The sequence below is a fragment of the Trifolium pratense genome, linkage group LG1 (genome assembly GCF_020283565.1).
Source record: "Trifolium pratense cultivar HEN17-A07 linkage group LG1, ARS_RC_1.1, whole genome shotgun sequence".
In the NCBI taxonomy this organism is placed as follows: Eukaryota; Viridiplantae; Streptophyta; class Magnoliopsida; order Fabales; family Fabaceae; genus Trifolium; species Trifolium pratense.
This window is the reverse complement of record NC_060059.1, coordinates 48201585-48345386: the sequence shown is the minus strand read 5'-3', so window position 1 is coordinate 48345386 and position 143802 is coordinate 48201585. Positions and strand designations below refer to the sequence as shown.

The following is a 143802-nucleotide window of genomic DNA, read 5'->3' as shown; positions in this document are numbered from 1 at the left end:
AGTTAGACTGGACTCCTATATCTTCATGGACCCATCTACATAAATGGTCATTAGATTGGAAGACTTATCCGCTTGTCATTGGGTTGTATATTATGAAATTTTTTCATCTCATTCACTTTTTCTCCTACCCCTAGCAATTCGGAAAACGTTTTCCGAATTTTTTATAGTGTAAATTTTATACTAGAAAAACAGTTCGAAACGTATTTTCCGATTTTTTTTGCGCGCTAGGGGAGTAGGCAAAAAAATGAGTGGGTGAGATGAGAAAATTTCGTATATTATATTATGTTTGGACCAACTACTATGGGATATGTCACAAATGGGCTATCCCTACCCAGTTCCATTTTTTCTTTTTTTGAGATTTATTATTCATCAATTTCATTTTTTGTGTCACTTTGATATATAAGTTTCTCACAATTATCTATTTGGTGAGAAATTTTTCTTTTAGTTTCCCATAGGTTCCCACACTGCTAGAGGTAATTCTATTTGAGGTGTGTCCTATAATAAATATGGATTTCAAACATTGGTTTGTTATGTTATGGAAGTCTAACTCCTTTACACTAACATTGAATCTCAATTCAACTTAAGTTTTATTCCTCGATTTAACCAAATGAATAATCTTTTCTGGATTCCTCAAGATCAGACAATCTACCACTTGAGTTGAGTTTTCTCTAAGTCTCTCAGGCTACTAAAAGTTCTCCTCTTGAGTTAAATATTATCATCCCTCTATAGAGAGAATATTATAAAAAAAAATGATTTGAGGAGGAATTTTGAGGGTTTTAGAGAGCTTAGATAAATTATATTTTGTAAATAAACGTGGATTTTTTAATTAGTATATATTGTTAGTGTAAAATAATTACGCATGCATTCAATTAAATTTTATCATATAATTAAAGAGTTGATAAGATATTTTAGAAACAAATATATTAAATTGCTGTTATTGTACGATTTGATTGGAGGCATATGAACACATAAATTGATCACAATTTTTTTTTTTGTATGTAATAGTTACATAGTTTATTACATAAATAACATTATTTCATTTTAAGAAACTAAATTATCCTTTTGATAAAAAATAAACCAAATGATCATAGAGTTTGATTACCATGGACGGATCCAGAAATCAATCACATGGGGGGGTGTGTTGGAGCCCCTGCTTGCCCTCCTTAGGTCCGTCCCTCAATGATTACATTAATGAACCTTGACAATGTTACTCAATTGTTTGTAATCATTTTTCAGGTCATTCCATTTACTTGTCTTTTGGGTTCTTTTTGAAAATACTATGTCTCTACATCGAACAAAGGCAACAATTATAGGTTTACTAGAGACTAGTAGAGTGAATGAATGGATTGTCACTGAAAAACTTGGAGATGCTCTTAAGGATAAAATTGGTGATAGTAAACTACTCAAAAAGTATCGATTTAACATTGGAAACAGGTATAAAATGATAAACTATTATTCAAGTACTTAATATAGCATTTAATATATATATTTTTTCTTAGTTATATTTAAGTACTTACCTTGTTGTGTTTGTGTTAAATAACTAGGATTCACATGACGGAACTTGTTGTTGGATTCTATCTCATATTTTGTGGCTGCTATGATTTTATGTATGGGAAAAATTACTTCTTCATATTCCTATTCATGCAAGCGGTTGCTTTCTTCATCCTGGCATTGGGATATGTTGGCACTTTTGTTCCCAAATCCTAGAAGATCTTTGTGATATAATATTCATTATGCACAGCATGATTTGTTACATTAGAAAAACTAATGTCTAGTTGTTCAAAAGAAAATAATAAAAGGAAATTAAATAATAAAAGGTTATTTTTTATGGTCCTGTTGTATATGGATTCAAACTTAACAGTCTACATGACTATGTGATTAGAAGATTGTTTTTAGGACTTTGTACTTTTTTTTCTTTCTTAAGACTGTTCATTCTTTTTCATATTTTTTGTTTTGGGATAAAAAAGGCTGAAGCCCGGAAAAAGGACTTGAAATAACCATATAGTTAGTTAAATGTAAAGAATTCAGTACCCTGAATCTAGGGGGCAAATTATTAATTAATAATTTTTTTTTCAAGTATTTTAGTCGGTAAAATCCATTGAATTCTAATGTGATGTCCTATCATTTAAATTAAGTTCATGGATACGGTTCATTAATAATTTTCATAACACATATATGAGTAAGGAAATTAGCATTAAATTAAAGATCATACTAACGAGTATCATCGAGACACTATTTAAGTGAACCGAAAAAAAAATTGAAGAACAATACTCTAACTGAAGAAGCACATAGTAGTAAAACAAAACCACAAAACCCAACCATAACCTACGTGAGTTGCTATGTGTGGTGGCGATTTATGCAGTGACAGAAGACACACAAGAAACGCAACATGTCGTCGCTCTGAAAGTTACAATGAGTCGGAACTGCAAAAGTAGAAAAAATAAATACGCTTGACATACAATCAGAAGTTGCAGGCGGAGAACCGGTGAGGATAGAAAATCAGAAATTGCAACCCCAATTAATTAGGGATTGCTACAGTGTAAAATCGCTAGAGCCTCACCAAGGTGTCAAACTTTTTATATGACACCTTTGATAATTCTTTATTACATAATCGTATTACAAAATTGACCGTTGGATTGAAAGATACTATAGCATAGATCATATATATAAAATATAACATTAATCGAAAATAATTTGATACGTCATATGGGATACATCAAAATTAATGTCTTACGAACATTCAAATAATGAGTTAATTTTTTATGCATCTCATTGAAATATCAAATCATATCCGATTAATGTCATATTTTATAGAAATGATCAATGTTATAATATAGTTCAATCAAACGGTTAATTTTATAAGACAATTATCCGATAAAAAATTATGAGGTATCATATTTTTATGTTTGACACCTTAATATCATTTGATCATGACCCTTATTATATAAAATAAAACTTTCTATTCCTATTTTCTTACTATTTTTATGGGTATTCTTATTTTGTTTATGTTCCTGTATATTTACATTGCTTAAATTACGTGTTCTTTCTATTCCTATTTTTTCTTTTTCCTATAAAGCTTAAATTACGTATTCTTTCTATTCCTTTGTTTATATTCTTATGCATATATTCTTATTAGAGTTAAATTAAAGAGAAGATTTAAAATATTATTAAAATTTATAAAGACAAATTAATAAATTTGGTAGTAATTTATTTTATTATATTATTATACAAAGTTTTCTATTCCTATTTTGTTTCTATTTTTACAGGTATAATTCTTGTTTTGTTTTTATTCCTATCTACATTGCTTAAATTGTGTATTCTTTCTATTACTAGTTCTAAAATTACATAGAATGGTAGAAGGCTTGAAATAGCACATTTATAAAAGGACAAATTAATAAATTTGATAGTAAATCATATTATCATATTAGTAGATTAATTTTTTTTGTTTTCTCCACCAGTTTAATCTGGTTCGGGGATCAATTCTGATATTGTGGTTTCAGCTCACTCCCGATTGTAATTACGGGGGTCGAACCGTGGTCCTCCCTACTAAATTTAACGTTAATTACCACTGAACTGACTAATCGGTGATTTAAATTTTCTTTTGCCGGACAACGTCCCACATGCAATCTATGTTACCATAACTTGACCTTCTAATTTTCTGAGAAAAAAAAAATTAATGTGCAACCATGCATTTAAGTAACAAACATATGCTTCTAATAGTGTTTCCTTGAAAAATTAATTCTTTTACCTCTGTCACCATCCTCTTTCCCATTCACGGAAGTAACAATATTATCACGCAGTTACACGCTGTAGTAAATATTAATCGTTGAATTAAAATTGGACGGTACATATAACAAACATAAATATTTATAATGTAAAATAATTGTAATCGCTGATTAGAGATTGACCGACCCACATCAATTACAACACCCTATGGTAACAGTGGGAAATCCAAATCCCAACTTCAGTGTGATTAGCCGGAAAACCCACATGCAGTGTAAGTAATTATAAGATCATGTTTGACCACTGCACATGCGCCAATGTACAATTTTGATCACTAATATTTTTAATTGTTTATTAGTAAAAATTATAAAAATTTAATATTTTGAAAATAATCATCAAAACAAATTGAACAAGATCTTATATGTTAATATTTACATTTATATATTACTAAAAAAATACAGTCAAAACAAGGTAAATGAATAGTACAATTTTGTCAAACAGAATCTTATAATCAGGAACCGAGGTAGTAATATTTAATGTGCAACAATGCATATATAAGGAAGGATAGATTTACGTCTTCTACTAGTGTTTCTTACAACACTCTTCCCATTTGTGGTGATAAAAAATGGAGGCATTTCAAGAAGCTTTGGTCGTACCAATACTGAAAATTGCAGTGTTTCTGTGCATAGGCATGTTATGTATGGATTTTATTGAAAAAGTTTACATGGCAATTGTGATTTGTTTTGTGAAGTTGTGTGGTAGAAAACCAGAGAAACGTTATAAATGGGAGACTATTAAGGATGATGATGTTGAATTGGGTAACTCTAATTATCCAATGGTTCTTGTCCAAATTCCAATGTACAATGAAAGAGAGGTGAATGTTGAATTTTTTTTTTTTTTTTTATACTGATATATTAAAGCTTTTAAGCACAACTTTCTCTCTTTGAATTTGACATTTATATATGGTTCTAATTCTTAATTTAGGTTTATCGGCTATCAATTGGTGCTGCATGTGGACTCTCTTGGCCTTCTGATAGAATCATCATACAAATTCTTGATGATTCAACTGAGTCAGCAATCATGGTAAATAAGCAGAATGTTCACGATTTGTAATTAAATTTTTATACCCCATTAAGCACCTTAAAGTACTCACATAGTAGTCTCATTTGTGATAAATAGGATTAATGATATAATTAATTTGTGATCACGTCTTTTAGTGGTCAAGTCTATTGTTATAAGTGAGACAAGTGTTTCAAGATACACAAGTTTGTTTTGACTATTTGATTAATAAGTCTCACTATTAGATCAAATAAGATGCGATGTGACATTGATCCTCCCTAGATTTGAGATCTAGATAAAAGGTTTATTGTGAGTCTCGATTGATTATAGACTATTGGTGGTTGTACCTCGTGGTGAAGGAGGGCGTGGTATTTGCAGCCATAATCAACGACTCACTACAAACCTATCATCTAGATCTCAACTCCGGAGAGGATCAAACATATTGTTTCAATGATAAGACTTATTGATCAAGTGGTGAAAACAAATTTGCACATGATGAACGATTTATGTCACTTGTGCAGATAAACTCTTAATTTGTATTAAAGGTGATCGTGAATGATTTTGGCAAGTGAACAAAAAGGGGGATTTTTGGTTCCATAAATATCCCCAATATCAGTTTTTATCTCTCTAAAAGATTTCAGCAAATTTGATCCCTAATAAAATACACATGAGTGGACTTAAAAATAGAAAAAAAAGTTGTGACGAAAAATATTTAAGACCATTAATAGAGATTAAAAATTTTATTCAACACAAAAAAAAATTGTAGGAGTTGGTGGAGATGGAATGCCGTATATGGGAAAGCAAAGGTGTTAACATAAAGTATGAAGTTAGGGACAACAGAAATGGGTACAAAGCAGGAGCTCTAAAAGAGGGGATGAAGCATAGCTATGTCACACAATGTGATTATGTTGCCATCTTTGATGCTGATTTTCAACCTGAACCTGATTTTCTCTATCAAACCATCCCTTTCCTTGTCAATAATCCTGAAATTGGTCTTGTTCAAGCTCGTTGGACATTTGGTAACTTTTTTTTCTTCTTTTCCTTCTTCTAAAATTGCATTAAGCTATTTGTTGTGGTAAGTGTGAGTGGTTATGTTCCACATTATTTAGAAAAGTGGAGATTGAACACTTTACAAGTAAGAGGATCCATAAACCTAACATTTTAAGGTTTTGGGTAAGAGCGTGGTGTCCAACTCACATATAGAGTTGTTCTTAAACCCAATATGGATAATTCTCCTAACTGCCCCCTCGTGATGACCTAACAGCTTCGTCTTTTAAGTTCGCACACAAACAGATACGATACAGATTATAAGCGGACAAGTTCCGATGTCACATATAGTTGTGATATATATTAAGTGCATGCATGTTTGTATTAGCATTATGATTTATAATTTTTTTTTCATTGATGATTTATGATTTTATTAAAGCTTCAAAATGCAATTTTTTCTAAGAAGTGAAAACGATATAAAATGAAATATGTAGGCGGCTTTCGTGTGGTTAAAATTTTGAATTATTGATGTGTGTCTATGAGTTTTTTTGAAGAAAGGTCTATGAGTTTTTTTTAAGAAAGGTCTATGAGGTCTATGAGTTTTAATATGAGGTAACTAATAAACTTGAAGAAAGGTCTATGAGTTTTTTTGAAGAAAGGTCTATAAGTCTTTAAAATTTATTTACATTTCGATTCTACTTAGATAAAAATGAGTTAACTAATAAACTTGATTCTGACAGTCTTGTGTATATTTTTCTTTTTCCTTATTTTTAGTGAATGCGGATGAATGTATGATGACTAGGATGCAACAAATGTCACTTAATTACCATTTTAAAGTGGAACAAGAAGTGGGATCTTCCACTTACGCCTTCTTTGACTTCAACGGTAATCTCATCTCATACTTAAATCTCATCTCATACTTAAACTAATTTCATCCATTTTCCTTTTAAAAATAAAAGTGAAACTAGTACATAGTCTTTGCGTGTATTTTGATCTATGAACCAAATTCAAAATATAAATAAATATTTAATTATTGCGACCATAGGACACCAAACAAGTTAATAGGTGAAGTCATTAAATGTTGCGATAATTTCAAAAATATCTCTTCATATTTTATGGTTGAAAATTTGCAAAAAAAAAAAAAGTTTAAGATTGATTTGTCTGGAAATGAAATAAATTGAATTGAAATGACAATTGGATTAAAAGAGCAAGAAAATAAAAAGATTTATGTAAAAATGTAAAAGACTTGAAAAATAAATTGCTTAAATGAAATAAACTAAGTAGCTGTCACTAAAAAGAATGAATTTTGTTAACTATCATTATCTTTATAGATATAAGCATGAATGTCCCGATTAAACTAAAAAGAATGACTTTAGTTTAACCATCCATTATCTTTATGGATAGAAGTTAAAATATCAAATTTTAAATAAAAATTGAAGAGCATCACCAAAACAATTGGTTTGCTTGAAAACCTTTAACATATGCTTGATCTTGATCAATCAAAGGGCCAAATTAATCTTCACCTAATATTGTTCATGATACTTTGCTTCTCTCAATTGATATAGATCCATAGCCTTTGAATTTTGACATGATCATCGATATTGTTGGTATAAATATTAGAAAAACCTTCAGTGCAATATCATACATATATAATCTTAACACAGGAACTGCGGGTGTGTGGAGAATTTCGGCGTTGAATGAAGCTGGTGGGTGGAAAGATAGGACCACGGTTGAAGATATGGATTTATCCGTACGTGCTAGTCTCAAAGGATGGAAATTTGTATTCCTCTCTAAAACACAGGTTTCATTTTCTTAATCCAATCTCAAAATTAGTCATATTTTTTACATGTTATCAAAATTTAATGCGAGTGAGGAGCGTTACATTACATTGGTTTCAAACTATATAGGTTAAAAGTGAATTACCGAGTACTTTAAAGGCCTATAGATACCAACAACACAGATGGTCATGTGGGCCAGCCAATCTTTTCAGGAAAGTGGTGATGGAAATTTTCACAAACCAGGTAATTGGTTGATCCTCTCATGATGAACACACTGGCTTAATAAGATAATTTATGATCTAATGTATTTATGTTTATTGCAGAAAGTGTCTTTGTGGACGAAGTTACATATTGTTTACAGTTTTTTCTTTGTTCGAAAGATTGTGGTCCACATAAATACATTTGTGTTCTATTGTATTGTGTTACCTGCAACTGTTATGGTGCCTGAGGTTGTAGTCCCTAAATGGAGTTGTGTTTATATCCCATGCATCATGACACTTCTCAAAGCTGTTGGAACTCCAAGGTCAGTTTTAAAATCTTTTTCATTTTAAGTTTTTATCAAATAGTTTTTCTTGGTTGTAATAAAAACATTTGATTAAAAAGGTTTGTTACGAAAAGAGAACATTTGTAAATAAAGAAAGAAGAAAAGGGATAGAGAAAAATAAGAACTTTTATTTTTATACTAGTTTTCAACAATTGTTGCTACATCAAGTCCTCCCCTTATATAAAAGATAGTGAAAATGATATAATGATGCTCTTATATAGAGCAATTTACGGGTTAACTAACTAACCACCTAATAACAAACTCATATAAACTTTAACTAACTAATAGAAGCTACTAACTAATCACCATTATTCTTAACATCCTCCCTCAAACTCAACATTGGAAAATTTTTCAATTTGAGTTTGAATTACAATGAAAATACAAATGATTAACTATTCTATGTAACTAATGGAGAAATGGGGGTAAAGTAGCAACCAAAATTTTTCACATTCAGAACTTCAAACGCAACTTCCTTGTGTCATTTCAAGCTCTTTCACCATCTGAGCTTCTCCTTCACCCATCCACAAAACGCAACTCTGTGATGTCGTTTCAAGATCTTCCTTCAAACGCGATTCTTTTCTTCAAAATATGCAAACGTGCTTCTGAACCAAAAGAGCTTATTCAAAAACACTTTTGCAGAACCAGCTTTTCCAAAAGTAAGATCCCAAATCCAAGGAAAAACAAGCTTCCATAAATTGAGATAAGCTTCCAGAAATTGATTCATCGTGAAAACGATTGATTCTCGCCATGAGAGAAGTAGAGCTTAATTCGTCTACGTACGCGTGAAATTGCTGGATTTTAAGCATTTTTTTTATTCTGTTTCTATGTGATTATTGACAGAAGATTTCTGCCGATATCGAACGGTTTCTTCCCTCTATCCCAAGGCATCCACCATAATCGAACGTCACAACAAATTTTGAAATCGGTGAACGGCAAAATCGAATTAGCTCTTCCGCCGGGATCAAAAACAGTTTGGACGGCGAGAACGGTGTTGTTGATGTGGTGAATGAAGCAACACATTTGTATTGATACGAAGTCCAAATTTGTGATGAAATCATTCGATTTCTTGACTGATTCAGAAGCTACAAATTCAGATTCAAGATTAATAGTTACAGATGAGTTACTCACATTTGGAAAATTCGTCAATTCGTCTTTGAGCTATGAAGTTGGAAACGAAAACGATGATGCGTAATCATGATGTTCTTCCATTGTGAATTTGTTCAAGAAACAAGATATCTCCCCGATATTTATTATGCATCCTTCGATCCTTGGTTTAACTGATTTAATAGGTTTGATCGGAACAATTTCAGAATGAAAATTACCAAAAATGATATTGAAATTTCCGTCTACTATAGCTGATCCAAGAACAGAGGAAGCTGCAGTTGAAATGTAGTGATTGTTTGTTGTAACTGATTCAAGAACAGAGGTAGATGATGATGAAATCTCTCCCTCTGCCTCTGGAATTGAATCACTCAAAAGTTCTTGAACATGAATCGAAGATTCTTGCGGTGATTTTCGAAGTGGTGGAAGTGGCAAGAATTTCTTCTCCATCTTCGATTTCTTCCACAAGTGACAAAAAATGGAGTGAACCATTAGAAATGAAGGTGGATCAAAAAGTACAGTGTAAACTTCTTTGTGATAAGCAATGGAGGAATTTTTCGGTACCGGTACAATGGCGGAAGCGGGACGGATTCTCGGTGATTGATCGCGTGTTTATCAACTTAACTGCAAGTATACAGTTGTGTCGCGTAGTTTTAGAAGATTATCGAACTCAAAAGACCAATAATCGACCTACCGTTATCTAGTGTCGCTTTGTAAATTTAAGGCTAATGCTTTAAAGAGTTTTTGAATAATAGAATAATTAAAATAAGAGAAATAAATATTTTTTTAGATTTTTAATATATGAATAAAATACTGCTAGGACATGCTATTAATTGCTTCATAGGGTTCAATATTTAATTCGTGCTAAACGAACTGTTAAATTTCTGAAACTATATTGATTTAAAAATACTAATCTCAGCTGTCGCAAATCTTGATCAGCATTATATAATATAAAGGTGATGCTTAACTCGCGTTCTCACATCCGCTAATAAAATACTCTTTGAAAAGCAATATAATTTAATTAACTCTAATCCCAACTGTCGTTGCGAATTAGAACTAATTAATGTTCAGTTTTTACTATCTAGTAGAAATCTCACGCTGTCGCTTTATTGATTTTTACTTTAATTAATCCTCACTCTCGTGACGAATTATAATCAACGTTTAATTAAAAACTGCTTAAGAAAATAAAACAGTCGTCAGTTTTCAAGAATTATATTTTGATTTAAAAACACTAATCTCAGCTGTCGCAAATCTTGACTAGCGTTATACTTAGATAAAATAAATGTTCTGCTCTCACTCACTTACCTATATAAGTACCTTTGAAAACCAATATAAAACTCATTAATCCTAAATAGCTGTCGCGGACTTTAGAACTAACGGTCAGTTATAACTATCCGGCCTAAACCTCAACTGTCGTAATGTTGGTTTATTGCCTTTAAAACAATTCTCACTGTCGTGATAAATTATTTGAAAACGTATTATTTGAAACTGTTGGTTGAAAACTACTCACACGAATCAACTATCGAACCCTTATTAGCTACTAACTACACATCCTAGCAATGCTAAATTTAGCTAGACATAACTAAAAATAAAGGCATAAAATAAATAAATAAAAATAAAGACATTAAATAAAAACAGAAAAATAAAATAAAAATAAAAATAAGAAAATAAAATAAAATAAAGAACCTGAATTAATAAAAGAAATCTTGAGTACGGACACCGACAGCGCAACAACAGCAAATAAAAATATTAAACTAAGAGAAGAAACCAAGAATAAATCTAAGTCTCAATTCATTTCCTCAACTGTTACAAGTTGGTGTGTGTTTTAAAGTGTAAGAAAGGACACATATTTATACTAGTAGCTAGGAGACAAACAAATTTGAAACAGGCGATGTGGGACTTAAAATAGTGTGGCGAACGCCACACGATTTGTCTTGAAGTGGACGGCCAGGATTAATGAAGTGGCGACCGCCACTGGGTTGCAGCTGGCGAGCGGCATTAAGCCCAAGCTGGCGTGCGTCATTGTTGTTGGGTTGGCGTGCTTGATGGGCTGCACATGTGTGGCCCTTTTTGTCTATTTTTGCTCCTTTTCAGTTCATTTTCGCTCATTTTTTCAACTCGTACACTTTTTATCTGTTTATTTAAAATATGAGAAATAAGTAACTATTTATATAGTAAAACTTCGAAATAAAAACATATAAAATATATTAATAATTTAACTAAATAAATAGCACATTTTTAGGTGTATCAGTGATTGAAACCGAGACTCTGATACCATGTTAAGATTTCCATGGTTTGGAGAAAATGGAGAGAAAACTTTAGAAAATCTTCAAGATAGTGAAAATGATACAATTGTGGCTCTTATATAGAGCAATTTATCGGTTAACTAACTAACCACCTGATAACAAACTATAACAAACTCATATAAACTCTAACTAACTAATAGAAGCTACTAACTAATCACCATTATTCTTAACACAAACCATTAGAAATACTGTCTCTAATGTTCTTAACTTTCCTTGCCAACTTCATTCTTTAAAATGAAGTTTGTTTTAGAGTTGGAGAGGTATCAATTGAGATTATGTCCATTGGGGCATCATACGGATACGGATACTTGAGGACAGGTGATTGTAAGCGTTAGGACTTAAAGACACGAGTAGAGCTCAACCCAAAAGACTAGTCCAATAGATGGGAGAGTCTCATGACTTAAATAATACATTTTAATCTTCTAGAGGAATGATTGTCTAGAGTCAGTGAGTGTTTTCTTGTCATCAGAGGTTCTAAACTTATCTTCATACTTCATCACACTATAACTATTTCTTTTATGTTAGAGTGTTGACTAACAGACTTTTGTTCTGTTCACTGGAGGCACAAATTGAATGAACCTTCGGGATAGAATTTGCTCGGCTCACATTGTTAGGAGCAAATATATTTTTCAACTAAATCTCATCATTTAGATTTTTGATGAGATATTTTAGAAACAAATATTTATTAAATTGCCGTTATAGTACAATTTGATTGGATACATGGGAAAAAACCTTTTAGTGGATATAAATTAATCACAAAATTAATCACAAATTCTTTTGCATGTAATAGTTACATAGTTTAATGTACCTTGACAAAGTTACTCAACTTTTGGTAATCAATTTTCAGGTCATTACCTTTACTTGTATTTTGGGTTCTCTTTGAAAATACCATGTCTCTACATCGAACAAAGGCAACAATTATAGGTCTATTAGAGACAAGTAGGGTGAATGAATGGATTGTCACTGAAAAACTTGGAGATGCACTTCTTAAGGATAAAATTGGTGGTACTAAAGTATTCAAAAAGTATCGATTTAGCATTGGAGACAGGTAAATATTATTCAAGTAATTCATATAGCAATTAATATTTTGTTTTTCTTTGTGATGTTTAAGTACTTACCTTGTTGTGTTTGTGTTCAATAATTAGGATTGACATGACAGAACTTATAGTTGGATTCTACCTCCTATTTTGTGGATGCTATGATTTTATGTATGGGAAAAGCTACTTCTTCATATTCCTATACTTGCAAGCGATTACTTTCTTCATCCTGGCATTTGGATATGTTGGCACTTTTGTTCCCAAATCCTAGAAGACCTTGGTTGATATATTCATTAAGAAAGTGGTTGATTTCATAGAAGATTGATGTTAGGATTTTGTACTTTTTTTTTTTTAATACTATTCATTATTTTTCCTTTTTCCTTTTTTTTTTTTTTTTTTTTTATAAAAAAGGGCCGAAGCCCGGAAAAGAGACAAATAGTGGCTTAACAAGATAGGGAGCCGAAATACCCATATAGTTAGCAAAATATAAAGAGTTCATCTGAGCAGGGCAATGTTTATATATATAAAATCAAAGCAAAACCTCCATCGCAAGCCGTATTTGTCAAACCATCCGCACAATGATTTGTTTCGTTGTAGGACTGTCGTATTCAAACTTTGCAATCCCACTGCAATTGGTTCCTAATGTTTAGAAGATTCCAACCTGCCACAATCCCTCCATTGCTGTCAAGAATTGAAGTAACCACTACTTGCGAGTCCACATGAAGCTCAATCTTATGGAAGTCGTGCAATCAAGCCAAATTCAAACCTTCAAACACACTCGAAAGTTCCGCCACATATGCACTACATAACCCCAAATCCATACACCATTCTTCCCGCACAACACTCCTCCACATCCCATGACTCTCCCTCCCATAGACGCGTTGTCCGCATTCAATCAAACCTAACTACTTTCAGGGGCTGCCACTTGATGTCTTCAAAGACTGTTATAGTACATTTCTGCACAGCAACATCTTTAAAACTAGACACATAACAATTACACAGCTACTAATCTCCAACCAAGGATTGCTTGGTAAAATTTGATGCACCAATTTGTTCCTCCAATACGACAAAGTAGTAGTCAAAAACCAGTCCAATCTTTAGCCTCCCCTTCACTCAACTCCATATTCATATTCGATTCCATCCATTGTTGCAAATCCGCGATGACAATATGCACACCCGAGATGCATGAAACGCAGTCTGTTAGTCGTTAGAAATCGATCTTGTCTGAGCAACTAAATGAAGCAATGTATTCTCTCTGGAGCATTTATATTCTACACTTGGGCGGCCGCGCCCACAAGCTGTCAACCGGTTTAGACAAGTCATAGCATAACACTTCATAAGGGGTGAGAAACTGAAATTTCACCAACTCTTGCACCAGGGCACACACAAATATCATTGCCATAATTACTATCAAAATCCATCACTTTTATACCCTCACCACTTTTATAAGCAAAAAGATATTGAATTTGATATAGTGTGCTAAATCCTTAAAGTGGGATTTTTTTCGAGACGACTTTTTCCCTCTACCATGGGTGGCGATCGGTGATTTTAATGATGGCCATTTGATTGACAGCATTATGGAAGGTTTCTTTAAGATTGACAAACTTGGTACGGGATACAAGTTAGTGTTTTGTTCTACAGAATTTGCTGATTTTTCTTTTGATGTTGGAAGGTATCATGATGAGAAATTTAAAGGAAATCGTCTCGTCATGGCTGAAAATAATGATCCATTTAATCTTGTATTCATTGCTGATAACTCTGGATCTGGAAGTTCTGTTGTTTGAGTAAAATCTTTGAGATAACGTTGAATAATTGCTTTGGCTAAAATGAAAGAGTATATATATATATATATATATGGAACTTTCAAATGAGAGGAGTTTTAAAAGTGATTAGGCACTAGGTGGCAGACGAGATACACAAATCTTAGATTTTTACCGGGGTGTATTCGATTGAGATTTTAAAAGAGTATTTTTATAAAAAAATCTTGAAGATTTTAAAAGATTTTGTGAGATTATATTGATTTTGTGATATTAACAAATTTTTTCCAAAAGACTTTTTAAAATTAGAATTCATGAGCTTGAATTTGAAATGGATTATAACACAGATTTTTAAGATTTAAAAATACTTTATCGATTTTTAAAATTTTAAATAAATGAAAAAATGATGAACAAATTCTAACATTTGAAAAATAGAAGAGATACAAATTTCTCTTAAGAAAACAATGAATCAATATAAGCAAATAAAATTAATGAATTTATTTCAAAAATAGAATATAATAATGAGATTCAAAGTAGCATATATAGATTTTCTTTTGGCGTAGACATATTTGAAATTGTTGGATTATGCCTTCAAATTAAGCAGAAAAAACAGAGTTTTGTATCTGGTGTTGGAGCTGGGCGCAACAAGCCTGAGCTAGGCTTAGCAGAAGAAGAAAAACGGAGCCTTGCTCCCTACCATCTGAGTCGGGCGCCAACCCCCTTGAGCTGGGCGCTGGCGCGATTATATAGTGATGCTGCTTGCGTTTTTCTGTTTTTTTAGAGAACTAGGGTTTATTAGAGAACTTCTCTTGGGCATACTCTAGGGTTTGGGGATTGATTCATCACCTTGTAAACACTTATTGATTGAATCTCTTGGTCACAGGGAGAGATTCGGGAAAAGGATAGAATTTAGGAAAACTCTAAATTCTTGCAACTCTTGTATTGAATCTCGTTGTAATCAAGTTTTCTATCGATAGTGGAACGGAGAGTCTCTCTCCCCCCAGACTAGGTTGTTATAACCAAACTGGGTAAACAATTTGCTTCTTGTTCTTTGCAGTTTTATCGCTTATCTTTTGTTCGTGATTATTATTGTTATTTCCACGTTTTGATTGCTTAATCGATTTGCTCCACACATCAAGATTATTGGTGTGATTTTATTAAAGAATTCACAACAATTGGCGCCCACCGTGGGGCAAAGGATCAAACGAATTAAGTATCATGGGTTCTAAGTGGGAGATTGAGATGTTCACCGGGAAAAATGACTTCGGTTTGTGGAAGGTGAAGGTACGAGCAATACTGTCACAACAAAAGTGTGTTGAAGCATTGTTGGGCATATCGAATATGCCAAATACTCTCTCGAACGCAAAAAAGAGCGAGATGAATGATAAGGCTTTGAGTGTCATTATCTTGTGCCTCGCGGATAATGTGTTGAGGGAAGTAGCTAAGGAAAAAACTGCTGCGGCTATGTGGACTAAGCTGGATGCGTTGTATATGACGAAGTCTTTGGCACATAATTAAGCAGTGTTTGAAAGAACGGTTGTTTTTCTTTCGAATGGTGGAGAACAAGCCTGTGGTGGAGCAACTTTCGGAGTTCTACAAGATCATTGACGACTTGGCGAACATTGACGTGAATTTGGAAGACGAGGACAAGACCTTTCATTTGTTGTGTGTTTTACCCAAGTCACTTGAAAATCTCAAGGATGCGTTGCTTTATGGAAAAGAAGGTACTATCACATTGGATGAAGTTCAATCGGCTTTGAGGACCAAGGAGTTGACAAAGTTGAGAGACATGAGGGTTGATGATAGTGCGGAAGGGTTAAATGTGATGAGGGATAGAAGTGAGAACGAAGGTAGAGTAAAGGGGAAGAAAAATGGGGCCAAGTCTAGGCCAAAAGGTGATAATGGTGGCAGGTTCAGAGGCTTCCATTGTCAGGATCCAGGTCACTTCAAGAAGGACTATCCTCAGAGAAGGGGCGGTGGTAGTTCCTCAGCTCATGTTGTCGTTGATGAGGAAGAAGGCTATGAGAGTGCGGAAACACTCATAGTCACAAGTTGGGAACCATAGAGGCTTTATCGGCCTGGAGGCGGTGGAAGAATACTCAACATCAGCCTAGAGAGGCGGTGGTAAGAATACTCAACATTAGCCTAGAGAGGCGGTGGTTAGAATACTCAACTTCGGCCTGGAGATGCGGCGAAATAATACTAGGTTACAAGGTGGAAGACATAGTGGATATACCAGTTTGAGGCTTTGATGGAGGAATCTCGGTTTGAGGTGGAGGTACACTAAAGTGGTATGGCTATGGAGATCTTGTGTGAAAGCAACGATGATCAAACTTGGTAACTTGTAGGACTATTGGAGGTAGTTGGATGCAAGAACAGTTTGATGTTGCAGCTTGTGGAACCACCTAAAATTCCAAGGCTGGTTGGAGGCAAGTAAATCTTCAAGAGTACGGAAAAATACAATATGGGGTTTGAAGAGGGTATGGTGTAGCTTGTGCGTTGTCCTAAAAATCCGCTCCAAGGGCAATTAGAGGCAAGCATTTTTCGGGACTACGGAGAGGTAGACTCCGGGGGCCGAATAGGGTGGTGTAAACTTGGAGAGAGCGGCATGATGGTTGGTGGGAAGTTGGCATCACCATCAATTTAAAGGCAAGATGGAGATTGTTGGATTATGCCTTCAAATTAAGCAGAAAAAACAGAGTTTTGCATCTGGTATTGGAGCTGGGCGCAGCAAGCTTGAGCTAGGCTCAGCAGAAGAAGAAAAACGGAGCCTTGCTCCCTGCCATCTAAGCCGGGCGCCAACCCCCCTTTAGCTGGGTGCGATTATATAGTATTGTTGCTTGCGTTTTTCTATTTTTTTTAAGGTGATTTTAGGGTTTCTAAAGCCAACAAAAACTAGGGTTTATTAGAGAACTTCTCTTGGGCATACTCTAGGGTTGGGGATTGATTCATCACCTTGTAAACACTTATTGATTGAATCTCTTGGTCACGGGGAGAGATTCGGGAAAATGGTAGAATTTAGGAAAACTCTAAATTCTTGCAACTCTTGTATTGAATCTCGTTGTAATCAAGTTTTCTATCGATAGTGGAACGGAGAGTCTCTCTCCCCCAGACTAGGTTGTTATAACCGAACTGGGTAAACAATTTGCTTCGTGTTCTTTACAGTTTTATCGCTTATTTTTTTTGTTCGTGATTATTATTGCTATTTCCACGTTTTGATTGCTTATTCGATTTGCTCCACACATCAAGATTATTGGTGTGATTTTATTAAAGAATTCACAACATAAATGAACAATTTCAACTATATTTGGTAAAACAAAACATGATTTTGAATCCCGCCGGCAAACAAAATAAATCTTTAGAAGAATATGAAAAGTCTTTAACGTAGTCTTTAGAAGAATGGATTCGTTGGATGAATATCATGGATTTAGATTTTCTCTAATTTTTTTTGATGTATTTTTTTTTAATCCAATTGTTGATTTACCAATATTATCCAATTTTTTTAATCCTGATGTTTTTTTTCGTTGTAATTTACCAACCCTTAAATTAAGAAAAATGAGAGAAAACATGAGAAAAAATTGGAAAGAATCCAAATCCGAATACCATCACCTAGAGGATAAGCTCCTCAGGAAAAAATATTACACAAAGGATATACTCCTTGAATAATGCTCAGAAGGAGAAATACTTGCATGACCATTAATATTTGGTCACACTCACATATTGAGAAAAAAAGTACAAAAATATAATTAAATACTAATATGTATATTTTGTTATATGTGTGTGACCTTGGTGACCAAAACCATACAGATATTTCTTGCTTAGAAGATACACTTTTCATGCATGTTATTTTAAGCAAGTTGATAAACTGTTTTTTTTTTTTTTTACAAACGATAAATTATTTAAATATGTTTTTACTCCTTTATAAATATTAAAAAAAAATCGTTTTAATTCCTATAAAAAAATTTCTTCAACTTTTAATTAAGTCAACTAAGATATATCATTACTTTCAAAAAAAAAACTAAGATATATCATAAAAACTTGAATATACCTTAAAAACATATACTTGAAATGCAATTTCAAACATGCACAACTTTAGCAAAACGCATCTATATATTAGTACGTGGTAACTTACTAAAGCAAATACGAACCTTACATTATAAGTGAACCCAACATACATAATTTGCAGGACCAAAAGTAAGTAGAAAAACACCAAACAAATCGTACGCAGATAGTGCGCGGCCGTCGGCCGATTCAAACCTAACTAGCATAACTCAGGATACTTAGCCACTAGACCATGTAGATCTTTTGGCTTACCTACCAAGTTATACCATGCTCGGAATGAATCTTTATATTTTAACGTAAAATTCTAGTGAGTCTAAACCCTTGCTTTAGTCGCCTAAAGGTTGGGCCGACTCTAGCTTATTATTCAAGGCTCCTTCTATTATCAGATGAAAATAATACTCAGTCTTCCAACATGCTCACAAGATTATCAGTAAAATAACACAGAAATAATTCAAGAAATATCAAAGAAAGATGGATCATTTACCACAAGAATTGTTATCCAACATCCTCATAAGATTATCGGTAAAAGAATTATCAAGATGCAAATTTGTTTGCAAGTCATGGTTAGATCTCATTACTACTCATCATTTCATTACCAATCACTTGTTTACAACGATCAACATCATCATCATCTCTTGGTCCTTAGAATGCCTATTTATGATCATGTTAATCTCAAACCTTATATTTCTCTATTTTCTTGGAACACAAGTAAACCAAAAGGACTTGTTTCCTATCAGATTTTAGATAATTATGAATACAATAATGGATATTGGTTTGAAATAATGGGTCCTTGCAATGGCATTTTCTGTCTTATAGCATTTCTAGATGTATTATTCATGAATCCTTCTTTGAGACAGATTTTCCCTTTGCCTACATCTCATTTTAACAAGAATCCTCCTCAACTTTATGGTTTTGGGTTTGATTCCAATACTAATGACTATAAATTTCTTGCCCTCAAACATGGTTTGGAATCGGATGACGGATATTGGACATCTGACTTATATATAGCCTTAATTCCAACACTTGGAGAAATATTGATGTTCCATCTTACTACCCTCTTCCAGATACTTGGTAGATACAAATGAAACCAAAAACCATCAGCAACACATGCATGGTAGATACATGCACAGAAACAGTTTCGCGCTCAAATCAGAATTGCAAAACCAGAGAAACGGAAAAATTGGTAAAAATAGAACTCTGCATATACCAAAAAACAGAAGTGCAGAATTATGCGTAAAACGTGCAATCGTATAGATAGTTCAGCAGTTAGCTCCCTTCAGTCCAAACCAAGAAGATACTAATGCAATAAATCTGGTGCAAACGTGCAATCTTGTGCCGCTTTTTATTTGTACATCCACAACTTTAGGACTTTAGTATGTTAGATACATTTGTCAATTCAAAACTTGTGTCAGATATGAAATGTTATGGCTTGTGTTTTCATGCTATTGCTTATCATATAAGTATTACAATACAAATAAAAAGGTTCAGCACAAGTACAATAGCAATATGCAACTATTTTGGAACATTTTGTTTATGCGAAGAAAAAGAAAATTGATTCATCTCTTAACCAAACATCGATCCCCCGACAAAATCAGAAGGTTGCATACAATCCACTACCTAACATAGATGTTAAAAGAATTTTATAGCATAATGCATCCTGCTCTAAAGTAAAAAAAGAATCAACATTCAATTTTTGTATGCTTAGAAACAAAATTTCTAACAGAATCAGTTCTTAAGAAGCTAATCAGTTCTATTATTATTTTTTTTTTTGGTTTATAATCAGTTCTATTATATTAATCAAGAAGAAAACTAACACAATTAATGTATTACATCTTGATGCAATAACTCAATTACAATATTATCATAATCACATAAACTAACTTACAACTAAGGAGCTACACCTTGATTTCGTCAAACTCACCACCTTTCATTTCTCCTTCGAAGTGAAACAAAGTCTTTCCATGCATTAGAGTATCAGGAACGAAACTACAAGAAAAACATCAGAGACTACTTTAATTTCCCCTTTTAAGCGAAACAAGACTTTCCATGTATCTAGCAATTCTTACTGAATCATTCTTTGTATTAACCGGAAGTTATCTTGCATTATCGTTCACAGCTTCGTACAACACCACCAACCTCTCGTTGTCATCTCTCCAAAGAAACTGATCGCTCCCATAAAATCCAACGAGATAGTAAGCCACCGGCACAGGTCCAACACTATATTGCAAAATCCATGACCCTTCATTGAAATAATCTTTCATAACCCAAACATCAAAGTGAAACCAATTATCTAATCCCCTAGATTCATTAAACGGTACCAAAGTTTTAGAACAATCATGTAAAGAATACACTACTTTAGGCACTTTAATCTTTCTAAACAACTCATTAACCATGTCAAATGCTAGAACATAATCTCCTTTGTTACCAGACTCATCAACAAGAAAACCCCACCAATGACAAGTTTACAACAGTTTTTCACAAAAGTGTAAATGGAAGAACAACGCCAAGTATTAAATGGAAAAGGGTTGTAAAGTGGAGCATCAATATCTCTCCAAGAGTTTGAATTAAGGCTATATAACTCAGCTGATAAAAACTCATTATTTTCTACTTCATCTGAATCATCTAACAAAAAATCTCTAAGCACAATAAGTTTATAATCATTAGTGTTAGGGTCAAAACCAAAACCATAATGTTCATTGAAATCATTCATATCACCAGGAGACTCTCTATGATGGGATTTAGGCAAAGGTAGAAACTGTCTTAAAGAAGGGATCAATGCATTTGGATATCCTATAAGACAGAATATTCCATTACAAGGATCCATTATTCTAGTCCAATGTTGAATATTGCCATTATTGTATTCATAAGGAGGGTTGAAAATCTGAGAGGTAAAAGTCCTTTGGGTTGACTTGTATTCCAAGAAAACAGAGAAATATAAGGTTTGAGAATAACGTGATCATGAATAGGTGCTCTAAGAACCAAGAGATGATGATGATGTTGTTGATTGTTGTAGACATGATAGTGATTGGTAATGAAATGAGGAGTAATAATGAGATCTAATCATGACTTGCAAACATTTGCATTTTGATAATTCTTTTTACCGATAATCTTGTGAGGATGTTGCATAAGAATTGTTGTGGCAAATGCTCCATCTTTCTTTGATATTTCTTGTATTCTTTGGAAATTGAGTTGTGTACTCTTTCTGTGTGTGTTACTTTGCTAGTATGGGAGCTTGAGCAAACAATAGGTGATAACCAAACTCAATTTCATTTTCACTTGGATTTATTAAGTGAATGATTGAGCATCATTTTCATCGGGGACACACATGGGGAGAGATCAAATTACATCGATGTACTTAATAACACTTTAACAGATACAAATTTTATAAAATCCACCAATGGTTTGAATCTATGTTAAATTTCACAAAAATCTAAATTCTTTTGATAGGTTATTGAGATTGGATATGAATTGGTTGATACACTTATAATTTATACACATGGTAAGATAATAACCAAAATAACCAATAAAATTGATCGGGCTAAGTGGGTTAATTAATTCTTTTTAGGATGAATCTTTTAGGAAAATTATTATTGGTCAGATTTTATTTATTTATTTTATTGAATTTCGGATTATCTGGACTTGGAACGGCCCACACAGAATTCAAACATTTATATAGTTAGCGGCACATGAACGTCTTTTGACTAACTACCGGCTGCGCAGATGAGAGGTGGGGATTTCACCAGTTTGTCACAATTATGGAAACGATGATGAAACAAGCATCCATACCATGAGGGGTATGTACACGAGAATAAAGTTGGCGCAAAGACAATGAGTCATTCATCTCATCGTAGAAAGTGATTTCAATGTGCTAATCGATATGGTTACAAAGAATGGCAACCGCAATTAGGCGACATCCACTTTTATTCGACATATATAGGACCTCATTAGCCATAATTGGCAGATTCAATTCAAGCATACATGACAATTGGTTAGCTAATCATAATCTTATCCATAACTTTTTTATGTAATGATGTTCGAGACTCCTCCTATAAAGCTCTAGAGTATCCTCTTTAATGACATTTCTAAAATTTGTATGTTTAGGATTGTTATAGCGCCACGATTTTTTATTTATTTTTATTGCGCTTTTTTACTCTCGTCATATAAAAAAAAAAAAAAAAAACAAAACAAAACAAAACTTCAAAAATTGAAAATAAGAGAGCAAAACTAAGTATTAAATTATTTTTTTCGATTTTTATTTATTTTTAATTGGAATAAAATGTTTATGAACGTGTGTGAAGTAGTAGTTTGTTAATTTCAACTTGGTGAAGTGAATCGCAATGTCAATTTTGAGCAACATAGCATTCTCAAACTGATATCAAATCAAAGTCACACTATCATTTTCCTCACTTGAAGAGAGTGACAGAGTCAAACATGGATCTGAGTTTTCTCATTCACGCTCTCATTCCTTCTTGGAACTCTGTTAGTACCTATAACTCACTACCCACTTCTTTAATTCACTCATTTATTTCAAAACAATCATCAATTTTGAATCTTTTTACATTTTCCGAATCTGGGTCAGGTTTCTTTACTCGCAGGATTCTTCACTTATTTGGCCATTGTTGGATCCATTCTCCCTGGAAAACTTGTTCCTGGTGTTCTTCTTTCTGATTCAACTCGTCTTCACTATCGCTGCAATGGTTCGTTACTTCTTATTTATAATCTGTGTTTGTTAATTTGGTTTTTTTTTTTTTTTTCCTTTTCATATGATTTGTTAATTTAACTTTGTTTGCATTTTTGTTTTTTTAGGTCTACTTTCGCTTTTTCTGTTGGTTGGACTTCTTTGGATCAGTGCCAAGATGGAATTTGTATCTCTTACTGTAAGTGTTTGCATAATGTATATGAATAATCCGCATTTGTGTAAGTTAATGCATGAAATGCAAAGAATTGAGCGGCATGTAGTGTGATTTTTTATGTTGCATCAATTTCTTTTATGATAATTTGGATGGTTCGCACAGACACTCATCGGATTAGGCGTGTCCCAGAATTGGACACGCGTCGGTGACGGGGACCGACACTTATGATTACATTGAATTATGTTATTTTTTCAAATTATTATCGGTGTCGATGTGTCACTAACCGTGTCGTGTCTGGTGTCTATGTCTGGATCCATGCTTCATAGGTTATAAATTGCAGTTGCATTTGTGCTGCAAAATTTGATACTGTGGGAAAATAGGCAATTGCGGTTGATGCAAAGACTTCTAGAGCCTCTGCATTGCAGCCGCAATTGCAGTTGTACTCCATAATTTGGAACTATGTGCAGAAGTTAACATGTTTTATCAACTGTTTTGGTAATTCTTGCAGGCTATAGCAGATAGAGGACTTGAGCTGCTGTCTACAACTTTTATCCTCAGTTTTCTTGTATGTAAGCTTATAATTAACCTTTGGAGTTTCAAAAGTACTACCATCTGCTTATTTATTTAATTACCGGCCATGTTTGTTTTTGTAAACACTTAAGAGATAAGAGTGATATGTATTGCCATAGTTTAACTATTTAATCTCTTCCCCAGATTATCACTTTCTTCATGACTTATTGCTGATTTCGAATGCTATGTTGATACTTTCCAAACCACTCTAAATTGAATTTAAATTTTCTTGTTTTTCATATCGAAGTTTTTCAACAGGTTACATGGATTACTCAATTAATTTTGAAAAATTGAGTCATGGATATTTAGTTAATCCAGTTAGAAGTTGATATTTTTTGGTGGTTTGTCTTAAGTTTTATATGGATTCCTTTACCCCTTTTAATTGATCATTCCATGACTGTGGTCCTTTTTAACTTAATCAAAAGAAAATTATATCACCGATTTTTGTACGTCATAACCATCTATCTGCTGTTTGTGTTTTAGTCGTGCAAGTATGAATAAGATGGTGTATTTAAATTATCTTGTGTTTTATTTGTATCATTCTGGATAGCATGAATTTTCTTCCCATTGGGTTGTCACTTTTGTTCATCTCTTGCATATAAATGGCAGGTGGCCCTGGTACTCTATTTTTCCGGTTGCAAGTCAAAGAGTAAAGGTTCATCGCTAAAACCTCATATCACTGGAAACCTGATACATGATTGGTATGTAGTGAATATTAAGATTACTTTAACTGATTGCTACTTTAGTGGAAAAAATTCAAGGAAACGTATGTTTGGAATAAAATGCATTGTAATGACTTATTCCATGAACCTCATCCCTCGTTTTCAATTTTAATATGCTTCATTTTGTTCCTACTTAACACTTCATTTAAACCATAATAAGCTTCTCGTTTTGTGCATTTTTCTGGCCCTAGGCTCCCTGCAAAATTTTGTTGTCTTCAAGAGGTTATACTAATAATATGTAGTGATATTTTGGTCACTTTTTGGCTTAAACATATTAAACTGATTTATATTTTGTTTCACTTTTAATCCATTTAGAAATATTTTCCTCGTATATACACTACTACATGAACCACATACTAGTACTAGATATGTTCTTTTTACTATGCGTTCATTTTAAATAATATATCGATAAAATACATGAAGATGTGGTGTCTAATGTCATGATAGACTACGATGTATTATGTGGGCCAAATAATTGTGTTTTTATGGTTAATCTTGTTAATTTTTGTTTTTTTATTTTATTTTAACAGGTGGTTTGGAATACAATTAAATCCTCAGTTCATGAGTATTGACCTCAAGTATGTGATCTATTCATTGTGGTTCCTTGCTTGTTCTCATTTAAAACAAGTGTTTATTAATTGCAAGTTGTGGGAAAATAATACTATCTTACCTCACTGGTGCCAATGAAAGATGCTTATTTTCTTCTCATTTGACATGACTGATATACCTTCCACATCCGCTGCCCAGGGAAGGTGTATCTCTTCTACAAATTACCTTCTTAAACATTCTGAATATCAAATTATTTTTTCCCGTCAAATTGTATCATCTGTAGATAGTTGTCTTCCTCTCCTCATCAAACTTGTCTGTGTTTTTCCCAAGTTTTATTGACAGCCAATTTGTTCTGTTGTTTCGCATCCTGATTGTGTGATTCGAATGCTATACAACTAGAATCTTCATAAAAATGAACAAAAAACATGTATTTGCGTCAATGTTGTCAAATATCGTCCATGGCGGATTGTGGTGGTGGGTTTTTTGACAACTGCCATGGCCAATTTGTGTAGGATGGAGGCACCAAGGCATTTTATGGCAACTTAACACTGATTTGTATTTGAAGGAATGAAATTGAGTTGTTATTTTAAAAACCAAATACTTGTACTCATGTTATACAGCAAGCATAGGCAAGAAACATTTATATTGTATTGTAAAATTTATATTGTATTGTAAGTTTAGTTTTTAAAAGCAGAAAATTATATGTAACTATAATAATACATCGAGCAGTTTTCAAATGGATCTAAACATGTGAATAATTATTTTTAAATAACCTATGCCTTCTAATGCCATCTCCTAATTCTAAAAAAACATCATTTAATGTTTGTGTTGTATTGTGTCATTTGACTAAATTTAAGGTTAGTATTTTTTTGTCGTTACTTTTCAAGGCAATAAATTTTTTGGTAATTTTTTTGCATAGCTCACTTACATCTTAACTGACTTTTGAAATAAGACAAGATATAACCATCATCCGCATAACTAAGGAGGTAAGAGTGATGGCTGAAATGAATTGGATATGCTCCTAACGGAATTATCAAATTGCAGATTTTTCTTTGTTAGAGCTGGAATGATGGGGTGGCTACTTATCAATCTATCAGTTCTTGCTAAGAGCATTCAAGATGGTACTTTGAGCAAGTCAATGATTCTCTTCCAGCTATTCTGTGCAGTAATCTCAAAAACTTGCATACTTTCTTTCGTTGATCGAAAAACTCGTATTATGCATGTCTGTATTTTTATTTTTTAAAAACATTTCGGCACATTTGTTTCAGCTATACATCCTGGACTACTTTGTACACGAAGAGTACATGACATCCACGTAAGTGAATTAGCCTTTGGGACTAGAAGAGTATTAGGTTGATGTGCTCTTTTGATTTTATCATCGGCAACATGTCCTAAGTATAAGTTTTATGACAATGACATTCATTCATATTGTTGTAAATCAGAATTCTTGCACCAATGGAAGAAAAATAAAATACCTGACGAGTTTTAGTAAAAAAATCTATTTTTGGATCTGAATTTTGTATTGTCCGTGTCATGCTTATAAAATTTCAGACTAAATCAAGATTGTTTTGAACTCCATTGAGATGTCTTAAATTAGACTTGTGTCATACATTTCAAATAAATCCACTTACAAGTAAGCTTGTAAGTGGTTGCTTATATTTTATTTGGCGAGGGTGGTTACATTGGATATGCAAGTGCCTATGCTTGTGGGTTTATTTGCTTATGGCCAAGTTTATTGATGCAGTCTATGCATTACCTTTCTGCACTAGGGGAAGAACCATCCATCATAAAATTCCAACGACAATAGACTGATACGAATTAATTTGTATGTCGCAGATGCATTGGGGGGATTAGTATATGATTGAATTCTCTTTTCTAACCTTTTCTTGTCTTTTGCAGATGGGACATAATTGCAGAGAGATTAGGCTTCATGTTGGTCTTTGGAGATTTAGTGTGGATTCCTTTTACTTTTAGCATACAGGTATCGATTATAATTACGAACTTGGTTGAAAAATAAAAATGTCCCAACCTGCAATTTACTTTGCCAAAGTCATGAAAGAGATGTTATACCTGTTTTGAGCAATGTTTATGTCATACTGTTGTGACTCACTTTTTAATCGCTCTTATTTTTATTCAGGCCTCTCTATACTTCCTACTTTCTCTCTCTGACTTGTAGTTCTTTTGGATCTAGATCTTGACCACTTTTTCATATCATCAAACTATTGATAAGACTCAAACTATTTTGTATCATCCTTATAGTTCTTTCTATTGCACACATTCTACTACTCTTTTCATTATCTATGGAATCAACCCCACTATCACTCTAATATGAATTACTGAAGATTGCTATTTATAGAGTTTGTTAATTCCTAGAGGGTTTTGAAGTTCTGGTGTTGGCATCATATATACCTTTTTAGGAAGTTTCGGGAAGTTCTATAGGCAAACCACCATTTTGGTCCCTGAAAGTATAACGCGCTGTCAATTAGTCCCTGACTCGGACATAAACCCAAATAAATCCTCCACTCTTCAGTCTTCAATCTGTTAGTCACTTTAGTCCCAAACTCGATGCCGTGAACATGGACCAAACTTGATGCACCAAAATGAAAGAAAATACCCTTTCAACTTAGATTTAAAGCATTTAGAATGCACTATTGTTCAGAAGAGTATAACAGTCTTCTGAACTTATTAAGAGTTTTAAACCTATTTTGATATTAGTCTTCTAAATGCTTTAAATTATACTTTTGTTTTCTTTTTCATCTACGATAGAAAGCATATCAACATCAACAAACATTACATGTCCAATTAACTTAGTAACTAAATACTCAGTGCATTACACATCAGTGACAAAATGAACTCAATAAGATAAGTTGAATAATATTGAAAAATAATGTTCAATTAGAATAACACTTCATTTTCAAATAGCATTATAGCAGCCGACTCATAAGTCATAACTACATTTCCTTGTGTGCACAATTTGCTATCATCAAGAAAATAGATCCGTTTTGTTTTACACATACACAAAAGCAATGGTCGAAAACTCAAACTTGATCTACAAATGTTATTTAGATGTATGATTTAAACGCATTATTCACCTGTGTGGGAAAGTGAAACTGCAACAAGTTTTTTAAGCTTCACTTATTTACATCTTAAAATCTTGCATGTATTGACACTCTGCGATTTCTATTAGGGCTGGTGGCTTTTGAAGAACAAAGTTGAGTTAACAACGGCTGCAGTTGTAGCTAATTGCTTTGTCTTCCTTATTGGGTAACTTAACCATAATCTGTAAAAGTTAATTTTATAATGCAGCACACACACACTGTAGGCGACATAAAGTTAACACATAAAAGAAAACTTTATGAAAACTTCTATTGATGTAATTATCACATAATCATTTCTGCCCGTAAACCTTATAAACTGTAATTTGAATATAACTGCAGATACATGGTATTTCGAGGAGCAAACAAGCAAAAACATGATTTCAAGAAGAATCCAAAGGCTCCTATTTGGGGTAAACCTCCAAAAGTCATTGGAGGCAAGCTACTTGCTTCTGGTTATTGGTAAGATTTCATTTGATATATGCATATCATTATAAATAGTTAGAACATGTTAATATTCTTGTTTCAGTTAATAGTTAAAAATTAAAATACTAACATAACTAATATACAAACATTTGTGCGAGGGGAAAATGGATTTTCAAGGATTAACTGAGAAATTCCGTACTTAAACACAGGGAACTCAATAGCTGAATGAGCTCCAGTGATGAAGAGTAAATAACTAATATAGAAATATTAGAGTTTTCATAGAGAGGAAGATATATTTTCTGATATGTGAGTTACCTTCATTTAAGATAATTGGCCTAGCTTTATAGCTAAGATAGTTACAAAGTGATACGTCGAAAATCCTTTCCACTCACAAATGCCACCTCACCAAAACAAATACTACCTCTGTCCCTAAATATAAGACCCGTTTTGCGTAAATCACGGGAATTAACAAAGTTGATTATGATATTAAATTTGATGACAATTAGTATTGTTTTTACAAGTTTACCCTTCATGAGAGATAGTTAGTTAATGTTTTTACAAAGCATTTATTACAGATAGATTGCAGAAAAAGATGTAACATAATTAGGGGTACCGTGGTAAAGAAATAATTAATGCACTTGAAAATTTGAAGAGTCTTATTTAAAGGGACAATATAAAAACTTGAGGGTCTTATATTTAGGGACGGAGATAGTAACAAACTAAAAGTAAAAACAACGATAGGGCACATTAAGAATGTGTGACTAACCATTCAATTAGGAGAGAAAAGCTACTCATGGTAAATTACTTTAACAATTTGCCTATCCAGAAAATACAAATATTTTTTCTGTTTCTCATTGAATCTATGAATCTTATTATTTATCGTTATTTTGTCAAAGGGGTGTTGCTAGACACTGTAATTACCTAGGGGACTTGCTGCTTGCTCTCTCTTTTAGCTTACCTTGTGGCATCAGGTGATCTCTTTAACTCTATTATGAAGTTACGGATAGAGATTTTTGTAAAAGAAAACAATGCCAACCGTTTATAATTAACTTACTAATTTTTGCAGTTCACCGGTTCCATACTTCTATCCAATTTATCTTCTCATTCTGTTAATCTGGAGAGAAAGAAGAGATGAAGCTCGTTGTGCAGAGAAGTATAGAGATATATGGTTAGAGTATCGTAAACTTGTTCCATGGAGAATTTTGCCGTATGTTTATTAGTTTCACCATTAATCTCATCTTCCACATGGTGTTAATCACTTTGATGTAGATGGATTCTTGTAGTCCCAATGCATACATGTTCTGTTCGTTGTATTTGTACTAGGTAGTTTTGCTCACCATATTCCATTTTTGGTTACATTACCAACTTGTTTATCTGATAGATAATCTTAGTTAGTTGTGGAATTAGGTAACAATTGTTTCTTTTGGCATATACTATGCGATACAGCGAAAAACAATTGAGATCTATATTTGTTAACCATGTTATTCGTGCGAAGTATTCACTAAGTCAATAACTAATATGTTAGAAATTTGTTGGCCATCTTTAATCGGGTCTCTCTTTCCAACCATGTTTTTTTACAATGCTCAAACTCAAGTCTAGTTCTACTCGTTAAAATGTCTGAGTCTAGTTCTACTCAAACTAACGAAATGTCGATAAGAGGTTAGTCTAGTGGTAGGTTGTGTTTTTGGCGTATATTATGATTGGTTATGGCGTCCGATTTAACAATTTCTCCATTGCCCCTTTTTATATGTACCATGCTGGTTGTATTAATATACACCATATGATTTGGACTAAGGTTGGTGACTCTTTTTGCAAATCCGTGACCATCTACAACTTACATTAATCAAGAAAAATCGTTTAAAGATTATTAAAAAATGATTAAATCGATAAAGTAAGGGTTTTTCTTAAAATGATTAATAATTTGGGGCAAAACTAACAAGCTAAAAGGACCAAAAATTTAGGACGGAGGGAATAAGTATTATTGTCTCCGTAACACTATATAAGCAAAAATCATTTTTCTAGTTTCATTTTACTAAAAAAAAAATATAAAACAAAATATAGAAAGATGATATGCTTAAAAATAACAACAAAACAGATTATAGATATAAACAAAACAGAACCATTTATACATAAAAATAAGGATGAAAAAAACAATAAAAAATTATCGAAAGTAGTCAATAAATAAATAAATATAGAATGAATATAGAAAAAATAAGAAAAAAAACCCATAAAAATAGGAATATAGAAATAAAAAAAAATACTCTACAAAAATATAAACAATATTTTTCATCAAAAAAAAAAGAAACAAACAATTTTTTTTTATAAATGAAACATAAACAATATTGCTACAAAGTTTACTACTAACCATTAATAATAATATAATAAAGTTAGTTAGTATCAAACTTACTAAATTACCCTAAAAATTCCTAATAAAATTTCTAATTTTTGATTAAAAATATAGGATCATTTTGTCTCTTCCAACTTTCATTCATCTATGCTTCACTTCACTATTTCTACCCAAATTATACGGCAATTTTTTTTATTAGAATTATATCATATGATCTATTTATTTTATTAAAGATATCAACGAATCAAAGGAAACATGGAAGCCTTCGTGTGTCAATTATTGATATATGGATTGTTGTCAACACCGTTATGGAGGATGAGCATATTGAGATGGTTGTTATGGATTCAAAGCTAACCAATTAATTTTTCATCTGCACCACTGTTTTTGTGTTTAAATGTTCATCTGCAATGTTTCTGCATTAATGTTTTCCTTCTTTAAAGGTTATTGATTGGCGCTCCAATATTTTACAATTGTTGTTTTTCATTAAATAATTACTATTTTTGGTTACTTTAACTTATGTAATATTGCACATGTTAGACAAATCCAAAAAGTAATTAATAGAAAAGTTGAAGATAATAATTGACGTTGTTTCATATGTTCGCGTTTTTCATAAACCGCATATTCGTGTTATTAAGCATTATTCTAAAATAAAAAGAAGGTAATCAATGTGTTACAACTTCCTTACTATCCGTAAAAAATAAAAAATAAAACTTTCCTTATAAAAAAAAAGTGTTTTTTTTTTACACAACCAAAAAAAAAATGTGTTACAACTTCAAATGCCTAAAATATTGGAGCCTGAACTTTTTTTCTCTATTTTTTCTCTTCTTTTTTACACGGTGATGACTATTTTTTTTTTCTCTATTTTTTCTTTTCTTTTCTATTCGTCAAAAAATTTCTATTCTCTAATAACTTTTCCAAATTTCATTCATCTATGTTTCACTTTACTATTTCTACACAAATTATACAGCAAGTTTTTTTTTTTTATTAGAATCATATCATATGATCTTTTGATTTTAAGATATCAATGAATCAAAGGAAACATGGAAGCCTTCATATGTGTCAATTATTGATATATGAATTGTTGTCAACACGGTTACGAGGATGAGCATATTGAGATAGTTGTTATGGATTTAAAGGTAATCACTTAATTTTTTATCTGCACCACTGTTTTTGTGTTTAAATGTTCATCTGCAATGTTTCTGCATTAATGTTTTCCTTCTTTAAAGGCTATTGATTCAAATGTAAACACCTGTATTTTCATCAGCACTACTGTTTTCATATGCACTATTGTTTTCTTATTGATTTCATCTGCACTAATGTTTTCTCTGCACTACTCTTTTCATATGCACTACTATTTTCCGTGCATTAATATTTTCATATGCACATTGTTTCATCTGCAGTACTAAGCACTACTGTTTTTATATGCAGTACTGTTTTCTTCTCCACTACTGCACAACTGTTTTATATGCACTATTGTTTTCTTCTCCACTACTATTTTATCTACACTACTGTTTTCTTCTGCACTACTGTTTTGATATGCACTATATGTTTTCAACTGCACAAATTTTTGTTTTTTAATGTTCATTAATTTTCTTCCTCATGTAATTGTTCATCTGCACTACTTTTAGTTTTTAATAAAATTTTGTAATACTTTCTTTCATCTGCACTACTTTTATTTTTTTTACTTAAATTTTTTAATACTTTCTTTCATCACTACTGTTTTTTTGTGTCTAAATGTTCATCTCCAATACTGTTTGTCATATGCAGCAATGTTTTCCATCTTTAAAGGTTGTTGATTTAAATGTAAACACCTAACTTTTCATCTACACTCCCAGGGGCGGATCCAGTGTGGTGGCAGGGGTGCACCTGCACACCCTGAAATTTGAAAAATTGAACTAATAATCTTATTTTTTTGCATTTTGACCACACTGAATTTTTTAGTTTGCACCTTGAGTCTAAAGATTTTTCACTTAGACCCCAGTATCTATCACCTCATTTATGACTATCTGACACAAACTTTACCTTTCTGTTTCAATAGTAGCACTAGCAAAGGCACATGCTTTTTTCTTTTTTCTTTTTTTCCTCCATATTACTATTGTTTATTGTTTATTTAATGATTAATATACTACTTATAAAAATCCCAAAATAATGAATGTTGGGGATCGAACAGGTGTTCCATATGTTAATAAAAAATGATATTGCCACCAAACTACAATGATAATAAAGTTTAAGTCTCACAAATTTAATATATATTATTCACTCCATTTTTTTAAGGCAAAAACTAACGTATATCCTTAGGACATTTGTTAGTGTACTATTAAAAGAACTTTTTATTTCTATTTAACCGTTATTTTGGTAGTTTAAAGTTATAATTTATTAATTATATTCTTATTTTCTCAATAGCTCATACTTCATATTTTTCATGAAATTAATTCTTCTTTTTTAATAACTATATACCTTTTTCAAAATGAGGGTAGAATAGAAACAAAAAACTCCAAAAATTCACTATCTTAGTTTGAGAGCTTTATACACATTATGTCCGGAGAATTGCGAGTATAAACGCTCTGAATTGTATTTATGAGACAAAATAATAGTCATTTAATATGATAAAAGATGAAAAAATCATAAATTTAGTAGTATGTGTATTTTATATTTATATATTATAATTATTAAGTACGATAAAAATTCATTTACAAAAATAAAAAAGTACGAAAAAATTCTGCACCCCCTAACTCAGGGTCCTGGATCCGCCACTGTACACTCCTATTTTGATATGCACTATATTTTTTCTCATTTAATTGTTGCACTACTTTTATTTTTTAATTAAGATTTTTTAATAATTTTCATCTGCAGCTCTGCTACTTTTCACCGTTTAAATGTTAATATTAAATATTGTTTGTCATATGCATTGATGTTTTCCTTCTTTAAAGGTTATTGATTCAAATGTAAACACCTGTCTTTTCATCTGCACTATTCATCTGCACTACTGTTTTCATATGCACTATTATTTTCTTATTGATTTCATCTGCACTAATGTTTTCTCTGCACTAACTTTTCATCTGAACTACTCTTTTCATATGCACTACTATTTTCTCTGCACTAATGTTTTCATATGCACAATGTTCATCTGCAGTACTAAGCACTACTGTTTTTATATGCAGTACTCTTTTCTTCTCCACTACTGTTTTATCTGCACCACTGTTTTATATGCACTATTATTTTCTTCTCCACTACTATTTTATCTACACTACTGTTTTCTTCTGCACTATATGTTTTCAACTGCACTAATTTTTTTTAATGTTCATTAATTTTCTTCCCCATGTAATTGTTTATCTGCACTACTTTTATTTTTTAATTAAATTTTGTAATACTTTCTTTCATCTGCACTACTTTTATTTTTTTTAATTTTTTAATACTTTCTTTCATCTGCAATACTGTTTTTTTTTTTGTCTAAATGTTCATCTGCAATACTGTTTGTCATATGCACTGATGTTTTCCATCTTTAAAGGTTGTTGATTCAAGTGTAAACACCTGACTTTTCATCTCCACTACTATTTTGATATGCACTATATTTTTTCTCATTTAATTGTAAACACCTGACTTTTTACTGTTTAAATGTTAATATTAAATATTGTTTGTCATATGCATTAATGTTGTCCTTCTTTAAAGGTGATTGATTCAAATATAAACACTTAACTATTCATCTGTACTACTGCTTTCATATGCACTATATTGTTTCACGAGTTTCATACTTCTATCCAATTTATCTTCTCATTCTTTTAATCTGGAGAGAATGGAGAGATTAACCTCGTTGTGCAGAGAAGTATTGAGATATATGATTAGAGTATCGTAAACTTGTTCCATGGAGAATTTGCCTTATGTTTATTAGTTTCATCATCAATTTCATCTTCCACATGGTGTTAATCACTTTGATGTAGATGGGTTCATGTAGTCCCAATGCATACATACATGTTCTGTTCTTTGTATTTGTACTAGGTAGGTTTGCTTACATATTCCATTTTTGGTTACATTCCCAACTTGTTTATTTGATAGATAATCTTAGTTAGGTATTGAATTAGGTTACAATTGGTTCCTTTTGGCATATACAATGTGATATAGAGAAAAACAATTGAGATTTATTTTTGTTAACTATTTGTGTGAGGTATTCACTAACTTACTCAATAACTACCAATCGTTAGTTGGTTCAGTGGTGATTGGCGCTGAACTTGGTAGCGAAGACCGCGGTTCGATCCTCCGCAACTGCGGTCGAGAGGGCGTTGGGACCACTTGATGCCAGAACTGACCCACGAACCAGATTAAACTGGTGGTGAAAACCAAAAAAACTTACTCAATAACTAATCTCTACTAGAAATTTGTTGGCCATCTTTAACCGAGTCTCTCTTTCCAACCATGTTTTTACACAATGCTCGAACTCGATACCATACTTAAAAATTTACGAGTCTAGTTCTACTCATTAAAATGTCTGAGTCTAGTTCTACTCAAACTTACGCAATGTCGATAAGAGGTTAGTCTAGTGGTAGGTTGCGTTTTTGACATATATATTATGGCTGGTTATGGCGTCCAACCTAACAATTTCAGCATTCGTGTCAATTGAATTGGGATTTGTGTATATGTTGCCCCTTGCTATATGTACCATGCCGATTGTATAATATACACCATATGATTTGGACTAAGGTTGGTGACTCTATTTTTGCAAATCCGTGATCATCTACAACTTACATTAATTAATCAAGAAAAATCGTTTAAAGATTATATACTACTTTCAGTTTTAAAATGAGTGTCATTTTTAATAAAAAAAATGTTTTAAAATGAATGTTATTATCGATTTCTAATGTACTACACGTCCCAAAACTTTAGTCATTTCAGAATTTTGTACGTAGATTAAGAAATGGTAAAGATTGATAAGTTAACTTACTTTTATCCTAAGTAAAAAAAAATCACTTTTATCCTTACTTTATAAAGAAAAAGAAAATTTATTTAATTAATGTTTTAGTTTTAGTAAGGGTACAAATGATAAAGTATCTCTCATTTTGCATTGATTTCTTAAAAGGATTAAAGATTTAGAACAAAACTAAAAAATTAAAAAACCAAAAATATGAGACGGAGGGAAGTAACTTTTTCTTTTCAATTATGCCTTTTATATGCATGCTACTGATAGACTTTTTGCAAGTATACAAAAGTTGACAAGTAGTATTTAAGATATCGTGTCCACGAGGATTGTATTAAATTCGTATCACGGTAATTTTATTAAGAACGATATTTTTGAACATTTAATTGGGGAATATTTCAGAAAGTTCTTTCAATTCTTTGTTTCAAAAAGGTTTTTCAAACGATTGAGAGTTTGTCGGATCAAAGTATTTCGCATGCAACACGTGAACTTATACACAATTGAATTGGTTAACTCACTCAATGATGAATCGATACCAATTGGATTCAATCTCTTGCAATCCAATTCTCTCAATCAATCACAAATCCTTAATCTCTTAAGTGATTTGTGATTCATTGAGGTTTTTCAACACAGGATTCAAATATCATAATCAATTAATGCCTAATCTCTTAAACACAATCAATTACTCAAACTTCCTAATTCCATAACCAAATCTTATTCTCATAGAAATTCAATTACTAACAACAATTATGTGATTAGCTACAAAACATAAAAGCCTTACAAGCAAAGAAGTTTGAATTGAGTTAATTACACCGATTATAAATGTTCGAAGATCACTTGAATGCTTGCTTCATACTCTTCACCTAGAACTCTCAACCTAGATGCTTAATGTGCCATGATCGTCTTGCACATCATCAGCATCCTGCTTGGTTCTTGCATAATCTTCTTGATCTTCAGCTAAGAAAATGGAGAGAGTTGCGAGATTGAGCTAAAATATGAGTTTCATATCCAAAATATCGAACCCCTGCACTAGAAGCTCTGTTTCCTTTTATAATTTTACGATCCTGCGCCATGTGCAGGCCCTTGCGCCCTGGCGTAAAGAGGCAGTTACAGCTGTGCAATGGCGCAGGCCTCTAGCGTCGTGGCGCAGCTTCCAGATCATGATCCAATTCCCAGGAGTTCATCTTGCGCCATGCGCAGCTCCTCTGCGCCCTGGCGCAGCATACAGGGTTAACAACTTCTTTAACAAGCTTTGATTGCGCCATGCGTAGCTTCTCTGCGCCATGGCGCAGACCCCAGGGAGAAACTCTACACAAATCATCCTTAACTGCGCCATGCACCGTCCTGTGGCGCCATGGTGCAGGTCACAGTGAAATCTTCTTCCAATTGGGCTTACAATTGCGCCATGCGCAGTCCTGTGGCGCCATGGCGCAGGCTACAGGTCTTTAAGCTTCCCAAATCTTGCTCAATTGCGCCATGCGCAGCACTCCTGCGCCATGGCGCAACTTGAATTCAAAATTTCCTTGTTTTACTTGTGCAGCACTCAACCTTCTATTCGGCTCCCTTTTCACTCGTTATGATCAACTTCCTTACATTATTACCTAAAAATTGCCTTAAATATGCTCAGATAACATGTAATGATGAGGATTCATCAGCTACTCTCAAAACATTGATTTAACTTTGCATTTATGATGGTGGAAAATATCAATAGTTAATAAGAATAATTTTATAAAATAGTCATTCTCTTATTCAAAAAAAATTAAATTGGCAAAGTATATTAAAACAAAAAATGCTAACATATATTTGTATGTTAATAAAACTCGATATATATAAAAAAATTAAAAAAAAAATTGACAAATGTATTCAAATTTTTTTTTTTGAAGAAGCTAAATTAGCTCATCCAAATTGGCGCTAGAGAGAATCGAACTTCAGACCTCAAGAGGAGCACACTCACATGTCCTAAGTCAATATCAATGCACCAACCCAAGTAGGGGTGATCGTATCCGAACCAATCCAAAAGTAAAACCGCAAATCGAACCAAATCAAACCGAAAACCGCAAAAACCGCATTTGGTTTGGATGTATTTGGATGGCTTTCTTACTGAACCGCAAACCGCAAAAACCGCGGATAACCGCAAAAACCGCATTAAGTTACTATTATATATTTATATTCCAATATCGTAAAAGAAAATATATTTATATTCCAATATACATGCCCAATTACCAAGTCAGTCGACCAAATTAATCGAACTTCAAGTTGTTTTTATTTTTTGTACTGAAATTTTATTTTGGTGTTGTAATGTTATTTTAAATAAACAAATTTTATCGGTACCGTGATGTTATTTTGAAAATTCAATTTTTTTATATATTTAAAATTGTAAGTTACTATAATGTTATTTTGGATAAATAATTTTTGTTGGTACTACAATGTTATTTTGGAACTTCAATTTTTTATTTTTTTTTTATGCTTAAAATTGTTCGGTACAATCGTTATGTTTTAAACCGCACCAACCGAACCGATCCAAACTGCATTGGTTTGGTTTGGTTTGGTTTGGATGACTTTTTAAAAATCAACCGAACCAAACCGGACCGCATGCATTTTTATCTCGCGGTTAGGATGACTTTTATGCTCAAAACCAAACCGCACCGCGATCACCCCTAAACCCAAGTGGGTTAATGTATTCAATTTTTTAAGTCAAAATGTTTTTTTTTTTAATAAAAAATTTCAATTTTTGAATTCTTCAACATGTGGTACCATTAAGACATATATGTTAACAAGACAAAACCCTTAAAAAAAACGTTTTAACCCACGTTTGGAGAAAAGTAGAAGTCTTGTAATCTTTTATGGGATTAATTTTGGAGGTGTAATGTTGATTTTGACATGTTTGGTTGCCCTTCAATAGAATTGATATTAACTTGATGCTAAGATTTATACAAAAATTCATTATTCAATTCACTTTTACATAAATATATCCAAACATAAATCATTTTACATTCAAATTCACTTTTAACTAAAATCAATTTTACAACATCAATTTTTCAAAATCAATTTTTTTTTACCTAGAACTAATGTTTTAAATATCGAATTGGAGGTTGAACCTGTGTGATCTCCTATTCATGATTCAACCGCTTAGACCAATTCAACTGCTATTTGAACCGGTTGAACTGGAACTAAATAAATAAATAAACTAAGGCAAAGAGACAATAATAATATATTTGTCAAAATAAAAGCAAACAATAATATCATGATATATATATATAGGTCAAAATAAAAATAATAGCATGATATATAATATTGTTTTTTCAAAAGAAATTGATATATAACATGATGTAATTGTTAAGAAATCTCACATCGGTTACGAGATAACCTGAATATGTGTTTATAAACTATACGTTGTTGTTTTTTATTGTCTTAAACTAGTTTAAAGACTCGTGCATTCGCACGGATCCATTGATTTTTATTTGATCAAAAAAAGAAAAGAAACAAACAATTTTTTTTATAAATGAAACATAAACAATATTACTACAAAGTTTACTACTAACCATTAATAATAATATAATAAAGTTAGTTAGTATCAAACTTACTAAATTACCCTAAATATTCCTAATAAAATTTCTAATTTTTGATTAAAAATATAGTATCACTCTGTCTCTTCCAACTTTCATTCATCTATGCTTCACTTCACTGTTTCTACCCAAATTATACGGCAAGTTTTTTTATGTTAGAATCATATCGTATCATCTATTGATTTTATTAAAGATATCAACGAATCAAAGGAAACATGGAAGTCTTCATATGTGTATTGATATATGAATTGTTGTCAACACCGTTACGGAGGATGGGCATATTGAGATAGTTGTTATGGATTCAAAGGTAACCACTTAATTTTTCATCTGCACCACTGTTTTTGTGTTTAAATGTTCATCTGCAATGTTTTTGCATTAATATTTTCCTTCTTTAAAGGTTATTGATTCAAATGTAAACACCTGTATTTTCATCTGCACTACTATTTTCATATGCACTGTTGTTTTCTTATTGTTTTCATCTGCACTAATATTTTCTCTGCACTAACTTTTCATCTGCACTACTCTTTTCATATGCACTACTATTTTCTCTGCACTAATGTTTTCATATGCACATTGTTTCATCTGCACTACTAAGTATATGCAGTAATGTTTTCTTCTTCACTACTGTTTTATCTGCACAACTGTTTTATATGCACTATTGTTTTCTTCTCCACTATTATTTTATCTACACTACTGTTTTCTTCTGCACTACTGTTTTGATATGCATTATATGTTTTCAACTGCACTAATTTTTTTCATGTTTATTAATTTTCTTCCTCATGTAATTGTTCATCTGCACTACTTTTATTTTTTTTTACTTAAATTTTTTAATACTTTCTTTCATCTGCACTACTGTTTTTTGTGTCTAAATGTTCGTCTGCAATACTGTTTGTCATATGCACTGATGTTTTCCATCTTTAAAGGTTGTTTATTCAAATGTAAACACATGACTTTTCATCTGCACTATTATTTTGATATGCACTATATTTTTTCTCATTTAATTGCTGCACTACTTTTATTTTTTAATTAAGTTTTTTTAATAATTTGCATCTGCATTGCTGTTTTTAGTGTTTAAATGTTAATATTAAATATTGTTTGTCATATGCACTAATGTTTTCCTTCTTTAAAGGTGATTGATTCAAATATAAACACTTAAACTATTCATCTGCACTACTGCTTTCATATGCACTATATTGTTTCACGAGTTTCATACTTCTATCCAATTTATCTTCTTATTCTGTTAATCTGGAGAGAACGGAGAGATTAAGCTCGTTGTGCAGAGAAGTATTGAGATATATGATTAGAGTATCGTAAACTTGTTCCATGGAGAATTTGCCTTATGTTTATTAGTTTCATTATTAATTTCATCTTCCACATGGTGTTAATCACTTTGATGTAGATGGGTTCATGTAGTCCCAATGCATACATACATGTTCTGTTCTTTGTATTTGTACTAGGTAGGTTTGCTTACACATTCCATTTTTTGTTACATTACCAACTTGTTTATTTGATAGATAATCTTAGTTAGTTATGGAATTAGGTAACAATTAGTTCCTTTTGGCATATACTATGTGATATAGAGAAAAACAATCGACATTTATTTTTGTTAACTATTTGTGTGAGGTATTCACTAACTTATTCAATAACTATTGATCGTTAGTTGGTTCAATGGTGATTGGCGTTGAACTTGGTAGGGAGGACCGCGGTTCGATCGCCCGCAACTGCGATTGAGAGGGGCTGAAACCACTTGATGCCAGAACTAACCCCCGAACCAGATTAAACTGGTGGTGAAAACCAAAAAAACTTACTCAATAAATAATCTCTAGTAGAAATTTGTTGGCCATCTTTAACCGAGTCTCTCTTTTCAACCATGTTTTTTTACAATGCTCGAACTCGAGACCATACTTAAAAATTTATGAGTCTAGTTCTACTCATTAAAATGTCTGGATCTAGTTCTACTCAAACTTACGCAATGTCCATAGGAGGTTAGTCTAGTGGTAGGTTGCGTTTTTGTTTATTTATTGTTATTTATTCTTACTAAAATGAATGCTCGTGGAAAGTAGAAACATATCAAGTGTCATTGCTATAGACATGTACAGTTAACATATAATATGTTGTTCAATTTGCTCGAAGAGTATTTTCAAAATATAAAATCTTCATAACTTTTTATAATAAATAATTAAAAATATTATTGATTAAAATATATATTGACATGCGAATAGTAATATAATGCGTATAGTGATCTATAAGACACTTAAAAAAGAACATTATTCTTTTAGTTACATTTACATAGCAAGACAAACATACCCTTCATAAAAGTTTATTTATTCAAGGGTCTTGTTAACATGTGCCCTTAGGGCACATGTTAAGATATACTAAAATAGAAATTCAACATTTAATGATACAAGAAATTTAATGCTTTAAAAGTCAAAATGCACAAATTAGCATTTAATAATTTCTATTTTTGCTTCCTTAACATTCTCGAAAGTAAATATACAATGTGTTTATTTATTGTTATTTATTTTTACTAAAATGAATGCTCGTGAAAAGTAGAAACATATCAGGTGTCATTATTGCTATAGACATGTACAGTTATAACAATGATAAAATGTTGAACACGTTTTTTGAAAATGAAAATTAGATATTACCGGTCAAGTTCTTAATTAGTGCAACTTTGCAAAGTGAAGATCTCCATGCAAACAGACATTGAAATCACTTGCAGGCAGTTAGTGGTCCCATTGTGTTTTCACAGTTAAGAAGGGTTGTGGTGGTGGTGGTAGGAACTATATAAGAAATACTGTATGGACATACTGTATGATATAACAAACGGTTGACAAGTGTTTAATGAAATTTTAAGTTTCCATTTAATAAAACTAGTGAAATGTTTTATTTTTGTCAGAAGCACTGTTTTACTTAATTAATTTTATAATTAGTGTCACTTTGACTTTCTCTAGAATGATGGTATTTGGTGGAATGGAGAGGTAAATAATAAAAGGGTCATGCTAAACAGTGCCCCTGGGGCACTAGTTAAGCATACTAAAAAAAGAAACAAATGATAAAGTTAATGATGAGAGAGAATAACTTTTCATATCATTAAAATATTGAATGCACAATTTACGAAATAAAACTTCTATATTTGTATCCTTAACTAGTGCCCCGGGGGCACTGTTTAGCATTTTCCATAATAAAATTTTATTATTTGGATTTGCAAAAAATTAATGTAATGGAACCAATTTCATTCTATACCACTTTTTTTATTTCACCAATTTAAAATGTATCAGATCGAATGAAACTTCATATTTTTAATATTACTCTTTTACCCGTTTACAATTAATCTGCAAACATACTTCCGATCAACCATTCTCCACCACAATACATAAAAGATGATATTGGATTTGGATTCATAGTTACAGGCATGAGGAAGCATTGAACAACCATCTCATCTTTTTTCATATCATATAACGATTTTCAATCGTCACTCTACGTGTTACAAGTCCACATTCCCAGTTAAATGCATATGATACATTAATATTATTATTACAAATATTAATAATATAATAAACATTAAAGTAATTATGTTTGATGTTTGATATTGGATCTATCTCTCTATTAATTGATTGTGGTGGTGTGTGCTTATCATGCTCATATATTATGTGTTTTTAGGATTTGAGTCTTTTTTGTTCATTAAGTTTGAGTGGATTGGAGTTGTTGCATATAGTTTAATGTTTTAAAATAAGGGTAAAATTTGAATAAAAATGTTATATTTGATTCTATTCACTTTTCAAACGATAAAGTGGTAATTTTGTTCTATTTTATTATTGAACAGCCAAACAATGGAACAGAATTTAATTCATTCCCGCTTCACTCCATTCCATTATGCTCTATTATGCTCTATTCCATTTTGTACCATCAATCCAAACAAAATCTTTAACAAACTAATTTTATTTTGAAATAATATTGTTTTCACTTTTGCTTAAAAAAATATTGTTCTCATTTTTTAATATAGAATTATTGAAAAAATCTCAAATTATACTCCCAAAATATTATTAGTACACTAGCTACTCCTAAAATATTACTAACAGATCATGTAAATAATTTTTCTTCCAAAATGACTGCCACTTTTTTTTCTTCTCAATTCAACGTTAATTTGATTTATTTCATGTTCTCTACCAAAAACAAATACTATAATTTATTTTATGTTTACCCCTATATTATACATTTATGACAATTGATAGTTGTTTTGAATTGGGTCAAGGGCTCAATCGCAAGTTGAATTGGGTCACCTGACCCATGAACAAGCAAAACAGACTATACGATGGACATATTTTGATTACATGCCATTACTGCTCAGCAGGGATACATTGACCGTCTGATAGAGTTGTCCTTCCATCAGACAACATTTGTCACAATCACAGGAGGAGGAAAAATATTCTAAGTCTTTAAAACCCTAATTTTGTTTTCTTAAATAAAGTTTGTCAAAAGACTACTTTAGTATATGCAATATATAACTCTAAATATATCTCACACTACAACGCTAACTAGATTGACTGTTGGAGTGTGTACATGTACATCCATTTAAAGAACAAAGAATATTCTATATGACGAAGAAGAAGAAAAAAGTCTAGGTAACCATAGAGGAGGTCTTACATCGACACAAAATATAGGCACAATGTTTATTAGGGCCGAGTACGGACCTACAACCCAACTTGAAACTATCATATATAACCGCCAACATATGGAAGTACTCGGGCGGATGCGGTCAGGTCTCGGGGCAACAATTATGAAAAATTGATCATTAACAGTTGTATATGTGCGCGTGCATGTTTCTAAAATTTCATCTTTTCATAACTGAAACCGGCGGAACAATTACTATAATGCAAATTAAATTAAATTTTTTATGTTTCCAGCACATCTCTCTCTTAATCTCTTATAGTACTCTTCGCTTTGTTGTTTTTATCTATCTTTGATAGAGGAAAGAAATGTTATATTTTACAAGTTTAATCTTGTAATATGTTGATAAATGAAATGTGAAAGATAGTATTCTAGATTTATCTTAATTTCTACTTCTCATCTACTATATATTATTGTCGTTGGATCTACAAATTTGAAACAAAATAATTGCATCTCACCTTTTTATTGTATCTTTTGTTGCATTGTGTACAAAATATTGAACTATTTGAAGAATATGAATTTTCTGATCAATGAAGTTTTGGATGTAACAAGTTTCAATGTAGCCCGTAACAAAGTTTCAAGCTAACCCGTTAAAACCGACTCGTTATACCTGTCACCTGTATGACCCGACACCCGAACAATTCGAAAATGTTGTAGGTCAAAATTAGATCCAAATTAAAAGGTTGCAGTTTTTATCAGTTTGACAATTTTCGGTCCGAATCTGTTAGAAATAATATAAAACCATTGATGTAGCTCTATCCTAACAGCTTCAATATCTGTGGGTCTAACTCATCCTTACAAAACCGGCTTGTAAGGTGGGGATTGTCTCTAGTATATAAACACGTAGTCAGGCCATCTTTCAACCGATGTGAGACTCTTAACAGAATATAACCGATGGTCAGTCCTAATGTTTATACACTCACACATAAAAAGAAAAAGTAGTGAAAATATATATATAAGGGATTCATACTAAGGCAAGCATTATAGTATATGATGTCAAACTAAAATGCTAAACAATGTCTCCAGGATACTAGTTAAGCTTATTAATAAAAAATTATGTCTTGGATTTTGTGCACTCAATACCTTAAAAGTGTAAAAAGTAATTTTTCTAATTTTAATTTTATCTTTTATTTTATTTTTTAGTATGTTTAACAAGTATCCCAGGACATTGATTAGAATGATCGTATCAACAAGATATATAAATGTACACACAATATCAAAACTTAGAAGCAGATATAGGAACAAGTCTTACTTGAGCACAACCCTAAATAAAAACGTTTGGATACACTCACATAATTGAATAAAAATAAAACTTAAATAATTAAGCAGCATCTAATAATAACTATTTTTTTATTTTTATTTTTACTTTTTGTATTTGTGCCTAAACATAATATATTTAGTGTTGTATTTAGTCCTCTTTTATTAAAAAAATTAAAAATCTTAGGTAAAAAGTATAATTATAAACTTCAACTTTTGAAAGTCTGACAATAGTAAGTTAACGTTGAAGTGACTGAAAATTGAAATTTGCATGTAATACTTTATATTTGAGCAACAATAAAATGTATAAATAAGATATTCTTAGATGGTCAAATGATTAAAAAAATTCAGTCACTCTTACAAAAAGATAAATAAGTATTTAAAATACTAATTTAATAATATTTAATTTTTAAATTATTAAATGATATAATAGATTTTGTGAGAGTGACCAAAATGAAATGTTTTTGTCACATGACTATCTAAGAATATCTATGTGAGTACTTATTTTTTAGGAAAATGTTAACTTGTGCCCTTAAGGCACATGTTAAGAAAGCAAAAATAGAAATTATTAAATGTTAATTTGTGCATTTTGACTTTTGAAACATTAAATTTCTTGTATCATTAAATGTTGAATTACTATTTTGGTATATCTTATCATGTACCCTAAGGGCACATGTTAACAAGACCCTATTTTTTAAGTAGTAATAGGTATCACCATTGTAGCAAAACACAAATGAGTACCTATAAGTACAAGTTCTACGATAAGAAGTGATACTTATATAATTTTTGTGGGACCCATTTATAATGATGTAGAGTTATTGGAGATATATTTAGTATGATTCATTTAGAACTTTTTAAGTGGTGCTAGATTGGAGGGATTAAGTACTTATTATGTACTATTATTAAAAAAAAATTAGTAAATGAATGATGTGTACACGTGAGACTCAGTTAAATACTTAAAAATGAGTAGCTCCGTTGTAGATGCTAAGGAACTAAAAAAATGTATCATTAAGCATTTTGACTACACAAGTTTAAAGATTATTATTGTACTTTTAGTATCATTAACTAGTGTATGTGGGACACTATTTATCATTTTCCATATATATATATATTACTCTTTGTTAAGAATCTTATTCTTTTGTATCTTCTTTGTCACCGTACACAAAATTATTGAAGAGGATAAAATATTATGTTGTCTTCTATCTGACAATGTTAATGTTATATATTTTTTTTTTAATAGATAGACGAAATAGTAAATTATTGAAAATTTACACACATAAAATGGAGTATCAGATTTTGAATCTCGATCATGACGTCCTATCTATTAATTTTGTCATTTTATCGGTTAAGTTAAGATTTGTGAGCATCATAATTACTAACATACAGTTTGAAGATTCTTCTAATTTTTATTAGGGAATAAAAGTGTTCCCGTGTTTTTTTTTTTTTTGTTTGGACTAAAAATTGTTTTAAGGTTAACTTGAGTTCCATAATTTTTGTGAGAGACTAAAATATGATTTGACTCTTAATTTTGAGGAATTTTTTAAAACGAAAAAAGTTAGATGTTTTTTGGTATGTGCTTTTCGAACTGTTTTTCACTTAAAATACATTTTTGTGTGGTTATAACAAACTTTAAAGAAATTCAGAATTTGAGAAAATGCATACATGAATATGTTAAGTGAAGTACGACACATAAAACACATAAGAAAGTGAACATCAAGACTTTGTTTACTTTGTAAAAACATTTTATATTTTATTTTTAAAAATATATGTTAATTTTAACTTACTAACTTCAAAAATATACTCGTATTTTGAAGTGAAATAATGTGATAAAGAGAAGATGTAATACTAGATGTATTTATGAAAATAATAAAAAACAACAATTTTAACATTTTTAATATTTCTAAAAAAAAATACACATAATCATTTACTTTAATTTTTTTTTTTGATAAAATTAAATTCTCAATAATCTTAAAAAGTAAACTTTCTTCTATATAAATTAAAAACCGTTGAAAGTAAGTAACGAATTCATACGTAAGATTAGTAAAAAAAAATTCATATGTAAGAAAAAATTTAATATATTTAATTCATAATAAGATTTAGATACATAATACATTTTATAAATTTAAAAAGTAAAATTTTTCTTATAATAAAATTTGGAGAGAATATTAACTCAACTACTTAAAATAAAATAAAAATATTTTCACAAAATAAACGAACTTAAACTTTATCCTTCTTAAAATTTTGTCATGTGCTTTATGCTCTGGCTGACTTTCACTAAATAGAAGTGGAAGCAGTTAAGAAACTTCTCTTTCCTTTCATTAAAATATTAAAAGAGTTATGGATAAAAGTGTAAACTTACACTTTTTAAATATCTGACAACAATAACTGTATCGCTGACGGTGCATTAAAATTAAATTCTGCATGCATGCATGTACACGTACAAACTAACTAAACTGTCAAAATAAAATTATTCTTCATTAACGATACGATTTATTCTGCAACTTCCTCAACTCCTCTGATAAATATATGAAAGAGAGAATAATTATATACAACACATCATACACAAGTTTGATCTCTTCCACCTAATCTATAAAATGAATTAACCTAATTGTGAAAGTATAGAATTTTGTGTTCTTCTTTCTCTCTTATCCTGATCTCATGCGGTGGGTGAACTAACAGTGTTAGTATGTTATCAGATCTCCAGCATTGACTCTGTAACTAACTAACCCTTCCCATGAATTTCTCCTATTTTCTGTTTTCTTTGGCCGCATGGTAAAATATTTCTAACCAGAAATAAGCGGAGTTTTCAAGGGAACATCAGAATCAGCTTTAGTTTACCTGTTTTTGATTTTATTTTTTTTAATTAATTAGAATAAATTCATCAAAATCTTATCAGCAATTACTGAGTCAAGTTACAAGCTTTATCTGTCACCAGTTACGTTGCAAAGGTAATTAATTAATCTAATTACATACTAACATCACTTAATTACTCTAGTTACATGCATATCTGATTCTCTTCAATTTATCATTTCTTCATTCATTTTCATTTCATCCATTTCCCAATTTTTATATTTTTTTATTTTTTATTTTTTCTCTGTTAGGTTCATGATTCATAATGCACCTGACAAAGATTTATCAAAGTTTTGATCTTTATCGGAAAATTGAGCTCAATCCAGTGTTCTGAGAAAGACCCAGTTGTCAATTTCATTTATTTTATTTTTTTAAAAAAAAAACTAAATTTTTTGAGGTCAATTGTGAAAATGGAGGTTGAAGAAATGAAGAGAAAGGAGCCGCAAGCAGAGATTCCATGGATCCCTACAACCCCTGTTAAGCCTGTTGTACCAAAATCAGCTCCGATCTGTACTCCAGTGGAAGGAAACAGCCAAATCTACCATCAAGCTAATGGAGCATTTGCATGTTCTGAATTCCCACATGGAACAGAGAAAAACAGAGAATCCCATGATGGGTCAGTACCTGCGGCTACAATTACAGACATTGCAGGTGAAAATGGCAAAATCTGTGACAAGACAGCTTCTGATAATGTTTCATGTTGGAGTGGTTTAGGTTCTTCCGAATTTGTGTTTCGGACAGAGGTTGCTTCGTCGAGTGCAACACAAATAGGAGACAATAATGGATTGAATGATCTAGTTGTTCCTTCAGTTGTCTCTGAGAATTCAAGAGATCCTCATGGTAAGTGTGTGCTTCAACTATTTTAAATTCTTGTGGCTATCTTTAATTTGGTACAATTCAAGTTTTGGCTATCTTTAATTTAATTTTGTGTTGTATGGAACACAATGAGTATTAGCAATAATTTACAAAATTAAAGACGGTAGAAAGAAATTTTGAAGATGTAATACTTATATGATAAGGGGCAAAACATTAAGGATAAAATCAATAGTCAATTACATGCTAATGAAGCACAAACACTAACCCGTCGACACGGATAATAATTGGACTAATTAAATGTGATCACATGCGTCCGTGTCTGTTGTGTCAGCAGACACGTCACTGTCGTGTCGGCAGTACGTGTCAGACGCCGAACATGTCTTCAATCAAAAGTGTCGGTTCTACACAGATTAAATATGATGTTGTATTAGTAATTTCTATTCGGCTCCCGGTCAAAATAGCATGTCTTAGGCTTACTATTGTTTTTCCATTATCATTCCTTTTGTACATAAATGAAGACATATGTATTCAATTTTGAATTTCTAACTTTTATGGGAAGAACTAGTTTTCCACTTAACAAATTTATTTACATATTAGATTACATTTTCTCCTAAAAATTGTAAATATGAAATCATACAACCTTTTTGCTCCACATGCACAACCTCCAGTTCACCATTTTCTTGTCGATAAGTTTTGTCTTTAACTCCCTTTTAATATTGTACATGAATTTGGGGTTGTATTGCTCTTACTCATTCTTATTTGAACTTTTGACGCAGAAACATCTGACATTGCTTGTTGTAGCAAGAGAACTTCCCAGGATGATCCTGCCAAAAAGCTTGACAAGGATGGAACCCCACCGGACAAAGAACTTTGTGACCCTGTTGTAGAATTTGCTGCTGTTTCTTCAGCGTTGATGGAGAATCACAACCCAGATGAAGGAAGCAGCCTCTGTACAGGCCTAAATAAAACACCAGAAAAAAAGCCAAGGAGAAAAAAGCATCGTCCCAAGGTCATTAGAGAAGGAAAACCCAAAAGAACTCCGAAGCCAGCTACCCCAAAGCCTGCTCCATCAAAAGAAAACACAACTGGCAAGAGGAAGTATGTCAGAAGAAAAGAATTGAAAAAAACTTCTACTCCAGCAGAAGTGACAGGAGAAATCGCTGAAGAAACGCCTGAAGCTGCCAAAATGTCATGTCAAAGATCCTTAAATTTTGACATAGGAACAAAAGACGAGAGCTCTGCAGGCAGAGAAAATATAACTGCACTTCTAGGAAAAGAAAATGGTGTAGCCGCACAAGAAACCAATTTCGGCCTTATTTGTGATTTAAACACTTCAGTTAATGTTAAGCATGCATCAAACAGTTCCATGTCATTACCAGAAGAGACACATGAGACAAAGCCAAAAGAAAACCCAACTGGCAAGAGGAAATATATAAGAAGGAAATTGAACAAGACTTCGGCTCCTCCAGCAGAAGTTACAGGTGAATTGACTACAGAAAAGATGCCCGAATTGGCCAAACCGCCCTGTAAAAGTTGCACAAATTTTGACAAAGGAGGAATGGAAGAGAGTTCTGCAGTCAAAGAAACTGCAACTGCACATCTGAGCGAAGAAAATGTAGTCACCGAGGGAACAAATCCAGATCTTGCATATGATGTAAAAACTCCTATGAAGCAGGCATCAGACAGTAATGTGTCATTAACAGAAGATACGCAAACCATAAATAAATCGTCAAGAAGAAAAAAGCTAAAAGAAGGCCCAATTACCAAAAGGCAGTATGAGAGAAGGTCAAAATTGAACAAGTCTTCCACTCCTACTACAGAAGTATCCGGAGACTTGCCTGGAAAAACGATGCCAGAATCTGCCAAAACTTCTTGTCAGAAGTCCTTAAATTTTGACAGAGGAGCAAGAGATGAAAGTTCTGCCGACAAAGAAAATGCAACTGTGCATCCATGCAAAGAAACTGGTGCAGCAATTCAGGAAATTGGGGTAGGCTTTGGCTATGATATGGAGAGTTTCATGAAGCAGGCAGGAGAAAATAATTACCTGTCATTCTGTAATGATAAACAAACCCCAACTGTGCGTCCATGCGAAGAAACTGGTGCAGTAGTGCAGGAAATTGATGTATGCCTTGACTATGATATGGAGACTTTCATGAAGCCAGCAGCAGAAAATAACTACATGTCATTTTGTAATAATGAACAAACCACAAGTACATCTCCTTCAAAAACAAATCCCCCAGGGGAAAAGCCAAAACAAAACCTGACTGGAAATAAATATCAGAGAAGAAAACGATTGAACAAGTCGCCTACTTGTCAAACAGAAATGACAGGAGAAGATACTGGAGCAATGATGCCAGAATCTAAAGCAACACCGATGAAAAGGTTCTCAGATGTTGACATGGGAGTGAAAGATGAAAGTTCTGCACACAAAGAAATTGTAAATGTGCAAATGGGCGATTTGGTAGAGGAAACGCCTGTAAGCCTTGCCTACAATCAAGATACTTGGATCAAGCAGGCATTAAATAGTTACATGTCTGGAGACGCACAAGCCCCAAGTACAGATCCTTCAAAAGATAATCCTCCTGGAGAAAAGCCAGAAGAAAACCCAAATGGCAAGAGGAAGTGTGTGAAAAAGATGAGATCGAAGAGGACTTCTACTCCAAGAGAAATGACAGATGAATTAACTGAACCAATTATGTCTGAACCTACCGTAATATCGTGTAGAATGTCCATAAACTTTGACAATGGAGGAAGAGATGAAAGTAATATGTGCAATGAAAGCCTCGCCAGCGATCAAAACACCTTGGTAAAAGAGATGTCAAATAGTCACATGTCATTATCTGAAAACACACAAGCTCCAAGTGCATGCCTTCCAAAAAGCAATCCTCCTGGGGCGAAGCGGAATCCCAGCAACAAAAACAAAAGAAAAGGCCTCCCAACGGCTGAGGATGGAAACATCAGTAACGGTCAAGTTTCAACAATAGAGTCACAGATGGTTGGTTGCGAGAGAGAGCATTCTGGAACCACTGAACTGGCAGATAACAACAACATGAATCTGATTGGGGCACACTATAATGGACTGCACTCATACCAGTCAAAGTTTCCGCTTCAATTTCCAAATATCCAGAAGAAAAAGAGAACTGAAAAGGAGAAAACTAACACTTGTATTACATCTTCTGTGATTGCCGAAAATGGAGTACCACTAATGTTCTCTCCCCAATATGCGCAAGTGCATCCTTATGCATCAAACTACAATTCCTGGATGTATGGTTCTGGATATAATACAGCTGTAATTCCCATGATAAATGAATGTACAGAAAATTATATTCATAATACTCAAACATTTGACGAGTTCAGATTATCTTTGAGAAGGGTGACTGAAAGATCTCAATTTGAAGCTCAAACTTCTGATTACAATTCTCATTATAATTCTCTAATGAGAATTAGAAGCTGTGTTGAACCAGATTATACTGCAAAACAACTGGAATTTTCAGACCGGCAAACAATTAGAGATGAAGAAAGACCACAAACATGCATTGATGTCTTAGTTGAAGATATGCCTGTATCATGTGCAAAAAAGAAGCAAAATAAAAAGAGAAGTGTTATTTCCAGTTCAGCACATCCTAACACAGATGAGATGCAACAGTGCCATAATTTTGCATTGGTAAATCACAACCTGGCGCAAGGAAAGTCATCAGGTATTTCCACTAAACACTTGATTTTTGTGTTGATAGCATAATATATATTTCAAAGGACAAGTTATACAACGTAGTTTTGCACTGCAGATACTGCTCGTAGACGGAAAAAAGCTCGTGATGTTGAAGCATTAACAGCGCAATTTAGACGGCTAAACATAAACACAGGAGAGAAGGACCTTGTCTTATATAAGCAGAATGCACTTGTTCCCTTTCAGGGCTCATTTGATCCGATCAAAAAACAGCGTCCACGACCTAAAGTTGACCTTGATGAGGAGACTGATAGAGTGTGGAAGCTTTTGCTGTTAGATATAAACCATGAAGGGGTTGATGGAACAGATGAAGACAAGGCCAAATGGTGGGAAGAAGAACGTAATGTGTTCCGTGGACGAGCGGAATCATTTATAGCCCGGATGCATCTTGTACAAGGTATCAGTGCAAGAATACCTTTGATCCAAGTTTATTCCATTGCATTCATTGCCTTTTGTCACACATTTCATATAATTTAAAACATAATTAACAGGTGACAGACGATTTTCTCGATGGAAAGGATCAGTTGTGGATTCAGTGGTAGGAGTTTTCCTCACTCAAAATGTATCAGACCATCTTTCCAGGTATAAAATCTATTGAGTATAATTTATTTATTTTGCCTAACTTTGAATTCAACAACATGCCACTGCAACAACTTTTTTCTCTGTTGACAGTTCTGCATTCATGGCCCTTGCTGCTCGATATCCCAAAAAGTCAGGCAGCACGAGCACAGCATATGACGGAGAAGGCACAAGCCTGGTGAATATAGTGGAACCAGAAGAGAACACAGAATGTGATGTAAAGTTATTGAATCAATCTGTTTGCAACCAGAGTTCTATGACAGTAGATATAGTTGAGCATTCTGGCAATGATTCCTGCAGAATTACGAGTAGCCCAATCAGCTTAACAGATGAATCAAACTGCAAACTAACAGAATCACCTCAAACAAATATTACAGAATGTCACAGTCCAATGGTTATGATTGAGGAAGGGGAAGAAAAATCACGTTATGGTGGTAGGAAAGAGCTTAATGACATAGTTTCATCCCAATCCTCTGTCATTTCATTTCAAATATCTGGAGATTTTTCAAATGATCAAAATCCTGAGAAGATTGGATCATGCTCAGATAGCAACTCAGAAATTGAAGATCTGTCAAGCACAGCAAAGTACAACGGTTGTGGTTCCTTCAGTAAGCTTCTAGAAATGGTAAGTTCAACCAAGTTTTATGAAGTTAACAGTCAAAGAAGCGAATCAACTGAGAACATGAGAAATGGAAATGCAATAGAAAGCTCTTTCCCACCCCACAACTCAGGAGCTCGTGAAGTTAACTGCTCTGATCCTTTCAAAACAGAAGCTTCGTCAAGTGGCATCTTAAAGAATAAAGACGGAAATGAGATGAATATGCCTAGTTTTCAAATAGCCGAGTCTGCAGGCTATGTTGCAGTTACTCATTCTCCAACTATTGCATCTCAAGTCCATCCTCAGGAACAGAGTAATCACATGCAGCAGCAAAGCTTTTTCAACATTTCTGGACAAACTCATGATCTGGTTCAGAAAGAAAGGAATTTAAATCTTGGTGACCACAAAGAAGTTGTGAGGAGTGAAACCAATGAGATAAGTTCTTCCCCAATAAAACCAAAGAGCAAAAGTCAAGTACAGGAGGAAAAGGACAATTTTGACTGGGATAGTTTACGAATAAAAGCACAAGCTAAGGCTGGGAAAAGAGAAAAGACAGAAGACACCATGGATTCTTTAGACTGGGAGGCCCTGAGATGTGCAGATGTTGGTGACATTGCTAATACCATCAAAGAACGGGGCATGAACAACAGGCTTGCCGAGCGGATTCAGGTAAAATCAAACTTCAATGAAGTACTATTTATCACTTTCTGGACAGAAAGAACTCATCGATCCAGCCCATTTTACACGATATACTTTGCAGAAATTCCTGAATAGAGTGGTTGAAGATCATGGAAGCATTGACCTCGAGTGGCTGAGAGACGTACCACCTGACCAAGCAAAGTAAGTTGAATGATTAATTAAGCTACTTAATTGAAGTACTATTTTTCAGAATGCAACTTTAGCATGTCTTGACGGTGTGGTCGGTTCTCAATCCACTGGAAACACAATCAACTTGACCTATTTCATGTAGTAAAATATACATATATGTGCATATTAAAATTTAATTCATACATACAGGGAATATTTGCTGAGCGTAAGAGGACTGGGATTGAAAAGTGTGGAGTGTGTGCGGCTTTTAACACTGCACCATCTTGCCTTCCCGGTAAGTTGAAAACAAAAGTGCAATTGCAGGAATACGGAATAAATCTAATAAATTATTGCCATATAACAGGTAGACACAAACGTTGGACGTATAGCAGTACGCTTGGGGTGGGTACCACTCCAGCCACTGCCAGAGTCACTGCAGTTGCATCTCCTAGAAATGTGAGTACTGCATAAATAAATTATACAAGGTGTTATTTACTTCGATTAGAAGAGCTAATATCATTGTCCATTGTTTGTAGGTACCCAGTGTTGGAGTCGATACAAAAGTATCTCTGGCCTCGATTGTGCAAGCTAGATCAAAAAACATTGTAAATACTTCTTTTGAATTTATATAGCAAAAGAATAGAAACAAGTACTTATATTTTATTTGTTTCTGTAAGTTTGGCAAGGCTAATATATATCTATTGATTATTACTTTTTATGTTTTATTTGCAATTGCGATATATTACAGATATGAGCTACATTACCAGATGATTACATTTGGAAAGGTAAATTGCATTTTCTTACGATAGATTGACCCAATTTAACTGAAACATATCATGATTTGAACATGAACTATGATGAATGCAGGTCTTCTGTACAAAAAGTAAACCAAATTGTAATGCATGCCCAATGAGAGCAGAATGTCGACACTTTGCCAGTGCATTTGCGAGGTATGCATATAATTATTAAAAATCTCAGAGCAGAAAAACTATGCAGCATCATTTAGAACTCCATTCTCATACGTTAGAATTCTAGAAGGCATTTAAGAAATGGATACTTAGGTGAAATCTGAAATTTTTCTCCGTACCACACTAAAAAACCAACAATATGCATGTACGGCAAATTATGATATAAGATCAATAACAGAAGCTTTATTTGCTTGCAGTGCAAGGCTTGCCCTGCCTGGACCAGAGCAGAAGAATATAGTTAGTGTAGCTGGAAATATTGCGGCTGATGAGAACCCACCTGTAGTCATGAGTCAGTTGCCCTTGCCTCTTCCTGGGAACACAAATCAAGTGGAAGAAATTCCCCAAACAGAAGTGAGCGGACAACTGGCAAAATTTGAAGTAAATATCTGCCAACCTATCATTGAAGAGCCGGCAAGTCCAGAACCAGAATGTCCTCAAGTTGAACTAAGTGATATAGAGGATTCCTTCTATGATGACAAGTGTGAAATTCCGACCATTGAACTTAACATAGAGGAGTTCACTCTGAATTTACAAAACTATATGCAAAGAAACATGGAACTTCAAGATGGTGAAATGTCAAAGGCTCTGGTTGCTTTGAATACACAAGCTGCATCCATTCCTGTGCCCAAGCTAAAGAATGTTAGCCGATTACGAACAGAGCATTGTGTGTAAGTAACATAACTTATTTCCAACTAAATGCCCTGCGAGTGCACAAATGCAATAGCATGGAAATAATACATACATGAAGGTTACCATACTGTAGTAGTGAAAAAGTTTCTAACAACTTATGCTGATATATATTGTGTTCTTTTCATACAGTTATGAACTCCCGGATAATCATCCTCTTCTGGAAGGGGTTAGTTATTATTGCATTTGTAAATCTATTTTATCTTATATGTCCAACTTTTATTAACTATTTGTGCATTACAGTGGGAAACACGAGAACCTGATGATCCTGGCAAATATCTTCTTGCTATATGGACTCCAGGTAGACAAAAATAATGGTTTCATTACCCTGAGAAGTCATTTTTAGAACTATGCACCAAAATAAATTGGGAAACTTTAAAATATATGATTGTTTCAATTTTCTGGTATTTTCTAACTCGTTTTGCCAAATAAAATATAAAATTAGGAGAGACAGCAGATTCCACACAGGCGCCGGAATGCAAATGCAGCTTTCACGAAGAATGTGGACAGCTCTGCAACGAGAAGGAATGTTTCTCTTGCAACAGTTTCCGAGAAGCAAATTCACAGATAGTTAGAGGCACACTTCTGGTCTGAATGCGTATCAAATTAATGATTTTAACCACATGTTTATTAATTCTTATACATTACTAATTCTCGTAATAAATATGAACAGATACCATGTCGAACAGCTATGCGTGGGAGTTTTCCACTAAATGGCACCTATTTCCAAGTGAACGAGGTAAAATAGTGTGAAATCACATATTTCTAAATTTACATCCCTTTTATATTTGCATGTTTACAATTTAAGCACCACTAACATGTGTCAGTCGAAATAGGTATTTGCTGACCATGAGTCCAGCCTTAATCCTGTTAGTGTTCCCCGAAGTTGGATCTGGAACCTCGGTAGACGAACGGTATATTTTGGAACCTCCACAACGTCAATATTTAAAGGTAAGGAATGCATACCATGGTAATATATGATGGCATACTTTACTGTATGTCAAATGATGAAGCTGATTTACTTTTTTGGACAAACAGGTTTAACAACACAAGAAATTCAACAGGCCTTTTGGAGAGGTAAGATTTAATATTCAAAGAATATAATCCTGCATTGCTAATTGAATATCCCTCTTTAGCTTGTTTTTAATGGTGTCATTAACATCAGTTTGAATTTCTTTTGGCATGCTATTGGATTGAATACTAAAGAAACACATTTCTACAAATTAATTGATAGAAACATGATGCATGCCAATGCTACTATAATTTGCCTCCTCTCATCTATCGCTTAGGTTAATATCAGTACGAGTTACTTCTATGAAATACAACGCAAACTAGGTATAAGGGCTTGAAAGTTAACATTAATAAGGCATAGATGCTCTAAATAGCTCTTCTTTTATTTGCTTGAAAAATTAAAAAGCCATTTTTCGCTGATGAGAGGAAGCAATGTAATATCTGAATAGAGAAAGTAAATGTCCAGATAACCTAACAGATGCTGAAAATGCTTTACAGGATATATCTGTGTACGAGGATTTGAAAGGAAAACGCGGGCACCCCGCCCTTTGATGGCTCGACTGCACTTTCCAGCTAGCAAATTGGCCCAAGCCGCCAAAGAGAAGGCGAAGGAGTCAAGCCCGGCGAAGAACTCACAAGTACCAAAACCGAATCCTGAAAGTACGGCAAAGAAATCACGAGGACCGAAACCAAACTCTGAAAGTACGACGAAGAAATCACAAGTACCGAAACCAAATGCTGATAGTCTGGCGGAGAAATCACCAGAACCGAAACCAGATTCTGAACAACCTGAACTGATTTTGAACAGTCACAGCCTTCAGGAGATAGGAACAGCATGAAAACTACACTAGTCTGTATTATTGTGTTGCCTGGTAGCATGTATGTATATGATAATGACAAAGTCATTATGCTTTTCTTTTATCATTCTATAGACCAATTAGGTTTTTTTTTTTAATGTACTGTATCATCGGTAGCATCATGTCTATACAGCTCATTAAAGGTGTCTGGTGTCAGATACATATTGGTGTCCTGATACTGATATGACACTGATACATGTTGTTTACATTCAATTATTTTTTTTAAATCATCACCTGTGTCGATATGTCAGTGTCAATATCGTGTCTTGTAGTCCTTCATAACCATAGGCTCTAGGCCTCTTGTTTTCAACGATAATGATAATAAATTAATAATGATAATGTAATGCCAGATCAAAACGTACATGTTGGATATTTTCTTCCCCCAACTCTTGTGGTGATACGCTCTAGAATATTGAAGTATCTTGATTTGAATTTTCGAACCCAATTTTGCAAGCGTTGTGTGGAAATTTTTACTCTATTTATTGGCACTGAAAGTACGGACTGAAATTCACATACAAATGTGAGATTTAAGGTTCAAACCTAGACCAAGATGTCCGACATAGTAATATTGACTTTTTTCAGTCAAGATATGACTTGCAAATTTAATTAGAATTTGCATCAACACTGCTAAAAACAATGTCTTCTCTTAATTAACTTATATTATCCCAAATTTTGATTCTAATAACAACAAAAATATAGATCATTATGCGTTCATAATTTTCTAAGCTATTGAAATTAGCAACAACAATGTCTCTAGTCAAATCTAAACTGAAAACCATCAAAATCATATAGAATTACGAATAAGTTGTATGCTAGAAATAGCTGTTTACAATTAAATGACTAATGAGCTTTCGGTCGGCTCCTAAGAATGAATTTTCGAAAGAACTTAAATTCAATTTCAGTAACTTATCGGACTTTACCGAACTCTAACTTCCACTCATTCCTATGAAAATAAAAGGATTAACGACAAAAGAAATACAAGCTTACTTATAAAAACGTGAACACAAATAAATAAAGGCAATAATTAGAGTGTAGCAAGAAGACACTTATATGAATTGAAAATTTGAAATAATCGCTATATGGAGTGGAGGTCTTGATAACTGTACCTTTCAAATTTGCTAGCATGGAAAGAAGAAGCTAAGCGATTCGAGTGAAAATTGAATAAGATTGAAATTCATGATGCTAGAAAAGAGAGATGAGAGGTTTCATGGTGAAATTGCCGCTCTATAGTGTTCACGGCTTGCCGCCAATTTCATATGATTTTCTTTTTCGGTACTTCTAAACTGACAAACTTTAGAGGTAGTATATTGGATTGAGATTTTACGAGACTATATTGACATAATTTTTTAAAAAATATTTTATTAAAATGTATTGACTTTTAAGAGTTTTTCTTACAAAGACATCGCAAAGAGTCGAGAGTAAAGTGAAGTTCGAAATGTTCGAAATGATGAAGAATAAAAAGTCTACAAGCTTAAGAAAGCTTTATATGGGTTTAAATAAGCACCTCGAGCTTGATATAATAAAATTGAAGCATACTTTGTTAAGGAAGGATTTGAAAGATGCAATTATGATCATACTCTTTTTGTCAAAAGTAAACAGAAGGCAAAATAAGTTTATTTGTAAGTTTGTATGTTGATGACTTGATCTTTATCGGGAACGATGCATGCATGTTTGAAAGCTTTAAGAAGTCAATGAAGATTGAGTTTGATATGACAAATTTAGGGAAGATAAAAAAAAAATTGGTGTAGAGGTTTTGCGAAAGGGAATATACTTAAGTCAAGAGAAATATGCTCATATATATCATAAATGTTAACATGTGCCCTTAATATAGATTTTTTTATTTTTGTTGGTTTTTCACCACCGGTATTCAGGTCACTGGACAGGGCCGTATTTGAGGGAGGTCGAACAGGGCGACCGCCCTAGGTCCAGGAAAATAAGTCTAAAATTTGGGCCCCAAAATAATTTTTTTATGGGACTAATAGGCCCAACAAAAAATTTATACGAAATTCTTAGTTTTGTCTGCCGCTTCTTATTCTCTCTCGGTGAACATATAATTGTATCAAGTATCAATTATGAATTTTGGTACAATGATATTTGATACGGTTGATAATTGATGAATTGGTACAAAGATATGTAAGTATCAATGATCAAATTCTCTATGCGTATGTATCTCTTACTCATATCAAGTATCAAATTCTCTGTCAAACCGTCCTCGCACTACTTTTTTATCACTACATGTATGCAAATTCTTTTCTTCTTGCAATCTCGCTGCATATCAACACACACCCATCATCTTCCTCTATTTTTCTCTTTACAAGCCTGCAACTCATCAGTCATCCCTAGTTTTGTCTTATATAACACATTGATGTAAACACAATTATTAGTGACTTTGCATGATTGCATTTAGAAATGGTGGTAGAAATTGTTTTGTAAGAGTATTTTGATATTAAATAAAAAGTTTAATGTTTTTTGAGAATTCAAATTTTTTATACTACAATTATTTTTTAAGAAAGCTGTAAACTAAACCACAAAGTTGTAGTTAGAAAGTAAAAGCTCTCTAATATTTGATAGAATTTCACTAAACTCAACAAAGATTTTTAAGCCTCTTTCAAACACAACAAATTGCAGTCATTGCATCGCACTACAGTGTAGTTGCTTCCCCTTCATGTAATTCACCACCGAATTGTCCCAACCTGAATATGTTGTCACAAATCTTCCATCCATGTCCCTAATGCATTAGCCTAAACTTGTGGTATAGGAGGTTTGATTAAAGCTTGCTTGCATTAACATTGCATTTAAGAACATCGAACGTTGGACGGCTCCATCAAATTCTGTACAAAATCAGTAAAAATATCTTCAAACAACATGGGTTCGAATCCACGTGCTAAATAAAATATCTATACAGTAAAATCACTAGGTTCAAACAATTACAACAATCTATTTTGTTTTTATACGTTTCAGTCTGTTTACTCATATTCTCCTCTCCATTAATATATTAAAATTCAAATATATCCCTGCGAAACATTAACCATATAGAGAGAAAAATTGTTTAGGGATTTAAACCGAAGCTAAGAAATGGCAGCCAATGATTATAAGAAATCGAGGAATAGTAAGAAGTGGTGTTCGATCATTCCTTCCTTAAAAACAGAAACAGCAATTCTGTATAGCCTTTAAACTTATACTACTGTTTGGCAAAAAACATGAGACTACAGATAGGATGGTGTAAAGTGGTTCTACCAATTGTGTAGAGGAGAAAAGATTGTCTACCATCCACGCCGAAAAGGCACCTTTCTGTCCTTATCATTTAGAAGCTTCTAAAGACTGCCATGTGAGCCACCACTCAAATATTTGTGTACACAACACTGTTGCTCGCCGAAATTTTTGTTGGCCTGTACTCTTGTGTTGTATCAGATTCATCCAAACAGTAGACAATCCATTTCCTTGTGTCATCTGTGATGTTAGTACGTAAGCACAACTTTGTTGCTAACTCTTAACAGAAAAAGGAACTAAAAATAGAATGGGCAACTTTGGTGGAAAGTGGTGCTACCAATTATTATTTATTTGGTTTCTATTCTATAGTCAAACAAGGAGAATCTGTACAACGGATGGTCACAGTTGAGAGTGGATTCTCTCAATTTGTTTTTCCTCATGTTCCTCAGATCCAATTAATGATATGAATACAGGCAAAAGAAAAGCAGGTAAAGTTACTTGTCATTAACTCGATATAATTACAATGGGAATATTTTTTACATCAAAATTCTGAGAAAGAAAAAATTTAAGCTTTTCTAGGCGAAATTGAAAGATACTATCAAACAATTTAGTCGCAACAAGGATTGAGTATCCTTGCTTTGCATTTAAAATCAGTATTCTCAACCCTCAATTAGAAAAGAAATATACAACTCGACTCTGCAAACAAAAATAATGAACAAGCATTAGTTTGACCACAAGAGGTTGGACATGCAGTAAGCAATTAACAAAACTTCATAATTTTCTAACACTTTCAGCATGATTACAACAATTCACAGCTTATTTTAACCAAAGCTTATAAACACTCCAACTTATATTGACAAAGATAGAGAAATACTACATCAAAGATAGATTTAGTGTTGACAAAACCATTGTGGAATTAGGAACGCACCTATGACCACTTAAAACGGTGTAATCCTGTTAGACATCAAAACCAATAAAATCCTGTGTGTGTGCATGAAGAACTCAGTGTTCCAACCATCAGGTGAGACTTGGTATGTTTGGAAGACCAGGTTGAGGTGTAGGGGGTTTGAGTAATGACCACAGAGAGTCCATAATACTGGCGAAAGGAGGGCGTTTCCAAGGCTCACTGCAGTAAATCAAACACATCAAGTATATATGAATAAAATCTATCGCAGAAAATTTAAGTACAATACAAAATAGCAGATGTAACCATACTTGGCCCAGCAAGCCTCAATTATTGCAGCTATTTGGGGATTCAACTCGCGCGGGATCTCAAGTCTTTTTCCCTTGAAGCCTACAGCAGCAACAACCTACAGGAAGGTACATATTTGTGAATGTTGTAGTAATGACCAAAGGGAATATAATACTTTAGAAATAACATTGGAAAAGAACTGGTGCAAAGAAAAATAAATAAATCTAGAAGATATCACAGATTTAATATAACAAATCTGCACTTATCTTTTTTATTATAAGGATTAGGATATTTACAAAAATTATTAAGATAAGTATCTATTTTATTTCCCTCTTTATTGCTGAACCTACTATCCCCAAGTATTTTCTCTGCTGAAATAATACAATAGCTTTTGCCATATTAATTTCAACAATAGCTCAAGGATGCTGCAGATCTGCAGAAGCTTCACGCCCCTCGCTCTTCAACCAAACCCCTCTTTGCCTCTCCTCTCTTTTTGTCGATTTCTATTCTTTTTTCTTTTTGTGATTGTTGATTTATTTTCTTCTTCCTTGGTTTCTGGTGTAATGCCAAAATTGTCTTCTCAACCACTAGTATACCACTCACAGCCTTCTCACCTTTAACTGATTGTGCCCATTATTCCTCCTTTCAGGCTTTCATACACCTACAGGCCACAGCCCATTAGGCCCACTTCTCTTTCTTAACGGCCTATTATCAAAGTAAGCATAAATTAAAACACCTTTAACTAACCACTTCAACAGTATACCTGTCGTTGTTGACCTGTTTTATGCATGCTTCTTGCAATCATTTTCAGTTTAATTACCAGCTGTGTACTATTTCATACGATATTGTATATTCTTACTTCGTAAATTTCAGATAATGTGAATCTTCCATAAAAACTGATGCAACATAATTATAAGTTTATAATATAAACTATTAAGCATACTGTAATTTTAGGTACTGTAGGTAGAGACAACAAACCTGTGCCGGGTTCAAATTACCCCACGGCTGTTGCAATGTTGCAAGCTCCCACATGATTACTCCAAAGCTGTAAATATCAGACTTCTCATTTGATGGCTCGTCGCGAAGAACTTCTGGAGCCATCGACTCAGGCTAAGGGAGGAAAAGGAGTACAATTTATTATTTATTTCAAACAAACCTCTGAACCATTAGACACTGAAAACATTATTTATAGATAATTTAAACTTACAGTCCCAGCAGCTGACTTGGAAGAGAGAAATGTATTGGCCTTTAAGCGGGAAAGCCCAAAATCACAAACCTGGACAAATGACATTATTACCATTTTAAGGGGGAAAAAACGCATTAGTATCCAATAAAATAGATCACCAAGTCAATCCCATCCCCCTCCCTCGTAAGAAAACAAAAAAGAGGGATTCCACAAAAGATATACTCCCTCCAGTCAACTATCAAAATAAAAAATTCCCTTTTTTAGGTTCGTTGAACAATTGAATAACTAATGTATTTGGTCTACATTATAGACCAAATACATCAGTTATTCGGTGAACTTAAAAAGTATTTTTTGTTTATAATAGTGACCGGAGGGAGTATGTTACTAACACACTTCACATGTTTTGTTGTCAACTGGCTTTTCAAAAGCATTCCAAATTTGAATCCAAACAAGTACAGCTAATTAGTAGAATACTGAAACTTGTATTCAACTATGTGAAGGCAGTGTATAGAAGAAGCAACCATAAAGGAGTTTAAAATAGAAAACCATGTCTACTTTGGACTTCAATGAAGAAATCCTGAAAAAAGAGTGTCACAAACTTCTCGGGAGATATGATGCCCCGACAAATACGCATTCTAAATAATGAGACATGCTTAAATAATTTGCAAACTCAACTTTAAAACTCATAGTTAAAGGCCGATAAGAATCACCTTTATACCTTTATAAAATAGGCCAACAAGTAGTAAGTACAGAATCCCGTCTCTGAAATGCAACTCGCTTCCAATAGAACCTTCATCTTCGATGAAATGAAGCAATACATGATGACCAAAGTTCAAACCAAACATCTTGATATAGTTTCTGATCATAAAACTGAAGACAATCACTTCCATGCACCAAAGTCAATGGACTGAAGTGATATATGACCAAGATACAAATCCCTCAAATGCTGCTTACACAACCCTAATCGCCGTTTATTTAAGCTTGGATGAATGCAAGTCGAAAACCCAGTTTTCCAGCTTGGAGACTTTTGTCTTTCCATTACATGAAGAGTATAGACTCTTGGTGCTGAAGCTATGCACCCTATTACAAAACAATTACATGGTCTTGCTTCAGTCACAATTCTTGCCAGAGACAACAAACACAAACCACTATACGTGATTCCGTACATTAACGCCTCGTCGTTGTCAAAAACTTCAACACCCAAGTCTTCATTCACTGTCTCCTTCTCTGCGTCCTGTGTTGGTGGAAGCCTGCTAAGTTCTTCATCAAACCGTTTTTCTATCTCCATTTCATGTATCCGATACTTTGTTGCTAAAGTACGAATGCATGATTTCCTAACTTGATCAGATATCAAAAGCTTTATCTCATTAAAGTTAGCACAGTTCTCGTACCATTTTTGCCAGCGGCAAGCAATCCCCGAAAACCAGTCAATAATTTCACTAGTATCGTGCATGACAAGCAAATTAGCAGATCGTGCAAAACCATCTGGTGTAGTCAATCCATACCTCTCGAGACGCTTTTTTATGGCATAGACAGGAGCAATGATCTCAGTTTTAGCTATCACCTGTTCTGTCAAGCTGTTATTATTCGGAAAAAGTTTGAGAATAGAATCAGCCTCAGTAGATATATACTTCTCTGTCTGTTTCATAAACTCGTAAAAAGAATCTGTTAGCTCTTGCGGAAGAGCCGGCTCTCCAACAAACTTAGACAAGACATTTTCTTCACTTTTGGCATTTTTCACTCCAACATCCTGCATCCATATCTTCAACAACTGCTTATACCAATGATCAGTTTCCATCCCGGACTTTCGGAAATGCGAAACCTGACTAAGAAGCGAGCTACTATCAGCTAAATGTTTGATCTCTGATTCTTTCACTTTCTTCAAACCATGACCCAACCATTTCTTCCCTATTCTAGCCGTCCCATAATTCCAAACCTCAAGCTTCTGCAAGGCAAACATTTCAACTTTATCTTTCATCTTGTGAACCGCTTTCACAGCAGGACTGTCTTCAACATTCCTCTTTACCAAGCTCCCCAAAAACCGAACACCGCTACCAGCCCCTACACAAGGCAACACATTGGTCCGATCCCCAACATCCAACATCAAAGACTCTTTCAAATAATTCTCAATCACAGACTTAAAACTAACAGCACAATCCCTAGAACCAGAAACCGCGAAAAAAATCTCATCCATAAACCTAAGACAATAAACTTTAACACCAGAACTCTCAACACCACCAACACCACCATTACTACTACCAGCCAACTGTCTCCTAAACCAACTGCGCAATGCAGAGCTCGGCTTATCACCATCAACAACCTCTCCACCGCCGCACACACCTTCGTATTTCATCAACAATCTATGAAACTCACTATCAAACAAATCAAGATAAATATTCATCAAAGTCGGAGACAAAATCCCTTCTTGAGGCAAACCATCTCCCTTAGGAAAACCACCAAACTCAAAATTCAAAACCCTAGCATCAAACATACTCCTAATCAAACCAAACAAACAACCATCCTCAATCTTATCCTCCATTACACAAACCAACTTCTCCATCAATAATCTATCAATTTTCTTCTCCACAAGCAAAGTAAACCACCAATCAGGACTCACCACACCTTTACAAATATACTTCAACGCCGCCACGCATCCTCTTCCACTCCGACAACCGTGCGAAATCTTTGAGAAATTTGGCTTGAAAATCACTTCTAAAACAATCCTCAACGCTTCCTGAACAACTCTCAGCTTCAAATTAGGAAGCACCAAATCCAACATCAACAATTCCTCCTCCTCCTTCTCATCAAATCCTCTTCTGTTCTTCTTCTTCTTTCTCGTCGAGATGGAATGAGTATTCGCATTCACATCAAAACTACCTTCGTTAAGACGTTGTGCCACGTCATTGAGGAAATAACCGTCTCCGTTATCTTCGGCGGAAACGGTTAGGATGTTGGAGTTGATTTTGATGATGTTGTAAGCATCAAGGAGGGTTTGGGGATTTGAAACGACGTTTTGGATTAAGTTGTGGAATTTACCGTCGTGGTGAGAGAGTTGTGATTTGACGCGTTTTTTGATTCGGAGCTCGAGGAAGCGTTTGAGTTGCATACGAGTTTGGAGTTTAGGGTTAATGGTTTTGGCAGGAGAAGAGTTTTGTTCGATTAATGAGGCAAGTTCGGTTGCTAGTGAAGAAGTGAATCTGAAAAAGGAGAGAGAGTGAAGTGGTTTGAGGAAATAGTAAGCGGTGGTGACTTTGGCCATTTGGAGGCTGGAGTTTGGAACACTGTAACTAACCAACTTCGCCACAATTTGGAGCAAAGTAGAATCAAATCCAAGCTAGGTCACCATGTATACTTACCTAACTGCCCTTAACTACTTCTTCTTCTTCATCTTCAATTTCTTCTTCTTCAGTTAAGATCGATTCACCTGAAGATTGAGCGCTGGGAAAACAAGGTAATCGAGTCTGCCGGCTGAGTTACGAACTCAACTCGGATCGCTTTGACTCGGTTCAACACGAAATCAAAGCACTGCCTATGGAAGAAACTCATCGGAATCTGAATTTGGAGTTCGATTGGGATAATTTGATAAGAATGAAAGTGGAAGATGAAGAGAAAGAGTGAGGAAAACAATCAATTTCGAGTAAACTGTCAAATATTCTCAATGAAATTTTAAAATTCATTAAATATTCTTTAAAATTATTAAATCAAATTATGATGTGGGCTCGACCGGTAGTGTAAGAAGGCAATTTGATTGACTTTTTATAATTTTAGGGGTATTTATCTATTTTCAAATTGCAGGAAATATTTGACGAATTTTAAAATTTTAGGGAATATTTGACAGATTATTCAATCAATTTCTTAGAAGTTTCACGTGTCTGCCTGCCGTTGTTTCAAGAAGTTTTATTTTATTTGGGCTGTTTATGAAAAAGTTGTATGCTAAAACTGAAATTTAAAACCGAAAACCATCAAAATCATATGGAATTACGAGTTGTATGCTAGAAATAGCTATTTACAATTAAATGAGTAATGAACTTTGGTCGGTTCTAAGTCGAAAGAACTTAAATTCAATTTCAGTAATTTATCTGACTTTATCGAATTCCAATTTCCACTCATTCCTATGAAAATAAAAGGATTAACTACAAAAGAAATACTTCCTCCGGACACAAATATAAGCAAAAATATATTTTTTAGATTTATTGAATAATTGATATATCTTGACTATATTAAAGTTCAGATACATCCATCATTCAATTAATTTAAAAAGTGATTTTTTTTGTTATATTTGTATCTGAAAGGAGTACAAGTTTCCTTATATAAACGTGAACACAAATAAATAAAGACAATAATTAGAGTATAGTAGTTATATGAATTGAAAATTTGAAATAATCACTATATGGAGTGGAGTTCTTGATAACTGTTCCTTTCAAATTTGCTAGCATGGAAAGAAGAAGTTAAGCAATTCGAGTGAAAATTGAATAAGATTGAAATTCATGATGCTATAAAAGAGAGAAATTACCGCTCTACAATGTTCACGGCTTGCCGTCAATTTCATATGATTTTCTTTTTTGACATTTCTAAACCGACAACTTTAGTTGTATATTGAATTGAGATTTTAAAAGATTTTATAGGAATATATTGATTTCAAGTGGATTTACAATATAAAGTAGTATTATGAATTTATAATATTTGAAAAAATTATACCGATCCTTCGTGAATTTGTACTTATTTCTTGTTTGAGATGCCAAATAATATAGGTTTAACACTTTAACTATTATTTTTTGGTACAAGATGAAAGAAAAATGGAAAAGACAAAAAGAAAATTATCTAGAAAAAATAGTCTCACTAGCATCAGCTAGCAGTAGAAGACTCATTTCATTCGGCGGAACAACTATAAGAGAATAAGCTTCATGGTTGCGAGCTTCAAACTTGGCTAAGAAATCTGCACAAATGTTCCCCTCCCGAAGAGTATGCACCAATCTAACCCTCGAGTTTCTAGTGAGAAGATCTTTTATGTTATTATAGATAATCGCTGCATAGTGGTGCCACTCATTTACATGATTAGATGGCAGCTTAATCACAGTGAGTGTCGTGCACGGGATTATTTTCTTTTTTTTAATATTTATGTATTTATTTTAATATATTATTTGAATAATTTGATTTAAAATTCTACGATAAAATTGAGATAAATTTTGCATCATATGAGTTTAACGATGTTACGGGATAAAACGAGATGAAAAGTATTACTTCACTTCCCATTCTACACTATTAGGAGATATATTATTTATCTCATCTTCATCTTCGGGACTATATAGTCACCATATAAATATAAAATAATTATAAACTTAATTCTCAAATGAAAATATTATCTGATTTTTCACGGCCTTAAGATTTTTTTGAGCATAGTTTACCATACAATTAAAAATAGAAAATGCTAAACAATGCCCCGAGCACTGGTTAAGCATATAAACATGAAAATTTTGTTTTGGAATTGATGCATTTAATAGATTGATAGAGTATAAAAAGTTGTCTTATCAACATTAATTTTATTTTTTATTTCTATTTTTGGTATGTTTAACAAGTGTCGCGGGGCACTGTTTAGTATAACTCATATACAGTGATTTTTTATTTATTTTTCATCTCTGGTCGACTCTTTATAGAAAATCTATATTAGGTTCATTGCCAATAAATATAACATCAACAAATTACATGGCTCAAATAGTTCAAGGGAAGTTCATTTACTCAACTTAACTTAAGGAATTTAGCTACTCATCGATATAATAATCATAATAAAGGACTTTTGAATGATGGAAACTTACTTCTCTTGACCCTTATTAAGTATGTATTTTTATTCTTCTGGATCATGTTTTATCTTCTCTTAGGGTGTGTTTGGTTGATGGTTTTTGGAGGGGAGGGAAAGGGAGGGGAGGTGATATTTTTAATTATATGTGTTTGGTTCATCTTTTATATTATAAGCTTTGATTAGGATTCGAACCCACAAACATTCAATGCAAGGCAATATTTCCAATCATTATGACAAATATACCAATTGTGATTAAAATTATGTGCAATAATTGATAAGTACCATCAATTTTAAAAGTATATCATATCAAAATTATTGTTGACTATATTATTCATCACGAAATATTTTTATGTCTTTCCTGATCAATGATTTTTTTCTACCGGATCATAAATTTAGAGAATAATTATCATGTGAGATTTGGAAAGTTATTATCACGTGTGATTTGGAAAATTTTATATATATATATATATATATATATATATATATATATATATATATATATATATATATATATATATATATATATATAGGGGGCTGCTAACTTAGACCCAGTTAGGTCTAAGTTAGCAAGGTGCACCTTTTCAGTTGGACAAAAATACCCATTTTTTTAATTTTTGAAAGAATAGAGCAACAGGGGCATTTCTGTAATTTACCCAACAATACACGCGGCCCCAACTTCTTTTCCCACCCCCCAGGACGCGTGGCAGCGTGTGATTGGACAAAATCCACGCGCGTGGGTGGAAGGATAACACGGAGAGAGAAAGCTTTTTGAAAAGGCAGGACACGTGTCGCTGTCTGATTGGTTGCGTTAATTTTTTTCCATTTAATACTTTAAACTCGATTATTTCGTCGTAAATTAATTTTTTATTTTTTATTTTTTATACCAAAATTCATAATTTTTTTTTCTCTACAAATAGAGACTTGGTTCGTTTGATTTGGACACAGAAAAAAAAACCCAATTTTTCACTACCTTAATCTCATTTTTCACTACCTTACATCAACTCACTGAAACCATTCTACCAGGAAAATGGTTTCAGAGTACAAATCTCTGAAACCATTCTACAAGCTAAATGGTTTCAGAAGCAAATAACTAATAATCAACTTACTTAAACCATTCTACCAGCAAAATGGTTTCAGATTACAACTCTCTGAAACCATTGTACCAGATAAATGGTTTCAGAAGCAAACACAATTAATAAATTACTCACTGAAACCATTCTACCAGTAAAATGGTTTCAGAATACAACTATGTGCAACCATTCTACAAGCTAAATGGTTTCAGAAGCAAATAACTAATAATCAACTTACTGAAACCATTCTACCAGCAAAATGGTTTCAGATTACAACTCTCTGAAACCATTGTACCAGATAAATGGTTTCAGAAGCAAACACAATTAATAAATTACTCATTGAAACCATTCTACCAGTAAAATGGTTTCAGAATACAACTATGTGCAACCATTCTACCAGTAAAATGGTTTCAGAAGCAAACATTAGTTTTTAATTACCGTTTTATCTCATTTAATTAACTAAAAATAGTTTCAGGTCTCCAAAAATTTCATAAAATATACCAAAAGTTCCAGAATATTATCTACTATTTTCCTGGTATAATGGTTTCAGTGAGTTGGTTGAGTGGTGCGTGTTAAATTACAACACACAAGTAACGTATTTAGTAGACAAAAAATGAGATTAAGGTAGTGAAAAATTGCGTTTTTTTTTTGGTGTCCAAATCAAACGAACTAAGTCTATATTTGTAGACAAAAAAAAATTATGAATTTTGGTATAAAAATAAAAAAAATTAATTTACAACGAAATAATTGAGTTCAAAGTATTAAATGAACAAAAATCACGCCCAGCCAACCATTGTGTGACACGTGTCCTACTTTTAAAAAGCAAATTTTTCTCTCTCCAGGTTGTAATCCAGTGTGGCGCAGGCGCTGGAATCTGATGAATCAGGATGATCTGGGCTGTCTGATTGATCAGACAGTCTTGATGAGATCAGATCTTGGCTGTCTGATGGAAATCAACAGTCTGTAACCATGGTCCTTCGGTACGTGTGCGACATTGGATCCGCGTCTATTAATGGTTTCAGAAGGTGGGGGCGCGTGTACTGTTGGGTAAAATTACAGAAATGCCCCTGTTGCTCTATTCTTTCAAAAATTAAAAGAATGGGTATTTTGGTCCAATTGAAAAGGTGCACCTTGCTAACTTAGACCTAACTAGGGTCTAAGTTAGAAAACCCTATATATATATATATATATATATATATATATATATATATATATATATATATATATATATATATATATATATATATATATATATATATATATATATATACTATAACACCTTCAACAATATTGAAATTTATTAAAAAAGAAAAACATTTTTCACATTTCAATGTCTCATGTTAACAACTTCACCACAATTCGACTTAATTTACTCAGATGTGTGTATAAACTTTCATTTTGTTTTGTGATTTATTATCTTTATTCCTGAAATCGATATTGTTTTAAAACTTTATGCTAGCTTTATATATATATATATATATATATATATATATATATATATATATATATATATATATATATATATAAATTGCAAATCCTTTATCTGATCGGGAGAAGTTAGTTAATGAATTGCAAATTAGATATCGGACATACTGCGTTGAGTTTTGCGTAACCGAAGTTAGTATAGTTCCAAATTTTTTAATAGATTGTTTTTTACACCAAAATTCTCAATTATTTATATTTTATTTTATTTTATATGTTATTTCTATTAAAATTATGATACCGAGTATTGATATTAGGATTTTCACACACGACACAATTTTGCATTTAGTGAGTGATTTCTATTATATTTAGATTTAGATTGATACTTAACAAGGAATAAATAATATGCAGTATTCATCATTTCATAGAACATTGTTAAATGGAAAAAACTCAAATTTCTTTTTTCCTAACATTTCTATTGTTCATTGATTTTATAGGGTGCAGTGATGCTTCCGAAGATGTTTTTTGCTGATTTTCAACACGAAATTTATCGTTTCGCAACTTTGGTAGATCCGTTCGCGAATCAATTTGAAGTATTAGTCGAAAAAATTAACAATAATATTTATTTAACGCATGGCTGGTATGCTTTAAAAGATTTTTACAATATCGGCCGTATCGGGGCTTGGGTTACATTGGTATACACCGGAAGAGGACAATTTGGTATAATTTTAAGGGATAGGTTTCGTGCAGTTATAAATTCATACTCATTATTTTGATTTTAACATTGCAGATTTAATATTAATCGATGATCAATTGATACAATATGCACTAGCAGATATTAAGATGATGTTACGTAGTTGTGAGAAAAGTTTAAAAGATTATCTTCCAATGCCTAGAGCAGACACATCATTAGTTCCTGATATACAAAATAGTTTAATACACGACGAATTGAATTATAACGGACAATCATTAGCTGAGGAACATGTTAAATTGATGTCAACTATGACTTCAGAGCAACGTAAAGTATATGACACAATCATGACAAGAGTTAACGAAAACAAACCTGATGTGTTTTTTCTTTATGGTTATGGCGGTACAGTGAAGACATTTATCTGGAGGGCCATGTCAGCCGCATTACGCTCAAAAGGTGAGATAGTTTTAACAGTTGCCTCAAGTGGGATCACTGCATTGCTCATACCTGGCGGTAGAACAACACATTCAAGGTTTTGTATTCCTCTAAATGTTGACGAGTTTTCAACATGTACCATAGTTCCTAAAAGTCATTTGGCGCTATTAATACAAAAAGCAAAGCTCATTATATGGGATGAAGCACCAATGATGCACAAACACTGTTTCGAAGTTGTTGATTGAACTTTAAAAGATATTCTCAAGTCTGTTGATAAAAAAAAAAAACACATTCCCTTCGGTGAAAAAGTTGTTGTTTTTGGCGGAGATTTTAGACAAATTCTACAAGTAATACCCAAAGATACAAGACCAAAAGTTGTTCATGCTACTATTAATTCTTCGGTTCTTTGGAATTTTTGTGAAGTTTTAACATTGAGTAGAAACATAAGGCTTCTCGGTAGTACTTCGAGTGTAGACGTTGAACAAAGAAGATTGTTTTTTGAATAGGTTTTACGTGTTGGCGATGGAGAAATTGGAGATGACAACGACGATGATTTAGAACTTGACATTCCATCAGATTTATTGATTCCAAATTCAGGTGATCCTCTTGGTTCTATCGTTGAAAGCACATATCCCCAACTTTTACAAAACATGAACGATATAACGTATTTCCAAAATAGAGCTATACTAACTCCTAAAAATTCAATAGTCGACACAATAAATGATTATATGTTGAATTTAATTCCTGACGAAGAAAAAACATATTTGAGTTATGATACTCCACTCACACAAAATGTAGACGGTCAAACAGTGGATGATGTTCATAGTCCCGAATTTTTGAACACGATTTCTACGTCGGGACTTCCAAATCACAAGTTGAGACTTAAAGTTGGAGTTCCAGTTATGCTATTAAGGAATTTGAATCAAATATTAGGATTATGCAATGGAACAAGACTTATTATTACGAGATTGGGAAAACGTGCTCTTTAAGGAAAAAGTATTTCAGGAAGTAATATTGGTGATCAGGTTTTCATACTTAGATTTTCTCTGACACCATCTGACGTCAGAATTCCTTTTAAATTTCAACGGAGACAATTTCCTATAATGATTTCTTTTGCGATTACTATAATAAGAGTCGGGGACAATCTTTAAAGCATATTGGGATATATCTTCCGTCGCCAGTGTGTTTCACATGGTCAGTTGTATGTTGCAATTTCAAGAGTTACTTCTAGAAAAGGATTAAAAATATTGATCATCGATGACAACGGTGAAGATACAACTAAGACTTCGAATGTAGTCTATAAGAAAGTCTTCCGTAATATAACATAATTTTCTTTGGATGAATATTTATCCAAAATTATTGTTGAACTATCGTTTAATGTTACTCAACTTTTTTCATATACCTTATATTATTGGAATTATCATATCTTATTTAATCATTATATATCTTACAGCTAATTAGACCCGTGCACCGCACGGGTCGATGTTCTAGTGTATATTTGTTTTTGTTACTAATTGAGAGGTTATTGTGTTAAAATGGATGCAACTAATTCAATGAGATTTGTTTTCTAGGTTGTAAATTGGGATTGTGAATGGAAATTTCTCAATTAGAATTAAATTCGCTAAAAATTAAATTGATCTGTTCATATTTTATTTTCTATCATTATGATTGGAAAATTGGTATCAAAACATATGGTTTGATCTAGTCGAAGATAATAAGGATTATGTTTGGTCGTAAAATTATAAGGATAAAAATGTAAATTAGCTATAAAATCTCTTCCTCCCCTTAGTGAACCAAACATATTTGTTATTAAAATATCTCCCCTCCTCTCCACTCTTTTTAACCAAACATGAATATATTCCCTCCAGCCTCCACTCACCTCCCTTCCCCTCCCCTCTACAAAAATTCCTCCCCTCCCCTCTCTTGAACCAAACAAATACTTAGGTTCATGTGAATGTTTAAATTTATGCATTTAATATAATTATATAGTTTCTCGTTTTAGTCCTTATCCTAATATGTATAGTGTCTTAAAGTACCTAAGAGTACTTAAAGTACCTACGAGTACTTGTGTCAATCAATTTATATTAGATTATGTATTGTCTTTGATTAGGATAATATCTTCTTATTTGGTACTCTATCAAATATCATTCTTAACTTTGGTATCAAATTATCTATTACTTACTCTCTATTCGATCAAGTATGTATTTTTACTTATTAGCGGATAATTATACGTGTTTATTAAGTATGTATTTTTTATTTTTCTGGTTCATGTTTTCTCTTCTCTTAATTTCATGTGAATGATTAAATTTATGCATTTAGTATAGTTATATAATTTCTCATTTTAGTCCTTATCCTCTTAAAGTACCCAAGAGTAATTGTGTCAATCAATTTATATAAATTGATTGATATTTGGTACTCTATCAAATATCAATCTTAACTTTGGTAGCAAATTATCTATTTTACTTAGTTTCACTTTTTGATAGAGGAATAAAATGTAAATTAAAATTTTCGATAAAGAAATAAAGAGAGTAATAATAAGTTTTAAGGGAAATATATATTTTTATAATTTTATTTGTGAATACTAATTCAAATAATTTTATTTTAAAAATTCACTCATAAAATAGATAAGTGAAAATTGCCAATTTGAAATTCAATATGTAATGCAAATGCAATAACTTTACCTGATCTAATATGAAATTATGAGTCGTTAACGCGTGATTCTATTGCATAAGGAATTTTGGCAGGAAATCCACGTCACTATCAGGTCTCACATATTTCCATCTTTAGACCAAACTAAATAAAAGTTCATGTCCTATTTTTAGCGGCACACACGCGAAAGTTGAAATGAAAATATGCTTAATACAACTTCACCCCCCACAACTATATCCACCCATATCTGTATAAGCAAAGTCTGCGTCCATTCTCAACTTAACTGCAAACTAGATTCATAGTTTCATACTTTAATGTAAGTAAAGCCGGTCGTACTAAAATTAGAATAATCCAACTTGTAATTACATTCTTATTTCTAATGTACAGTATTTCTATTCTTAATCAATTCAACTTGCACATTATAAAATAGATAATATCTTTTTTTGGTACATATTATAAAATAGATAATATCATCATCCACAAAGAAAAAGTCATATTTTGAGATTATTAAAAATATAGTCACGCTAAACAATACTCTCGAGTACTGGTTAAACATATTAAAATAAAATATAATTTATTTATTTATTATTAATATATGAGTTTGTCTAATATATGCAATATTGTACTCCATCTGTCTCAAAATATAGGAGTTATTTTGACTACTGCACGTATGCTAATCCACAATTTTGATCACTAATTTCTTTTATTTTTATTAGTAAAAATTATAAAAATTTGATATTTTGAAAATAATCATCAAAACAAATCAAACAAGATCTTATGCTAATATTTATATCTATATATTATTAAAAAAATATGGTCAAAATAAGATAAGTGAATAACGTCATTTAGTCAAAGTAACTCTTATAAAATATGACAGAGGAATTGCATGTTAACGTAACGAAAAATAGTAAATTTTATTGAAAAACAATAATTATTTATGAAAAAGTTATATACTCCCTCCGGTCCTTTTTATAAGGAACAATTTGAAAAAAAAAATTGGTCCTTTTTATAAGAAACAATCATTAAATTTATTCTTACAATTCCATTTTTACCCTTATTAAATTGTATCCATTTCAAAGTTATGCATTAATTAGAGTGATATATTCCCTAAGGATAAATTAATACACCAAGGTTAGTTTTGGAATAGATTGTAAAATTTTAGAATTTTTATTAAGAAAGATAAGGTTTCTTGGTATGTGTGTTTTTTCCAAAGTGTTCCTTATAATAAGGACCGGAGGGAGTATTTAATATAAATATAAAATTACTATTTTAAACATTTTGACACGTGCAAATTTATACACGATAAGAACCCAGAGTTAAATTTAAAACTTTTAATTTTTTTTTCTTTTTTGGTTGATCTTAATTTTAATGATATTTAGAAAGAAAAGATACAAAAATAAGAAAATACAACCCAGGTGAATTGAACCAACGTGTGAAACAAATACCGGTTTTCCCACTGAATCAAAAAACCAAAACGTTTTAAAAATTATTTTTATTTACAATTGCGCCACCGAATTAAAAAAAAAAAACTCGCAACTTTGTTTTCTCTCTCCCCGGAACTAGAGAGAGAGAAAATTCATTCCACCACCATTCACACACAGTTACAGTTAGCAGATTCTAGAGAGAGAAAGAAGAAGAATAACGTAACAGAGACTTCAACGAACAATGAAGAGTTTTAGGGTTTTGTGACCGAACAAAGACGGTGATTGACTTCAATGGAAATGCCTGCGAGAAGATCCAATTACTCGGTTCTAAGTCAAGTTCCCGACGATCAATTTTCATACGCTGCCGGAACTAGTGCTCCGTCGTTATCCAGCGACGGAAAACCTAGCAGAGGCGGTAAATTAGATAGAAGTTTCGATTGGGATTTACTCGGCGATCATAGGTCGGTTCAACAAGGGAACAATCGGATCGGGAATTTGTACTCGTCGATCGGGTTACAGAGACAGTCAAGCGGGAGTAGTTATGGTGAAAGTTCTTTGTCCGGTGGTGGTGAGTATTATGCTCAGACGTTGTCGACGGCGGCGGCTAGTGATATTGATGCGTTTGGATATTTGCATGATGATGGATTCAAGGTTGGTGATGTGAGGAGTAAATTGTCTGAAGGTCCACCGTGGACTGGTGGATCGTCTGGGAAGAGCTGGGCTCAGCAGACGGAGGAGAGTTATCAGTTGCAGTGGGCGTTGGCGCTTCGGCTTTCTTCGGATGCTACTTGTGCTGATGATCCGAATTTTCTGGATCCGGTACCTGATGAAGCGGCTTCGAGGCTTTCGTCTTCGCCTGAGGCTGTTTCTCATAGATTTTGGGTATGTTTGTTGATTGTTGTTTCCTGATTGTGCTGCTTTGAATTGTGATTTTTGATTCTGGTTATGGTTGTGATTTTGACTGTGATAATAAACTAATGAAAATAATGAGAAGATGTGTGAATGACTATGAATATTCTTTGACTTAAGGCAATGTTGTGTAGCATTGTATATATGCTGAATTTATCCAGCTTCCGCGTCAACACGAGGACCAAATTTCGGTTAATGGCGACAACCTTTTTGTAGTTCATTCAGGATGGTTGATTCTGTCATGAATGATTGGAGGAGGTGTAGTTTGACTTGTGTTTTGATTGCTGTATAGTGTAGAGTTAAATTTTGAAATACATGGTTGAAGTCTATCAAGAGTTTTCTAGTTATTAGGGTTATTTTTCAGTACCTTTTTTTGGTGCTAGTTCATTGGGAAAACTATCTGCCACTGGCCATCACATTGACTAAGGAAACTATCTCGTGCAGTCACCGTTTTTACTCTTAGTTAGCAGTTAGCACTTACTTTGCTGGGAAGTATGGGTAGAGTATTCTGTTACTGCGTGACTTACATGCTATGATCATGTTGCTCATTCTTGAATTGACTTTTTTACTTCTTAAAGAAATGTTTATCTTATTGTTGCACTGCATAAGAACAGATTCTGAAGATACCGATTAATATTTTAACATTGTTGCTGTTGAGCAGAATGTGCTTTGTGAATAATTATCATTTATTGAGAGAGGAATTTAATATATGGGATTCTTGAGTTACTACATGAATTAAGTTCAAGATGAAAAAATAGCCCTCCACTCTTTGTTTTACTCGACCACGGGAATTTGAGGGTGGAAACCGTAACTTATTTCATCTTGATAGACTTGTTGCTCTTATTGGTAGATATATTAAAGTTAATTTTGTGTCCTTTTAATGATGCACACCAGGTGAATGGCTGCCTATCATACTCCGACAAAATTCCTGATGGTTTTTACCTAATTCATGGGATGGATTCATATGTCTGGACTGTGTGCACTGATCTGCAGGAAAACAGCCGAATCCCATCAGTTGATAGTCTAAAGTCTGTACATCCCCGCATTGATTCTTCCCTTGAAGTAGTTTTGGTGGATCGACGTAGCGATGCCAGCTTGAGAGAACTGCAAAACATGGTTCATAACATTTCTTGTAGCAGCATAACAACAACAGAGGTTGTGGATCAGCTGTCCAAGCTGGTTTGCAACTGTATGGGGTGAGCCTCCTTGGCGTTCATGGCATGACCTATTTAGCTTTTTATCCGGTCATGTCAGTCTAACTGTGTTTTATTGCTATAACAAGGGGTTCAGCTTCTGCTGGGGAGGGCGAGCTTCTTTCTTTCTGGAAGGATTGCAGTAATAATCTGAAAGATTGCTTAGGATCTGTTGTTTTCCCCATAGGCAGTCTATCTGTTGGCCTTTGCAGGCACCGTGCCATACTATTCAAAGTAAGGCTATACTTCTTTGTCAATGTTTAAGGCTGTGATTACAGATGCTGATTATGTTGACGAGTATTTGCTCACTGGTTTAGTGCAGGTGGACTGTATTTAAGTTGTTCTGAATAACTTGCTATATATTTGTTATTTTAGGTACTAGCTGATGCCATTGATTTACCATGTCGAATTGCAAATGGCTGTAAATATTGCAAAAGAGATGATGCTTCTTCTTGTCTTGTTCGATTTGGGCTTGAGAGGTATATGCTTTATTTTCTAAGCACATATACCTTTCTGTTCTTAAGTAGATAGAGCTGCAATTTAATTAGCTATAAGTAACGACCATGGAAATGGAAACTTTTAAAAGGACCTGAAATCAATGGTTAATATTCTATAAGCATTTTGTATATTGACACTGACATTTTAAATATATATTTTTTAAGAGTCATATTCCTGTCCTCTCACATCTTACATAATCTAATCACAGGGAATATCTTGTTGATTTAATTGGGAAGCCAGGACACTTATGCGAGCCTGATTCCTTGCTCAACGGTCCAGCTTCCATCTCATTTTGTTCACCCTTGCGCTTTCCAAGACTTAAACCAGCTGAAACTCCAATTGATTTCAGGTCGCTTGCCAAACAGTATTTCTCAGACTGTCTGTCTCTTGAGCTTTTCTTCGACAACAGTTCTGCAGGTAATATTCAGGGTTTTTTTTTGGGTTAAATTTATGCTATTCTAAGTCTGGGTTTCTGATCTTATTTACATATGGTTTGAATTATCTACTTGATGCATATTGTTGCATTGCATTAATCATGAATTTAAGATCCAGGCCTCCAAGATCTTTGTTTTCTCCCTAGCTTTTTAATGAGTGATAAAAACTTCTCTAAGCAAGTAACTCTCGATAAATAATATTTTGTTTACCAAATTTTGTATGGTCCTAAATAACGTGGCAGTATTGTGGCGCTCTTAATTGAATTAAACTCTATCCATTTGTTGTTTTGAGGAGTTTATACACTAGAAGGAGATTATATTTGATCACCTATTTTTGTTGAATTTCATTGCATTTTAAAAAATCAAGACTCTTTACTGTGATGTTTAAGATATGGTTATGATTATTATGCTTCGTCACCCAATCATGTTTATTGAATACCATTATCAAGTTTTATATTGATTGTTATGAACAGGAGTTAAATTCATTTAGGCGCAGTTTTGATTAGCTTCTAGCTCATTGAAGCTTCTCTATTAAAATTAGGTACCGTTTGGCCCAGGTTTTTTTAGGTGTAGAAGCAATTTTAACCATAAAGCTAGAAATAATAGCTTTAAAACTAAAATTAAAGTTGTTTGATAAATCTTACTTTTAAAACAAAAAAAAGGTTAAAAATTGTTTTTTGTATATTTTTTTTATTATAATAGGGTTAAAAAGATATGTTTGATAATATATTATAATTATAATTTTTCTTAAAATATAGAAGCTGTTTTTTCTTACTAGATCTTTTAAAAATTGTTGTTTGGCATAGCTTCTTACTTTTAAGGAAAAAGAAGAGGAAAAAAAGCTAGGCCAAACGGTACCTGAGATTGTGGCTTCACTTATAGAAAATTCCTTATTAGCTTATTATGCTTATAGGTGTTTGCAAAAAAGTTAATAGAGAGAATTTCTGAAAAATATTTACAAGCGTAAGTTAACTCGTTTTTCCATAAGTTCTTATGGAGAAGTTTATACAAATCAGTTCTTAGTCTGTTCGCAGATTGAAACATTATGATAGAACATTATTGCGTTGTTTGATTCAGGTAGCTAACCCCAACTAGTGGGATAAGGCTTGGTTGTTGTTGTGTATATTTTTGAGTTGTTGATCAAATGTTTGATAAATTTGTGAGTTGATAAAAGCAGGCCCTTCATATAGATTTTTATTTTGCAATTCAATTAATTGTAATTTTGTACGAGATCCAGAAATCTGATATGCAATTGACTGAATTAAGTGTATATGATTGTAAAGTTGTAATTAAATGTTTGAATTGGGTCCAAGTATAGGATACCCTGAATTTGGTAATAGGAACTGTTACTAATGTAGATTCAGAATTCTCCATTTCAGAACAGTTCGATGCGAAATGCAATGAAAGGAATAACCTTAGGCCGATTTCAACTGACAGTAACAGAAGCTCTCAGCTTCCTTTGTATCCACAAGTTTCTCTTCTGAGCATTCATGATCAAGCTTCTGAAACATATATGTCATGTAACCCCCCTCAGAACATTACAGACTCAACAAATGTGGGCAAGTATCCACCCCCTTTAAAGCACAAGCGTCCTGTTGCTATTGCCAATGATGAAATCATTGAGGGTAGGAGGTTTATTGAAGCAAGTCAACTGATTCCTAGCAAGCCTACTCGAGATATTGCCTTTGACATGGAGGATTTGGCCATACCATGGAACGATCTTGTTTTAAAAGAAAAAATAGGATCAGGTACATCTCCTTTATAAATTGCAAATAATATTTAGAAAGGTCTAAAAGTGAAATGGATGATGTCCTTAGCAATGACAATAGGAAAGAAGAAAACATGAAACGGAAGCCAGATCATTATTGCAATAGAACACCCAATTCATATGCATATTTGTCAGGGAGGTTTTGTTAAAAAAGTCTTGGTTAGACCTCAAAATAGAAACCATTTGAAATATTATCATCAATCAAACACAGCTCTACATGAATACCATGCTGCCAAAATATTTTGACTTCCTCTTATCAGACCCTGTGAAGTTAATCAATAAGATCTGATGTTTACATAAGAGACAAAGTAATAAATGCATTTGTGTCATAATTTTCTTCTTTTTTGGGGCATCCGATTTGCTTCTTCTAGTGGCATGATTTGTGCACTTAGTATCAGTAGTCATTACCTGAAAATGACATATTGTATTTCAGGTTCTTTTGGAACTGTACATCGTGCTGAGTGGAATGGCTCGGTAAGACACTTTTTTATTTATTAAATATTTTTGATGCTGTACAAGTAAATAAAATTATGGTTGTTTTACATGTTTTATTAAAATTGTAGTGAAAGAATGAAAAAAAGAAGATAATTTATATGGAAAATGCTAACAGGCACTTATTAAGGAAAAAGAAAGGAAATATATTCTTGAAAGTCCTGTACTCAATGTCTTGAAGTTATAAAAATTGTTCTTTTTCACATAAATCTTTTTTTTATTTCCTTTTTTGTTTCCTTAACTAGTGCCCCAAGGACACTGGTTAGCATGACCTAATATATATATATATATATGAAACACTACTCTTGTTCTGCTAAAAACCCTTATAAAGTCAAGCTGACAAGTCCTATCCAATAACATGATGATAAGCCCAGCGCCCCAGCCCAATTGCCATCATCCTAGTATCTTGCTGTTTTTGCTTGTTGTTTGATATTGGCAGCCTATTGACTTCATATTACTTTTTCTTTCCTTTAGCTTGGTGAGTACAGTACAATTTGACCTTTATTGCCACATATTTTCTATTTTAGTTACACATCAAATGAGAAGAAGTTTATTTATAAAAACCATCTTTCAAGAGAAGTTTATTTTCTGTGAACAAATGAAAACCTTGATGTTTCAAAATGGCATATTTAATGTGTATGACCTTTTACTTCTTTGATTCTGAGTTTGCAAATTATTTAAGCATGTCTCATTATTTAGAATGCGTATTTGTTGGGGCATCACATCTCCTGAGAAGTTTGTGACACTCTTTTCAGGATTTCTTCATTAAAGTCCAAAGTAGACATAGTTTTCTATTTTAAAATCCTTTATGATTGCTTCTTCTATATACTTTTTGTTTGCTTAATATATTTTTCATCCTTTTAACACATTATTAATTTGCAGGATGTTGCTGTGAAAATTTTGATGGAGCAAGATTTTCATGCTGAACGCTTCAAGGAATTCATGCGGGAGGTATGCTTGAAAGTTCTAACTGAGTAAGGATCTTCTCCATTGCTAATGTTTTTGGTGTATGAATACCTATATTTCAAAACACGGTGACATGTATTTTGGATAGTTGGACTTTTATACACCCAAAACATTAGCAATGGAGCCATCATTTTTCTTTTTAAGAAATGAAGATGATCCGTACCCGTTCTAACCATGTTTTACACAGGGAAAACAATATTTCTTTTTGAATAGTTTGCTAGCTGTTGATTTGAGCTGTATTCTAACTTCCCTTGTCAGGTTGCAATAATGAAACATTTGCGGCATCCAAACATTGTTTTATTAATGGGGGCAGTCACACAACCTCCTAACTTATCAATTGTCACCGAATATTTATCAAGGTTTACTCTATGTCTCTAGCTGTCCTTAATCCTTTCCCCCCCAAAAGATGTAATTTTTCTAAGGCTATAGGATGCTTTAACTTTGAAATCCTAACAGATTTTGAACTAAGTGCAGGGGTAGCTTATATAGGCTGTTACATAGACCTGGTGCCAAGGAAGTGTTGGATGAGAGGCGTAGGCTTAGTATGGCTTATGATGTGGTATGCATTTACACAATTGTTTTGTGGCCGATTTTTATTAATTTTTGAATTATTTGTGGTTTGCGTAGGCTTAGTATGGCTTACGATGTGATAATGGTTGTATTCATTTTGAATAATTTCCCTGTGTTTTTTTTTCTTCTTTCCCCATGTATAGGCAAAGGGAATGAATTATCTTCACAAACGTAACCCCCCCATTGTTCATAGAGATCTGAAATCTCCAAACCTTCTTGTTGACAAGAAATACACAGTGAAGGTAAGCATGAAGATTATGTACTATATCTAGTAGTCTTGACTCTTAAGAATTTAATGGAAATAGCAGTACTTGAAAGTAGTATTCTCGTTCTTTCTTTTTTCTGCATCCATTTTTTTGCAAACAGCCTTGTACGCTTGTAGCAATACAAGCCTGTAATTAGTCACCAAAGTTTTATCTCTTTTTGGCCTATCATGGCTTGAAAGTAGTTAGGCGTTTTATGACAAATAATACTGTTAGGCTAATTATCAAGCCTTTACTTTGATAGCCAGGAGACCTTGCTAATCTGGATTTGATCGGGGATAAGAGCAACCTTCTCACCCCCCCACCCCCACCACACACATACATGTTGGAATTTCTACTTCATCCCCAAATTAAAGTTACACCGTTGATTCCATATAGGCTATAGCATACAATGGTCCATTTTGATTTGTCCAAAGATAAAGAAATGAATAAACTATTATTTCATTGTTTTTTCTTTAAAAGTAATTGGTATTTTTTTCTGGTAAATTGTACAATTTGATCTGGAGCTACATATAAACTGGTGGCAGATTTGAGTTTGATGCAAAACTTGCTCTATCTTCACATAGTTAAATACAAGTTTCAGCATTCTACTAATTAGCTGTACTTGTTTTGATTCAAATTTGGAATGCTTTTGAAAAGCCAGTTGACAAGAAAACATGTGGAGTGTGTTAGTAACATACTCCCTCCGGTCACTATTATAAGCAAAAAATACTTTTTAAGTTCTTCGAATAACTGATGTATTTGGTCTATAATGTAGACCAAATTAGTTATTCAATTATTCAATGAACCTAAAAAAGGGAATTTTTGCTTTTGATAAGGAATCCCTCATTTTTGTTTTCTTACGAGGGAGGGGGATGGGATTGACTTGGTGATCTATTTTATTGGATACTAATGCGTTTTTCCCCCTTAAAATGGTAATAATGCCATTTGTCCAGGTTTGTGATTTTGGGCTTTCCCGCTTAAAGGCCAATACATTTCTCTCTTCCAAGTCAGCTGCTGGGACTGTAAGTTTAAATTATCTACAAATAATGTTTTCCGCGTCTAATGGTTCAGACTTCAGAGGCTTGTTTTAAATAAATAATAAATTGTACTCCTTTTCCTCCCGTAGCCTGAGTGGATGGCTCCAGAAGTTCTTCGCGACGAGCCATCAAATGAGAAGTCTGATATTTACAGCTTTGGAGTAATCATGTGGGAGCTTGCAACATTGCAACAGCCGTGGGGTAATTTGAACCCGGCACAGGTTTGTTGTCTCTACCTACAGTACCATAATTTACAGTATGCTTAATAGTACACATTACCCGAAACTTACGTAAGTAAGAATATACAATATACTATGAAATAGTATACAGCTGGTGATTAAACTGAAAATGATTGCAAGAAATGTCTATTGGTTGAAGCATGCATAAAACAGGCCAAGAACGACAGGTATACTGTTGAAGTGGTTGAAGGTGTTTTAATGTGTGCTTACTTTGGTTGAACTTGCATGCATATTAATAGGCCGTTTTCTAAAGAAAGAGAAGTAGGCCTAATGGGCTGTGGCCTGTAGGTGTATGAAAGCCTGAAAGGAGGAATAATGGGCACAATCAGTTAAAGGTGGGAAGGCTTGTGAGTGGTATACTAGTGGCTGAGAAGACAATTTTGGCATTACCCCAGAAACCAAGGAAGAAGAAAATAAATTGACAATCACATAAAAAAAATAATAATAAGAAAAGAAAAAAAAAAATAAATTGACAATCACATAAAAAAAATAATAATAAGAAAAGAAAAAAAAAAAATTGACAAAAAGAGAGGAGGCAAAGAGGGGTTTGGTTGATGAGAGAGAGGCTTGAAGCTTCTGCAGATCTGCAGCATCTTTGAGCTATTGTTGAAATTAATATGTCAAAAGCTATTGTATTATTTCAGCAGAGAAAACACTTAGGGTGGGATGGGTAGCTCAGCTGGTTAAGCTAGTTGAGCTAAGGGTTCAAGTCCTGGCAAAGGAGGAAAAAACTAATATAACATTGTAATACTAACAACTAACATTGCTTATAAAAAATAAAAATAAAAATAAAGCGGGAAATAAAATAAATACTTATCTGAATAATTTTTGTAAATATCCTAATCCTTACAATAAAAAAGATAAGTGCAGATTTGTTATATTAAATCTGTGATATCTTCTAGATCTATTTAATTTTCTTTGCACCAGTTCTTTTCCAATGTTATTTCTAAAGTAGTATATTCCCTTTGGTCATTACTACAACATTCACAAATATGTACTTTCCTGTAGGTTGTTGCTGCTGTAGGCTTCAAGGGAAAAAGACTTGAGATCCCGCGCGAGTTGAATCCCCAAATAGCTGCAATAATTGAGGCTTGCTGGGCCAAGTATGGTTACATCTGCTATTTTGTATTGTACTTAAATATTCTGCGATAGATTTTATTCATATATACTTGATATGTTCGATTTACTGCAGTGAGCCTTGGAAACGCCCTTCTTTCGCCAGTATTATGGATTCTCTGAGGTCATTACTCAAACCCCCTACACCTCAACCTGGTCTTCCAAACATACCAAGTCTCACCTGATGGTTGGAACGCCGAGTTCTTCATGCACATACACAGGATTTTATTGGTTTTGATGTCTAACAGGATTACACCGTTTTAAGTGGTCATAGGTACGTGCCTAATCCCACGATGTTTTTTTTTTTTTTTTTTTTTTTGTGCCTTCCCACGATGTTTTTTTCAACACTAAATCTATCTTTGACGTAGTATTTCTCTATCTTTGTCCATATATATGAAGTTTATAAGCTGGAGTGTTTATAAGTTTTGGTTAAAATAAGTTGTGAATTGTAATCATGCTGAAAGTGTTAGAAAATTATGAAGTTTTGTTAATTGCTTACTGCATGTCCAACCTCTTGTGGTCAAACTAATGTTTGTTCATTCTTTTTTGTTTGCAGAGTCGAGTTGTATATTTCTTTTCTAATTGAGGTTTGAGAATACTGATTTTCAATGCAAAGCAAGGATGCTCAATCCTTGTTGCGACAAAATTGTTTGATAGTATCTTTCAATTTCGCCTAGAAAAGCTTAAATTTTTTCTCTCAGAATTTTGATGTAAAAAATATTCCCATTGTAATTACATTGAGTTAATGATAAGTAACTTTACCTGCTTTTCTTTTGCCTGTATTCATATCATTAATCGGATCTGACAAAGGTTAACTGTGACCATCTGTTGTACAGATTCTCCTTGTTTGAGTATAGAATATAAACCAAATAAATAATAATTGGTAGCACCACTTTCCACCAAAGTTGCCCATTCTATTTTTAGTTCCTTTTTCTGTTAAGAGTTACGAACAAAGTTGTGCTTACGTACTAACATCACAAATGACACAAGGAAATGGATTGTCTAACTGTTCGGATGGATCTGATATAACACAAGAAAGATTACAGGTCAACAAAAATTTCGGTGAGCAACAATGTTGTGTACACAAATATTTGAATGGTGGCTCACATGGCGTCTTATGAAGCTTCTAAATGATAAGGACTGAAAGGTGCCTTTTCGGCGTGGATGGTAGACAATCCTTTCTCCTCTACACAATTGGTAGAACCACTTCCCACCATTCTATCTGTCGTCTCATGTTTTTAGGCAAACAGTAGTAAAAGTTTAAAGGCTATCCAGAATTTCCGTTTCTGTTTTTTAGGAAGGAACTAACGAACACCACTTCTAACTATTCCTCGGTTTCTTATAATCATTGGCTGACATTTCTTAGCTTCGGTTTAAATCCCTAAACTATTTTTCTCTCTACATGGTTAATGTTCACAGGGATATATTTGACTTTTAATATATAAATGGAGAGAATAAGAATAAACAGACTGAAACGAATAAAAACAAAATAGATTGTTGTAATTGTTTTTTTTTTTTTTTTTTTATCAAAGATTGTTGTAATTGTTTGAACTTAGTGATTAGTGATTTTATTGTGAAGATATTTTATTTAGCACGTGGATTCGAACCCCATGTTGTGTGAAGATATTTTTACTGATTTTTTACAGAATTTGATGGAGCTGTCCAACGTTTGATGTTCTAAAATGCAATGTTAATGCAAGCTTTAATCAAACCTCCAATACCACAAGTTTAGGCTAATGCATTAGGGACATGGATGGAAGATTTGTGACAACATATTCAGATTGGGACCATTCGGTGGTGAATTACATGAAGGGGAAGCAACTACACTGTAATGCGATGCAATGACTGCAATTTGTAGTGTTTGAAAGAGGCTTTAAAATCTTTATTGAGTTTAGTGAAATTCTATCAAATATTATTAGGGAGCTTTTACTTTCTAACTATTTATTCGTCGTCAAACTAATATGACTTAACTAAAACAGTAATTTCTTATGTTAAAGGACAAGTTCATGATTGTGTTCCTCTTTGTATTTATCATTTTTAATACAATAGATAATATAATTTAAGGGATTTGCTAAATGGTACGATACGATTACGTAAGAAAAGCAAGAATACAACGTGTAGTGACTTTAAGGAAATAAAAGAATATAAAATTTGTTTTTTGTGGAAATCATGCCCGTATATTGATGAAAATGGACGGATGGTAATAATTCACGCGTTTCGTTGTTTGCTTTTTTCGTAACAACAAGCATTTTTCATAATTTAATGACAAGTTCATGAGTTTGTTTGCTTAAAAAAATTTAAATCTAATTTTATTTGGCAAAAAAAGTTAGATCTAATTTTAAGATTTAAGAACTATAGTGTGATAAGTTTGATACCGTGTATTCTAAAGCGATATAGTTAAAATTTCATCAAAGATAAATGTAAAATGATGATTGATTTCACTCTAATTAATATTGATTTTTTCCTTCTACAATTTTATTTAAAAAAAATATTTGATCTCTTATAGTATTAATTGTCACTTTGATAAAGTTTCTACAATTTTTCTTCAATTAGTTGTTACTTTTTCTTCAATTAATGTATGTAAGGTTGAGAAAATACTAATTTCCTTTATCACATAATTATCTATTATAAAAATCACCAGAATTATTATTTTCTACATAAAATAAAAAGATTTAATTGACCCCACATAAAATCCTCATGCAAACAAACCTATTATTAATAAAAATAAAAAACCAAAAGCAGGTTTTCAAATTACTTGTCTGCTATTGGATATCTCATTTTGCTTAACCCCTAAGTATTTTGATTAGTCAATTTGACCATACACGGACACCACACGTCCCTCTCAAATATGAGTCCAGATCCTCTCCAAAAAAGCCAAAAATAAAAATCTAACCAAACAGAACCCAGGAACCACAACACAGTAACAATAGTATCTCTGTAGCAACAAAATATCTAAGTCCACCATCATCATCATCACACACGTGACAATGACAACAAAGACAAAGATAGAACTAACCAACAACGTAGCTGCAACGAAACAACACTATCAATGTCGGCGCTCATATTTCACTACACTTTTCAATGGCCCCATTTTTCTTCCACCGCCATCAAAACTACTCTCACCACCTTCCACCGCCTTTTCACCCCCTTTTTATATATTCTTCACCACCACTTCATTTTTAACTCATACCCTTTATACCCCTCACAAAAAAAAAACCGTTTTTTTCTCATACCCATTATACCCCTAACAAAAAAAACCGTTTTTTCTGTTACTCAAAACTTAACATGAACCCAAACCATGAAAAAATCTCTCCCAAATTTTCATCTCCTTTGAGCTCACCTTCCATGGTGGAGGTTGAAGCATCATTATCACCTGTGCCTATGGAGTGTTTGCAATTGAACAACCCGGTTCCTCCATTTCTTTCAAAAACATTTGATTTAGTTGATGACCCTTCTTTGAATCCAATTATATCATGGAATTCTAATGGTGTTAGCTTTGTGGTGTGGGATCCATTGGAGTTTGCTAGAATTGTCTTGCCTAGACATTTCAAACACAACAATTTCTCCAGTTTTGTTCGTCAGCTTAATACTTATGTGGGTATTTTTGTAATTTCAATTGCTTTTCACAATGCCTCGTCTTATGGCTCCTTCCTATTTATCTATGCAATGTAACTAACCAACTACTCCCTCAAGTCTCGTATATAAATAAAGATTCATTTTTCAGATTCATTGAATAATTGATGTAGCCGGTACAAGATATATCGGGTATTCAATTAATGTGAAAAATGAATCTTTACTTATATAAGACCGGCGGGAGTAATTTATTTTATTTTTTTTTGTTTCTTGGTTTGTAATTATTTGTAACTAATCAATTCCCTCTCCTCTTTTGTGTTTGTTGATTGAACAATTTGATGTATCAATTGGGAATGTAAATAATTTTTTTGATGATTGTATTGTATGTAAAACTTGCATATTTTGGTGAATGTGTTTAGTTATAATCTCTTGTGTCCTGTGTTTTGTTATACATAGTACCAATGGAACTGTGTAATAAATAAGCACACACAATGTTTCAGATATGTTTGTTTCCTCCGGATTGATTACATTGTGTAGTTATAGCATTCAGAGACTCTTACTGCTGGAAAATTGGCAACATAGGAGAGATTGTTGCTCTCCCTTTCAAGGGATTTTCATCTTTCAAAGGTAGGATTCTGTGTTTCAATGATGTGTTTTGTGTGTTTCTTGATTTTTGATACATTTTATCATAAACTTGTTTGTTTTGGTTTTGAATTCACAGATATCACATTCTCCAATACAGCTAATTGTATTGTATCTAATGTAACAATCTTGTTTTTGTCTTGCTATATGTTGCTTGTATTTTATTTTGTTTGTTTTTTCTTGTTGTCTTGTAGTTCTGCTTCATTCATTCTCAGAAAATTTGGTGTTTGTGTCCAGGGATTCCGTAAAATCGACACCGACAAATGGGAGTTTTTCAATGAAGGTTTCCAGAAAGGGAAGAAGCACTTACTGAAGAACATTCAAAGGCGCCGGTCGTCTCCATCTCAGCAAGTTGGTAACTATGTTGGATCTTCTTCTGATGCAGGTATTAAGAATCACAGTAGATAAATCTCATATAAGAGAGAAAATATACAAGACTATAAGAATTTAAGTTGTATGCACTGACAGTGTAAAATTATTTTACACGTGCATCCAATTAAATCACGACATGTAGGTTTTTTGTGAAGATATTTTAGGAACAAGCCTATAAAAGTGGCACTATAGTGTGATTTTATTGGATGCATGTGTAAAAATATTTTACACTGTCGGGGCATAACAATTAATCTCAAAATATGAATAGTATTGTATTCAAATGAGATAACTGATTACAAGTGTTTTGATCAAACCTTTTATATACACTAACAAACTAGTAACTAACTATATCGCTAATTACAGGGAAATCTGGAGTTGAGGTCGAGATAGAAAGACTGAGGAAAGAGAGGAGTGTGTTAATGCAAGAAGTGGTTGATTTACAGCAACAACAACGAATGACGGCTTCTCATGCAGGTAATGTGAATCAAAGGCTTCAATCTGCTGAACAAAGACAGAAACAAATGGTATCTTTCTTAGCCAAGTTGTTTTCAAATCCGGACTTTTTAGCGCGACTTAAGCAGAAGAAAGAACAAAAAGATATAGAATCTCCAAGAGTGAGAAGGAAGTTTGTTAAGCAAAACCAAAATGAAGAAGAGAATCTTAAAGATGGGAAAATTGTGAGGTACCAACCCAATTGGGAGAACATAAACATGTCTTGTGAAACTCAAGAACTAAGTCATGTTTCCGTTGAACACTCTCCTCACTATTTTTCACATGATTTAGCTAAAGATATAGGTGTTGAAGATTTTACTTCTCAAATTGAGAATATTTCATTAGATAAATATGCTGCAATGCATGAAAATATTTCATCTAATTCAGAAACCATTATTGGTGAAGGATCATCTAGCTTTGGTTTTGATGAACCTTTTTCCAAAGGGAAAAATGTTATTAGTCCAAATGAAGTAGTTATTCCTGAGAATTTTAAAGGGTTTCAAGAGTTTCAATCTATTGGGACTGAAAACATTATCAAACAAGAAGATATATGGGATCCTAATTTCAATATTGGTGTTACTACTACTTCAAGCTGTGGGAATGAAATGTGGGGAAATCCTATCAATTATGGAGTGCCAGATTTTGGAGTTATGTCTGAGACAGATATGTGGGATATTGGTTTTGGAAGTTTAGGTATTGATAAGTGGCCAGCTGATGAATCTCCTTTTGATGAGATAGATAGTCAAGGTGGTAAGCCAAAATATGATTAGACCTGCCTAAGAAAATGTCGATTTGTTAAGTTTGGCGGAATCACGGTAGTTGATATGATTTTGACAAATTCTACATTTTAGAGTTTCGACAAAATTATGATATTACTTTGATTTCGTCAAATTCACTATAAATTTAAACTTTTAATTTTAAACATGCACTCAGCTGCTCTGCACTAGTTGCATTTGAGCACTTTATTATAGTTCCTAGGGGTCATATTATTGAATAACTTTGATTTATAAACAGTGTTGAAGCTTTCATTCTTTCTTTATTTGCAATTTTTATTTTTTTTAGCATGCTTTTCATTGTAAATTCTATTTTTTATTTATTTCATTCTAGTAATCATTCTTTAGTATTAATAGAAATACGAACACATTCGTATTTGTATTGTACTTTCTTGTGTATATATATTTTATTGTATAAAATTCGATATAATTTAATTCATTGTTTCAATTTTATATGATGCCCATGTTATATGAGCTTATTTAAGTTGAATTTGGAATAGATTTATATTCAAAATTGGTAGTTATTTTGAGTTCTTATACTATTACATATACAAGTATGGCAATTGATTGTACAAGTGATCCTTCCATTAATTTGTTCACAAAATATGTGCATACTCACTCTAATAAGGTATTGTATAATTGTTACCAATTCCATGTCACGAGATTGAATCTTCAATTAGCTACCATTACTCTCTTCATTGGAATTGAGTATTGCACAGTACAAAAGCAAAAGCAATCAGTTACGTCAGAAATGTAAACTTAACGGAGAAATTCTATCACAGGCACAACCCCAAATCAATAATATTTGGGCGCACACACACATTAAAGAGAAAAATTTAAAGATAAATGATTAAGTCACATTAACTACTTTTATATTTAAATTTTTTAAAATCATGTATGTGTGTCTAAGGATATTTAATTTAGGCCTGTGTAAGTGTTGCTCACAAGGCAGTCCTATTCCTATATGGCATATGCATATGTAGATGGTTGCAAGAACACAATTAGGCAAGAAAAAAAAACTGTTAATATAAAGGAAAATAGATTAAACTATAGTGGACTATCTTTTTGTAGTGGTATGTCCCAACAGAGTGTCTTGTGTGCTTTTGAATCATCTTTCAAATCCGAAGTTATAAATAGAACCATCTAAGACTTTCAATCATTGAGTCAAGAAGGTTATGTATTTTTTGCTGCAACTCAATACTGGAATAGGATTCCATGCAGTACTGCGTTAACATAGTAATGGTCAGGATCGTCCAATCTAAAATGAACGGTTGAGATCAGAAATTATAAAAATTTTTGTTGGTTAATATAAAATTAACGGATTATAAACGGGCTAGCCGTCAGATTATAGATCAACGGCCAAGATCTCAAACAGCGGCTAACTAAAACTGCAGCCAATCCAAATCCCTCAATACTTGAATACATTGCTAAGCAAGTAGCAGAATCAAGCCATCAATGTAACATCGTTCCCTGTCTTTCTCATGTTTATTAAAGGAAAGTAAGCTACGAGTTTTAGCTTTCCCTCAACATATTTAACTGTCATGTTCAGCAAAAACTGATTGGAACATCACTAGCAATTTTCTGCATTGATACAATAGTAGGAAGATGGATTACCACTAGGGTTGGGAATAGGCCAGGCGGCCTACAGGCGCCTTCGGTCTGGCCTGTTTAAGCCTGACCTGTTTATTAAAAATGCTAGTCTCAGGCTTTGAAAAAAGCCTATTTACATAAATAGGCTAGGCTCAAACTTTTAAAAAAGCCTACAAAGCCTGATAGGCCGACCTGTTTATATTTAATAATTATTATATATGTAATATTATTATTTATATCATAATTTTATTATGGCATACTTAACTTTTTCGTAATCGTATTTGTTATTTTATTAACTTTTTCTTAATGTTGTAGAAATTATAAAAATTTAAATGTGAAATAGGCTTTAAGGCCTGTTTAACTTATTTAAAAAGACTATATGGAGTGATTCAAAAAAAAAAAAAGACTATATAGCTATATTTATGTAACACAGGCTTTTAAACAGGCTACAAGGCCAGACTTTAAAACGGCTCAGGCCAGGCCAAAAAAAATTGTATTTGATAGGCCGTAGGCCATGCTTAGGCCTGAAGAAAAATCGTAGGCCAGGCTCAGGCCTGTCAAAGCCTGACCTGGCCTATTCCCAACCCTAATTACCACTACCAACATTCCTTGAATTCGTTTTATCAACACATCAATTTTGTAACCGTCGTCAATGTTCTTGAGACATAATTTATGGTAGGTACATGCAAGGTAAATAATACTCATTTCAATTGAGTTCAACTACACGCTATTCAACGATATCATAAAAAATAAAGCATTTCATATTGAACTACTCCAAAGAAAATTTGCAATTTGCAATCAAGCGTAGAATTTCGTATTTTACTTTGGCACTGCCTATAGCATGCAGCATAGATCAACTCAATCTCATAGGAATATAAATACACTTTGATAGGATAAAGCAGAGAACAAATAAGGTCTCCTAGAAGAATCAGAAGCCTTAGGCACACATAACTAATAACACAAAAATATATTCCATCTTCAACTGGAAAACTGTTGCGCTAAATAAAACAGCAGAAAACGGCGTTAATGGTAATGGTGTTATGATCCAATACTACTAGGTCAGTTTGAAAACATATCCAAATTTTCTGGTGGCACATTTAAGAAATACAGAAAAACAACTATCGGAAATAGGCAGTGCAAACTATAGCTTTAGCTTACAACTAAATGGCGACAAAAATACCTCCCTGTATAGGTGTGAAATGAAGAATATTCAAGCCACCTAGATCACTTCATAATCAAAAGACATCGAAAGACAACATATGTAATGTATAATATTTTAAGAATCTTCTTCCTTCTTCTTTTTTGATGCATGCTCATCACTCCCATGATTCTGCCTGGCTTCTCGGCGTTCCCTCTTCACTCCTTTCGATTTATTGGGCAAAGCCATTTCTCCAATCTGAACAATTATAAATCGTTATCATAAACACAAACAATGAACTTAGTTGAATGAACTAACTAAACAGTTTATGCAAAGAATGGAAATAGTCGCTCATACCTTCTGATCTGGAATATAAACATTTCCGATCTTTCCTTGTAGGGGATCCTTTTTGACATTCTTCTCCTATAAGCAACAGAACAAGAACACAATTTAGACATGCAACTTCATTTTACATTAACAGATAAACCAAAAAAGATTTGGAGATTTTGTCAACCTTTTTCTTTGGGTTGTCTTTTGATGATCTCATGGCTTCCTTTCTCACACTTTCATTAGGAGGACGATGCCGGCGAATAACCATATCCATGGAAGGGCCAACTTCTACCAATTCCATTTTTGGTACAACTGTGCCTGATTTTTTCAACCGCAGTGCACAGTGTGTAAAAAACACCTTAGTTGAAGAAAGGGCAGTACATACATATGCATGGTCCACTCCGGCAAGATTTAAATTCTCAACGACCTGCATGAATCATGTGCATCACTTCAATTAACATATTCCAGCTGGCAACAAAAGAATGTGAAAGAGAAAGAAAAGCAAAGACAAACCTCTCCGCGAAAAAGATCGAGTAGAACTTCCTTCAAATGTTTTAGTCCAATAATAGACTCAAACCCTTCTCCAATGAAAGCCATAAAAGGCTTTGAACCTTCCTTTGGAGCTAATTTTTTATCATACACAAATGACTCCATGGGTCTAAAATTTTCAATCCCAACTTCTACCAGATCATAGACATGGTGATCATATGTTCTCCCAATAACAAGGTTATTAGGTCGCTTCTTTGAGTGAGATCCATACTGCAAAATACAAGAAGCATCAATCATTACAAAATCACTTCCCATGCAACATTTGGAGCTCTAACTACATGTGATATAAGAAACTCAATTAATTTAAAGAGGAAAGGAGGACAAATCCCCATATCGAGATATTAATTGTAATCCGGCACATTTTTTTATAATTAAAAAATGACCATGCATCACAAGTTTCAGGCAATACTAGCACAATCGAAATACAACTAAAGTTACCCCTGATCTACCATCACAAAAAACATCACCAAATATAAATAGTTTAACAGCACAGTTCAAAATTTTAACTTTATAAACACATGTGCTTAGAACTGGTGAAAGCAAGTAAAACCTATGTATTTCTCATACACAAGAAAGAAGATAATTTAATATTAAAGGCCTATTTGATCTTATCTATTGCCATATAACACTATTGACATGTCCATAAGTTGTTTGCAAATTACTTTCATAGCTCTATAAGATATCTTATAAAAACAACTTATGCTTATATGAAAATTGTTTGACTTTTGTTATAGAAATAGCTTATACATAATACTTACATGATACATGTCAGAAATGCTTAATTAAAGTGATTTCAATGCCTTAAAATCTAACCAAGACAAAATTTAGTAGAAGCAAAAGGTAATCAGATCATCATAGAGTATGTATGCTCTTAGGACTCAAACAACTTGTGACAAGAGAAAAACAGTAACAGGAATTACCAGAAAGAAACTTCAACCTGTTTTAAGGGAAGTTTCTTCACACATACCGGTACTGTTACCTCACCATTTTAGGAGTACCATTCAAAGCTAGCTTATGGATATGTCATAATAAATTATGAACCCTCATAAACAATCTCACAAGTGCTTATGTCCACCACAAATAACTCGAATCAATTCTAACGGCAATTCTAATGACTTAATAATGAAGACTTAAAAACAAATTGTATGTTTGGTTTCAATTTCAGAGGAGCTAGAATTGATTCTAGACGAATTGATTTTGCCTTCACAATTTATTCTATTTGAAGCTAGAAATCGTAACTTGTGATTCTAGAATTGATTTTTTTAAACTCAAATTTATTGTTTAACTTACTTTTATACAATGTATCCAAACATAAACCACTTTACTTTCAACTAAATTTTAGTCAAATCAATTCACTCAAAATCAATTTTTGTCACCGCGGAACCAAACATACAAACTAAAACTAAAACAAAAACAAAATTCAGTGGAAGCAAAAAGGAACCGAATAAAATGAATGAATAAACAATAAAAAGAAAATAAAAGTAACAGGAATTACCAGAAAGAGACTGCAATCAGTTTTTTGGGAGAAAAACTCCAAAGAGGTTTCACCACCAGCTTCAAAAGGGTTAATCTTATCATTCTTACGGCTATACTTAACAGCACTTTCCTTCTTCAGATGATAAATCTGAGTCAAAACAGCGTTTAAAACAGAACTAGTTTTGGTCCCATGAAGCACCAATGTTTTCTTCCCAGATTCAATCTGCAAGAAAAACACAACAACCGTTAAAAAAAATGAATGAGAAATAAAGAGAGGAAAAAAGTGATGATACTGACGAGTTTTGGAGCACGTTTTTGAAGCTCCTTTTTGCCCCTTCTTGTCGTGGCGGTTCTGAATTCCGACATTGCACAAACAGAGTATGTGTGTGCTGTGTTGCAATGAAGAAGAAAAGAAGAAGGCAAAAAACCTTCTTTGTTATGATTTTTTAGGGTTTTGCTTATAAAAAATGTGTCTTTTTTGTTTGTTTAGTTAATGATGGGCCTCTTCAAAAACTGAAGTGGATTGGGCTTGGGATTTCAATCTTCAGAATTTTTTTCAAAATTAAATAAGTTTGTATTTTTTTTTTTGATAATAAATTTGTAATTTTTTTAGAGTTTAATCTTTTTCATGCATCTAATACTATTCGTATGTAAATTTGTAATACACATATAGGGCAGCTCAGCTCCAGCCAGGGTCGGATCCAGAAATTGATGAGACAGGGAGCCGAAAAATGTAATATTAAATGTTAAATAAATAAAGTCTGACAAAAAAAATTTCCTTCAAAAAATTGATAATATAATTTTAAAAGTAGTGCATTCCATTTTTATTTCCTTAATCATTGCTAGGAGGGAGTATAATCATTTTATTCAATATGACTACACATATATTATTAGTATTGTAAGGCAATGAACAAGAGGGAGGGAGGGGCCCAAGTCCGTCCCTGGCTCCGGCGGTATATTTTTCACTATATCCGTAGTTTGTAGCACGCAAATATCAAAATTTGTAGGGTTTAATTGTTGGAGTCTGCCATGCTGGATTGTATCGTTGCTTGATGAAGCAACATTCATTGATGAGATAAAAATGACACAATTGTGTAAATATATATAAGGATATTATCAGAAATTATATTATAACACTTTTTTTACACATCACTGTATATTGTTACATATATACCATAAACATTAATACTTTATACTAGTACTTGTTTTTTTAAATTTTTTCTTATTAATGGGAAACATGTTCTCTTTGCTTTTCTTTTCCCCACTCATCTTAGTTTGGTCAGAAGACTAGACACCTTCAACCAAATCATCTTCCGTTGTATTTTGAAAATCAAGAACATTATCATATAATTTTAATAGAATTGTGATTAACATTTGAATATAACTATTCCAAGTCAGATGGTCAATCCAGACCCGATGTCGGATTATTATCTGTAAGCTCTTTTTTGTCAAAAAATTATGCAGAAGAGAGTTAAGACCCAGAAATCATTCCATTCACTTACAGTATATAACTAGGTATAACCCTAATAAAATTGAACCATTTACATATTAAACAACCTTCACAACTGAAGGACAGAACATGGATACACCTTTCATGTATAATTATTGGATTTAATACTTTATTATACATTAGGGACTCATATGTTCAATTGTAACACTGCATTTGAACTAAGGTGAACAGCACATTAGATTGATTCAAGGCTTATGGTGTTGGGTGTAGATATAATCCAAGTGGGCTTCTGCAATCATCCTTCTTCTAGAGCATTCTTCCTCATTTCCATAACACTCCTCTAATCCCATCAGCTACACAAAATTTAATCAAATTAGAAGAGATAACGAAAAAAAAAACATTTTGAGGAGTGCTAGCAACACACTCTTTAATAAACACACTCTAACACACTCTCTTCTATTGGTTAAAATTTATATGGGTCCCATAAAAATTATATGGGTCCACATTTTTTTATGGGACCCATGTGAATTTCAACCAATAAAAGAGAGTGTGTTGGAGTGTGTTTGTTAAAGAGTGTGTTGCTAGCATTATTCTTTTTTTTTCTTTTCTTAACCCTTCGATTTTTAGTTTAAGTAACTTTGATAATCTAAAATTCGGCAAAATCATGACATTAGACTCAAGTAGATAATAAGCTTCTCTAAGACGGATCCATCGGAAGAACTCGAGTTCATTCCTAAGGGGAATAATTTTTTGCCAGACTTTCCTAATCTCGCAGCTGAACTCTCTAGATTATCAGCCCCCTTCTCCTTAAAATCAGAGGGCTAATGTCAAAAAAAAATTCGGCAAAAAAGTAAAGAAAATTTTGTAAAAAATTAAATTGTTCCCATCTGAATTTGAAGTTGCATAAATGAAAAAAAGTAAAATGTAGATAGAGATGAAGGATGAAAATATTATGTATATTCTTACTTCTTCCATATCTTCTTTCATTTCTGCGGATGATTGAGCAATAGTGTTGCCAATGATCTTTAATTCCTTTTCACCTACATAATTCAAGTTTTGTTCCATCCTCAAAAATTAGTTTACAGGGGGAGATGAAGTGACCAAAACAATAAATACAAAAACAAATATCACAATTCTTCAAAAATAAATAAATATCATAATACAGGCCCATAATACTTACCATGTTTTGAAACTTTTTGTGGTACAAGAAGGCGAGCAGAAGCAAAAAAAGAAGAAAGAATGAGAAGAGAGAAAAGTAAGAGAATTTGATGCTTCATTGGAGATAGCTTTGCTATAGAGAGGAATCAAAGGAAAATAAATTTAGGAAACATATGTAACTAAAGAATGTAATGAAAACTTTGCATATATAAATAAAGCTAGTTATGTCAAAAAAAAAAAAATAAATAAAGCTAGTTAAAAGGAAATTTGAGTATGAGTCACGTGGAGATTCCGAAATGTCCACTACTTATGAGCACCTTCACGGGGACCCACCCGTTTACTTATCTTATCTACTAGTATGTATTCACCTTCGATAAAACATAGCGGATAACTGATAAATTAGCTTACAGCGGATGAATTCATAACAAATATTTTATACGTTAATTTTTAGTTTATAAGTATGGAGTGACATATTTAGTAAAAAAAAAAAAGTATGGAGTGACATAAAAAAGATATATTTAATTAATATTTTATTTTTAAGTAAGATGACAAATGTAAAGTTGAAAGAAAAAATGATAAGTTATAAGCTCAGAAACTACTTGAAATAGTGTTTGAAAATAAGTTATAAACTAGTAAAACAATCTATAAGCTTTTTTTTAAAAATTGTTACCAAACGGATCTTTTTAAGCCAATGAACTTATAAGCTACAAGCTAGCTTATGTGTCTGTCCAAACAGAGCCTGAGATCGACTATTCAACATAACAATGTTTCAGAATTATAAGAGTGGAAGATGCTACATTTCCACTTAAAATCCTAATGTTTTAGGTATATAAATAATCTCTCTTATATATTGAATATTTTTCTCATCCATATTCAATGTGAGATTTAAATATTCATACTTGAAATTCAACGATTGTGAATTTTCATATTTTACAGTTGAAGATTCTGGGAGAGCATCAGAAGAAACAAGACAATGATTCAGAACCATAAGAGAAGAAGACGTCACATCTTTATCCGAAGTTTTTTTTTTTTGGGCTTTATAAATTTATAGGTCACCTCATTTATAAGTCATATATATTTAACATTCTTCTAATTCATAATTAATGTGACACTTAACCACTCACATTTGAAATCCAATAAAATCAAAAGCGTGCCTAGTAAATTTGTTGTCCAACACTCGAAAGTGTGTCTAGTTCGATAGGAATGAATTCTCTCAAAAAATATTTCTCTCAATTTTTCTCAATTTTTACATCTCAAATCCTTAATTAATTTTACTCCATTTTTTTTAAAATTTTTTTCAAAATTTCAATATTTTTCTTTTTAACTAAATTTAATGGCTTAAGATTCCACGTTACTCTCTTAATTTTTTTACAATTGAGAGATGTGCATGTTAATGTAATGTCTAACACTAACATCTCATATTAACGGTGTGTCATACGACATTAATATGTCTTGTGATCTATGTGTTCTTAAATTATTAATGGTGTGTACTAATTTGTGTTTCTTGTGTATTTGTCAGTGGTTCATAAAACTTTAAGCATAGTATAATAACATTAATCTACGTATATTGCTAGAGTCTTCTTCATTTTTCATGTGACAAGAGCATCTCATCATTTTCAATGTACAGTGAAGAAACCACCATTTATCTCAGTATGAAGACACAAGATAAAAGGATTGTCATTTTCATGGTGGTCCAAAATGGAGCTAGAAAACAAAATGAATTAAAGTTAGCATAGTCAACATTAAAATATGGGTGTGTTAATAAATTTCTAGGTGACCCTACTTTCTGATTTCTTCGTATAGTCAATGGAAAATTCAGGTATAAGTGAAAAAGTTGAGAGGATAAATACGTATATATGTTAGTATAAAAAGAAAACGTATATGTTATGTTATACTTATACATGTAGTGGATGTTCAGATTTCAGAGAGCACCCATATTCCATTTCTGGATTTTTGACAGCTATGTGATCCCAACTTTCATTCAGATTCGTTTAATATTCCCTCCATTTTAAATATAATTAATATAGTTTAAAGTTTTTCACAAAGATTATTATTTGATATCAAGTTTCTTTGTTGTGATTTTGAAGCATTTCCTCATACTCCTGACAAGTATTATCAAAGCTGCAATTCAGCTTGGTGGAGGAGTGAGAGTGGATCCTGATATTGGATCAACTATAGGATGTGGAAATTCATACTTGGGGGAAAACTGTTGGGTTTCAAGTGTGAGTAGTCAGGTCCCACATCGATTGTAAATGAGAAAAATGTTAGATTTATAAAATAGGTGACACATTAGCCTAATGCCTTAAGGGTCCGTTTGATGCGCAAAATATGATAGTGACATAATAGGATATAAAACATGATAAAAATATGATAATATATAAACATAATAACAGTTATCCTATCATGTGTTTGGTGCACACATGATAATTATCATATCATGTTCTTTTTTATACATACCTTGTAAAACAATTATTTTTTGTTTAAATTACTTTGTAATACTTTAAATTTTATAAATAAAAAATTTAAATAAGTAATAAATAATTTTATAGAGTTTTAAATAAAAATCATAGCAAATAAGCAAGTTAAAAGTTTTATATGAATCATGATCGAATAAATAACTCAATTATATATGTTAGATAAACTAAATAAATATATAATATATCTTATATGTAAATAATAAAATTACCATTGTAAGAGAATTATATTTAATTTGTTATAAAATTTAAATTAATATCTCTATTTTTCAATTTTTAATAATTATTTTACTTTTAAATATTATAATTTTAGTAGAAATTTGAATTTTTAGATTATATAAATTACAAAATTATCCATGCGAGAAAATCGTGTATATATTTAAAAATTAATCATTTTATTTTTAATTTAATATCAAATTATTTTATTATTTATTTATTTTGGTTAAGTATTATCTTAAAAATTATTTTATTATTTATATTTTATTAATTTTCATTTTTCATTTTAAAATATACTTTATAAAACACATCAGTAAATTATTTTTCTATCCTATCTCGCCAATAACCCAACTCAAATTCATGATAAACTTTTTAACTAGAAAGACATGATATCATAAATTTTAGGATAAACTTATCATATCTAGGTGTCTCACCAAACACTGAATTGAGACAGAATATAATACAATTATCCTATCTTGCGCACTAAACAAACCATAATATTTTGGGTGAAGATGTGATGTCTCCCTCTCTTATGGTCATGAAGAACTAGACTCGATGTTTTTCATGAGCTTCCTCGGACTCCGCATATGCATATTGTAATTCAATTATAATTTCATATTTCTAATTGCTTTAAAAATATTTGGATTTAAGAACATTAAAATGTGTGTTTCTTATTTTCATTATCTTATAAGCAGTGTTTTAAAAAATCCAATCTAACCAGCCGGTTAAGCTGGTCCGATCATGAATCGGAGGGTTAGTCATTTCGGTCTGACTTGTACCGGGTATGTAGTTGAACCAGTGCAAACATATGACGGTTCAATAGAAATGGGAGGAATCAAACATGCACCCTCATATTGCAAACATGCAACATGACCACTACACCACCATTCAAATTGTGATACTTATACACATTTTAATTTTATATTTAAAAGTACAATTTTTTTCCTTCAAACTCAAAACTTTAATTGCATGAACAACAATTTTTTATTAAAAATAAAACAAAAACAAATTCTGTTATTGATATACTAGTATATGCTTCAAGCATTTAACTCTCATTTTAATTTATAATCTTTTACCTGTAAAAGGAAGGTTAAATTGCTCCTAGGCCTTCATTGTGATGATGTGGCACTCTAAGAAAATGTTTTCAATTTTTGTTAAAATCTTAATATTATCTCTTTTAATTTATTAAATTAAATCTAAAAAAACTAATACATTATATTAAAAGGTAATAAATATCGCTAATGACATCAACTTAATGAAAAAGAATACGGAAAATCAATCTACCCACACCTTATGAAATAAATACATAAGGTCAATAAATATAATTAGGGAGGTTATTATGCTATGTGACTTAAAGAATTTCATAGACATAGTAAGTATATATAGATACTAAATAGCATGGAGATTTTATAATATATATATATATATATATATATATATATATATATATATATATATATATATATATATATTGAGACATTTGCAAGAAGATAACAATGACTTAAAGCTCATTCTATTTTTAATATCCATGTCCATTTTTCTTACTTTGTTAAGGTTCAAATTGTTCAAAGATAACAATGGAACAGATCTTGGGGATGTGAATTGTGATGATTTAGCAACACGTCAGTTTATACGTAAGTAATTTAGTTATACTTAAACTAAGGGTTTTGTATATGTAATGTTAAAAAAAACAACACATATTTTTGATTTAGCAACACGTCAATTTGTATATTGATGGCAAGAAACTCATTCGTAATTTTTGCAGGGATATCATACCTTTGACTGTCAGTGTCACTATTGTCGTGAGTTACTACTTTGTGTTCATATATCTTCCATTAAGCATAATGCATTATTATTTTGAACCCTATATAAATTTTTTAAAAACAATGGCTCTTAACTTTGTTTCTTTTTCTACTAAACATACTGATTATTCTTTGGCATTTCAAGTTGATAAGAATATAAATGGAAATCTCAAATCGATTGTATTAAGTATTTTAGAAGATATCACGACAATAATTAAAAATATAGACATGTATAGATCACACTTCTATACAATTTTTTCATACTATATATTGTTCACACTTACTTTGAGTGTTTGGTTAAAAAAGTTAATTAATCTCGCATAAGAGCTTATAGAAACTGCGGTAAACTTGCATAAATTAGTGATGATAAGTTTCGACCAATATTGTAAGATAGCTATATGATGATGGACTTCAACTCTGGCAGCTCTGGAGTACTACTAGGATTCATTAAGCAGCTCTAAAGCATGACCGTGCTCGTGCATCTTAGATATCATCGTTAGAGAAATTTTTTGGGAGGTAATATATAGAATAGATAATGTATTATTTCTCTTCATTTTTTTTATTAATTATGTTTGACTCTTAATGTGTTAAAAATATAATTTACTTAAAATTTTAATTTGCAATATAATATTCTTATACGTTATGATCTCATTCTATTGTTTCTTTTGAAGGTATTGACTATGTATCTATTGTCATGAAACAGTGTCGTTAAGAGCTTTAATATGTAGTACTAACTTTATGGTTATTTTGTAATAGATAATTTTTAAGTGATTCATATTAAACATAATGTATTTTTTTTTTTAATGTGAGCCACATTTTTTAGATTTAATTTTTCCATTTATTTTACTTTAGTAGTTTTTTTTTTCTTTTTGTAATTAGTCTTCCTTTGTTGAATATGAATTATAATTATTATTACTAAAACTAATTAAATTCAAATATATGAAATCAACATCCAAACTTATATATTGGTGACAAAAATATTCAAGTTTATATTATAATAAAAATAAACTAAATATTCAAGCAAATATTATTTTCCACTTTGTTCCGTGGAGAACTTTGTTCTACAGAAACGTGGCCCGTCCTAGAGCTCTTGTCAACCTCTGGATTGCTTGTAATGGGAGGTTGGCAACTCGTGACAGATTACACAAGTTTGGGATTATTGACACAACTTGTTGTTGCTTCTGCAGTGCTGATGAAACTCAGCAGCACCTTATGTTTGATTGTAATGAAACAAGAGATATTTGGAGGAAAGTCCTTGAATGGATTCAGATTGCTCATTATCCACTGGGCTGGTGTCAAGAAGTGGAGTGGATTATGAAACAGACTAAAGGTAAAGGAGGTCGTGCAAAGATCCTAAAATTGGCCTTCACTGAATGTGTCTATGAGGTTTGGAGGTATCGAAATGATATTAGTTTTGGTAATGCTGTACAGAACAATCATACTGATGAGAAAATTATTGATACTATTGTCTATAGGGGTTGGACCAATAGAAAATTAAGGACATGCCTAGCTAAACTCATGATGTAAATAGTCCTTTTCTTTAGTTGTTTCTTTTGTCGTTTTTGATCCTGTGGGCTGGATCCTTGCGATCGCCTTGTACCTTTGGTTTTTGAATTAATCAAAGTTTTCTTTTTGATTCAAAAAAAAAAAAAATATTATTTTCCACCAAGTGAATATGTGAGAAGAGACTTAAAAAAAAAAGAGAAGTAAGTAGAAAAACTATATACAGTAACTTAAATTGCATGGAATAGAGTAAGCGTTTATGCTATTTTATACGTAATTTTCAAAAAATGAGATTATGTGATAAAAAAAAAAAGCATGTATGTATGCATTCCTCCAACTCTTATTGAAAAAATAAAATAAAGGATACATCAAGAATAAAACGCAGAGTGATATTTGACTATACAATTGCAACTCATATAAAGAAAGCTAAAATCTCATACGATTACACCATTAAAATAGAATATGATGCATCCCTTCAAACTTATAAGATATTATCAAAGATCTATTACATTAAAATAATATAAACAAAACTACGATATAAATCAATAAAAAAAATTAATATTTTAAAAAAATTTATACATATACTAATATTAAATATAATCATATTTTAAATTATTATATATTTAACTATGGTTATACTTAATTATTATCACAACTATTATTTTTCATTTATAAAAAATTTTAATTATATATTTTAATCGAACCCGTGCAGCGCACGGGTTTACCCCTAGTATTATAAAAAATTTTATAATATATTGTAATTGTGATTAAAAACATATATATATTTTTAATACAATCGTTTGGAAATATTTGTGTAGCAACTAAAAATAATTTTCTTTTAAAAAAATCATTTTAATATGACATAAATTTGTTTAGTTATACAATACATAAGTTATGAATTTGACGAAGAAGATTATTGTGTTTAGACACTGAGTCATTCAATTTGACTCGATTTAATACCTATATAGTTTTATACTGGAGACTTGTTTATCCAGCATGAGTTATCCGGTTTTATCCGATTTAGTCATGCGGTTTGACAGTGATTCGACTAATGAACCAATGACTAGATGCAATGCTCGAACCATGGCTTAATTCGATCAACTTATCCTCGTCAATTTTTTGTGTTTGAAATGATTTAATTTCGAGAGAAATTTAGAGAAAAGTTGGAAGAAAAAAATGAGAGTAGTGAAAAGTGTTATGAGTCTTTTAAGTAAGTAGTGCAAAACAAAAAAGTTAGAGTCCACAGAAATGCAAAAATTAAAATTCCAGGAGATGCACCTGCACCCCCTCACTTGTTAACAGCACCACCCATGCCAGTGACCTAACTCTCATTAATTCGATGATTGGTCCAATTTTTAAAATATCAATAAAATTTAACTTTAAAATTATTCTCTATATCATATTGCATGAATTTGGAAATAAAATATGTGGTAATAATTAGAGAATTATAAAACATATCATGAGATCAAATTGACTACATAAAAATAAATTTGTAAAATAAAATAATTAATAAAAAAAACACTTGTCAACTTAATTACAATTTTAATATTTTCGAGAATGAATGTGATAGCGAAATATATTTTCAGAGACCAAAATGATGCAATCGATCCTCACCTGATTTTGTAGAGTTGAGTTATACCGAATACTCAATTCTAAGATGGTATCAGAGCCTCTCCACACCCGTTGGACCACCTGTTATCAGGTTCGCAATCGGACCACCACTATTTATATCAACGCACCAAGTCTAATAATGCTGGACGTAAATGGAGTGTGTTAAGAAGTCTCAGTTGCGAGAAAGCCTGAATATGTATTTTATAAAGTTGAGTTAAACTCGATACTCAATTATCGAGAAGAATGTACAAAACGATTTGTTATGAAACATGTTAAACAGCTTTATGGATTCATTTTCTTATTACAAGAGAGAAAATGAAGATGATGATAATAGAATGTTGTGTCTCTAGAAGTACAACACGTGTCTGTGCCACTCTCCCTCAAACAAAATATCCATGTAACATTACAAGAAGACCTTTATCTTTGTCTCTCATCTCCACCACTTTCTCTGCTTTAATCTTCTCACTTACTCCTCAACCTTCATTTTCTTCTCCATCATCTTCTTCAAAATTTCCAATAGCTGATTTTTCCGAGCTCCCAAATTCTGGTGGTGTTAAGGCTTTGGAACTCCTTGTTGGTTCTGGTGAAGTTCCTGAAGATGGTGATCAGGTATAAGTATAATTATTCTCTCCTTCAAATTAATAGTGCTATATAATATAATTGTTATTGTTGTTTTATAAGATAAGGTTTTATGTCTTGATGGATTTGTTTTGTTTTTTATTTTTTTTATTTTAACCCTCCTATTATGAGAAATTAGTGGATAAAGTCTGATCAATGATTGTTTCGGTCTGAGTTCGAACTTGGTACTTTCAAAAGATTCAACCCTTGATGGAAGTTAATTAATTTGATAGGCTCTTTTAGCTAAATCTAAGAAACTATGGAAAATTAAGCTAAGTTTAAGGAAGAATAATATAAACTATCTAAGAAACAAAACATAAATTTTCTTCATTTCATTCATTAAGTTAAAATATGTCCAAGACACTACATTTATACTACGACTAAATGGATAATGACCTAAATGGACCTAAAGGCCAAACAAAGCACAATAAAAAAATAATTAGAATAAGAGCCAATTAATATGAATATGAATTCTTCGCCTAAATTATTCTAACTTAGCACCCTATCATTGCCAACGGGTCCAGTGAACGTTGTCCTCAAAGTTCATATGTAAGTCTCGAGGCTTACGAGCTGGACGAGTGTGTCGCAATCTAAATTGGGTTGTGGTGAGACTTGGGACATAATCCATAGCATATAAATTGGCCCATTGACTTGAGTTCTGTTCCTGCAAGGATTTATGGGGGTATGCACTTCGCTACATAGCGTTCTAGGTCTAAGTCTTAGAGTAAGTATGTAGAAAGTGATGGTCTATAAGAGAGACTAGGGTGCCTATATATAGGGCTTGGCGTAACAGTATAGGGCGAGAAGTCCCACGATCTAGAGCTTAACGGCTCCGTCTTTTGGGGGATTTATATCCCATGTGGCGATCTTCTCGACCCTTAACCCCTTAGGGTTAGGAGGTACGGTTGCTCCCCCGGCAGATTGCTAGACTCGTTCCAATGGGCCTAACCCATATTAGGCAAGTGGCCCACTTAGGTGGTATTGGGCCTAGGCGAATATGACTCTGGTATTCCGCCCGGTACAAGTTCAACCACATTAATTGGTTTTGTTTTGTTGTTAGAGTGTGAGAATTTGTTTAGGATTTTGATTTATAGACTAATGGATAGGTTAGGTGTGTAAATATTTAATTTTGCATTATTATTCATTATGACTCTGTTATGATCTTATAGTATGTTGTTATATTGAAGGTTGAGATTCATTACTATGGTAGACTAGCAGCAAAACAAGGATGGCGTTTTGATTCAACCTATGATCACAAAGATGAGAATGGTGATCCTAATCCTTTTGTCTTTGTCCTTGGCTCTGGAAAGGTAATCTTTTAATTATTTTCAAATGTTGGAATATTTTTTCTTCTCAAAATTAAGTTTGAAATTTTGGTATACAAGGTAATCTTTGGAATTTTTATTTGTTTTATTGGAATATAGCGCAATTGGTTAGTGAAAGAGTGTTGTAAACTCTGATCAAAATCAAGTTTGTGATTCTAACTAATTTTTATTTTTTTTTTTTTTTGAGAAAGGATTCTAACTAATTTTTGTTTCTTCCAAAATTGTATCTAAACATTTACTCACCACAAACTTTTGAAAAGCTGTAATTAAATGAATTCCTATACTTTTATCATGTCATATACTAAGGAAGAAGTGAATCATATCAGACTCAAATGCTTTCTAGGTAATTTCTGGAATTGATGTGGCAGTGAGATCAATGAAAGTAGGTGGTATTCGTAGAGTCATCATACCACCATCACTTGGGTACCAAAACACATCACAGGAACCTCTCCCACCTAATGTAAGAATCCTTTGATTGATTTTTATACATAATTGAAAGTTTTTTCATCATATATACAACCAAGGTTTACATTAAGAAGACTATACATGTCCTAACTCTGAAGGTTACAACCAAGCCTACGCCTAACTCGCGCCCTAAACTTGTCAACTGGCTCATACGCCTATGGCGAGCCTAAAACCGGTTAACTTGTGATACAAGTCTATACCCGCAACATACACAATGCTAGCATAATGTACAATTTGAAATGATTAATCTATACAGTACTGATTTTTATTGTATTCTTTTATCTTGTTCCAAAAAAAAGTTCTTTGACAGGCAGAGGCTGTTCACTACCATTTTTAATCCAACTCGTCTTGCAAATGGTGAAGGCTCGACTTTAGGAACACTTATATTTGATATTGAACTGGTTGGTCTGAGGCATCATCAGTGATTTCAGACTGAATCATCCAGCCATCTACAAAACAAACAAACAATCAATCTTTCTTTTATGGCCATTTAAGGACAACTTTTCTCAAAAGAGATTTATATTTAGAGACAAATAGTGTGTAACTCTATTTCTCCACTATCATATGATTTTTGCTGAGTAAACCATCAAATCAAATTAGTCCCAAATGATGTTAGGCGCTCTTAAATAGATTTCCGACTTTATGAATATTTTAAAATGGCCTGTGACTCTGTTAATTTTTACTCATATTAGTCCTCCTCGTATGCTAAGGATTAAATTGATAGTAATAGGATAAACATAGGAACCAAATTGATACTAAGTTGTTAAAATACAGATATCTAAGGGTCACACTCTCACCGACACACTCTCATTCATTGGTCCACGTCATCTATTTTTTCCAATGTCTTACTGTTAACCGGTCAAACAAGTTAGTTTTTTTATTGGCTTAATTGCACATTTAGTCCTTTATCTTTATTTTAGGTTTCAAGTTAATCCCTTATCTTTTAAAAGTTTCAAATTGATCCCTTTTCTTTTCTTCCGTTTACTAAGTTAGTCCCTCCCGTCAATTTTTTGACTAGCGCCGTTAGATTTCGACACATGGCAAACGGAAAACACACAAGGACAACCACATGGGATTAATTACCCAGTCATGTGCCACGTCAATTTCTTTTAATTTTAAAATAAAAATAAAACAAAATAGCTTTTCACATCCAAAATTTCATCATTTTCATAAAAAATTCACAAACCTTCATAAAGCTTCAATTCATTTCATCCAACAGCTTCAAAACACTTTTAGAAGCTGAAATTCATTGAAAAAAAGCAAGGAAATTCATCAAGAAACGTCTAGTTCGAAGTTTATAGTGGTTAAGAAAAAGCTTGAATCGGTGAGAGCATCTCCAATAAGGGTATCTAAGAGAGTTTCATAGACTAATGATACAGTACCTTATTTTTTTTATCATTAGAGTTCCATGACGTGACACATAGGGTATCAAAATTGATGATACTGATACCTTAAATAAGGTACCGTATCATCAGTTTAATATTATTATTAGCTTCCATATATGTCAAAATATTACAGTTGACATTCAATGATCAGATCTCATTTTTCTTTTTTTACTATAGGAATATTTTATTTCTTTGTTGCCTTTAAATATAGAAGGAACCACTTGTTATTAATGTATGATACTCAAAAAGTGGTATCACTATTGAAGCAAAAATACGTATGCATAAATATTACATGACATTATAAGGACCACTTGTTAGTAATGTATGATATCCAAAGTGGTATCACCATTGGAGATGCTTTTAGAACGTTTCATAGCTAGGTTTCACTTGATTCATGATCTAAATGTTGTTTTAAAACTTTTCCACCGATTAATTTTGCTTGGTTGTGGCTGAATCGTGTTTTGCCATTTTTTATGTTCTTGAAACTTTTTCTTCGAAATTTTAAACCTAAGCTTCCACTAAGAAATATAAGTTCAGATTCATGATCAATGCGAAATTTCGAGTGAAATAGCATATTCATTTGTAGATTTTGAGGTCCGGAAGTGACCCCGGCGGTGGCCTTCTCCATGCACCCCCCCCTCTTTATTTCTAGCTTTTGTTTTATTTTTTATTTTAGAATTAAAAGAAATTGATGTGGCACATGACTGGGTAAGTCATCTCATGTGGCTGTCCACGTGTGTTTTCTGTTTGCCACGTGTCGAAATCTAACGACGTTAGTAAAAAAGTTGACGGGAGGGACTAACTTAGTAAACGGAAGAAAAGATAAGGGACCAATTTAAAATTTTTAAAAGATAAGGGACCAACTTAAAGCTTAAAATAAAGATAAGAGATCAAATGCACAATTAAACCTTTTTTATTTTATAATTATTCACCATTTATCACGATCTTCTATGCTACAACCCATTACCCAGACGACCCATCAAATTCTCTACCATAGTTAATGCAGAGGACCAAGTGGGATAAACATTCTCCTAGATGAAGCAGCAGGCATGGGTCTGTAGAACTTAAAAAAGAGATGGTTGTGGTGCAAAGTACTTTTGTGCACTTTCGTCACTCGGCTCGCGCGCAACTCCGCCCCCGTTATGTTATGGAAGAATTGAACTTATTATCGGGGTGGTTATTCAGAGCCAGCGGCTGTCGGATGTTGTCCCACAACAAAAAGAAGATTGCTTCGGGGCTCATTGTGGCATGACTGAATGTAGAGCAGTCCGCCCCTACTGCGTTTGATCAATTTTGGATGGGTTTGTACAAATAAATGAAGTTGTTCAATTTTTAAGAGACATAATCCAAATCCTCTATCAAAATATTTGTTTTAGCCACTACGTTTTTGTTGGAAGAGAAGAACAAAAAACTGGAGGTGAAGAGGTTGCGAAGTGCAACCGACGACGGAGGGGTTACAAGGTGACCAGCAGTGGAGGGGTTATGGCGGTGATGCTTAATGTGGTGCTTCTGAGACAACATTTTATGGAGGGGTTGGCTTTGTATGGACAAGGGCGACAACAACACTCATTTAAGGGAAATGCTAAGGAGTGCCCTCATTTTAAATAGTAAGTTTTGTAAAATTTTTATGAAAATTAAATGTGGGAAGTAACACATTGAGAATTGAAATGTTTTACTTTTTGAATTTATATTATTTCTTTAAATGGAATGTTTAAAGAGTGTTCCGCATACACTCGTTAACAAGACCCACAAATTAAAACTTCTCGGAGATTGAAAACCGCCAACCAAGTTAGAGGTTGAAAAAGTTGACGACATGGAACAATGAATGAAAGTGTGTTAGTGGGAGTGTGTTTCTAGCATTACTCAGGAATTTAATTGATACTAGCTTGTTCAAAAAAAAAAAATTGATACTAAGTGGTTAAATGTAGGTATCAACTTGACATTTTAATGCAGCGAGGGATTTTTTTTAAAAATATTACGTCAAAAATTTATTTGAGAGGTCCTTACAATTTTTTTTAAGAAGCTAAATTAACCCATCTAAATTGACATTAAAAAGAATTGAACCTGAGACTTTAAGGAGGAGCATACTCACTGGTCCCAAGCCAATACAGGTCCTTACAAAATTAGATAATAATTTGTTAGTTTCTTTTGGCTTTGTTCTACCTTATAAGTTATATAAATATCAATGTATTGGTATATTAGATCATTAAATTAATAGGTAAATGAATATTTTTTTGAACAAAATCATTTTCTTTCATTTAAAATAGTTATTATTGAATTTTTTTTATCACTCATAATAGTCATTATTGAACTTTTTACCACTTATGTAAAAAAAAAAATTTGAATTTTTTTATCACTCATAATAGTCGTATTCAATTTTTTTATGAAAAAATGTAAAAAAGTTAGCACATATAATGCTTATAAAACATTGAATTTGTGTTTTTCTTATGAATTATCATCTCTGAAATACAATGATCGATAAATAATTTTTTATTTATCAAATAATCGTTAATTTATTAATTAATTGATCTAATGTACCGTTAAATTGAAATTTTTCATGTGTCGTAGAAGCTCCCTTTCAAGTGGTTTCAGTGACATGAAAAATACTTTTTACAATTCATCAATATCAACAAAAGATATGATTGAACAACAAAAGACATTCTCTTTAAATCACTTTGTATGATTTAAACGTTATTCTTCAAGTTTGGATGGAGATATAATTAATTTAACTTGCAATTCTCTTTAAATTATTTTGTACGATGACATTTAAGAAAATTTCTTTGTCTTGTTTGATTACTTAATTTTTTTTCTGGCTTTCACCATCAGTTTAATCTGATTCAGGGTCAGTTTTGACATTAAGTGGTTTTAGCCTCATCCCAATTGCCGTTGCGAGAGATCGAAATGTGGTCATCTCCACCAAATTCAACGCCAAAAATGGAGGTCAAATGTGCCTAAAAAGAAAAAAGAAAAAAAGAAAGCATGGAGGTCAGCGGTCTTGAATTATACAGTTCTAGATAAACAAATAGTCAGTTAGTACTTGTGACGGATATGTGCATGCATTTGGCATGTCACAAATTCATAATAATGTCATTAATAAAAGAGGAAGTATATGAATAATAGCATTTATAAATCTACGCATGCTTATATGATCATCAATACAGACTATATATAGTGATTAAGCATGTATTGTCCCGTTATCATCAGTACTCACTCACTACTAAGTAGTTTAAAAATTAAATATTTATAAAAAATGAAATTAAAAATAATAGTAGAATAGATAGTTGACTTTTCACATTTTATTTTAATTCTTTAATTTAAAGACCCATTTTAGAATTTACCGAAAAAAAATTATTTGGATCACTCACATTTTTTTTCGCCTACTTGAGTCTCTGGTTTATTATAAGAAGAATGTTAACTTGTGCCCTTAAGGACACATGTTAAAGAGATAAATGGGGAAAAAATTTATTCATATATATAAAAATATCAGGGGACTAATTTAATAACATTAATTTAATATACTAACATTAATTTATTCATATATAATAAAAATATCAGGGGACTAATTTAATAATTAAATGATACCACATTGAATAAAAATTAACAATGGCAGAGGAAGAGCACACTTTGTCTTAAATGTTGTTTTATTCCTGTATTTTGACTGAACCAGAATTTTACCCCACCTATTTTAAAGTTAGGAATTTTTATCCTCCTATTTTATAATTCATTGAGTTTTGTCCCCTATAATATTTGACTTATATTTTATTATATGTAACCGACGTGAGACTCTAGTGATAAATACACGCTTATCATAGTGTTACCATTAGAGTTTGCAAGTGGCAAAATCATATATTTTTTAATTTTTAGTTCACTTAACAAGTGAAATTACTGTTTCTATTTGATGAAATCGTCAAAATGTATGTTGAGATTAAGTACTCAATGTGATTTATGATGTAACTTCCGACTACTTGTATGATAAATATGCCTTAAACTTCTTGAATGGGATTAAGTATTCATTATGTGTTTATCATATGCTTTATATATAAGTTATTGTATAAGAGGGGTTAAAATCCAAAAAATTATAAAATAAAGGGTTAAAATTCTGAATTTTAAAATAGAAGGAGTAAAATTCCGATTCAATCAAAATAGGAGGGGTAAAACTGCATTTAAGCTACACACTTTTTTTGGCTTTACCATCACTTTCATTGTAAATAAATTTAAAAATAAATAAATTAATTACTCCCTTTTTGCTTTAATTATATACATATAAGACTCTTTTTATTTGTTAATTTGTTTATCTCCCTTCTTCTTTTTTCCGATTATTTTCTTTATCCTTTCTTATAGGATATCATTCAAGGAGGATTCTAGGATGAGAGACCTTAATAGGTCTTTCACCAATGTACCATATCTTTTATTCATTGGATTAAATGGATTGAATGAGATGCATGATATTATGGTGTACTGTCAGTATTATATAATTTTCATAAAAATAAAATAAAATTTCCGATATTTTTTTTTTGGAAAAAAAGTTCCCGATTTTTCTGAAAAAAAGTTTTCGATCTTTTTCGGAAAAAAAATTTCGACTTTCTTTTCAGAAAAAAGTTCCCGGTTTTTGGGAGAAATTTTTTTCGATTTCAAATAAAAACAATTCCGGAGTTTTTTATGGAAAAAAGTTTCGATATTTTATTCGGAAAAAAATTTCGGATATTTTCCAGGAAATTTTTTTTGACCTTTTTTCTGGGAAAAGTTTCGATATTTTATTCGATTTTTTTTTTTGGAAAAAAAGTTCTCAATTTTTTCGAAGAAACAATGTTCTCGATTTTTTCAGGAAAAATTAATTTAAATTTGGACCCCGAAAAATTTGGACATAAAATTTGGTTGCGATAATCCACTAATATTACTGATACAAAATAGAGCGAAAAAAAATAAATTATATTATACTGACAATACACCATAATATCATGCATCTCATTCAATCTACCCCATCCAATTCATAAAATATATGATGCATTGGTGAGAGACCTATTAAGATCTCCCATCCTAAAATCCGCCATCATTCAAATTGTTCATTGCATTAACTGTTTTTTAATAAAAACTTCCACAAGAAATAGACTAAAACTCACCTTATGCCCCTTCAAGAACTCTCGAGCCATCACATTATATTGAAGACAGGATCCCACTAGATAAAGTGCACATTCCCACCGATCATCTTGAAAGTGTAATAGTTGATAGGGATTGTTGGGTAACGAGGGAGGGAAGTCTCGTCTATACTAGGTTCATAATACTTATACAAATGAGTTGGACTTTAACACAAAATCTTAAGGTATTTGGTTTATGAGTTATCTTACTTATATAAAGTGTTCAATATCCACAACAGATATATTACATTTTATGTGCAGGGATCAGGGTTTGAACCTGAAATATCCCATTTTATGTACTCCATCTATCCCGAAATATAAGCAAAAATGGATTAACAAAAGTTAATGTATCTAGACTAAATTTTGCACCAAATACATTAACTTTTGTTGATCATTTTTTGTTTATATTTTGGACGGAGGGAGTACAGGTGAATTTCTAGCAATTAAATTATTTTAAAAATAATTTCTTTCATGTAAGACCTCTAACATGTCACTCTTCACTAAAACATTTTATGTACTGTTGGAATTTGTCATCCTTAGTCTAGGGTGAGTAAGCTGGACATATCATTCACTTTTAGAGTAAACCTATGTTTGCAATTTAATTATTAATAATTCAGAAATCCTAATTTTTAAAATAAAAAAACCACCCATCTCTTTTTTCTCTAACTCTCCTCTCTCTTTCACCATCATTACTAGGTGTAGCTTAGTCACCATTATTAATCAATGATTTCTTTTTAGAAAATAATGCAAACCCAAAGTAATTTATTCCTATATTATTATGAAAAAAAGAAGTATATAAAAAAAAAAAATTAGAAAATGAAAATGACATGATAAGCAAAATGAAAAAGGTGGTAAGTGGAAAAAGAGGAACCCCGTGTGGGGCGTTAGTTTGAGACAGATGCAAAGGTTGAACTTATTTTGCGGTCTTAAATTCAACTTCAACCTTCAAACACATCTAGAATCTGTCTTTGCCCATTGTTTTTTACTTTTTTTTTTTCTTTTTCTTTCATTTCTTTATTAATAAATATTCTAACAACATCTTTATAAATAAATCTTCAAACTCAAACATCTCTCCTTATATACTACTTGTCTTCTCTACTTTCCAAACATCACACAAAACAAAACTAAATCATTCTTTTTCTTCTCTCTTCTCAAAAGCCACTAAGTAACATGTCTTCTTTCAAGAGCAAATATGAAGGTTAATTATTCATTCATGTTATTTTATTTTATTTATTTTCCATTTATAGAAAATGTTTTTCTTTTTCTTGTTGATCATTTGTGTATGTGATTTTTCTTTTTTGGTTGATCATTTGTGTAGATGTGATCTAGATCTTTATTTAATAATTTTAACATTGAAAGTATATCAACTCTTCTTTGGAGAACTATTTGTGAATTTTTGTTCTCAGGTAAATTTTTTAGAATTTTATGAGTATATTTATGATTTTAAATTGCAGTCGCATGTGGTCATGAGTCGCACTTATGATCGCAAAATCTCCGTTATATTGCAGCCACAATTGCGGACCTCACAATTTAAAACTATCACCATGACGATTTTTTTTTTACTTTCTTTATTTCTTTAGCATAATACTAAATGATGCTATGTGAATTGGTTCATTGTTGTTGTAAATGTGAATGAGCAAGAGAATTATTCTAAGTACCAAAAAAGGAGGAAAAAGGACAAATTTTATTTTAAGCAAGATTGTAATCTTGTTTGGGATTGGTTCCACCACTCACCACTAGATGCTAAAATGCGGGGCTCTTATAGTAACACACGAGAATGAATCCTCTAAGTTGGATATGAGAGAGAATAAAATGTAATCTATCACTATTCAAACTCATTTCATTTAAATTTATCATGTGTTTATCTCTCTTGATGAATAGTGAAAGATCACACTATACTCTATGTGTAAAGGGCACACGAGAGAATCCATTCCCGCAACACACTTAGTTTGCAGTGAAAGAATTGAAGGTTGATTCCCATGAAACGCGTATTTGAAGAAGGACGAAAAACTTAAATTTGACTAAGCAAAATTAAAAATTAATCCAATGGTAGATTGGAAATCTATAAGAGTCATGTATTGGATGAGATATGACTTTTTTTTTAAAGGTTGATGAGATATGACTTGAAAATGAGTAAATAAGTAGGAGACATCTTTCATCTTACAATTAAATTTTGTAGTGTTGCCGTTGAGTTAAATTTAACACAAATTCTAAATTGATCTGTTCTAGTTGTTAATGTTTGTAAAGAATTCAACATGAAATGCAGATGAACTCATTGCCAATGCTGCTTACATTGGCTCTCCTGGAAAGGGTATCCTTGCTGCTGATGAATCTACCGGCACAATCGGAAAGCGATTTGCCAACATTAAGGTTGAGAATAATGAATCAAACCGGCGTGTTCTTCGCGAACTCCTATTCACTGCCCCTGGTTGTTTAGAGTGCCTCAGTGGTGTTATCTTGTTCGAAGAAACACTATACCAAAAGACTGCTGCAGGTATTATCAAGGAAGTGTTAAAACTTGCATAAGCAATGTTTGTTTTGAATTTTTGTTAATTGAGAATTCAGTGTTTCCTTAATTCACTTTTTACAATCGTATTAGGGATGACTTTTACCGTAATAGGATAGACCGCCCTAATTTAGATTTAGATGATTTTGTATGCTTTCATAGGTATTGGCTTTAGGGTCTGTTTATATTGCCTTATTTATTTCAGCAATTCAGCTTATGTACTAGTATAATCACTTAGGACACCTCATTTTGGCTTATCTACTAGCATAATCACATATGAGACGGCCTGTGAGAGCTTATAAAGAGTTTATGACATGTCTATAAGCTGTTTACAGCCAGCTTATTTCATAAGCTCTCCAAGATACTTATTGGTGATGTTACTTATGACCCTTAACAATTTTTTCAATTGTGTATAGGAGTACCCTTTGTGGAGGTTTTGAAGAAAGGCGGAGTTCTTCCCGGTATTAAGGTTGACAAGGGAACCGTTGAACTTCCAGGCACAAACGGAGAAACTACAACTCAAGGTTTAGATGACCTTGGCCAGAGGTGCAAGAAGTACTATGAAGCTGGTGCAAGGTTCGCTAAATGGCGTGCCGTGCTAAAGATCGGTCCTAATGAACCATCTCCATTGTCAATCCACGAAAACGCATACGGTTTAGCTCGTTATGCAGTCATATGCCAAGAAAACGGGTTGGTTCCTATTGTTGAGCCTGAGATTCTTGTTGATGGATCACACGATATCGCAAAATGCGCTGATGTAACAGAACGTGTTCTCGCGGCATGTTACAAGGCATTAAGTGACCATCATGTTCTTCTTGAAGGCACTCTTTTGAAACCTAATATGGTCACACCAGGATCAGATGCACCAAAAGTTGCTGCTGAGGTTATAGCCCAACACACCGTCCGAGCTTTGTTGCGAACCGTTCCAGCCGCTGTTCCTGCTATAGTTTTCTTGTCTGGTGGACAAAGTGAAGAGGAAGCAAGTGTTAACCTTAATGCAATGAACAAACTTCAGGGAAAGAAGCCTTGGAGTCTCACATTCTCTTATGGAAGGGCACTTCAGCAGAGTACTCTTAAGGCTTGGGGTGGAAAAGACGAAAATATCGCTAAGGCTCAAGCTGCATTGCTTGTTAGGTGTAAGGCAAATTCAGAAGCAACTCTTGGAAAATATCAAGGTAATGCTAACCTTGGTGATGGTGCTTCAGAGTCTCTTCATGTTAAGGATTACAAATACTGATTTGTTATCAGGCTTTTGAGGTTCTTATTGTACTTGTTTTGGAGTTTTTTGCACTGTTTGCATCATGGTTATGGTGCTTTTTTGTAGGGTTATTATAGTCTTTTTATTTTTGTTTAGGTTTGTTGTGGTAAAGTATGAATAATGGCTTCAGGCTGAACTTGCTTGATTGACATTTATTTTTCAACATGGTTATGTTATGTGTATGTGTACACTTTTTCTATTACACATTTTTCACACTACTTTGCTGTGCAATAAAACAAGAAAAATGTGCTTAATACCAAAAGTTATGTGTAAGCAGAAAGTGTCTCATTTTTCAATGGTCACAATTTATTTACAAGCATTGGTGTACATGTATTTTATATTTTAAGACTTGAGGTTACACATTTAGAAAAAGAAATTTTCCTAAGCCAAAGATATTACTGTCTTGACCTTTTAGCAGAACTTGGTGACTTTGGTTGCAATCCATCAAGTATTCCAATGGATCCTAGCCATAAATTGTACCATGATGATATCACTCCTCATATGACATAAAGAAACATACAAAGTTCTCAAATATCTCAAGGGATGTGTTGACACTAGATTTTTTTTTTTTTTTTTTGACCCAAAACTATATTGTTCTTTCCCTATTTCTCATTCACTCATCTTGTTGGTTTCATTGACTACTATTTCTTCCTTGGCAATTCATTGATGATGGAAATCAAAGGGCGATGTGAAAAAGAAAGGGAAAAGGAGTACGTGGATTTTTATGAAAAAAACATTGATTTTTTGAAACCCAAAAAAAGCCACGGTCCCATTTTTCCCTCTCCTTTTCAAATTTCCACTTTCCTTTTCTCTTCCTCCTCCTTTTCAATGTTTTCCCTTTCCCCATTTTTCATATCACTTTCTTGTTCTCATTTGAAAACACAAATTTCATCCATATATATTAATACACCGAAAAGAAAACCAATATATAATATAAATACAGCCCTTCACCACAAGAATTATTCATTCCAAAATATTCAAAGTTCTCTCAAGGCAAGGAGCAAGGGAGGAGCAACAAAGGGAGAGCAAGGGGCTCTCAAGGGAAGACACTCCCCACCATAGGGAGTAGTAACTTCCACCGCAAGGAATCAACGTTACTTTGTGTGCGTTATTTTCTAACTCTTTTGTTATGTTAATTATGCCTATAAGTAACTAAACTTCTAAGATTAAGTTAAGTAGATGAATTCCTCTATGAATGCTTGATTTACGTAATTTGGTTTGAAAAAGATTATATTACTTGCAGTTAATTCTATTATTTATGAAGCGCGAACTCCGACACTGACACCGCGACACGACACGACACGACACGGACACCGCGACACCACTAATGTAAAAAATATAGGACACCGACACTGGTACATATTTATAAAAGATATAAATTGATAATCAAAATATATATACATGTAAATCTAAGTTAAGAAAGTTATTTCTTAAAAAAAGTTTTAAAATAAGATACAAGTATTTTACCTTTATTTATCCATCTACTTTTGAAAAGCTAAAAATATTGTAATCGAAATGTAATATCTTCAATCCCTCATTGATCAATGTTGTTGTTTCGACACATCTTTAACTCTTGTAGATATGCCTAAGGAGAGTATAAGCAAAGGAAAAACAATTTTTTTTGGGACACTTGTCTGACACGTGTCGTACGAGTGTCTTACAGGTGTCGGACACTGATCAAAGAAGTGTCGAAATTGAGTTTTTCTGGACACCAATCCGAGCAATCTGACACGTGTCGTAGGAGTGTCATACGAGTGTCGGACACCGACACGTGTCGGATACCGCGACACGCCTAATCATAGAGGTGTAAGTGTTTCATATCTATATTGTATAGTATTCACACACAATGATATGTTGTGGCAAGAATGAAGTGAGTTAAGTCCACATTATTGCTTGGAAAAGTGAATGTTGAACATAGTATAAGTGAAATAATCCATAAATCTAATACATTAAAATTTTGAGTAAAAATACGGTGTCCAACTCACTTATTTAGTAGTTGCTCCCAACATGGATTATCCTCCGACTTTCTCTTGTGACCCAATATGTTGGACAAAGTTTTGTAATTGAAAAACACGCTATGTACTATTACCTGAATTTTTGATATAAAGCTTAGTGTATAGTAATTATGCATGCACAAATACACGTACAAGTGATGGTGAGAGTTGTGCACTCTCAACAATCTCTTTACATTCCCTAAAATTAAATACGTTTTTTGTATGATAGAGATGTTAGGGATCTGATTTCTGTAAAGTGAGGGAATGATAAAAGGATAAAAAAATTTGCAGTTAAAACTGTTTATGTTTATTAAAAATTCAACGATTAAAAATCTTATACTATAAACACAATTTGTTTTCTACTATAGTCAGTCAGTATAAACTGTTCCTGGCAGATCATGCTTAGAACTGTAGTGGATGCACTTTATTATTTGTAGGCAGTGACAGTGTAATATAGTAATTTCATAAGGTAAATGCTAACATTTGCCCCAATGACATATTTTAAGGTGCATTTAATTAACTAATATTATATTTAATTTACTTTAAAAATAGTAATAGTCAACTTTATTAATTAAAAGATATGATCCACTATATTTATTGCCTATTTAAAAGAATTGGAAAGACAAAAATATTATATGCTGCCAAATTTGATTTTTTTTTTTTTTGAACAAGCCAAAATGAGATATATATATATATATATATATATATATATATATATATATATATATATAGATAATAGTCTTTTAGCACAAGGCGTGCCAAAAAGACCAAACAAGGTTACAAATAAAGTCAACAATACAAGAACCAAAAGAAACTAGACCCAAGCAAATTTGATTTATGATGTGTGCCTGATTATACGACCATAATTATATGATTCCAATTTTTGTTTTTGTTTGTTAACGATCAGACTTATATGTACTCTGGAAATACTTGATTTATGCTAACTTGTGTTTTTTGTTTTTTCTCGGTGAACAAGACCGAATATTATAGTATTATGTTGTAATGGTAACGATTGTTAGTACAATTTTAGGTTTTAAATTGCTAATATGTTTTAGAATTTTATAATACTTACTAGTATAATTTAATTTTGTTTTCAACTTAAAAAAAAAGTTTGACAAAAAAAAAAAGCTTTGTAGCAAAAAAAATATAGTTAATTATCATATTTGGCAAGTATCATATTTTGTCTATGCAATTTTTTTAAATGGATAATAAATATAATGAACTATATCTTTTAATTAATAAAGTTGGTTATTGCTATTTTTGAAGTATATTAAATGAGATATTAGTTAATTTAATACACCTTAAAATGTGCCCTTAGGGCACATGTTAGCAGAACCCATTTCATAAAATTAATGCTATCAATTTCTTCTTTTAAGCATGAACTTAATGATCTACTTGTAATTCTTAGAATATAATTTGGATTGAACATAGCTTAATCTGACTTCTATTAAAAGTGTCATATATTAAATAGGAGACGACCTACAAAAATATTATATATTATAAAGGGAGACATTATTTTCAATTTAAAATTCAGTTTTATAAAATTGGATTAGACCAATAACTATGAAAAATTGTGTGATTCTCTTACGACAGAGAATCTTGGTCCCAAATTTTGTGTCCAAAATTGAAAAACTTTAACGAGTAGGCTCATTGCAAGCCATATTGCTTTCTATGTTTTACAAAAATCAATGTCTTGATCTGTTTGTCTTTCGGGGTGCATTAATTGTTCAATTGCCTTAAAAAGTGGCATTAGGACATATGATGAGCACCACAACACTTATTGTAGGAGAAAGCTTCTTTTGGCATTCCCCGAACTTCTTGCATGCCCTTTTCATTTTTATTTTTACTCTTATGCTACTTAAGTAGCGAATGTTATAGAAATGAGGAAAAAAAACACTTCTTAACATGAAATTTTTAAGATTTTACACGTCATCCACTATTTAAGTAATGATAAATTTGAGAAAAAAACATCCCCTATATATCATGAAATTTTCTAAATTTTACATGTTGTCTACTTAAATAGCGGAAGTGATATTATATTTTGATAATTTCAAGGGGCGTGCAAGAAAACTCAAAGGGTGTCAAAAGTAATCCTCATTGTAGGATGAACTCGGGTCCCATGACATGGCTGCAATTAAGCCCAGTTAAATTTTTCTAACAAGGCCCACTAAAAAATAAACTTTTTTAACAAATAGAAGAAACAAATCTAAGATAAACAAAGCATTAACTTAAATTGATGATACTTATTGATCAAATACAAAACTTATACATATTAGACAATATATTGACTGAAATTGAAAATATATTTTATTTTTTTATTGTTTTTATATAATTCATAAATGTTCATATAACATTTCAGTTTTTAAAAATAAGAAATTTACTTTAACAAATAGTACAGGTGTATTTTTTCTTTCATCGTTAACATTGTAATGTGGTTTACTTTTGAGAACGGATTGTCTCCATGAGACTCTCCAGTTTCCTGATGTGTGGTCATCCACACCATTCAATCACTTTTTAAAATTTTTAAAATGTTTATTCTTTTAATTTTAATGGTCATGATTGAACTGAACTCCCCATTTGACAGGAGACAATCCAGTCTGGTTTGCTTTCCATCGTGACAATTTAGTCTTTTAATTTTAAGATTATACATTCATATTTTTTCTTTATTAAGGTAGTTCATGAAAATAATTTTTAGAAGTACGTACATCTTATATTACATACAAATTGTCTATTAGAAAAATGAAAGAAAAAAAATATCATTCACACTTAAATTAACACATTATTATAGAATAGAAAACTTATAGACTAGAACGAAGTGTCATTTTCCCCCTAAATAAAGCAATAACAAGTCTGCATAGAAAACTGGAAGTAACAGCTTCTTTATGTATACTTTTATGTGGACATCAATATCTGTGGTTCAGACCTTGATAAAAACTTTTGTAAAAAAGTATTTTTGTACTTATATAAGGTGTTTGATTGCCCCATAACATGTTTGGATTTTCGGAAGAAGCCTCAAATTACTTTTGAAGGTCAACAATGAGATATGCTTAGCTGAATTATTGATTTTCTTCTTAATTAATACTAATTAGAAATTTATAAAAACATGAAGATCAATTTTTGTCACTCACAAAAAATAGAAAAGATAAATTAGTCTCTCTAAATAAAAAATATAATTATTTTTGGTATCTTTTAATTAGATGAAAGTATTCTTTTAGTTAGTTTGATAACATCATTTTTCTTCTTAAAAAAATGGTAATGTAATTTTGTGTGAATTTAATTCCCATAAAAAAAAATGGAAGTATCAATTCAGTCGTCACAAAATATGACAACAAACTCAAACTTTTTTTAATTAAAAAAAAATTGATTATAGGAAAACTGTATTTTTGCCTTCCTAACTTTTATAAACTTACGATTTTGATTTTTTACCTTTATAATAACACTTTTGATTAAAATTATTGAGGACTAGTCTTTTACAAAAGGAATTAAAGTTAAAGGGTTAAAAATACTATTATAAAAAATAAAGGTCAAAATCACAAATTTGTAAAAAATAGAAAGCTAAAATAAAAATACAATTTATAACTTTGAGTAAATCTAAAACCAATAAAACAACTTAACTATTTGGCGAGAAGCAAGAACAAGAAAGGGCAATTAGAGATAGTGAAAAGGTAAGATGCTGTGAGTTGTGGTGAAAATGACAGGCAATATGTCCCCCTCCCTATTTCTTGTGTACAGTAAGGCAGTAGTTTTGCAGGAAGCTTCTTTACTCTTTCCCAGGTACTACAGACTCTGCTGTTCAGGAGGGTAAGATTAAGATACATGTGTGTATGTTTGTGTGGTAGTCATATTAATGGCGCCAGTAAGTACCAACATCTGAATGCTACATAGCTAGCTAGCCTTATATTACAAGAAAGGATTGAGTATGCAGAAATAAGAGGCCCTTTTTTGTCTTCTTCACAATACTCTCAAGCTTAAGTTTTGAATATCATTTACTCATAATCTAATCATTTAATATCATGTGAAGGTGTGAAATTTGTTTACAATTAGGATTGGTATAATGGTAACTTGGTAAGGAATTTGAACAATACCAAGTAATTGTTGTTGCCGCAAGTGAGGTGAGTTAAGTCCTACATTGCTTAGAAAAGTGGAATTTAAGCAATTTATAAGTGAGAGGACCCATAAACCTATGTCTTAAGGGTAAAAAGTGCGGTGTCTATCTCACTTGTATATAGTTGCCCTCAGCCCAATGTGGATGATCCCCCGGCTACCTCCTTGTGACCCAATAGTGCTATAAAAGCTTATTGTTCAACAAATGGTTCGACCGACTCCTTGAATCGAAAGTCTTCCTAATAAATGTGGTCAGACGGCGTGTCCCAGCAACAGTGATGCAAGTGTATGGAAGAAAAAAAAAATTCCGCTTGAGGGGAGCATAATGAATTAATGACTCATAGTCTCACATTAAGTACAGTTTCTAGCTTACATTAAAAGAACCACACTTTAAACCACACTTTCCTAGTCCACGAGTAAAACAGTGTGGCCTAGAACAAGGACAGGCGACGATTTTAAAATTGTTGCTTATAAGTTATAACCTACATAATAAGTACACTTCTGCCTTACATTAAAAAAAAAAAACATCTCCTTTTCCACATTAATCCACAGTTAAAAACCGTTGACACTTTTAGCCACACAAAAAAAGTAGTTGCCTATGTTCTCTAAATAGACACGCATTTTAACTATGGGCTATAGCACTTTAGGCAACCGTTTAAGGTTTCTGACCACAGAGTAAAAGTGTAGTCATGAGATTTTAAAGCCACAATAATAAGTGTGGCCTAAAGATATACATTTTAAACATGTGAAATAGATCACCAAATAATAAGGAATTGCATCCTCTCCAGCCACACTGTACGGTGCTGTGCAAATCTCAGTCGTTGATTTTGATCTACAGTAGTAGTCAACGACACAATATAATGATTGGAAGGTCCAGATAAGTGCAGAACATGAAACATGAGGAGAATGACTTCCATAGCTAATGTAAGGAAATGAGACGTGGAGACAATCCGGATCCAAACAATAAGTGCCAAAGTAAAATATTGAGCGGTTTTTTTTAATTCAAACTAAAAAATATGAATTAAAATATGTTGCATATTCTTTTTGGCAACCCTAAAAGTTTGTTGGGCGAAATAAAAAAAAAAGTGGTCTAATGTATGGCAACAATTACAGAACTGTGGCCTAAAACAAACCGTGGCCTAAAATCAATCAAGGCTTTTTTGCATGTCGTAAGCCCAGTTTTTTGCGGGCTAAAGTATATAAATCGTGGCTTTAGAGAAAAGGAGACGACCGCATACACCACAATTCATAAATCGTGGTCAAACCATGGCCTAAACTTTAAGACATGCTTTTCTCGGTTTTGGCCACACATCTTGAGGTGTTGTCTATGTTAAAATGTTGCACTGAATATTGTGGTAAGTATCAGGTGAATTAAGTCCTACATTGCATAGAAAAATGAAAGTTTAATAACAATTTATAAGTAAGAGTCGATGACTCATAAAACCTAATGTCTTAAGGTTTGGAGTAAAAGTGTGGTGACCATGTATATATATAGTTGCTCTGAGCCCAATAAAGATGATCCCCAGACTGCCTCATTGTGACCCAACAATACTCTCTTTGTCTCTAATTATAAGCACCCTTTGGAAGATAAAATATTTTGTCCCTAAAAATAAGTCCATTTTCAAGTTTCAAGACACAATATTTAATTTTTTATTTAAATATAACCCTATTTAATATTACTATTTTGTATTGGTATATGAAAAGTCAACTACAAATATATCTTATAAAGTACAATTTAATAATTTTAATACACAAAAAATATACATTAATACACTATCAAAATTTTAAATTAATTATTTTTTCAACCAGGTATCAAAATTCTATAAAATTCTAGGGTACTCATTCTGTCTCACAATATTTGTTCAATTTATACAAATTACAATGCGCATAAATAAAATAAAATGATATTTTAACTAATTTATCCTTATTACCTATTGATATGTTCTCATCAAAATAAATACAAAAGGATACTATTAACTTTAGGCCGATGTTAGTTATATTAATTAGTAGATTGATCTAAATGGATAAGAACTAGATGATTCCAACGGAGAGGTTTGGACAGTTCACAGTGGGAAATGTACCTACAAATTCAGGTTAGCACTCTATAGCTTATGTAGTGTATGATCAAGGAGGAGTAAAAGTTAATAGTGATTGAATCGTACTTTGGTGCGAAAGCCTTCAGACTTATATAGGGAAGACAACTGTAACCGTCAATGTGGGACCCATGTTGCGAAGTGCGGGGAGCCATTAAGTTCAAATCAATAGTCCAACTAAGTTGTCAAGGAGGTATTCGCTGCAAGAGAAACACAAAATCTCATTAGTATTTAAGTGACCGATTTCTACCATTCTTTGTCGACATCCCATTACCAGAAGATACAGAGAGAATAATAATGAGTTCTCTCATAGAGAGTGGTGTTGATCTAGAAAATCAAACCAAAACCTTATTCAGTCTATTTGGTCATTATGAATTTAGGTACGCTTCCGCTTATGATTATATTATTTCTTTATGATTAACATGATTAGTTCTAGGGTTTATGAATTAACTTTGGTTCTAACATTTTAATCTCACCCACCAACTGCCTAACATTCACCGTGTTCCTAAAAAAGATAGAATCATTACGGGACATCCAAATGACCACAAAACAGAAAAGATAGAATCACGACCATCACTAAATTGCAATTGCAAATGCAATTTTTAATTAATTCCTTGTTGCTTCATGTCTCTAATTAAGGTATAGCCCAAGTGGTCGAATTTGGACACTTTAATGAGTTGAAGAAGAAGGTTAAGAGAATTCAAAATCAGTAATAACACAAACAAACAAACAAAACATTTGTCAATAAAAAGAAAATGTTTGCTTCTTATAAGGTAACCCTAAACATGTATGGCAATATGCATAAGCCTGCAAAAAATAAATAAATTGTGCTAGCTAGACTATGCTGAGCTGGTGGCAAGGACCACAATTACATATAAAACTGTCTAGTATGTCTCTGGAGGAAGAATTGCATAAGCTGCAAATGTATGTTTTTTTGGGTATATGTGCTGTAATGTATTGTTGTATGGATATTGATTGATGGTGAACAAAACCTGGTAACAGTATAGTCATTAATTTAAATAGTACCTATCAAGTTCAGTACACTATATATGTTCTCAAGGAAAGATATATCAACCATGTTACACCTAAATGTATGTGTCTGCGTGTGCAAAATCTCAGTTGTTTTCAGTTGTACTCAAGGAAGCAAAGTATTATATCTTCCTTACAACTTTGCTGAATTTCTCCATATATTACCATCAACACACGTGATAACTCGGTGTGTTAATTACTTTAGTTCTATTCTTGGAGGTGGTAAAATTGTTGGTCATCATGCTAGTCGTGAGAGCATTCACATTGGATTTAAAAGAAATTATACAAATGAGTTGGATAACATATTTTTATCCAAAACTTTAAGGCATTAGGTCTATGGTCCTCTAAAGTGTTCAACTTTCACTTTTCTAAGCAATGTGAGACTTAACTCACCTCATGCTTGTCACAATAATCTCCCCTCAAGTGTGAAACATTCAATTCATAATGCTCCCCCTCTCTAGCTAGCGATTTTTTTATCAAGAAGACTTTCGATACAAGGAATCAGTCGAACCCTTCGTCGAACTATCGACTCTGGTACCACTATTGGGTCATGTATGGGTAGCCAGGGGATCATCCACATTTAGCTTAAGAGCAAAATTAGGAGGTCAAAATCGAAAGTTTGTGAAACTTATTGGTCAAAATTGCAATTTAGTCTATATTATACTATATGGTTATAATTTGGCTAAATTGCAATTTAACCTCTTAATTTTCACAACCCTACAATTTTGGTACTCTAACTTTAGCCCATTTTGTGAAATGCTAATTTTAACGGGTGAAAATTAGCATTTTAGAAAAAGTGACTAAAATTAAGAGGTCAAAAATGCTATTATGAGAAGGTGTCCATTAGCAAGCTACACCTTTTTATTTAAGACAAAAAAAACATTTTCTATTTGTACAAAAAGAAATTGAATGTGTCTTTTTGGGTCATTTTACGACTCACGCAACTTTTTCCTTTCTCCAAGTTTCAACCCATCACCTTTGTTGCAGAAACTGATAGTTAGGCAATGGTATTTCATATTTTAATCATAGGCACCATGAACAACATTGCAAATTAAGATAGAAAAGGCTTTTAAAAATTTACTAGAAAGCAACTTATTAATTAGTCCACTTTGTTCATAATGATTTGCAATAATTTTGAATGAAGACCAACATGTACTAAATGCTGTAACACAGGAACAGTGGATCGATAGAGATAAATAGAGATAAGGAGAAAGAGTATTAAAAAAAAAAAGTTGTATTGAGTTGCGAAATGACCCAAAAGGATATTTTATTTGAGCATAACTTTTTTGAAGTTTAAAATCCAATTCAATTCCAAGCATGCACATATTAATAAACAAAGGAAAAGAATTTGCTTCCTTATACAATCAGTATACACAGAAACCAAAAACCTGCATGCACTGCACATGTTTACCCAAACAGCACACAAAAAGAAGCATGAAGGGAAAGGAGAAAAACAGTGACCAACTGATGATGTATTGTGTAAACAATAAACATAATAACTGAAGGGACAAAACATGGAAAACATAGGAAGTAATAACAATACAATTTCAATTCCACCTTCATGCATAAAACAAAAGTGAAGAAACTCACCTGAATTTGTTTCATACTAATTCCTATAAGCAAGTGAACTTTTCCACTTGCTTTTCTCCATTACTAAACTTGAACACATTATTTTTTCCTACAATTCCTATAAACACATTAGTGTATATTTGATATCACGGTAAATATACCAGAATCACTATAGATACTGTTATTCTGACATATCCACCATGATATTAAATATAGGCTAAATGCATGTTTGGAATCATGGTGTGAGTTTGACGAAATTATGCTAACATTATGATTTTGTTGAAGTTCTAAAATGTAAGTTTTGTTAAAATTACGATGGAATACTGTGATTTTGTCAAACTCACCGTCAATCCAAACATACACTAAGATTGATTAATCACCTAGTAATCATCGATCAATCTCTATACATAAACCCCGGATCAGTCAAAGGTTTTGGTTTGATTTATTGATTTTCAAGCCAAAATTCTCCCACAAATTTCCACCCTCATTAAGCAAGAAAGGATAACAAGTATCACCATTAGCAACATTTCCAACATTAGAATCAGAAGGTGAAGAACCATGATCATTCCTTTGTAGCTTCACAATCTCCTCTCTTTGATCATCACAATAACTACTTCCTTGATTATACATAGAACATTGTTCATTATTGTTGAAGTAAAAATTCTCCTTTCTCTTCTTGTTTCCTTCTTTTGAAGAATCTCCTCTCACATTACTATTCAAGATTTCACTCCCATCTTCATTTTGATTCTCAAAGTTATTTTGATGAATCTCAGCTTCATTTATTACATTTATATCCTTATGATGATCATGAGCTTCATTTTCAACCTTCATTTCCCTTCCTCCTATATTCTTCAAAGCTTCCATTAAAGCAGCATCTCTTGCTTCAATCCATGCTCTCTCTTTACTCCAAAACTTTTGTTCCTTTTCTACCCTTTTCACCTCTTGTTTCCTCCACTCTTCTTCTCTTAAAACCCTCTCATTTTCCTTCTCCTCAAGTGTCTTCACAAGCTTACTCAACCAATCTTCTTGTTTCTCAACAAGCTTCTTCATTTGTGAATCAATAAAATCTTTTATCTTAACCTTCCAACTTCTCCTTCCACTACTTTTCCTCTTTCCCTTCTCATCATTCTCATCATCAGAAGATGAAGTGTCAAAGTCAGTTGAGTTAGTGAGACTGAGACTATTATTGTCTTGATTTGTATTTTTTGAGGGGTTTTGGAAATTGTTGAAGCTGACAAAATTGGTTTCTGGTAGAGAAGTTTGGTTACTGTTTTCACCATATAAAGCTTCAAGTTGACGAAAGAATCTGTAATGTTTCCCATCATGTCTTCCTGCTTTACCTTCTTTTGTCTTCTTGTAATACTTGTATAAGTTCTCAAATTTCTCCCTGCACTTTTTTCCACTCCTTTGATATCCATGCTCTTCACACATTATCCTAACCAAATGCAATAAAGATCAAAGATGAATATATAACTAGATATGGTATATAAAGCTTATACAATCAATTAGAAGAATCACTAACTTCTTTAACTAACTAATTAGGAGATATAAGGCTGGTTTATTATCTGGAGCAAAAGAGTTATGAGTGAGATTCGAACCCTGGTGGATTATATGCTTAGATAATGTTAGTTAGTTATATAGTTCCAGTGCTGTGAGTACTATTTGTACCGTATTTTTTTTGGTGAATTTCGTATCACTTGTATTCTGCTTCACCTGGATTATTAATGATATCATAATTTTGCAGTTAAAAAAAGAGCTAAAAGAGCGAAGTACTAGAGAACTTGACTATTAAATATCATATCCCGCTACAAATACATTGTTCAATATTAATATTGACATTTTAACATTAAAAACAAAAATAAAATTAACATTGATGTTTCTAAAATAAACTTATCAATGGTAACTAGTATAAATATTTTTTATATACATAATATCCCTCGAATTTCAAATATGAATAAAAAAAAATGTGGTAACAAAAGTTGTTGTATTCAATCATTTTTGTTTTACGCTAACAAAATTCGTTTTTTAAATTAATTCAATAACTATTATATGTCTATAATGTAGATAATATATATTATTTATTATAAAAATAAATGAAAAGGTGGATAAAGTATTTGGCACTATAAGGAAATAAAACACAAAAGAAAAGAGGGATTAAACATTGTCAAAAAATTGAAAAAATAATAATAATTGAGGAATTAATGATGATGACATCATTGTAGTGAAGAAAATAGAAATAGAATGTATAGAACCCTAGCTACTAGCAAGTTAGAGGTGAGTGTGGAAGAGAGAGTTTAATTCCTAAAGAAGTCTTATCATGTGATGTGACGATGATGAGGTATGAAAATTAATAATTTTATGCAATGCCATGCACTGACGTTTTTGTTGTTCTTGTTACCTAGTTATAGCAAAACATAACTAAGCATAGGACAAATCAATTGCGTAGTTTTTGAAGGAAGAGCTAGTTTGCCTCATCTTGATGTCATTTCATACAGATTCAAAAGACTAGTACATGTTCAACCAAACACACACACATACTACTCCTACATTGGAATGGTCAATGAATACATATATATAATTTTTTCAACTTATAATTAATTTTTCAAAACATGAAATTTAATTAAGGAAAACGAAATTTGCACTTAAAAGAGGTGTACAAAGTTTCAAAGTGGAAAAACAAGGCATTGGTAGAACCTTACTAAACTTGGTATCTAAACTTAAATGCTTCTCTAGCTAATTAAGTACAGTCTCAATATATTAAAAACAAAAAATAATTAATACTCATTTTAAGCTTAACTAACAATATTGCACACAACACAAATTATATTCATCATTGTTTTCTTTCTCGAATCCCTAGTGACTAAATTAAGGCTAAGTGCAGTCATATCATGTTTCAATCTAATCAATCCCAATTACATGTATCAAAATTCAAATCTACTAGTGTAGCATTTTGTCCTCAATTAGTTTTTTTTTTTATTAAGAATCAAACAAAAATACAAAAAACCATCATTTCGAAATGATTAAAAACTTCAAAATAAAAAAATAAAAATAAAAAAATGAAAAAAGAATCAATCTAGCTACAGTAGTACTATTGAGTTGATTATGAAGATGGGAAGAAATAATTACATAAATAATTATTTGAAGAAAAAATAAATAAATTAGTTGTAAAATTGTACCTAGAGACTTCATCCCATAAAGGACCCTTTTGATTAGCTTCTTTAAATTTAGGGTCAAGACGAGATCTGATCTCAAGAAGAGTAAGAGTTTCTTGTCTGGGCCATCTTCCGGTGGATGCATCTCCACCAATACATCCTATGGTCTCCGGTGTTGAAACACTAGCACTAGCAGTTGTTGTTGTCGTCGTCGGTGGTGGTATAACATGATGATGTTGAGCAGTCGTGGTGATGTTACTGAAATCTTCAAGTACTACACCACGACTCAACATCATCATCTCATATTGTTGCTGTTGTTCGTTTTGATGATGTGTCTGTTGAGAATTAGTTAACAAAGCAGTCAGATTCCGGTGACCGGGGAAAAAATCCTCCGCGGTAGACGGTATTGATGGAAAATGGGTTGATCTTGTTCCGTTTACTAGTTGTCTTAGATCAGTTGTCATGCTTCCATATGATGATTGTTGATGATGTTGATGACGATGGTGATGTTGGTGGTGGTGACCATGATTGTTATGGTGGTCCTCCATTTTTCATGTATATATTAGATTGTTGTGGCTACTGGCTGTGGCTAGGGTATATAGTTGAAAGAGAAAGAGAGAGAGCAAGAGAGAGAAATTAAAGAGAGGAGAAGAAGAAGAAATAAGTGAGGGAGGGAGGGAGAGAGTTGTGAATAAGCGGCAGAGTCGGATCCTGTCGTGCAGGAAAAAGGCTCAAATTTGAAGCTAAGGACAATGGTATGGACCCATGTTTGAGTACAACTGTGTGTATGAGGTAGAGAATGAAACTGAGAGAGAGAGAGAGAGAGAGAGAGAGAGAGAGAGAGAGTGTGGGAGAGAGACAGAGAGAGATGAGGTGAGCAGTATAGTATAGGAGAGGAGAGTCTCTCTTTCTCTCTCTGTCTGTATTAATAATATTATTGAATTAGTATATGAGTATGTGTATTAGTGTTTGTGAGTGAGTACATTAGTATATCAATTTGGCTTTTTGAACATTAATATGCTGCTTCCTTCTCTGTCTTTGTTCCGTACTGTGGGGGTATGAGGTTGGACTTTAGAGTAAGTGCTTTTGGAGAGACTTTAGAGTAGATATCAAAAAGGGGGCCAAAGCCCTAAGGGTTTTTTATACATGTATTCATCTACATCTACTTAATTGTTTTTTTTTTTCTTTAATAGACAAATGTTATTGATTGATTAATTTGTTAATTTTATTTTTTTATACATTAGTACATAGTAATTCTTTTTTTGGTATTAGTTGTTAGGAAAAGGGACCTTAGTAATGTTCAGCTGCGAGAATTTTAATTTTCACCAAGAATTTTCCCTAGTATTAATCATCTTCTTTTGATACCATGTTAAATGTACGGAGTTTTTCCATTGGTTGGCGGTGTTAATATCCGTCAAAGAATTTGTAGGACTCACAATGTGAGTTCTTCCTTTTCAACTGAATTTTCTCCGTATATACGGTTAAGGATTGAAAACGCGACAACTTTTTTTAGCGGGTTAATTATGTTAGCTTTCATGGTTTGAACATCGAGCATATGTTTGAATTAGTGGTGGGAGATTCCAAAATTGCGGCAAAATATCATGTTTACACTATTTTGGTAACAAATATCGTGTTTACACTAAAACTACAAATATTAAGGCTTAAATGTAATTTTGATCCCCCTATTTTTAATTTTTTGAAGTTTTGATCCCTCTATTTTAAAAATCAATATTTTGGTCTCCATATTTCAATTTTGTTGAGTTTTGGTCCCCACTCAATTTTAGATTCAATTTTAATTATGTGTCAATGTTATTAATGATGTGGCACTACACACTTAGCCAAAATATGATCCACTTCATTAAAGAAAATTTTAATGACATGGATAATATTTTAGCCAAGTGTTCAGTGCCACGTCATTAATGTCTTTGACACATCATCAAAATTGACTCTAAAACTGAGTGGGGGACCAAAACTCAAGAAAAATTGAAATAGGGGGACCAAAATATATGACTTTTAAAATAGGGGATCAAAACTTCAAAACAAAATTAGTCAAAAAAAAATCTTCAAAAAATTTAAAATAGAAGGACCAAAACTACATTTAAACCAAACATTAATTAAGAACTTTATTCTATTTTATACATTTAATGAATTAACTAATTATGACAACTAATTGTTAAATACAAACCCGCGACCCAACTTAAAATCTATCTATAACTGTCAACACATGAAAGCATGTGGTTGAGTGTGGGTCGAGTCTCGAGTCCACAGTTGTGAAAAATCGGTCATGAACGGTTGCATATAAACGAATGTGGATCTCTAATTAAAAACTTATATTTTGATAATCGAAACAAACCGAATAATGATTAAGATGCTTTTTTTTTTTTGAAAAATTGATATCCGGCCCTAGGACCGACTAATTAAAGGTGACCAATCCCACCGCCCACTAGCGGGGGGCCCATTTAAAGCCAGAGTTTTTTGCTCTGTATGGACTTAGCTCACCAAAATTGGCACTAGAGGGAATCAAACCGAAATTGACACCAGGGGGAATCGAACCTGTATGGACCTTCATGGACCCAAGCCAACACCACTAGACCAATCCCAAGTGGGTTTGATTAAGATGCAAATTAATTATCTTTCTTCGATTCTAAGTGCCTTTCTCTCTCTCTCTCTCTCTCTCTCTCTCTCTCTCTCTCTCTCTCTCTCTCTCTCTCTCTCTCTCTCTCTCTCTCTCTCTCTCTCTCTCTCTCTCTCTCACTCACTCTCATATACTTCTCACTTTGTTGTTTTTATTCTTCTTTGATATTAATATCTTGAAGAAAGAGACGTAAAAAATACTCTAATATTCGATCTATTTTAATTTATATTTCTAATCTAGTTGATCTATTATTGTCTTTGGACCTATAAATTTCAAATAAAGTAATTGCATTTCACCGTCTTTGTTGTTCATTTAGGTTCTTTTATTTTTTGTTGTCTTGTCTACAAAGGTGTTGAATTATTTGAAGAATAGAAATACATGGATCAATAGAATTTTAGATCTATGTAGCAACAAACTTTCGATCTAATTAATCAGTTAAAACCAACTCGTTCTACTGTCATCTGTGTGCGACCCGAAACCCGAACAAATCAAGAGGATGTAGATATAGTCATTTTTTGGAATAAATTTTGCGAAAGAAGTCATTTTTTGTACGTAGTCTTTTTAATGCTCATTAGTTAAATATAAATTTCAATATATATATATATTTCCTTTAAATATATATATATATATATATATATATATATATATATATATATATATATATATATATATATATTTTCTTCTTTGTGGCATACATATTGGATTAAGTTAGGGATGTATTGGATTAAAATTTTGAAATTTTTTTTTAAAAAAAACTTTTAAATTTTAAAAGATTTTGCAAGATTTTATTGACTTTGTGGTATTTTAAAAGAATTTTTCTAAAAGTTTTTTTAATCAGGATTCCTAACACAAAATTTTATGAATTTTTAATATTTTGAATGATTAAAAAATTTCAAATAAAAAAATAAAGTAAACAAAAAAAATAAAGAAATTACAATAGTGATTTTGTTTTTAATATTCACGCAAATATTTTGGTTAATTAATATATATAATAATTTTATATATAACTCTGTCAAAAAAAATTATGCTTATGCTTCTTCTGCGTACTGTATCTGTATATTGCTTCCTAATGAAAGCTTCAATTCAAGCGTGGCGAAAAGTAAAAAGACGAATGGAAGACAGCCAGTTTGCATTGCTGACGCGTGTATAGTGTGTGTCTTGGATTGGATGCTGCCTTTTTGACTTTTTCGTAATCATTCGTTACAACCAATAGCACCCTTTGCTATTTGCTCCACCTTCTGCGTGTTTAAAAAAAAAAAAAAAATCATGAAGAAAGAAGGTTACTACTGCGTAGCTTTTAAGAAGATCAGGAAACGCCTTAGAGAAAAAATGCATCAGTTAATTAAGAAGACGGTAATTGAGGAGATTCTAAGTGTAGCTAAAAAAATATGCACCTTAATTCATCTTTTTAAGTGGGTCAATTCTAACATGAAAGAGTGATGGAAATGGTGCATATGGTGCACAAGTTTCCAATAACACTATAATGAATATGAATTTTACAAAATTCATCGTTGAATTGAAAGATTATATCATATAGACATCCATAATTTTTTTTAGAAAATTTAAAAATCATTTGATATGTTATTGAGACCCATCAAAATTAATGGTATTTAATAAAAACTCATAAACCGTTAATCTTGACGGGTCTCAATAATATATCAAATTATTTTCAATTTCTCTAAAAAAAAATTATGGATGATCTATCTATATGATATAATCTTTCAATCCAACGGTGAATTTTGTAAAATTCGTATTATTTATAATATTATTCGGAAGTTGTGCACCATGCACCACTTTCTTCCCTCTTTCATAATAGAAAAAGCCTATATACTCATGGTGTCCTCGGCTCAACTCTTCCATGTTAGCCAAAGTCTTATATATAAAAAAACTTAAATAATGGATTCGTTCTTGTAAGTTTGTGAGAATTTTGTTTTCGTTCCGTATCTTCTGTTGTTTTAATTATTTTTTTTGGATGTGGATTTTTTTTTTGTTTTGGTCCTCAATGTACGTTTGATCTATTAAAAAAAATAAAGAACTGAATTTTGTACTCTGTTTGATTTTAAACTGATTATGAGATTGAAAAATTAGGTAGCAAAGATCAGGACAAAAACAAGAATTTTTGCCCCCCCCCCCCCCCCCCTCACTAAACCACATGACAACTTTTTGTCCATACTACAACTATAAAAATATGAAAATACCCATTTTATTTTCGAATATAAAAACATTATCGCCCTATCTCTCTTCGGTATAGTTTTGTCATGTCTTGTATTATCTAGTTTTGTCTTGTATTGTTCTGTCCAGTTTTTACTTTTTTACGAATCAAACATGGCAGACGGAATTGAACCCAAAAACATATTTTTCTTATTTTTCTAAACCTAGAAACTAACTTATGTTTCTCCAAACCTACAAAGTCTGAATATGAGTTTTTTATTTTTTGAACAGCAACATGAGTTTATAAGTGGGTGCAATCATCACATTACAAGTCAATTTTTTAAAATTGAGTTAGGCTCAAACAAAAATTGGGGACAACCCGAATGTATGCTAATAAATGGAGACGATTCTAACCTTACAGAAATTTTTGTAAAGTTGAGTTTAATCCAATCCAAAATTTGAAAATGTTATTATTAGATTATCACTATTGAGTCACCCACTATTTATATTCATGTACAAATTTTAATAGTGATCGACCTATGAGAGTAAGTTAAGAGTCTCTTTATAAATTTTAGTTAGCTAGGTCAAATCTAAATTTTAAAATTTTCTTTTCTATAACAACTCTAAATTTTTTGGTGTACTAATTATTTGAATAATTGTGTGTTACAAGAGGGTTTCCAATTTTATTTGTGCAAAAATTGTTCTAGAAGAATTATTCGTAATTTCGCTAGCTCTCACGGTCTCGTCCTTGTAACCCAATAATCTACCCTATATAGTTATGGATAGAATGAAGTAGTGATAGGTTTCTATTTTTTCATAACTATATTATATGCATACAAACAATCAAGGCAAATGACATGTTTGCAAAATATATCATCTTGTATTCATTACCGTTTTTTTTATGCATGCTCCCTTCCGTCTTAAATATATAAAAGTTTGTTTAAAAATTGATATATTTAATTTAAATTTAGGTCAAACATATTCCGTGAGCATAATTCAATTGTGAGAATTATTGTTTTATATATACTTGAGCTAAAATTCAAATTTGATATTTTTATTTATTCATTTCAAAAGATAAATTTTCAACTATCATATCATTTTAAAACAAAATATATAACTTGAATCAAATACATATGAGACCAAATATAGTAGATTCTCAAAACATTTTTAAATATCTCCTTAACTTGTGTCTTAAAAACACCGTCATATATCGTGTCTTAAGAAAAATTGAAATCAGGTGTAATTAATGATGTGCAAGCACGAATGGGGAGGATTGAGTTTTAGGAGGTCATGCTACCCACCCGGCCACCCAGACCCAATGTGTCCATGAAGCAAGCTGATCAGGTGCTGCAAGCTGATATTGACATACCGATAGCATATAGTATTAATTAATGCATTTTCTCTACTCACTCAGACAGACGTTACAATTACTCTATTTTTTAGTTTTTGGTACAATAATTATTCTATCTTTTATTATAATAACAATCTTATAAAAATTTATGGATATTCAAAAATAGTTGAAATAAATTTGTTTGATATGCAATTGACTAAGTAATTATTAAATTACCCTTTCTGTTAAATGGATCTAATTTTTTTTTGAAGAAGCTAAATTAGTCCATCCAAATTGGCGCAAGAGAGAATCGAACCTCGGACTTCAAGAGGAGCACACTCTCAGGTCCCAAGCCAATACAAATGCACCAACCCAAGTGGGTTCTAATATTAAATTATACTCTTTGTCACGTCTTATATTTAGTGACAATTTGCATAAAAAATATTTAGTGATCCTGACCACAACATTTAGGTGGATATGAAATATATAACAAACCAGGTGACCATAGGTTTCATTTGGTTGAGTGGAAAGAAAGTGAAAGGAAAGAAAATTACGAAAATCGATGGATGAACTTGGACTAGAGTTTAGTCCAAATTCATCCATCGGTTTCCGTAATTTTCCTTCCTTCCATTTTCTTTTCTTTAAACCAAACAAAGGTGCGTATGAAACTACAATTCAGACAATTTGTATATCTTGAAACGACGTTGATGTGTCCATATTTAGATCAAGTCAAAATAAAATGTGCATCGAAAGGTGCAAATACACTTGTGTTACAGTCATCATGTGCAAGGTAAAAAATGTGCATGGAAATCTAGTCAATTTCCTCATCTAGCGCTAGTTGCCCCACCAAAACGCGTTTGGCCAAACTTGACTCAGTTGTCTCCTTTCATGTACATTTTTTTCTTATCATCTCGTAGTGTTTGGTACTCAAGCAAGATTCAATAAGGTTAAGCACGCATTTACTCCAGTAGTTATCGGCCCGACACCTTAGGACAAATGGATGATTATGCCTTATATGAGGTTTCTATTGGCACAAAAATACAAACATGTTGTTGTTCTACGAACTGGCGACGGGTTCTTTGAAACTTTTTCCTGTTAGAAGATGAACCTCTAGAGAGAGGTTGACGTGTCTGTGTGAACGACAATCATTTCATGATGATACATTTGAAGTCGGACTGTCCGTTACCTCAAACCAGTCTATTGTGGGAAAAACACCATTTGAAAAGTGCTGAAAATTAGCCCACTAGATTTGTTCATCGGATGGCAAATTACAATAATCTCAAACGTGCTCACAGTGGTATTGTAATTGGAGATTATGTCACACCTCAGCATGATAAGGAGGTCATAGACCTTGAGGCAGATAGTCAAGGTTCAAAAGTCGTTGAAGATGCAAATTTGTGGAAGAAACAGCGGATCTAGCACATGATTAGATTAGTTTAGTTAAAAAGTGTATATCATTAGACTAACGAATTTAACCATTTTTTTATAATGTAAAATGGTTAGTGTCAAAAATATAAATGACTACTCAAATTAATATATTTTAAATGATATTTTGATAATATCTATTTATTTATTTTATTTAATATTCTTTAACCATGTGCGTGCAGAAATGGTAGATTTATTGCATTTTGGTAAGGCAATTGGTCACTAGTTACATAGCAAACAGGTATGGGGTTTCGCTGACTAACCAGTGAACATGTTTGTTACAGAAAAAACAAAAACAAAAAAATAACAAGAAAAACATTGCAATCGGAATTTGAATATGAATAGTTTTATTGATTTTCATTACAACCAAAATTACATTGCAACAATATGTTTAGATAGAAAAAATACATCAAAAAGTTCCCATTTAAGATAAAATTAAATTTGGGCGGACGCCTCTCGGTTAATCATATCGTTCACAATTTGGTTACAAAAAATCTCTCGTCGATTAAAATACTGCTCCCGACCATAGTGACTAAAGAACACGGTTTACTAACGAAACAATGAACAAATTTTTAGGTCATCACGAGAGGACAGCCGGGGGATCATCCGCATTGGGCTTAACAACAACTCTACAAGTGAGTTGGACACCACACATTAACCCAAAACCTTAAGGTGTTAGGTTTATGGGTCTTCTCACTTATAAAGTGTTCAACCTCCACTTTTATAAGCAATGTGGAACTTAACTCACACTTGTCTCAACAATCTCCCCCTCGAGTGTGAGTCCATCCATTCTTGGATATGTTCTCCCTCAAGCGGAAGCATCTTTCAACTACACTACACTTGTACCGCCGTTAGCTACACTGCTCAACGGGACTCGTCGCCCGACCAGCTTTTTTCAGGAAGACTTTAGATACAAGGAGTCGGTCGAACCCTTCGTCGAACCATCAGCTCTGATACCACTGTTGGGTCATCACGAGGGGGCAGCCGGAGGATCGTCCACATTGGGTTTAAGAATAACTTATACAAATGAGTTGGACACCACAAGAAAAATTGTAAAACATGCGAGAATGAGAAAATAAAGGACAATAAGAGAATGAGAGTGGATTTTTATCAAACTATTAATTTATAGAATTCACCAAACATTCTAATTGGTTGAAGCTATGTGACAGTCAGACCCACCCATGTGGTCAATCACATTTGGCCATAAGTCAACAAAGTTTACCTGCATGGAAGACCATTTTCTTAATTGTTGACATGTTCGTTGCATAAAATGCGAATTTCGTCCACACTGTAGCCAATGAACGATTTTTTCCTTCCAATTTTTGCAATCTTACACACTTGATACCTAACCAACAAGAGATGTAAAATTGGAAACGTGCGTCAGAAACTCGAAGGTACAAAAAAATAACTTATTTTAAAATTTAACAAGTGTCTTTGAGGCGCTATTTAACATTTTTCTTATTTTAAAACAAATGAAGAATACTTATGCACATCTGTGATTATGAAGACACATCGGGTAAGGTTGTTGTATGGAATAATGAGAGGGAATCGGGGCAGCGGCTAGGTGTCAAAGCGCTACACATTTGGAACTAAAGGAATGCTGTAAAGAGCATGCGTGAACCTTACAGACAGTCCGTAGAACAACAACAGTAGCAGACGCGCTGGACACTACCTTCAGACAGTTGGTATAAGTTTAATGTTGACACTGGATTTCACG

At 32.4% G+C, this 143802-nt stretch overlaps 15 protein-coding genes across 21 annotated transcripts in view; 9 read left to right on the top strand and 6 right to left on the bottom strand.

Moving 5' to 3' along the window:
• Positions 1-1711, top strand: part of LOC123911734 (glucomannan 4-beta-mannosyltransferase 9-like) — a 5912-nt gene extending 4201 nt beyond the window's left edge. Inside the window, exons 8-9 of the mRNA XM_045963191.1 lie at positions 1237-1434; positions 1545-1711. Coding sequence (XP_045819147.1) covers positions 1237-1434; positions 1545-1707 — 361 coding nt within the window. The 3' untranslated portion in view covers positions 1708-1711. The remainder of the gene's footprint in view (positions 1-1236; positions 1435-1544) is intronic.
• A 2664-nt stretch (positions 1712-4375) lies between these two features.
• Positions 4376-13027, top strand: LOC123883613 (glucomannan 4-beta-mannosyltransferase 9-like). Of its 2 annotated transcripts, none has more exons than XM_045932517.1 (9): positions 4376-4597; positions 4708-4806; positions 5549-5801; positions 6544-6654; positions 7434-7570; positions 7677-7790; positions 7871-8070; positions 12346-12522; positions 12644-13027. In XM_045932517.1, the coding sequence occupies exons 1-9, from the start codon at positions 4415-4417 to the stop codon at positions 12804-12806; spliced, it is 1437 nt and encodes a 478-aa protein (XP_045788473.1). In that variant the 5' UTR covers positions 4376-4414; the 3' UTR covers positions 12807-13027. The 2 variants fall into 2 exon arrangements, with proteins under 2 accessions (XP_045788473.1, XP_045788467.1); XM_045932511.1 differs by having other exon boundaries at positions 12346-12546.
• A 668-nt stretch (positions 13028-13695) lies between these two features.
• On the top strand, positions 13696-14319 carry LOC123895565 (kunitz-type serine protease inhibitor DrTI-like). Its single transcript, XM_045945991.1, has 2 exons — positions 13696-13734; positions 14029-14319. The coding sequence occupies exons 1-2, from the start codon at positions 13696-13698 to the stop codon at positions 14317-14319; spliced, it is 330 nt and encodes a 109-aa protein (XP_045801947.1).
• A 6128-nt stretch (positions 14320-20447) lies between these two features.
• On the bottom strand, positions 20448-21178 carry LOC123895558. Its single transcript, XM_045945979.1, has 2 exons — positions 20763-21178; positions 20448-20652 (listed from the first exon to the last, which is right to left on the bottom strand). Exons 1-2 carry the CDS (start codon positions 21176-21178, stop codon positions 20448-20450), a joined length of 621 nt encoding a protein of 206 aa, XP_045801935.1.
• Positions 21179-22651: 1473 nt separating this feature from the next.
• Positions 22652-30048, top strand: LOC123902709 (delta(14)-sterol reductase-like). The gene is made up of 13 exons (XM_045952493.1): positions 22652-22833; positions 22934-23051; positions 23161-23231; positions 23716-23772; positions 24387-24478; positions 25030-25077; positions 26093-26213; positions 26317-26363; positions 26948-27029; positions 28236-28312; positions 28486-28605; positions 29466-29540; positions 29636-30048. Exons 1-13 carry the CDS (start codon positions 22786-22788, stop codon positions 29787-29789), a joined length of 1110 nt encoding a protein of 369 aa, XP_045808449.1. The 5' UTR covers positions 22652-22785; the 3' UTR covers positions 29790-30048.
• Positions 30049-47758: 17710 nt separating this feature from the next.
• Positions 47759-58449, top strand: LOC123902573 (DNA glycosylase/AP lyase ROS1-like). Its single transcript, XM_045952342.1, has 20 exons — positions 47759-48267; positions 48421-49009; positions 49762-52683; positions 52771-53109; positions 53204-53294; positions 53385-54558; positions 54650-54729; positions 54907-54991; positions 55061-55152; positions 55233-55301; positions 55445-55481; positions 55564-55646; positions 55862-56332; positions 56484-56520; positions 56595-56652; positions 56797-56939; positions 57025-57090; positions 57188-57302; positions 57390-57428; positions 57861-58449. The coding sequence occupies exons 2-20, from the start codon at positions 48580-48582 to the stop codon at positions 58199-58201; spliced, it is 6672 nt and encodes a 2223-aa protein (XP_045808298.1). The 5' UTR covers positions 47759-48267; positions 48421-48579; the 3' UTR covers positions 58202-58449.
• A 3997-nt stretch (positions 58450-62446) lies between these two features.
• LOC123895552 (serine/threonine-protein kinase CTR1-like) lies at positions 62447-64652 on the bottom strand. The gene is made up of 5 exons (XM_045945965.1): positions 64518-64652; positions 63829-63897; positions 63600-63731; positions 62645-62739; positions 62447-62555 (listed from the first exon to the last, which is right to left on the bottom strand). The coding sequence occupies exons 1-5, from the start codon at positions 64650-64652 to the stop codon at positions 62447-62449; spliced, it is 540 nt and encodes a 179-aa protein (XP_045801921.1).
• On the bottom strand, positions 63829-67444 carry LOC123917834 (nuclear intron maturase 4, mitochondrial-like). The gene is made up of 2 exons (XM_045969693.1): positions 64526-67444; positions 63829-63897 (listed from the first exon to the last, which is right to left on the bottom strand). The coding sequence occupies exon 1, from the start codon at positions 67064-67066 to the stop codon at positions 64688-64690; it is 2379 nt and encodes a 792-aa protein (XP_045825649.1). The 5' UTR covers positions 67067-67444; the 3' UTR covers positions 63829-63897; positions 64526-64687.
• Positions 67445-77293: 9849 nt separating this feature from the next.
• LOC123907238 (serine/threonine-protein kinase CTR1-like) lies at positions 77294-88838 on the top strand. 4 transcript variants are annotated; one of them, XM_045957440.1, is made up of 16 exons: positions 77294-78177; positions 79099-79400; positions 79487-79631; positions 79773-79876; positions 80104-80312; positions 81709-82077; positions 82531-82571; positions 83472-83540; positions 83814-83914; positions 84030-84114; positions 84269-84367; positions 85324-85392; positions 85497-85628; positions 86655-86749; positions 86839-87036; positions 87319-87557. In XM_045957440.1, exons 1-15 carry the CDS (start codon positions 77587-77589, stop codon positions 86945-86947), a joined length of 2520 nt encoding a protein of 839 aa, XP_045813396.1. In that variant the 5' UTR covers positions 77294-77586; the 3' UTR covers positions 86948-87036; positions 87319-87557. The 4 variants fall into 4 exon arrangements, with proteins under 4 accessions (XP_045813396.1, XP_045813403.1, XP_045813387.1 ...); XM_045957447.1 differs by lacking the exon at positions 87319-87557 and adding an exon at positions 88409-88838 and having other exon boundaries at positions 77386-78177; XM_045957431.1 differs by lacking the exon at positions 87319-87557 and adding an exon at positions 88409-88557 and having other exon boundaries at positions 77406-78177; positions 81694-82077.
• An 847-nt stretch (positions 88839-89685) lies between these two features.
• On the top strand, positions 89686-93072 carry LOC123907261 (heat stress transcription factor A-3-like). The gene is made up of 3 exons (XM_045957459.1): positions 89686-90356; positions 91215-91362; positions 91713-93072. Exons 1-3 carry the CDS (start codon positions 90048-90050, stop codon positions 92609-92611), a joined length of 1356 nt encoding a protein of 451 aa, XP_045813415.1. The 5' UTR covers positions 89686-90047; the 3' UTR covers positions 92612-93072.
• Positions 93073-95234: 2162 nt separating this feature from the next.
• Positions 95235-98134, bottom strand: LOC123902364 (ribosome production factor 2 homolog). The gene is made up of 6 exons (XM_045952067.1): positions 97995-98134; positions 97717-97920; positions 96186-96431; positions 95857-96099; positions 95700-95765; positions 95235-95600 (listed from the first exon to the last, which is right to left on the bottom strand). Exons 1-6 carry the CDS (start codon positions 98061-98063, stop codon positions 95481-95483), a joined length of 948 nt encoding a protein of 315 aa, XP_045808023.1. The 5' UTR covers positions 98064-98134; the 3' UTR covers positions 95235-95480.
• A 1038-nt stretch (positions 98135-99172) lies between these two features.
• Positions 99173-100466, bottom strand: LOC123896588 (putative phytosulfokines 6). 2 transcript variants are annotated; one of them, XM_045946962.1, is made up of 3 exons: positions 100328-100466; positions 100114-100187; positions 99173-99500 (listed from the first exon to the last, which is right to left on the bottom strand). In XM_045946962.1, exons 1-3 carry the CDS (start codon positions 100422-100424, stop codon positions 99393-99395), a joined length of 279 nt encoding a protein of 92 aa, XP_045802918.1. In that variant the 5' UTR covers positions 100425-100466; the 3' UTR covers positions 99173-99392. The 2 variants fall into 2 exon arrangements, with proteins under 2 accessions (XP_045802918.1, XP_045802923.1); XM_045946967.1 differs by having other exon boundaries at positions 100340-100457.
• A 7728-nt stretch (positions 100467-108194) lies between these two features.
• LOC123902666 (peptidyl-prolyl cis-trans isomerase FKBP17-1, chloroplastic-like) lies at positions 108195-110910 on the top strand. Of its 2 annotated transcripts, XM_045952444.1 has the most exons (4): positions 108195-108520; positions 109717-109839; positions 110198-110314; positions 110619-110910. In XM_045952444.1, exons 1-4 carry the CDS (start codon positions 108227-108229, stop codon positions 110742-110744), a joined length of 660 nt encoding a protein of 219 aa, XP_045808400.1. In that variant the 5' UTR covers positions 108195-108226; the 3' UTR covers positions 110745-110910. The 2 variants fall into 2 exon arrangements, with proteins under 2 accessions (XP_045808400.1, XP_045808401.1); XM_045952445.1 differs by lacking the exon at positions 110198-110314.
• A 6983-nt stretch (positions 110911-117893) lies between these two features.
• LOC123924424 (fructose-bisphosphate aldolase 6, cytosolic-like) lies at positions 117894-120919 on the top strand. Its single transcript, XM_045977310.1, has 3 exons — positions 117894-118037; positions 119106-119333; positions 119762-120919. Exons 1-3 carry the CDS (start codon positions 118010-118012, stop codon positions 120580-120582), a joined length of 1077 nt encoding a protein of 358 aa, XP_045833266.1. The 5' UTR covers positions 117894-118009; the 3' UTR covers positions 120583-120919.
• Positions 120920-131061: 10142 nt separating this feature from the next.
• LOC123902965 (trihelix transcription factor PTL-like) lies at positions 131062-135384 on the bottom strand. Its single transcript, XM_045952809.1, has 2 exons — positions 134569-135384; positions 131062-132827 (listed from the first exon to the last, which is right to left on the bottom strand). Exons 1-2 carry the CDS (start codon positions 135090-135092, stop codon positions 131816-131818), a joined length of 1536 nt encoding a protein of 511 aa, XP_045808765.1. The 5' UTR covers positions 135093-135384; the 3' UTR covers positions 131062-131815.
• Between the last annotated feature and the right edge of the window lie 8418 nt (positions 135385-143802).

Excerpts from the sequence above, each read along its gene's own strand:
- LOC123883613 (XM_045932511.1), top strand. The coding sequence starts at position 4,415 with ATGTTATGTATGGATTTTATTGAAAAAGTTTACATGGCAATTGTGATT. Across the intron at positions 4,807-5,548 it reads CAACTGAGTCAGCAATCATG|GAGTTGGTGGAGATGGAATG; the intron begins GTAAATAAGCAG and ends AAAAAATTGTAG. Across the intron at positions 8,071-12,345 it reads AAAGCTGTTGGAACTCCAAG|GTCATTACCTTTACTTGTAT; the intron begins GTCAGTTTTAAA and ends ATCAATTTTCAG.
- LOC123895565 (XM_045945991.1), top strand. The coding sequence starts at position 13,696 with ATGACAATATGCACACCCGAGATGCATGAAACGCAGTCT. Across the intron at positions 13,735-14,028 it reads AGATGCATGAAACGCAGTCT|TGGGATTTTTTTCGAGACGA; the intron begins GTTAGTCGTTAG and ends AAATCCTTAAAG.
- LOC123895558 (XM_045945979.1), bottom strand. The coding sequence starts at position 21,178 with ATGGATCCTTGTAATGGAATATTCTGTCTTATAGGATATCCAAATGCA. Across the intron at positions 20,653-20,762 it reads CTGGTAACAAAGGAGATTAT|GGGATTAGATAATTGGTTTC; the intron begins GTTCTAGCATTT and ends TAATGAATCTAG.
- LOC123902709 (XM_045952493.1), top strand. The coding sequence starts at position 22,786 with ATGGATCTGAGTTTTCTCATTCACGCTCTCATTCCTTCTTGGAACTCT. Across the intron at positions 28,313-28,485 it reads TGCTTTGTCTTCCTTATTGG|ATACATGGTATTTCGAGGAG; the intron begins GTAACTTAACCA and ends ATATAACTGCAG. Across the intron at positions 28,606-29,465 it reads CTACTTGCTTCTGGTTATTG|GGGTGTTGCTAGACACTGTA; the intron begins GTAAGATTTCAT and ends ATTTTGTCAAAG.
- LOC123902573 (XM_045952342.1), top strand. The coding sequence starts at position 48,580 with ATGGAGGTTGAAGAAATGAAGAGAAAGGAGCCGCAAGCAGAGATTCCA. Across the intron at positions 53,110-53,203 it reads CCGGATGCATCTTGTACAAG|GTGACAGACGATTTTCTCGA; the intron begins GTATCAGTGCAA and ends CATAATTAACAG. Across the intron at positions 56,333-56,483 it reads TTACGAACAGAGCATTGTGT|TTATGAACTCCCGGATAATC; the intron begins GTAAGTAACATA and ends CTTTTCATACAG.
- LOC123895552 (XM_045945965.1), bottom strand. The coding sequence starts at position 64,652 with ATGTTTGGTTTGAACTTTGGTCATCATGTATTGCTTCATTTCATCGAA. Across the intron at positions 62,740-63,599 it reads GTAATTTGAACCCGGCACAG|GTTGTTGCTGCTGTAGGCTT; the intron begins GTTTGTTGTCTC and ends ACCTTCCTGTAG. Across the intron at positions 62,556-62,644 it reads ATTGAGGCTTGCTGGGCCAA|TGAGCCTTGGAAACGCCCTC; the intron begins GTATGGTTACAT and ends GATTTACTGCAG.
- LOC123917834 (XM_045969693.1), bottom strand. The coding sequence starts at position 67,066 with ATGGCCAAAGTCACCACCGCTTACTATTTCCTCAAACCACTTCACTCT.
- LOC123907238 (XM_045957431.1), top strand. The coding sequence starts at position 77,587 with ATGGAAATGCCTGCGAGAAGATCCAATTACTCGGTTCTAAGTCAAGTT. Across the intron at positions 79,401-79,486 it reads CTGGTTTGCAACTGTATGGG|GGGTTCAGCTTCTGCTGGGG; the intron begins GTGAGCCTCCTT and ends TGCTATAACAAG. Across the intron at positions 79,632-79,772 it reads ACCGTGCCATACTATTCAAA|GTACTAGCTGATGCCATTGA; the intron begins GTAAGGCTATAC and ends TTGTTATTTTAG.
- LOC123907261 (XM_045957459.1), top strand. The coding sequence starts at position 90,048 with ATGAACCCAAACCATGAAAAAATCTCTCCCAAATTTTCATCTCCTTTG. Across the intron at positions 90,357-91,214 it reads TTCGTCAGCTTAATACTTAT|GGATTCCGTAAAATCGACAC; the intron begins GTGGGTATTTTT and ends GTTTGTGTCCAG. Across the intron at positions 91,363-91,712 it reads TGGATCTTCTTCTGATGCAG|GGAAATCTGGAGTTGAGGTC; the intron begins GTATTAAGAATC and ends CGCTAATTACAG.
- LOC123902364 (XM_045952067.1), bottom strand. The coding sequence starts at position 98,063 with ATGTCGGAATTCAGAACCGCCACGACAAGAAGGGGCAAAAAGGAGCTT. Across the intron at positions 97,921-97,994 it reads AAAAACGTGCTCCAAAACTC|ATTGAATCTGGGAAGAAAAC; the intron begins GTCAGTATCATC and ends TTTTTCTTGCAG. Across the intron at positions 95,601-95,699 it reads TTTATATTCCAGATCAGAAG|ATTGGAGAAATGGCTTTGCC; the intron begins GTATGAGCGACT and ends ATAATTGTTCAG.
- LOC123896588 (XM_045946962.1), bottom strand. The coding sequence starts at position 100,424 with ATGAAGCATCAAATTCTCTTACTTTTCTCTCTTCTCATTCTTTCTTCT. Across the intron at positions 100,188-100,327 it reads ACAAAAAGTTTCAAAACATG|GTGAAAAGGAATTAAAGATC; the intron begins GTAAGTATTATG and ends TGAATTATGTAG. Across the intron at positions 99,501-100,113 it reads TGAAAGAAGATATGGAAGAA|CTGATGGGATTAGAGGAGTG; the intron begins GTAAGAATATAC and ends AATTTTGTGTAG.
- LOC123902666 (XM_045952444.1), top strand. The coding sequence starts at position 108,227 with ATGAAGATGATGATAATAGAATGTTGTGTCTCTAGAAGTACAACACGT. Across the intron at positions 108,521-109,716 it reads TTCCTGAAGATGGTGATCAG|GTTGAGATTCATTACTATGG; the intron begins GTATAAGTATAA and ends GTTATATTGAAG. Across the intron at positions 109,840-110,197 it reads TTGTCCTTGGCTCTGGAAAG|GTAATTTCTGGAATTGATGT; the intron begins GTAATCTTTTAA and ends AATGCTTTCTAG.
- LOC123924424 (XM_045977310.1), top strand. The coding sequence starts at position 118,010 with ATGTCTTCTTTCAAGAGCAAATATGAAG. Across the intron at positions 118,038-119,105 it reads TTTCAAGAGCAAATATGAAG|ATGAACTCATTGCCAATGCT; the intron begins GTTAATTATTCA and ends CATGAAATGCAG. Across the intron at positions 119,334-119,761 it reads ATACCAAAAGACTGCTGCAG|GAGTACCCTTTGTGGAGGTT; the intron begins GTATTATCAAGG and ends AATTGTGTATAG.
- LOC123902965 (XM_045952809.1), bottom strand. The coding sequence starts at position 135,092 with ATGGAGGACCACCATAACAATCATGGTCACCACCACCAACATCACCAT. Across the intron at positions 132,828-134,568 it reads TTATGGGATGAAGTCTCTAG|GATAATGTGTGAAGAGCATG; the intron begins GTACAATTTTAC and ends GCATTTGGTTAG.